General features: G+C 40.6%; 6 protein-coding genes and 1 long non-coding RNA gene across 7 annotated transcripts; 4 read left to right on the top strand and 3 right to left on the bottom strand.

Moving 5' to 3' along the window:
- Positions 1-1136: 1136 nt before the first annotated feature.
- Positions 1137-33693, bottom strand: pip4p1a (phosphatidylinositol-4,5-bisphosphate 4-phosphatase 1a). The gene is made up of 7 exons (XM_030752654.1): positions 33461-33693; positions 32368-32561; positions 22609-22715; positions 18898-19003; positions 9140-9192; positions 7515-7605; positions 1137-3868 (listed from the first exon to the last, which is right to left on the bottom strand). Exons 1-7 carry the CDS (start codon positions 33576-33578, stop codon positions 3725-3727), a joined length of 813 nt encoding a protein of 270 aa, XP_030608514.1. The 5' UTR covers positions 33579-33693; the 3' UTR covers positions 1137-3724.
- Positions 33694-34276: 583 nt separating this feature from the next.
- On the bottom strand, positions 34277-39180 carry dnaaf6 (dynein axonemal assembly factor 6). Its single transcript, XM_030751630.1, has 6 exons — positions 38816-39180; positions 38239-38305; positions 38035-38140; positions 37737-37833; positions 35964-36049; positions 34277-35729 (listed from the first exon to the last, which is right to left on the bottom strand). The coding sequence occupies exons 1-6, from the start codon at positions 38912-38914 to the stop codon at positions 35600-35602; spliced, it is 585 nt and encodes a 194-aa protein (XP_030607490.1). The 5' UTR covers positions 38915-39180; the 3' UTR covers positions 34277-35599.
- A 722-nt stretch (positions 39181-39902) lies between these two features.
- On the top strand, positions 39903-41377 carry LOC115795617 (MICOS complex subunit MIC26-like). Its single transcript, XM_030751604.1, is given in 3 exon segments — positions 39903-39965; positions 40460-40503; positions 40505-41377. Coding segments are annotated over 3 exon segments (720 nt in total). The 3' UTR covers positions 41118-41377.
- A 141-nt stretch (positions 41378-41518) lies between these two features.
- On the bottom strand, positions 41519-47384 carry eif3f (eukaryotic translation initiation factor 3, subunit F). Its single transcript, XM_030751628.1, has 8 exons — positions 47226-47384; positions 46753-46823; positions 45046-45125; positions 44825-44962; positions 44641-44732; positions 44314-44450; positions 44051-44164; positions 41519-42450 (listed from the first exon to the last, which is right to left on the bottom strand). Exons 1-8 carry the CDS (start codon positions 47335-47337, stop codon positions 42373-42375), a joined length of 822 nt encoding a protein of 273 aa, XP_030607488.1. The 5' UTR covers positions 47338-47384; the 3' UTR covers positions 41519-42372.
- A 496-nt stretch (positions 47385-47880) lies between these two features.
- LOC115795637 (uncharacterized) lies at positions 47881-49428 on the top strand. The gene is made up of 3 exons (XR_004021268.1): positions 47881-48347; positions 48486-48601; positions 49268-49428. It is a non-coding gene; the product is annotated as an uncharacterized LOC115795637 (long non-coding RNA).
- A 33-nt stretch (positions 49429-49461) lies between these two features.
- Positions 49462-67060, top strand: kcnj9 (potassium inwardly rectifying channel subfamily J member 9). The gene is made up of 7 exons (XM_030751822.1): positions 49462-49767; positions 50984-51197; positions 53172-53373; positions 54979-55171; positions 55345-55542; positions 61006-61136; positions 65740-67060. The coding sequence occupies exons 1-7, from the start codon at positions 49470-49472 to the stop codon at positions 66004-66006; spliced, it is 1503 nt and encodes a 500-aa protein (XP_030607682.1). The 5' UTR covers positions 49462-49469; the 3' UTR covers positions 66007-67060.
- A 23519-nt stretch (positions 67061-90579) lies between these two features.
- Positions 90580-94690, top strand: jcadb (junctional cadherin 5 associated b). The gene is made up of 2 exons (XM_030752886.1): positions 90580-93832; positions 94650-94690. Exons 1-2 carry the CDS (start codon positions 90649-90651, stop codon positions 94658-94660), a joined length of 3195 nt encoding a protein of 1064 aa, XP_030608746.1. The 5' UTR covers positions 90580-90648; the 3' UTR covers positions 94661-94690.
- Positions 94691-110162: the final 15472 nt, after the last annotated feature.

The raw sequence follows: 110162 nt of genomic DNA on the forward strand, positions 1-110162 counted from the left end.
TACTGAGGGCCAAATGGATGCCATTTACTCCTGACTCTTATATACAGAATTGAAATGCATTCACTTGACCAAACAAATAAATCAATCTAAATTTGCTGGTTTTCTGAATTAATAAGGCATCTTAAAATCCCCAAAGATTCCATAAGCAGGAAGCCCTCCTCCGCCCTGCTTAGTTGCACTTTTATTGGGTTTGGGCTTGAAAAATTTGGATTAATTGGAATCTTTGCCTCTTGAGTCATCAACACTGCACCTTCCAGCAAATAGAGAGCCTGTATCAGCGCCATCTATAATACCCAAAGTTGCCAGTACATCCTAGTGTTTCAAATTTAAACAGAAACAAAAAAGTGTATCCAGGGTTCAAGAAATGAAGCTTGTCACTAGAGGCTCTCTTGGGGTTTTTATATGCTAGAAAGAATGCTAAAGAATATTACAATAAAACTACAGAGAAAACTTCCTTAGTTTTTAGTCTTTGGCAGTTTGGTCACATTTGATAATGCAACCTGCTTGATGCGGCACTGATGGGCGTTTATTGTCGTGTGGGATGTACCACAACACCTGCTCTAAACCTCTGAAATGCTGCCCATATTTTAATATGTAGTGAGACAAAAAACAAACTAAAACAATATAAAGCAACAGAAACTAAAGTCAAAATGATCAAACCCACTTTGGAAACTAACTGAAACTAAACTGCATTCAAATCAAAAAGTCAAAATCAAATGGAAATAAGAAACTACAACAACTGGTTTGGACCTCACCTGGGGAAAAGTGTGATCAGGACATTGATGGAAGCAGATAAGGACACGTCCCACCTGTCGACCGTTTCTTTTAGTTGACACACGCTCATTTTGCCCCACCAGATATTAAGGAAGCGCATCAAAAAGCCCGTTCCACTAATCTGTTTTCACAAACATGACCATGGCATGAGAATAAAAGAATTTTAAATGTTATTCAAAAAGAGAGCGCCTTTGAGAGAGGCAGCCTTTGATTTTTAAGCTATAAACAGTCTGAATCCAGGAACCACTCGCACTGAAATTCTCTTCAAATCCCCAGATCTAGTCGGAAGACGCGAACGGCGAATAAAAGCCATTAGAAAATTTTATGTTCGTAGATAAAAGACTTCACATCTCTGGTTTTGTACATCATCATGTCTTTATTTGAGTGTAAACAAACTCTGAAAAGAGCATCAGCCAGGTTCTTGATTACTGGTGTTAACATGATTAATTTCTTTTGCAGTCGTGGATAAAACAAAGTCACTCCACTGCAAAAAAGGCTCCTTTTAAACAAGTCATCTTGCGCCGCGTTCTATAATCTCATTTCTTTTGTTTCCACCAGTTTTTAAATTTAATGCACTGACCATAACTTTAAACTGGCAAAAAAGAAAAAAAGACAAACAACATCTTCCTCCACACCTGCTGTCTTCCACAATAAATAAGACTGTAAAACTATAAAAAGCTGAATTGTTTCGCTGATCCTATTTTGCAGTGTGTATAATAAATAACATGATGCATCCATATTGACAATTTGCGACCTCAGTTCAGTCTAGCAGGGTAACGTTATCTCTTCATTCTTGCTGTATGCAGTGTTTCTCACTTCCGGATAAGGTGCTGAGTGTGTGTCTGTGTGTGTGTGTGTGTGTGGAAGAGAGTGAAATGCCATCACTTGGGAATGTGATTCAGCCGTATTTGTTTTGTTGGTATGTTGATCTTTATGTTTTGAACACGAACGGGTGTCCAGAGGCTTTTCAGGTTAGTAGTCGTTCAAAAATCCTTAAATATGTTAAGAGTTGCAGAGCTGCAAAAATAACGCTCTCAAAAAAGAAACAATTAAAAGTCGAGCAGCGATCGCAGCAGTAGTGTTAAGCTCGGACAGAACAGAATCCGATTGATCACTTCCTTCATACAACAAATATATTTACAATCAAACAAAAAAGAAGAAAAAAAAATGCACAAACAGAAATAAAATGTTACCACATTCAGAACCACAGACGAGTTACAGACTTGCACTGCGTGAGAATGTATACATAGTGTGTTTGCATTTATGTTACTGACCTATTCTCCCACTGGCCTTAATGTGAAAACTTCCCCACTACCAGCCTCCATCTTCAGTGACCAAAAAAAAAAAAAAAAAAGTGACACACATGAAGTGATCCCAAATGTAACCGAAACACAAAAGGAACTAAGCAACACGGTGCTTCAATGTCAAAATAAAGTGACTTATTTTGAAACTTCAGGTGCATTCAAGGTGCAGGTCTTGAAATGGTAAGGGTTTCTATCTGCAGCTGTCAAACTGACATCCTGTATTTTAGCACAAAAAGCTCAGATTTCAGCGCTTTTTTAACAAAACCCTCCCTGTGGTTCAGTTTGTAAGTCTGAAAATGTACAACCAACAACAACAACAACAACAACAACAACAAAAAAACCTCCAGATATACTCGGAGGGTTTTGTGGATGTAAGGAGGCAGATATCAGTATTCTAAAAGTCAGTACCCATTTGTGGTTTGTTTGTTTTTACATTCCGCTGTGTTTCAGAGAGCCACGCTGAACAAAATGTACCACGAGCAAACCACATGCACGCATCTCTCAGAAACGGGAGAAAGGATTTTCTCAAGCTCTGCTGTTAATGATATGCTGACTACAGATAAGTTGGTGCGAACCTGTTGGCTGCAGTTTGGGCCCGAGAAAAAGAAGCTTCAAATGTGGTGACATTCTTGTCGGACCACAACTTTCACGCATGTCACTTCTTTCCCCGACTGAAACAACAAACCGCGGCGTGGAGGAAATCTGTCTGCAGGTCTGTCTTTGAAGTCGGAGGCTGGTCTGCCTTTGACAAACTGCTTTCTGAGCTGGTGCAACTCTAAAAGAGCATCCCCGCTTTTGTTGTGTGATGGTATGCATTAATGTGGCTGTGTATTGTAATGTTTGTGTGTCTGTGTGCACGCGCGAATGTTGAATCCTTCTATCGCACCTCCTTTTTAAGGCTTTCATGCTGCTTTGGATCAAAGTCAGTCCCAGGGGATAATTCAGCATAAACACAGAGTTCAGAAACATCATAGCCTACCTTCACACACTGCTGAATTCAATTTTTCAGACACTTTTCAGCACCTACTTGATCTTTTTGATTCACAAAAAGGAGCCTGATGTCCCTCCAGCCACTCATCCTCTTACTGGCATAAATTTGTTAGCTTCGTCTGACTTTTGTTTTTCAGTTTAAAAAGAAAAGTTAAATGCTGAAATACTCAAACTAATGTCAAATTAGGATTAGAAAGGGGAAGTACCCAAATTAAGGGGGGGTGGGGGCAATAATCACATCTAAGACTTAACTTTAAGCCCTCGCCTTAGAAGATACGAGTGCAGCAGATGTGCCACAGACGAAAACCAGCGTAGAGGTAAAGAGAAAAGGAAACAGCGTTTTTAAAAAAAAAAATGTTAAAATGAGCCCCACACTGGCCACGAGATTAGAACAGATAAACAGTACATTAGGCTATACGTGTCATCATAATTACCAATAGATATATATAGCAGTCGCAGCCACCGCCATCCAGTTTTAGAAACACATTGGACTAAAAGGGAAGGGACAGGAGAAGGAGAACTGTTTCTTTCTGTAGCTGGGATTTAAATAAATATTGTGGGTTTTTTTTTTTCTTTAAAGCCATCTTTCCTCCAGCCAGACGGTTTGGAAAGAGAGATATGGCAGATGAAGGAGAGGTGGTGGTGGTGGTGGGGCTTTATGTGAAGTTCTGCAGGGGCTGGCTGACCCTCATGCAGGCCCAGTAGAAGGCCCGAGCCAGGGTGACGAGAACCAGGAGCAGCAGCACGGCCCACGAGGCGTAGATTCCCTGGTAGGTCTGAGCCTTCACCCACGTTCCAGCCTGCGGGGAAACAACAAGCGGAGAGAGCATTTAGGCGTTCATCTGCTCCCTGCAAAGACCTTTAAAGAGAGACCTGTAAGCAGTGGCAGAGCTGGGCATTTTTATAAGGCTGGACAAGCTTACTTAGGTTTTTTTTTTGTGTGTGTGTGTGTGTGTGTGTGTGTGTGTGTGTGTGTGTAATATACAGGCATGCCTGTCATGAAGAACAAAGAAGCAGCTCATTTCATACAAAACCTCAATTAAAAAAAATAAAGTCGCTCAAGGGGGTTACACATGTGATTCTGTGTAACCCCCTAACAGGCTTCATCACTGGTTATGTGGGGATGGCCAGAAGACACCATGGCTCCACCCCAGCTCACAGCCAATCGACCGAAAATTTATGGAACGAAGGAGCCGAGGCTGCAAATATGTTTGAAAATGTTTTCTGCATTTATTCTCAGACTGCTTTTGTTGCTTTAATCTGCACAATATTCCAGTCAATTATCCAGTAATCTCCAGCGTGAATTCCCACAGATTATAATATCAAGTAATCCTTACATAAATCCGTTAATAGGTCTGTGAAACCTCAGGAGAAGGAAAAAAAAAAAAGGGGGGGGGGGGGGGGGGGGGTATATTTTTGCAAATATATTCTCGTGAGAAGCTCAAATGAGGCCTCCTTGATAGTGACAAAGATAATCAGCATTATTTGGTCAATTTTAAAATGATTACTTAACGCGACACCCAGAAATTTGGGGTGCAGCCAACCAAGTCAGTCAGACTGAACAAGCGACGTGGATGAGTGATGAAATGTTTCTGCCACGGAAAATGTTGCATATAGACGAACAGAATCAACTTTGTGGGATTTCCTTACATGGAAATCTCTGTTTATACACCGCTACTGTATTGAATCATTAGCAGTTTATTAAACTCTGGCTCCTTCTCCTATAGTTTGGCTTTTGTCCTCTCTCTCTGCTTTCATCTCTTTCCCCTCACCCCCAGCCGGTCCCTGCAGATGGATGCCCCTCCCTGAGCCTGGTTGTGCCAGAGGTTTTCCCTTCCCACTCTTGCCAAGTGCTTGCTCGCAGGGGATCATGTGGTTTCTTTCTAATATTGTACGGTCTTTACCTTACAGTATAAAATGCCTTGAGCCGACTGGTGTTGTGAAGTTGATGTTAATTGAACTGGATCATCAAGTATGTATCCAACCTTAACACGATAGTTCATTAAAATGATTTAACCTTAACAGATGTCTTTAAAAGTGGATTTTCTTGAACTCCAAGTATAAATTCAATAAAACAAAAATAAGTAAATTTTCAAATTTCCTGGGGTTATGATACTGCATTAAATCTACATCACAGCCTGTGCACCTTCCATAAAAACGCAGACCTCAAACACTGCAACAGGTCTTTTTCATATCAATATGCAGTATTATTAATTATTACAGGGAAACCTCCTTCAAACAAAATGCAACAGCCTGCATCCAGTTTGTCCATTATGATAATGGAATAGCTAGTAGTCTCCCAGTGTAGACATTTGCCACTTTTCTTGCTTTCATAGCTCTGAAAATGTGTACACACGCTCAATCTGTTCTGAAGTTTTCGATCCTTCCTGCGTTTCCATAAAAGCAGCTGCTGTTCAAGATTTACTGTCTCCAAGATCAAGACAGACGGCTTTAGTTTCACTCGTGATGGCAGAGTGATGCAGACATGCCAGCAGACAAGCTTAAACGTAAACAAGCAGGTTTGTCCAATATAGTGAGTCTTCAGGAAAGTAATACAGACCACGCTTTAGATCAGGTTAGACTGTGCAGTCTGTCTTGTGAGGGCAACCGCCATTCAACACAACACAGGAAGACTGTGGGTGCAGAAAGCACGAGAAAGTGAATTCACAGCGGTGTAAAGAAAAGCGGTGCACAAAAAAAAACATACATCCAAATAAAATTTGAGGCCCAATCCTTAATCAAAAATCAAATTTTCAGCATTTAAACGAACTTCTCAGCCGATGCAGCACTAAATCTGACACGAATTCTCAACTCAAAGACAGAAAAAGACCATTTAACATTTAGCCCTGCATCCACATTGAGTGATTAATTCACCTGAACCACACTGAGGCAGTGACAGGTTTTTTTTTTCTCTTTTTCCCCACAATTTTTCATACTGGAGCTTATATTCAATACGTAGGAGTGACTGAGAGATAAGAGAGAAAATAGCTTTCCCATCAAGTATTAAGTGTGCAGCTGCTCAGAAGAAAATTATTTAATGAAGATGGCAAAAGTGACTTTGAGAGAGAGCCCACAGGGATTTTCTCAGAGTATGGAAATATAAATTCCCTTTTCAAAGTCAAAACACTAAAGCAACATTCATATGGGTATAAAAAGGCAGGGAAAGAAAAAAGATTTAGAGGCATTTCTGTCAGGAATATCTAAACTTAACATTTCCATCTATAATAGACTACCAAGCTTCAAAATGTTCGAGGCCAGAAGCAGAAATCCAAAAAAGCTCTCTGTATGTTCAGTAAAAATAGAAATCATGAGGTAATCTTAACAGCTCAAGCAGGCCAAAAGACACCAATATGCTTTTAAGCTTCATCTTTTTTCTTCTATAAAGGACGTGTGAAGTTTTAATCATTCACGTCATTTTGAGGGGTCTTAGCGGTTTAACGGGCACCTCTTAGACCAAATCCAGGATGTCAAAGCTGTCACAGTGTTGAATCGTACCTATTTTTCTTTTAAATAAATGTACTTAAAACTCAAAATTAAAATTCAGCGCAGAGAGGCAGTTTGATCGGTTACTTTAGGTTAAGGATGTCAAACTTTGCTGCTCGTATGATTAAAAACACCTTTTGATAAAACACAATCTGATTCCATGTTGTGACAGTTATTGCCACAACACCAGCATAACGCAATGCTTTCAAAGCGGCACATTTAATGTTCGGATTACTGTTCCTCATACTGCCGGGGGATGCAAGCTTCTTGTGCACAGCCTCCTTTGGTGCTCATCTTGCACCATCTGCTGTTCAGGAAGCAGAATGTCTGGGCCCATGTAGCTCTCTTCTGTGCATCACTGTTAGACTTTTACACCCCTCATTTGCTCCAGATTGTTATCTACTTTATTATTCTGATAATACTCCGTTGCCGCATCTATTTATAATCATTTAAATGAGGGCAACAACGGAAATGATAAAAAGCACTGTGAGCTTTTATGGATTTTGTGCACGTCAGACGTGAAAGAGAACAAGAGGAGACGAGGCAAAACAGGCGATCAGAACTCAGCAGAAATGTTCTGTTTTGTTATGCTGTGGGTGTTGATGGCAGTGTTGCAACCTGACGCTGCTTACAGTGAGAGCAGGCTGTGCTTGTGCTTTTTCTCAATGACAAACAGAGGCCTGTCACACCGTGTCTGCAGAGCAGCCGCGAGGCGCCAACCTTCCATGTTAAACAAGCGATGACAAAAGGAAAGATAGCAATCGCGTTGCTTCTCCCTGCTACCTTTGTTTTATCTGTAATTGTGGACTTTTCACTTCATAAAACAAAAAAGGAAAGAGCCATTTTCTAAAAAGATTAATGCCCGGCAGGCAGCTATTCATAATCTCTTTTTTTTTTAAATACTATACAACAGGTCCTTGACTCATGCGGATGTCAGAGCGGCGTTGGGTGGCGTGCGCTCACCATCAATCCGGCGGTTGAAACGCTGAATAGCAAGCAGAGTAGAAAACACCACAAGCTCCGCCTCCGTGGATACCTCTGACCAATTGAAGAGCTGTAGAAGAAAGGAGGGCATTAGTTAATCTTGTTATAAATTTAGATGCAACACAAACACCCTGGCAGGTTGATATGACGCCCCCCCCCCCCCCCCCCCCCCCCCCCTTACACACACACACACACACACTCATAGTGTGAGAAGTTCAGCAGATAACCATATCAACTGTGTCCCTTCCTGTCCTTACTCACAAATGCTAAAAATCAGTCCTGCCAAAAGTCCTGTTTTTCTCTTCATTTTAATATCTCCAGTTTTGTCATTTCTACCAAAAAAAAAAAAATCCCATAATTTGCATGATCCTCAAACTTTATTAAAAATAACTGTAATAACTGCATCTGTAACCTTTGCGTTCGCCTAATGTTACCAAAACACTGTCCGGCCTGTCAGTGAAACTGTCTACATACACAACCCACACAGTGCATATGATAAGCCCTCCCTACCTACACCTTTTTCCAACCATATTAAATTAAGCAGTGTGACCGGTGTGCAGAGACACTACAGAACCTTCAGGATTTCTTCACTTAAAAATCACACATCACTGGCCTCTTTTTGGTTATACTTACTTAGGAACACATGCCAGATGTTCAAACCTGATGTTGGTGGGTATTAGAAGTGTGTTCACGCTGACAAATACACTACATGCAGCGGACTAAAAGTACCCAGATGATGTACTCATAACAGTCAAAAAAGTCTGAATTTTTCCTAATGATGTTAAAATATATTCTAAAAATTATACTAACAACACGTAGGGTTGCTACAATTAATTTGGCAGCTTTAAAAGCACAAAATATCCATTCATTTCAGTTTGTGTGCACTTCTTTATTCTACCTTTTTTCAGCTGCAACCACAGCAGGTAAACTCTGGAAGTGCAAAGCTGAAATAAAGCACGGATGATGGTGGAACACCTGCAGAAATTCAACTGTCCAGATTGAATCCAGACTCTGCAGATGCTTTTGTTTTGACAAACTATGGACTTGTGACTAAATCTGTTCACAAAGACTGCACTCGCACACCTGTGCACTGCAGTAAGACAGCTGACACACCGTCACATCTATTTTCAGCACCTTATAAAGACAAATACGAACACAAGGCGACTATTTGCTTTGCCTGTCTCGGGTCATGTATCAGGTCTGTTCTGATTATTACATTTATTCTGAAATATAGTGATTTTTAAAATTTATAATCATTTTATTACAGATTTCTCAAACAATTGCAATAAATGCTGACATCTGAAGAACCGATCCTGCATCTGTAGGTCCTATGAACTTTACTCAGCATGTTAAGAAGCTTATGGAGCCAGTGATGTAGTAATATGGTTTGTAGCAAAGAAAATCTTAAGGTACTAAACATACATGGAGCAAAATGTCACAGATCAGAAGCCAAAATTAAGCAGATTTAATGTGGCTCCTGAAGTCACTGCTGTTTCTGTGTCTCTGAGTAAAACCTTCAGCTGAATGTCAATGGATATAAAAGCAAAAAGTATGCACAATGAGAGCAGAGTGGAGTAACGGATGATTTGCTTATAGCTACTTACACTTTCCTGCAGTGTGGGCACCTGGCCAGCGTCCGATCTGTGAACTCTGTCCACTGAAATTACAAAGAGAAAGACGTGAGCTTCGGCTTCAGCTAAAAACTGAGCTGCATGTTTGCCATGTTAGCAGTTATGGTGATGACAGACTTATAGTCGCTGTAATTCTCTTTTTGACCTCTAACACACGAACAAGTGATTCTGCTTCTGTTAGGTTTATAATAAAACAGGCACAATCAATTTGCCTTTGACATTGCTCACAATAAAAAGGTGCACATAGAGCTCAAGTACAGCAGATAAAAATTAAATAAGTGTAGCTGTGTGGCAGACTGAAAAGCAAATGTGAGCAGATGTTAAGAGTGAAAAGTCCTTCATTGTTGGTTTATAACGTGCTAATGGCAGACATTTTTTTTTTCCCCCCTCCGTGCGTTTGCCCAGGTCGGAAGGGTTTTTATTATCAGTGACCTGATCAGGAGTTGGAGGGAATATTGAAGGGCGTGTGAAGGTGTGAATACTGCAGTGAAGCAAGATTCTTACAGAAAGTTTAAATTCAATTACAACTGTGGCTTAGTAAGTAAGAGAATTTTGTTTTTGTAACAAATTTAAAACCAAAGTGCTTACCACTGAAATGATTAATAATTCCAGTGATTACGATCACAAATTATTAAGGTGAAAACGCGCATCTTTCTGCATTCCTCATTTTTTTGTCTTTCCTTTACAGCAGTGCACTTTAGCCCCTCTCTAAAAGCCCAAAACTCTCTCCCTGACAGACAGAAGGTTTCATCAGGACCTCGATACCAACTAAAACGTTAGGATCTCTGTTATAAATGAGCAGCCACAGGATAACTTTCTTTGTAGGCTGTTTTAAAAGAAATTCAGGTTTTTCCTGGCTCAACATGTGCCTTTGTTACTCATATAGCTAAGCCAAAGTCTGTGTTAACTGACTCTACAGAAGTCTGGTCATTTGAGAAACAAAATGTATTTTAAGCTTAAGTAAATCAACCCCCCACTTTCCTACATATACTTCTAACAGAAATATTAGTCATCAAAATCTCTGCATGAGACGGATATCAGCCACAGGGAGCAAACAACCAATCAATCATATGATACACATAAAGCTCCGCTGAGATGTGTATCGCTCAGATACACATAATGTATCATCATGCCAATTTATCAATAATGTTAGGATGAAACAAAATGGTCCTGATGCAACCAGGGGGTTTAAAGTGTTGCAGAGCAAAGTGAAAATGAGATTTAACTGACAGCGTACTGTGGTAATTTGACACTTATGTCCATCAAACACATGATGTTTCAAAAGGCAAGTTAACGCCTTAAATAATCGTAATCTCCATGTTGACCAAAATAACTAGGATTATGGTTTCTGCCACAATCGAGCAGCTCTACTCGTAACCGAATTGTCTATAAAGTCTTGCAATTTCCTGTGCCCTGAAAAATATGTAACTTTCAGTCATGTAAAGCAAGAAATGAGAATGTGAAAATTTAAGTTTTGGTTCACAAATCATTGCTCTGATTCAAATTGACATGTTAAAGCTGGGCTAGGTATCAGCTTAAACATATCAAATGTTTAAGCTGAGATATTATATTTTTTCACAAAAATATTAGTTCATTTTGAATTTGATGGCAGCAACAGGTCGCAAAAAAAAAAAAAAAAAAAAATTGATGGGGGCAACAAAAGGCTGGAAGAGTACTGTAAGTGATACTAATGAGAAACAGTTGGAGGAACATTTTATAAGTAATTAGGTTAATTGGCACCACATCAGTAACGCGACCGGGCATAAAAAGAGCATCTTAAAGAGGCAAAGCTTCTCATAAGTCAAGATGGTCAGCGGTTCAATCTGCAAAAAACTGCATCTGCAACTTGTCGAACAATTTCAGAATAATTTTCCTCAATGTAAAATTGTGAAGACTTCGAATATGTTTCTCAGATTTATAGTGCGCATATTGTTTATTGATGCAATTTGCACTACCCTCTCACAATTTCAGTCTATTTTATATTTTTCTTTGTCTTTTTTTTAATACTGTTGTATAAATACAATTTTTGCACTCTCACTGTATGAGGCCCTTACTCCGTGGCTGTGGCACTTGTTTATTCATTGTAGACTGCAATTTTTGACTTTATCCTGCTGCTGTAATACAATAATTTCCTTTGAGAATCAATAAAGTATCCATTTGCCTAATATCTCATCATGTACAGTACATAATATCATCAAAAGATTCTGGGAATCTGGAGACATTGCTGAGTGCAGGGGACTAGGTCAAAAATCAGTATTGATACGCATGATCTTTGGGGCCTCAGGCAGCACTGCATTAAAAATAGACATGATTCTGTCATGGAAATCCCTGCATGGGCACAGGAACACTTCCAGAAATCACTGTCTGTGAACACAGTTTGCCATGTCATCCACAATTGAAGGTTAAAGATCCATCATGCAAAGAAGAAGCCATATGTGAACATGATCCAGCAACACTGCCATCTTCTCTGAGCCGAAGCTCATTTAAAATGGACAGTTCTGCGGTCAGAGGATTTCAAATGTGAAATTCTTTTTGGAAAACATGGATGTCATGTCCTCCGGATTAAAGCGGAGGGAAACTATCTGGCTTGATTTCAGTATTCAGTTCAAAGCATGCATCTCTGATGGTATGGGGGTGCATCAGTTCCTGTGGTATGGAGACTTGCAGGATGCAGACCCAGGAGTGTTGAGCAGCTAGAACCCTATATCAGACAAGAATGGGACACTATTTGTCTCCCAAAAGCTCCAGCAACTGGTCTCCACAGTTCCCAGACATTTATAGGTTGTTGTTGTTGTTAAAAAAAAAAAAAAAGAGGGAATGCTACACAGTAGGAAACATGGGCCAGTCTAAACTTTTTGACATGTTGCTGCCATCAAATTCAAAATGCAAGAAAAAGCACGCACATCCAGAAGAGTTAAAAAGGGTGCTAGGACAAAACACAGGTGTAGAGAGCAGAGGATGAAGTCTACACACCTAAAGAGCTCCTGAGGAAAAAATTATTTATTTACCTTGAACAGGTGAGTTACATTTAGGGCTCATTGCCTTTCCTCAGACTTCACAGTCACATGTTTCAAAATCATTCAATTTATATGCCCACCCACTGATAATTAGGTCATGTGATAAAAAAAAAATCAGCCAAGGCAGTAATATATACTTCCATTAAGTTCCATCTGGCTGATTTTTTTAATTGCCTTAAAAACCCACCTATTGTCCTACATGCATCTCATGTGTTAATGGTAATCTTATGTTCCTTCCTGTCAACAGGAAGTATTTTCAATCACATGACCTAATTATCAGTGGGTAGGCATATAAATTGAATGATTTTGCAACATGCAACTATGTGAAGTCTGAGGAAGGGCAATCAGCCCTAAACATAACTCACCTGTTCGAGGTAAATAAATAATTTTTTCTCAGGAGCTCTTGCGGACATTCTCTGCTCTATCAAATTCAAAATAATCATATTAGTTTCTTAAACATGGCACATTTTCTCTGATTAAACACTTAATATGTTTTCCATGTACTACTGTGAATTAAATAGGATTTGTAAATCCTTGTTTTCATTTATATTTTACACAGCATCCCAACGTTTTTGGAACTGGGGTTGGAGTTCATTACAGAAAATTAGTTTGCACACATGAGAGGAGAGCCATCTGTTGAAATCAAGTCACTTCACTCCAACATCTACTAACCAAATGCTTCCTTTTACTTATTTTTCTGGCAGGACCCTGGGGGAAGTAGTTTCCCTTTAAGTACGTCTGGGGCCAGACTGATATGGTTCACAGGCTGAATGTGGCCATTGGGCCCTTTTTTGCCCATGTGTGCACTGGATGATTTTAGAAGGTAATATTTTTCTTTTTATGTCAGGTACGAGTTATGAACTTGTCTTGAAGGTCTTTTTTTTTTGTTTTGTTTTTTGTTTTTTTTAAACATGCCTGCTAACATTCAATCCAAATATCCAAATTCTTGGCAGCAGGTGCTGCTTGCTACACAAAAGCAAAATAAGAAAAATTGTTCTCTCTCGCGGCACAGACATTTACCTTCTCCCCAACGTTGGGATGTGATACATTTGTAAACCCTGCAGGGCAGAATACACTGTGTGCATGCTGTACATTCCTCTTGTCTTAAAAGAAACACTGAGAACATTATCACCTGGATCTGCAACAAAAGATTAACTGGAATGCCACCCAGGGCACAGATCTGTACTTTCATTCAGCCGCCCCCTAGGAAAGGTCCGACTGAATGCTAAACGCCCAGCACCATCCATCTCACTTCGGTGGGTATAGTTAGAGAAAGAGAAGAATAGAGTACACCTCTATTCTTCTCTCTGACTTTACACACCTCCTCTCAGTCACCATATATCTAAACCATCCTTACCTGTCCCACTGATTGTTAAAAGACCAGCAAGAAAAATTTCACTTCCCCCACAAAATGGCCATAATATATCAGCAGAGAGTTGATAGGGTTATTGATCTGTACCAATAACTCAACATATACTTGGCTTAGTGCTTTTTGGCTATTCAATAATTCACTCACTTCAGTACATTTCACAACAAAATCCTTGCAGGCCTACTCAAACTGTCACAAGATGCTTTGGCTCCGGACGATAAAAGCGTCACCTGAAAGCCATTTTTTCAGGTATTTTGCATAGTAATGCAGCCTTTCTGCAAAAAAAAAAAAAAAAAAACTTAGTGGCTCTTGGCCCTTTTTATTGGGTTTCTACAGTATTTTTTAAGGTTTATGTCATTCAAACAGACAGTGCAGGTGGGCTGGCCCGAAGATAAATGCAGGTTGTTCCATGAGAAAAAAATTTGTTCAATGACTTTAACGCACTTAATGAAACCAAGTATATTGTGCGTTACAGGCCCAATTTATTATACCGACCAAAATGCACATCCCATAATATTGATGCTCAAAGTTGGTTATTTTATTAAAAAAAAAAAAAAAAATCAGTCAGACTTGGAGTGGGTGTAAAATTGATTTGGTTACCGTTTTCAGTAGAGATTAAAAGTGTTTGTCAGTCCTGAAAAATTTAATGTGAACATCTCATGTACATACATATAACATGAATTAGAATATGCCCAATTTCAGCACCACATAAATAGTCTAGAATAGTATAGGAATCATACATCTTAAAACCCACAGCACTGTATGTACACAGCAGGCCAACAGCAAACCAACAAAAAGTCTACCGAGTAGCTTTTGGAACTTGAGCTGGCTCGGGCGTCATTACCTCACCAAACTGCCAGATTATGGTCTCTCTGAACTACTTCAAAAGATGTACTGTTGTTCCAAATGGCTACACAGGAAGATGAAGTCAAAAGCTGGCCATCACAGAGAAGGGAAAGACAGGACATCTTTTTAAAAATGCTGATAACAGTGGTCTCTTCAGGGAGACACTCACAGTACTGAGTTGCACTCGTTAAACATGCCATAAGCAGCTAAGAAAAAAATAACATTTTAAAAAAAGGACAAGCAAAAAGAGGAGTACACTGCTGTTTACAGATAAGGGAAAAGCAAGCGTGTGGTGGGGGTATGACAGTATCTGACCAAGCGACATGTATTTCAGACAGACCATAAATCCTGTTTAAGTGTGTCACGTGAAGACACACTCGATTCACTGAATCTATAATTTTCACAGCTGAGCTCAGACTAATGCTGCATGTACTCGTTTTAAATTTCTTTGCACAAAGGATAACGTTTCGTTTTCAATTCTAATCTGAACTATTTATTGAAATAACAGTGTAACATTTAAAGGCATTTGCTATGTTTCTTCTGGTGAGAGTAGGATAAGATAAGATAAGATAGTGTTTATTTGTCACATGCACAGTTATACACAGTACAATGCACAGTGAAATGTATTTTGTACCTGCAACCTTATATACACACACACATAAATAAGAAGAATAAAAATAAAAAAAAAGTAATTCACACTATACACTATACTCTATATACTATACACTATACACACTTTTTAAATTATAATATTTACACTGTGCAATAATGGTCCAGTTAGGGCTCAGAGTTGAGCAGACGGATGGCTTGTGGGTAAAAACTCTTCTTCAACCTTTCAGTCTTAGCCCTCAGGCAGCGGTAACGCCGGCCTGATGGGAGCAGGGAGAAGAGAGAATGTCCGGGGTGGCTGGGCTGTTTTAGGATCTTCATGGCCCTCAGCCTGCACTGCTTGGTGTAAATGTCCTGCAGGTTGGGGAGGGTGGTTCTGATGGTCCGTTCAGCTGAACGAACCACCCTTTTTAGGGCCATGAAGTCCTGCTTGGTGCAGTTTCCCATCCAGGTGGTGATGCTCCCACGCATGATGCTCTCGATGGTGCAGGTGTAAAAGTTCCTGAGCACCTTGAGTGGGAGCTTGAAGTCTCTCAGCCGCCTGAGGAGGTAGAGACGCTGTCTGGCCTTCTTCACAGTGATGTTTATGTGATGAGTCCAGGACAGGTCCTGTGAGATGGTCACTCCCAGGTATTTGAAGGTGTCCACTCTTTCCACCTCAGCACCACTGATGACAAGTGGATGGTAGTCCCTCTGCTGCTTCCTGCTGAAGTCCACGATCAGTTCCTTTGTTTTGCTGACGTTGAGCAGGAGGTGGTTCTCCTGGCACCAGTTCTCCAGGCGGGAGACCTCTCTCCTGTAGGCTGTCTCCTCATTGTGAGAGATTAGTCCCACAACAGCAGTGTCGTCAGCAAACTTGATGATGACGTTGGACTCTGACGTGGCCTCGCAGTCATGGGTGTACAGTGAGTACAGCAGAGGGCTGAGCACACAGCCTTGGGGGGATCCAGTGTTGAGGGTGAGGGAGGATGAGGTGAGGTGACCCACTCGTACCACCTGTGGTCTGCTGGTCAGGAAGCTGTGAACCCACCTGCACAGGGATGGGCCCAGGTCCAGCAGCTTAGAGACCAGCCTGGAGGGAACTATGGTGTTGAATGCTGAGCTGTAATCTACAAACAGCACCCTCACATAGTTCCCCTTACCAGTGTCTATGTGTGAAAGGGTCTTGTGGAGGAGGAAGGATATGGCGTCGTCTGTGGATCTGTCTGGCCGGTATGCAAACTGTAGTGGGTCGAGGGTGGTGGGCAGTGAGGAGGTGATGAATGTCTTGATGAGTCTCTCAAAACACTTCATCACCACAGAGGTGAGTGCTATGGGCCTGAAGTCATTGGGGCTGCTGGGGTGTGGTTTCTTTGGGACAGGGACTATGATGGACTTTTTAAAGCAGGTGGGAATCACACACAGTTTCAGTGAGAGGTTGAATATCACTGTAAACACAGGTGCCAGCTGGTCAGCGCAGGTCTTAAGGACACGTCCACTAATACCGTCTGGTCCAGCCGCTTTCCTGGTGTTTACACGTCTAAACGCCCTCCTCACGTCGCGCTCCGTCACAGTGAGTGTCTCCGCCCCTCCGGCCGGGAGCGCAGCGGGCTGTCGGCTTCCCGACTCAAAGCGCGCAAAGAAGATGTTGAGTTCATCAGCCAGAGAAGCGTCGGCACTCACCGGGTGTGTGTGTGGTGCTTTGTAGTCCGTGATGGTGCGTAGTCCCTGCCACAGTCCCCTGGGGTCAGACTGTTGTAGTTGCTGTTCCAGTCTGCGGCCGTAGCGATGTTTTGCCTCTTTCACCGCTCTGCGGACGTTGTATGATGCAACCTTGTAGTCCTCCATGTTCCCAGAGGCGAGGCCGGAGTTGTAGGCAACGGTGCGGGACCTCAGGGCGTCGCGGACAGATTTATCCACCCACGGCTTCTGGTTGGGAAAAGTCCTGATGGTCCTCCTAAGTGAAGTGTCTTCAACAACTTTCCCAATAAATCCCACAACAGTTTCCGTAAACTCCTCGATGTCTCCGCCCGCGCTGCTGCGAAACATGTCCCAGTCGGTTGAATCCAACGCACCCTGCAGAGCGGCCTCTGTTTGATCAGACCACCGTGTCACTTCTCTCACAGCAGGGGGTTCCTGCCTGAGCCGTTGTTTGTATTTCGGCATGAGAAGTACAGAGGTGTGGTCAGACTTCCCAAAAGGCGGAAGAGGCTTTGCTTTGTAGCCATCTTTGAATGGAGAATAGCAGTGGTCTAGGGTCCTCTCTCCTCTGGTGGGGCAGTCGATGTGTTGAATCAACTCCGGTATCAGCTTTTTCAAGTTTGCACTGTTAAAGTCCCCGGCTACGATGAGAGCCGCATCACGCTGGTTAGCCTGATAGGTGGAAATAGCCTCATGTAGCTCGGATAGTGCAGTGTTTGTGTCCGCCTGAGGTGGAATATAGACGGCGCTGAAGATGACCGACGTAAACTCGCGGGGCAGGTAGTGGGGACGGCATTTCAGGGTTAGGAGCTCCAGGTTAGGTGAACATGATTGTTTCAGAAGGACAACATTCCTACTGTCACACCAGTTGTTATTAATCATTAGGCACACACCTCCTCCTCTTGATTTTCCAGACTCACTCGTTCTGTCCGTGCGATGAACACTGAAGAACTCCGACGGCTGTACGGCGTGGTCCGGTATGAGGGGGGTCAGCCATGTCTCCGTGAGACAGATGATGTTGCAGTCCCTTATGTCCCTCTGAAACTGTATCCTGGCCCTGAGTTCGTCCAGCTTGTTATCCAGTGACTGGACATTAGCCAACAGGATGCTCGGCAGTGGCGTTTGGTGCGCTCTGCGCCTCAGCCTCTCTCTTACGCCGGCTCTTTTCCCTCGGGGCCTTGTCCGTGACCTGGGTCCTTTGTTTGAGCTGGCCCACTGGAAACGCAGTATCTCCCGAGGCCAAGTCGGGTCGGGAGAAAAAGGTGTCAGAATACAGCCAGAGTGCTGTATTCTGATATTAAAAAGAGTCTGTCTGTCATACGTGATATGACACAGAGCAGGCGGAATTATAAAGTCCAAAATTAGAGCTAAACCTAATATATACAAACAAAGCGTAGGAGCAGGTACGACGGCTGCTGACCTCACCGGCGCCATCTTGAATTATCAGTAAAGAAGATTATCAAGTCTTTTTCCAAATAGGAGCCATCTTGACATCAACTTCAGGCAAATACAAAAGTTATAGTCCTCCTACGCAAGTTTAATTAACTGCATAGTCCAGAGGGCCAACTCATCTGTTTGTGGCTCATCTACTAGAGACTTGAACAAACTTCAGGCTGGCTAATTCATGTTTTGGATACAGAAAACTCAGAAAAACTATAACCATACAGACCTAAATCTTTAATAAAATAATGTTCTACAGATTTCCCAGACATAGATTAAGCCTAGTCCAATCAGTGAAGCCCTCCACTGAAATAAGTTTAATGTCTAAGCTTAATTTATATCTGGGAAACTGAGCCATAAAGTGTTAACAAATAAGCGTTAGAAGCTGCTGGTAGATGGGCTTTGTTACCTTGGTTAGTTTGCTTAAATAAACCTAACCCAAAGCTGGATGTCGCTTTAAATTTGAACCTATCCTCATTTGAGTCGGTAGTTCTCAAACACTTTCTGGCACGCCCTGCTTAAGGAGCTGAAAAAAAGTTCATACCCCACATCCCAGATTTTTATTTTAATTAAAAAATAAAAAATGATCCAAGATGACTTAACCCCTACCCCTACATTAATTCGACTCCGTTTCACTACATATATTTCACTTGCCTCACAGTTTGAGAACTACTGCTTTAATGGTAATGAGAAAATTCCCCCAAATCCTGTTGTTATTTCCCCTAAAGCTTTTCATTTATTAATTTTTTTTTAAAGCAGAGAGCTGGTACCAGGAAGGTGTTGCTGCAGTGTCCACAGGAGACGCGGGCTCCAGCTGGCTGGGGATCAGGACTGGCCGGACCAGGGTGAACAGGACCCAGATTTATTATCCTCTTACTGAAAGGAGACAGACAGACACACAACGTCAGCACTCACACCAGAAGCGACTCGAGATATTATTCAGTGCAAGTGCTAGCTAATAATGCAAGCTGATGCTGGGAGCAGTCGTCTCAAGGGCTGACTGCAGCCTCATGGAATCCATCAGCATCCACTCCTCTCATTACTACACACACTGCTTCCCTACAATCAGCTTTCTCAGAAGGCTACAGTAGCTCAGAATCACTGATCAGGCTGTGGGGCTGAGATGTGTCTGGTTTAGTCAGCATGTCTGGTTTGAATGCAAAATAGTTATACTGGAGGTAAATTCTTAAATGTAATTTACTTCAGGAAAAGTGGCCAAAGAGGAATGTACATACACAACATATGTTATTACTTCAGGTTAAGGGATGTCCTTTGTTTAATTGTAATATAATAAACTAGCGCCAAATCACAACAACAGTCACCATAAGGCAGTTTATACTGTAAGGTAAAGACCCAACAATAATGCAGAGAAAACTCCAACAACTACACGACCCCCTATGAGCAAGGATTTAGGAACAGTGGGAAGGAAAAATTCCCTTCTAACAGGAAGAAACCTCTGACAGAACCAGGCTCAGGGAGGGAGGGGGAAAAAAAGAGAGCAGAGGGAGACAGGACAAAAGCAAAACGACAGGAGAGAGGGCCAGAGTTTAATAATTGTTAATGATTAAATATAGCAGAGACTGAAAAGAGATGAGTGAAGAAGTGCTCATTGCATCATAGGAAGACCCCCAGCAGCCTAAGCCCATTGCAGCATAACTATGGTTGGTTCAAGGTCACCTGATCAGTCTCCCTGAAAGCTGAAGGCCTGAAAGCCGCAGGCTTTGCCTCTCATTCTACTTTTCAAAACTCTAGGAACCACATGTAGGCCTGAGAGTCTGAGAGCAAAGTTCTCTGTTAGGATAATAAAGTACTATGAGGTCTTTAAGATATGAAGGAGCCTGATTATACAAGATTTTGTATGTGAGGAGAAGGAGTTTAAATTTAGTTCTCAATTTAGCAGGGAGCCAATGTAAAATGTCAAAGTGTGTTGTTCCTTATGCCAATACATTTTAAAGCATTTTAGGTATTGTTCTGACAGATCAAGCCCCCCCCCCAAATTTTTTTTTTTTTAAATCAGCTTTTTATTAGGACAATACTTGTTTCTGGCACAGACATTAAATTGGTGCAGTTCTGTTACTGAAACTATGATATATCCCATGATAGTGAAGCTCAAATTTGGTCAATGAAAACTACAATGTCAATGATGATGTAGCTCATCCAGCTCATGATCCTTCACAACTCACAGGTTATTAACTGTGAAGTCAATGAGGCTTGCAAGCAGTCATATCAGGACAAATTAATCTTACTTAACAAAAATCTGACCACTACTCTAGCTAGAGTAATGACTCTTGTGCGGCGGGACAGACTGATGCCACTGCATAGCTAATCAGTCCTTCAGCCAGAAGTTATGCTGGACTAAGATAAGATTTACTCTTCAGATTGTGACACTAAAGCTGCGTCCACAATGAAAGCAATTCACAGCGACCAGACACCATGAAGGTGAGTGTCATTTGGTGACTTCAAGCGACTATGAGCAAAATAACCACAGGTGATGCAAAGTGGGCGGGACCAAACAAACATTTCTCAACTTCTAGGCGAGCGACTGAAACAACTACCAATGAGAGAGTAAGATACCATTAATTGCTGGTAGTAGCCCTAGTTTAAAGGGTTACCTCTAAACTGGAGCCTGGAACATCTACAAGCCACTAACTGCCAGCTTCAAAGCGACGTGCGACGAGAGAATCCGCTTTGAAACCCTACAACACAATCTGACGTGCACCTCCCCAGAAATGTAACTACACGTTACATTGACACAACCCACAACTATTGTGACTGTTCAGTATTGTCGAGTCGTCCTGTGCATTTCCAGCTACTTTTTCACTGCAGTTTTTCAATTTATCAGTGAAAGAATAACAATCATGGTCTCAATATAAGGAATAATAATCAGAGGAAAGTGGTTGCCCTGAAATAAACTGACCACAACAAAAAGTGGGGATGCAGGAGGGGAAAAAAAGCCCCAGGATTTTATTTGTTCCTATCAGTTGGCATCGCATCTAACACACCGGGACATGACCACAAGGTCATTAAAATGTAATGCATCATGCACAACCATAAATGCTAGCAACAAGTTGGCTACTTGCGCAGAATACATTGTGGGCTCTACAAAGATTCCCCGGAGAAGTCTAAATTGGACCTTAGACTGGATGTAAAATGGATGTGGTTGCAATTTTTAGGAGTTTAAAATGCTGGAAAAAATTATGGGAACTTTAATTTAAAAAAGAATTCTAATTTTACCCTTCCTCCATGTAAGGCCTGAATCTTGAAAATTTTCACAGTATGAAGGTAAAATTTTGCATGCCACCATTAAATATGCTAAATATTCTGATAGCGAGGCGGTCAGGTAGGATATTTCCTCAATGTATACAATAATGTCACAACAAATTAATGGATATAGAGCAAATAATGTCAAAAATATTTTTGTTTTCAGCTGCATTCATACACCAAATAATCCAAACCATTTATCCTTGAGCCTGATTTCATGAGCTGCATTTATGACACATTAACTCAGTTTAACTTGATGCATGTTTACACAGCAGCTTAAAACAAAACAAAACAAAATCTAAAAATGTTGCTCTTGCACAGTTTATGCCTTGGGCATAAACAAAAATTGTTTCTCCTTCAAATTACACATGGCAGCTACAGCATAATATTCAGACGAGCTGCCAAAGCATCTTCAGTGACTGACATCAGCCTTCTGCTTCTTGCTATAACAGTCCCATACTATGAAAAGAATCCCATCTCTATTTGTTTAGGTAATTTCCTGTCAGGAGACAGGAAACTGGATCTAAATTTTCAGCAATCCTTAATCTTCTTTATGGACTAAAAAAAAAAAAAAAAAACCCAAAACAAACCAAAACAAAAGAAACATACCCCACAAGTGACATTTCAAAAAACCTAAGCAACTTTTCCAGTTAACTTTGCCCTTCTTTGTTCTGAAGAGGATGCTGTGCTCATTTTGCCCTCTGAGATTATAATATGAAGGAATTTGCTAAGCGTTCATTTGGTTGGTAGCTGCTCTGCAGGAATTCAGGCGTAATTAAAAGCAGATAGATGCCGAATGAATACTGTGATTTTTTTTCCCCTTTTTCTTTTTTTTTGCTCCAAGGTTCAGAACAACAATTAAATTTCAACATAACCCCCACATCTCTGAATACAGATTGGAAGTTTATTTTATATATATATAAAAACACACACATACATACACACACGTGTGAGACACACCTCTCATAATACTAATGACATGCAGAAGTGAAACTCATGAAGCGGTTGTTCTAATTAGGCTGTTATTTCCTCATCCGGCTGGCTGAGCACTGCATGTAAACTGTGCTAGGAGCACAGCCTTAATTGAGGGACTGCTGCTCCCATTGCACCTTGTTTCCTCTGCTTCACTTCTCTCTGGCAGAGGGGTGCAGTGCTGTTGCAGTCGCACAGTGGTGTGCACGCACACACACATTTACAGACATACACAAATAACTTCTCACCAATATGGTCGGGGACAGGCAATCCTCTGGGAAGTGACTTTGCAGATGAGCAGACAGTTGCAGGGGCATCGCACGTACTTCTTTCCTGCTGGGGCATTCTTAATGGGCTGCAGAGGGAGACAGAAACACACAGGAGGGAAGAGATAAGACCGCAGAACAACACATTCGAATAGGAATAGATAACAAGCCAATTATTCTTGATGGACGAGAATTAACCAATACTACACGAGGGACAGGAGTATTCCAGAAGATATTGGTGGCGAGTGTACAGAAATCGCAGGTTAAGGAACCCGGTGGTGATTTATTATCAGAAAATGTTGAAAAGACTAGCGCAGTCACCAGACACCTAACCAAATGAACACCTATGGGAGATCTCTGATTGATCGTTTAAGCCCTGTCCACATATAAAAACAACTTTGGCCCCACTGCTTTGTAGCGGGTTGTAAGTGGACATACATGGTGGTGACTGTCATGGTAACACTATTGTACAGTTGTGCAAGTAATCAGAGTTTAATTTTAATTACAATTTCAATTTCCACTGATTGCTAATAATGCTCTTTTTCCTTTACTTTGGGCTTCTCCATAAAACATTACATTCATTCCGTCAGACTGTGGCAGGTTTAGTTAACATATATTTATTTAAATCCACTCAATAAAAAGAGAAGAAGTTTCTTCTATTTTTTTAAAAAGTTTACTGAGTTCACCCCCCCCCCAAAAAAAACAACAAAAAAAAAAACCTCAGTGTAATCATGTTGAATAATGCAATCTCAATATCGACCAAAATAAATGTGAAGTCCTGCTGTGAACACCTCAAGCTGAATTTTTTCACCATTGGCATCTTGGTGTTTTGAGACTGCTCAAAAGGGTAGCAACTTGCTAATAACAAGGTAGGGCCACCCAAAATCTTACCTGGTTTAATGTCCATTTTGGCTCTAATGGATACCATAACTTAAAAACTGGGGGGAAAAATGCTGTATTAAATCTGAGTTGAAACCAGAGACTGAAACAATAAACTCATTAGGAAAGTGTTGTATTGAGGTCACAGATCAAGGAAGCAGCTGGGTCATTTTCCCATAGACATCTATACAATTAGGCTACGTTCACACTGCAGCCTGAAGTGACCCAAATCCGATTGTTTTGCCCTTATGCGACCTGTATCTGATCTTTTCATAACAGTCTGAACAACACAGATCCAATTTTTACAAATGCGACCCAGGCCACTTGGATATGTGGTCCTAAATTCGATATGTATCTGATCTTTACAAACGTGACCTGCGTCTGTACGGCCAGGTCGCACTCATCTGACCTGTACGTCATTGACACTCGACGAATGTCACTATTCTGCGTCCTGATCCATGTTTACTTCCGCAAACACTGAGCACACTCGCTTCGTGTGACGTTATTGCAACCTTTACTGCGCATGCGGGACATTTTTATGTTGTTTTCACAAAAAAAAAAAAAATCAGAATTGAACATTAAGGCCTGCAGTGTGAACGTAGCCTTAGACTTCTTTTAGCAACCATGAGTTGCCCCCTGCTGGCCATTAGAAAAAAATGCAGGTTTAACACATTTCCTCATTGCTTTTCATGCCTAGAAGATAAGTCTATATTTTACATGGTCTATGGATATTTTGATAAGATTGGACTTTGCAACAAATGGTGAATAAATAATAAATATATCAAACAAAATCATCCACATTTCCAGCCAAATTGATAATTACAAACAGGGATCATTCTGATATTCATTAAGTTACAAAAAGAATTGAATAGTTTATACTGTAACTGTTTTTTGTTTTACCAGCCCGTGGTATGATGTAATGTACCACTACTGCCAGATAGTGGTGCTAATGCACCTAGGAGAAAAAAAAAATGGAATGACACTTACATAGCGCCTCACTAGCCAGTTGAGCACTGAAAGCATTTTCTACAAGTCTTATTTACCCAGTCACGCACATTCATGCACCACTTTTATCTATCCCTGAGCATTCAAAAACATGCACATTCACACTTCAGTGGATGCATCAGGGACAACCTGGGTTCAGTACCCAAAGATACTTCGGCATGCGGACCGAAGGAGTCAGGGATTGATCCACTGCCCTTCTGATTGACAGATGACCCACTCCACCACCTGAGCCACAGCCGTGAAGAAGAGCATGCCGCTACCGGTCGAGCATCGTAACTGTTGAGCGCACGTGGCGCAGTACTACTACTATTACACTATAATGCTGCTGCTGGCTCCTTGTTTCAATATATTCACAGCAGGGTTATAATAGTTTTGGATTTTACATTATAGTTTAGTTTTAGTTAGTTTTTACTTTTTTTTCTCTAATTCAGTTAGTTTTGATTAGTTTTCAGAGTGGTTTTGCTCGTTTTTATTAGTTTTTATTTTTGGTTTCATGCTTAGTTTTAGTTAGTTTCAGTTAGTTTCAGTATTAGTTTTAGTATTTTCATACCTAATCAGGTGCAAGATTCAAGGCGCAAAAGTGACTATTGTGTAATGAAAACTTGACAAAAGATACAGTTTAAAGAAATATATTCAACAACCAGCTGTTCACAAGACATGCTAAATGTGTGTAATATTAAGGACACACATGAACATCAACAGGGAGAAACAAAGAAAAACATGAATTCCCAAACTCAATAAATTCTACAATAAACTCCACAATAAACTTCAGCATCAGTGCAGCAGATTAATAACGCCTACATGTGGTGTTAAACAAAAACAAACTCTTTGAAGGAGTCAAAGCTCAAATCCAGCTGCATCCTGATGTTCTCACCACCTGAAGCTGCTTCTGTTTAGGAGCTAGCTTGGTTAGATGCTCGCTAATTAAACCTGCAGGGTCTTTGCGGCCTCTGTACACAACCTACAGAAGTTGCCGACCTCATGTCCGCATTTATGCTTGTGTAGCTGGATTGTGTGTGTTATTACCTTGTGGTCGTGTGCAGGTGTTTGTACTCAAAGAACCTCCATACGGGACTCTGCCGCTTTCTCGGCAGACCGCAGCAATTACTTTGCGGACCAGCGCGGTGAGCGCACGCACATGCGCACTCACACAGTTGTCCTGTGGCGCTCCCAGCTTAAACTCCGAGAGCGGAAACAATGATTTCATATCAATCCACAAGGCTTAAAATGAAAGTCAGTTTATCGATAATTTCAGTTAGTTTTAGTTAGTTTTGTAAACTCACAATTCAGTTTTAATTAGTTATCGTTTTTTCCTTTTAATTATAGTTTTTATTTATTTCAGTTAACGACAATGTTTTTTCAATTTCAGTTTTCGTTATTTCGTTCGTTTTCGTTAACTATAATAACCCTGATTCACAGTTAAAATTAGGAAGTGTGTCATCAGTGACAGCAGCTCATTAGAAAAGAAGGATGGAAAATGCGCTCCATTTCCTTACACTTTTAAATGCAGCTGTCTCCAAGCGCTGATAAAATGTTTCAGTATTTTTTTCCCCCATTTTGTCAGAAATATTATCACAAATTGAAATACTGCGATATAAATATCACTCAACCCACTGAATACTAATAGTAATAAAAAGCTGTTGAAGTCTAGAATTAAATAGTTTTGGGGTGGCCCTCATGCCTGCTCCAACAAGCGCGTTTCATCCAGTGTAGCACACACTTAGACCTTTGGGAAGTTTCAAAATAAGAGCAAGAGGGGACTGTCAATGCATCACTTGAAGGGATGAAAAAAAATGAAACAAAAAATTTTTAAAAATGAGTTGCCAAATATACTTATGCATCCATTAATTAATTTGCATAGGCAACCTGCCCAAGCAGTGCTGGAATCATCACAATACACACCATCGTGTACACGTGTGTGTGTGTGGTGCTGATGCTTCTTGCTACTACATCATTAAACTCTGGCTAACCAGATCATATTGAGTCTTGTTCGTTTCCTGATCCATTTTCAATTTCACTTGCAATGCCCAGAGGAATGAAGTGCTTATCTCCACTCAAGTGAAAACTAATATTAGGAGTGATCATTATACAGTGGGTTAGCCAGTTCCTGAATTAAAGTTACTTTTGTAAAACTATATTTCAGTGTTAACATTTATTTCCTCTAATGCAGCCCAGTACAAAAGCTTAATTAAATTCTGTTACAATGCTCAGTTTCTGTTCAGGAGATTAAAAAAAGGCTGTTCCTGTTTAACTGCGTAATATCACAGTTGTAGATGTTTCTATTATTCAGCCCATTTTATAACATAAAACATCAGCTTAAACAAAATAATGTGCAGTTACAGGAAACTAACCTCGTCTTTGGCGAGACAATAAATCATGCAACTCTGCACGTGACATCTCAATCTATAATAATTTCTGCTTTATCAGCTACGTCCTCACTCCCAGGAGACTTCCTCATGATTAACACCATTAACTGTGATTAAAAAAAAAACTATTTTTAAATGCAAATCTGTGGCAGTAAAATAACAATTAATATTGCTTACTTGCAATTACTGTTACTGATTGTCAACCCACGACTGCTGTCAAATGAAAGCAGGGCTCATGAGTCAAATTAACACTAAAACATTCTGTAAACTACACATATGTACTTAAATAACGGCTGTCTGACATTTTGCCTCTTGTCCGTGTTCCTCTGCATCTCTTTGGATTTGAGCCATCTGTAATAAAGCACTTTTGCACACTCAGGTCGATGTCAGTGTAAATGTTCTGCATGTTTCACGAGGTGGCGGAAAACAGGATATCCTCACACCTCGGACATATTTCTGCATATCTGCATATGTTGTCTCCATCTGTAAATTCCTCGTTAGGCTCACTGGTACATCTGGACATATTTCATATCTCTTCTTCCATCTGCACACAGATTTGCATGGCTAGTGAAGCACACTTGTGGAGCCCCACCAACCTGTGAATCTGGCAGTTATGGCTGTAGAAATTACACGCCGTGTTATCATCAGCACGACTGTCAAATTCCCCGAATCATAGGGATCTTTTTCTGCGGTCAGACCAGTGAGTTAAGTTGAGCATCTGTTTACTGCACACGTGACCAGTCTTTAGCTAGTGGCGGCAGATGAAGAACTTCAGTGTATTATTGCTAAATTATTTGCAATACCTGTGTAATTACAGCATTAGCATAATGACACCAGCTTCCAAACAATGTCAAGCTCCATTTAGAGTTATTAGTTTTGTTTGTGGAGCATTTCACAATGTTTGATGGTGAACCTCGACTCCTTTTTCCATCAGCATTCACGCTAAACAAGGCTGGAAACTAGAGCTCAGCTATTATGGGTCATTTGGGGCCTTTGATGATTTTCAGAATTAAAAACAATTCAGATTCATCAGCCACTCTCTTCATGTTTATAGATATTAGATGTTCTTGGCGACTAATTCGCCAGTCTTTCACAGAAGAGGAAAAGAGAAAGAAAAAAAAACTGAGTAAAAACTCTTCAAAATTGAGCACAATTTAACGGACAAGATTAAACACAGACTGTACAAATAAGAGGTTTTCTTGTATATAAATTTGTGACGCCCACCAAAGAGGTTCTAGCCTTTCACCAAAGGACTATGATTTTTAACAAGCTTAAAGTACATTTTGTGCAACAAGTGGCCAAAACTAACTGCACAGATTGTACAGTCAGGTAACACAGACTCTTTGACTTAACCATATTCAGACCAAATGCCCATATGATAGTTATTTCTGGATCAAATGCTGATTTATGTGACTAAAACAAATTACTTAAAGCCTCTTTATGCCTCACAAACAATAAAAAAAAAAAAAAAAACTTTCCATCCATCCTCTTCCGCTTATCCCGTTCAGGGTTGTGGGGGGCTGGAGCCTATCCCAGTTGTCATAGGGCTACACCCTGTACAGGTCCCAGCCTGTCACAGGGCTAACACAGGGAGACACACTCACACTTATGGGCAATTTAGAATCACCAATTAGCCCAACCCCACTGGCCGGGGTCTTTCCGTGTGGAGTTTGCATGTTCTCCCCGTGTCTGCGTGGGTTTTCTCCGGGTACTCCGGTTTCCTCCCGCAGTCCAAAGACAAAAATAACTTTCAATGAACATAAAAGCCACATTTGACTAGAAAACAAATGGAAAATGAGTAAAAAAATAAAAAATAAAATAACTGATGATCCAGTGATCAGTGTCTTGTTTTTTTAGCAGTATTATTAGTAACGTGCCCCACATGAGCATAACCTTTGTCCCACATTTATTTTGTTAGGATCCGGTCACGCCACACTGCATACCCTGCTACATGTGCTGCAGACAGTCCTGAGTATTGTAAACAGTGGTGTTGCAGTGCGCTCTGCTGGACAAACTGATAACACCAAACATCTTTTTTTCCCCCCTGTATAAAAGTTTGTCACATAAGAACCTGATAGCAAAATAGTGATCAGGCTCTAATGCAGGGGTGGGTCACAGACTGTTGTGGAGTTGCTCCTTGGGAAAATTAATTGCCCACCCCGCTCTAATGGAACTAACTGTTAATGAATAAATTATTCATTTATTTATTTATTTATTTTTTAATTTATGAGTATTAGAGGCTTATACCCTATTAACACTTATCTGAATGCTAATGGGAAATGGTACAAAGCTCCATTTCCCTTAAAAGTGGTCTCATAATTTCTTTCATTTTTGTCCCCTCATCTCCACAGTCGTTCAGCCTTTGACCTGGAAATTATTTTCTGTGCACCATCTTGGACGACTCAGTTCCTAACATGCATCTGGAGGACAGAGGAGAAAGAAGAAGGGGCATGATATAGAAGGCTATAATTAAAGATACAGCGGTATATCTTTTGCGGAAATATTTTTACCCCTCAATATATTAAAGAGCCGTGACACACATCTTGAACGCACAAACTTTCTGCTATTCGACAATCTTGTGTGAGGAAAAAACAAAACTAAGTAATACGCGTACATTCTTTTAATTGTACCCTGGTGTGAATTTTCATTAAAAGTTTTCATGAAAATGCAGCTGTGTCACATCATATTTAACTGAATTTGCTTTATGTCTCATGACGTCTCAGGTTGTTAAATACTTTTTGTCCAGCTCCTTTCTCCCCGCGTCTCTTCTGCAATGAGAAGAATCTCATTTGAACTTGTGCAATCACAGGACTGCACTCTCAATGAGATGGCGCTCACCTGACCAAATCAAATTATTACGTTTTGGACAACCCAAATCACGCCAGATGGAAGTAATCATGTCCTGGAATAGCAATTTTTTTTTTTGTTGTTTTTGCTGAGACTACTCAGCTGATTTCCTGCAAATCTAACTTGGTGTGCGGCGATTGGGACACAAAAAGCGTATGATGTAATTTATAAATGCTTAATGGTGTGTGATTGCTATCCACAGCAGGCTGAAATGTGTTTCATTACAGTATTTTCACAAGGATTATAGGAACCATTAGTGACCTCACTGCAAACTGGGGATTATCCGGAGTAATGAGGATGCTGATTCTGAAAAGAGATGCTTTGAAATTTTCATGGCTCAGAGCAAAAACAAGAAAATTACATCCACCTTAATCATACTGACATAAAGGCAAGATACGTTTTGGAATTGTAGACTGCCATCTTCAAGTGATTTAAATAATTTATATTAGACTGTACAATAACATATTGAGAGGGGACCTATATTAACTGTACACCCTACTGACAGAAGCATAAACTATTTCTAACACTATTAACTGGCCATTTACAAAATTATACAGCTGGGCAGCATGCTGGGTAATGCAAGATAGCCAGAAGGAATAACAGTCTGTTAACAGCTGGGAGGGGCTCTGCCAGTATAGTCAAGAATGATAAGGACTGACGGAGGACGAAGAAAACTTAATAACTAACTAGCGACCATGAGCAGCTGTGTCTGCTGTTTGGAGATATTGGTTTTTTTAAAGATCCATTTGGCTTTGATTTCTGACTAAGGTTGCTTCTGAGCTGGACTTTCACTCGGGGCAGGGCTCAAACAGCTCCTCCAGACAGAGCTACAGCCAAGTGATTCAAAGATATCATGTTACTACAGACTAACTGGTGTTATTCCTGACAACAGAAATACTAAACCCAAATGGAGATTCCTCCAAAGCTTTGCAGCTCTTCTCTTAGCAACAGATACAATCAATTAAATATTTTGCGGAATTCACGTTTTTAACCTCGGAATAACCTCGAAAAAAATCTGTTGAATATACCAAGTCACCAAAGTGACTCCGGCCTGGATCTGCCCCGGAGTTTTTCTCTGTTGTGTAGGCTGTCAGTCCACTGTTTGCCTAAGCTGTAAATGTCGGGTGAGAAGCATCCACCTTTATTTACTCTGGAAGAGTAAACTTTGTGAAAGCAGTCCGATACAGGTCGATGGGTCAGTGAAGCTCACTTCTGACTGATGACAGCGATATTGAAGTGAGCTGTTGATAATATCCTGAACTTTTGCTTTGGTAAGCATTGCTAGTTTTGCCCCTGCTACTTAAACTGTCTTTGAAGGGTTTTCTTTTTGGACTCTGAGACTTAGTGAACAAAATCATATGATGTGAGAATGTAATCAGACTGTTTATCAGAGGGAAAGCATGATTTTTAGGACATTCAAGCCCAATATTAGCTGGCTAATGTTAGCTTATTTATTATTATAGCTGCTGTTGTTTAGCCAGCTTGTCAGCTGTCCGGAGACGAGAGGGTCGCATGTCTAATCTGCATACAATAAGTAATGGCGACAATATTGGGAATGAATAAGCATGGTTAAACATGTTTCTGTGTGTTAGAGCCCTGACTTCAGTTCAGGAAATGAGGTGGAAGCTGATGACATTTTGTTAAGATGCTGGTCCTGTGGTCTTTTTCTATCACGTTTTGCCTTCTTTGGTGAACGGAAGCCCTTCTCCAACAATAAAACATAAAAGGGACACATCCTTCGCGGCCACTGTGTTCAAATATAGTGGGGAACATGGTGGCTTCTACAAACCGGTATCTGCTGCTATGTATTTTTAATGGATTAATTATACGTTTATGAGAACGCATCAATTTGTTGGAAGAGGTAATTACACGCGAATCAATGTATATTTATGAGCACAATATCCTTTTTTTTCTATAAATAACCTAAAAAAAAATTACTGACGGATTATTTTTTGTTCTTTATATAATTTTTTTTATACTTTATATAATCCCGGAAGAGAATAAGCCACCTTAAACCTATATAATGGCTCACATACACAAAAATATTATTAATAAAATAATATTAATACTATAACATACAATTGAATCACCATAAAACAGTTTTTTGCTCATATTGTCCAGCACTGCATCACACTGCATTAGTTTTTACAGTAATATTCTGAAGGATCAGGTGTGAGGACGCAGTGTCTGAAAGCCCAACAACACTGCCTGCACGCACAGTAGCACCATGTGAATCACAAGGCATTCATACCCAACCCATATTTTTAAAGTTCTTTTGTTGTACCAACACTTTCAGGCAGTTTTTATACCTGTAAAACAGTTCATGTTAACAATTCAATTACAAACATGGGCTAGTTCAACAGTTGTGGCTTGTGCTGAAAAAACTTCTTTTAAAAAATACAAAACTCCCTGAAAAGGGGCAGGAAAGGTGACATAATACATATTCAAATAGTTTGATTCTTGATTCTTAGTGAGGTTCAGTTTCTTCTATCTGAACAAGTGTAAAACAAATAGCTCTGTTCCCGCAGCCATCACTCAGGTGAACAAATTGTAGCATTTGTTCCTTTGGGGACAGATAAAGTAACCTAAAGCAGGCAGCGAGCGGCACACACGGGTCTACAGATTCCTCTGGAAACGAACCTACCGTAGCTTCATTGCAAACCCCACACTTCACCACGTGTTGGTGGATCTTGCCCTCCACAGAGATGAGGCTCTGACACACCCTGCAGCTGATAACTGGGGCACTGCCACTCTCTGGTGAAGTGAGAGGGGAATAGGGCGGGGGGTCCTCCCCCAGGAGCACCGATGGCTGAGTGGGGCTGGGGAATGGAGGGAAACCTGAACAAAGAGAGAGACGAAGGGGAAGAAGAGCGATAAATACAACAGTAGTAAGGACTGGTGAAGGGACACAGTCACAAGGGCTACTCAATGAGCAGGAAAAAGCCTCAATTCCCATGACAAGTAACCGCTTATTATAAACAAGATAATAAGATTTGGTCTGGAGTTCAGCAGAAAAGAGCTTTAGAAGAAAAACACTCCTGGAATGCTGAGCGGGGTTAGGTTCAACAAATGAGGCTGGGTATGTGTGAAAGACACAGTTAAATCACAGCCTGTGAGAAAACGGCTCAGTTTCATCTAGAAGTCATGTGCAACATGCAGCTTTAGTTTTACTGCAAGTAACCTCTCAATTAATACATCCAGCCACATTAGTCCCTTTCTCTGTGAACGCTCATTGGTCATCGCGCTCCTTTGCAGCATCCCTCGGCAGCCTCCATAATGGCTTTCTCATATGTCAATCAAATCAGGTGTTTCTCCTATGCTAGCCAAGCGATACAGTTATCTAGCTTGTGAATAAAACAGGTTCCCTTAAACTGTTGAATTATATCAACTAATTTGTGTTAAAAACCGTAAATAAAATATAGACTTATAATAATGTTACTGAGCTGCAAATCTGAAGCTTTGGGGAGGGTTTGCCGGTGCTAAGCAGCGCTAGCTGTGAAGCTAGGTTAGCCAATGAGCCCAGCGCTGATTCCCTCCTATGCTTCCCTCCGTTATTGTAAAACTGATTATTTTATTAAATCAGTAAATGCCCTGCAGCTTTACAATCACACACTGCCCACACAGAGTCACACCAGGGTGACTCCGTCTTGGTGTGATAGCTAAGCTAGAAGAAAGAAGAGGCTAATATAAGCTAGGCTAACTGAGGGTGGAGGAGAGAGAGCACCATGGATACTCACTCGGTGGTTTGTTGGGCACACCGTACGGCCCCGCACCGGGAGACACCCCGCCGTTACCGCTGCCGAGAGCACCATCGCCCAGATCTGATAATAACGGGGACCTCTCGCCGTCCGCCATACCGAGAGCGAGGCGTGGGGTGTAGGGGGGGAGAAAGCGGAGTGAGATTGCAGTCCGATACGGTGTTGTATTGTTGTGTCGGAAATGCAGGCGTCACATGATCACACCACCACCAAGACCGCCGCTGCTGCGGTAACGACGCCCGGGGGTGTGGCACTGCTCAGGAAAGTTACATGGGAATTATTTACCACCAGTTATCACAGTAACATCTTCAGTCATCAATGGAAGGATGGTAACTGATTACTTAAATACTAAGATACATTTTTTGAGCACGGTAAAGTTTGTGAATACCCCTGTATACGTTTTTTTTTTAAAACCGAGTCCTAAATTCAGACATCTTGACTTGAAACGAGGAGAATGAATGAACAATTAATAATTAAACTAAGTTTGTAAGGAACAACAAATTAGATTTGAAACTTCCCAAAGACTGCATGATGAAAACTTGCCGAGGGTCTTTCTATATAAGAAATTATTATTAGTAGTAGCAGTATTAGTATCTCTTTGATAGGCTCTAACACACACCATATGTACAAAAATAATAGCATATAATCAGCAATATCAATAGTATCATTCCAGCTTTTGATCAGCATCACAGACAACAACCACATTCAGTGGTCGGAGGAATGGACATATTTATTTAAGCTTATGCAATAAACCCACACCATCTTCTTCAACTTGGGTACCACAAGCCCAAAACAGATTTGGACATATAAGCAGCTGTTATATCTGTGAGAAAGGAACAAAAGAGAGAAGCCCACTAACCACAAGGACTCACAGACTGACTGCAGGGGTCACCGTATCACATGCACACTCATTTATCGAATTCCTTATTCAGCAATCATTTCCAATGCACCAGCTTCACAATATATCACACACACATATTACAGTATGAGTGGTAATACTGTTTCAGTCCTCTACAAAAACACAAACTACCCACCCATCGGAATGTAATATTTCAGGTCTTGTGCTCAGCAAAGTCACCGACAACACTGCTCAAATCCACAGTCCTGGTGTTATACTCACCCTGCTCTCTTCACTTCTTTCTCTTGTTTGAAAAACAAATTGTTGCACAGTTGACCTGAGTAAATATTTGCAGCTATATTCAGTTCGTTAGGAAAATGTATACTGCTTAAAACTGGTTAGGCTTAGGTCCACAAAATAGAATCATGACTTAAGTATATAGTGAAACTTTTTTAATGTGTCCATTTTACTGCAATCTTGTGAATATGAGCACCCAGTGTTGTCATGTACCGCTGTGACAGGCAGGATTTAGGACCCCAACACAGGACTCGAGAGGCAGTGTGTAAACTCAAAAAACTCAGCTTTACTGCTGGAACACAAGACAGAACCAGAGCCAGCAGAATAAACTAGAAAACACACTTGAGAACAGTACTTGTACTGAAGGCACACAGCACAGAGAAATCAATGAGGACATGACAACAAGCAGAGGACACACAGGACTTGAATACAAGAGGGCTGATGAGATCAGTGGAAACAGCTCGGAACACAGGTGAACCAAATAACACTGATGACAAAGCAAAGCAGAGCACAATGCACAGGGACCAGAAGACTATCAAAATAAAACAGGAAGTCAGACAAACATGATACCCATGCGGACTCGACACACAGATGAACCCAAAATGTGACAAAATGGAAACACGACACAAGATTCCAGGAAAATAAACTAAACACAATACAAAAAGTAAGCACACAAAAAAAAGGACCCAGAACTATGACAAGTGTAATGCAGAGCAGGGGCCCAGCTCCCCTGCTGGATGTTACACCTTTGGTAGTAGTGTTATGGTGAATTGTTTCCAGAACAATTCAAAAGATGACAAGATTTTACTAGAAATCCTTATTTTAATACTTGTAGAATCTGTGATGACACAAACAATAGCAGGAACTCATAAAACTCACAGAAAAATGTCGAGTTTATGCCGATCATTTCTGTTTTTAATCCTTGATGAGTCCGTTTGTATAAGCATAACTGTCTGAATACATGTGTACTGTTGTCATCTTTTTCACTGCATATTGATAAAATCCATGGGTCGCTTCAGTAGTAGAGTCACCTCCAGTTCCTCCCTCTCACTGAAGAACTGGGCCTTGCCCTCATGTTTGTGCACCGGATCAGGGAGATGGAGCCCCAGTTTGCTAAAAAAGGATGGGAAAGGCAGGTTAAAGAGACGAGGAGCACCCAGGGGAGGCAGTGTGTCTGACAGAGAAAGATACTAAGAGACGTGTGATAAAGCAATCAAAGCTCAGATCATGGCATGCACTTTTGATTAAAAGGAAATATCTAAAACAGGGCGCTTCTGGTCTAAAGCGCTGCCTCGCAGTCCCGAAGGAATTAAAAATGAAAGAGAACATTTTCAAAGGATCTCTTACTATTTCGGCGTCCGTAGATCAAGGAACTTTTCTTTTACATCCAGGACCACATCTGTTGCTTTAGTGTCTGGTAGTTTGATTTTCACCTAAGAGAGGGTGAAAAGTTAGCAGCGTTAATATTCTACACTTTTCACATTTTAATCTTTTATTTAAAAAGGGAACACATTTCCTCTTTTGACCATTTTATGTCACTTCACTTGCTAAGTTTAAAGTAAAAAAAAAACACTAAACAAACACTAATGCTGGAAAAGTACTGATGTTTTCTTCCTTCCAGTCAAACTTACTGTAACCTTCAAATGACTGAGTGAGGTCACTTATGATATATTTTCATGTGCTGCTGTGGTATTTTCATCACTGTCTCCTACTTTGAACTTGTCCATCAGCTTTTCCCACAACTTTTTAAAGCTTTTTTTCCCCCCTACAGGTATTGGCTCATTGGTGTGGCAAGGATGATAGAAAGTTGTGTCATTATTTATTTATTTGTCATTTATGACCCCTGAAATAGATGAAATAGACAATTTGGCTCTGTAATTATTGTAATCTGTTGGTAATTTTCCAGAATTAGGAATCTCACTTTGACATATCTGAAAAAGTAAATGTGAGTATATATATATATATATATATATATATATATATATATATATATATATATATATATATATATATATATATATATATATATATAAAATGTGTTGTAGCTGATGTCAAAACAAACAGCCACACCACATGCACGTGTACGACACTGTGAGTAAATATCTTTTGCTAAACAATTTTTAGTGCAGTGCCACTTTTGGGTAACTGGAAAGTGTTGTAATTAATTAGCTTGCAAAGGAGAAGAATAAGAAATATATGTAATTACATAATTTGTTTGGTGTTTATGAACAGCTGTTTTTGCCATCTGACTGTATACAATAATATAATGAAGATAAAATAAATAAGATGATAAATATTTCTGTTTTAATAAAAGAGCAAAGCAAAGCTGCAGGCCTGGCAAAAACCACCCACAGAGCAGGCTTTTGCTAGTATTCAAAATATTTTTTCACATGCCTTGATCCAGGGAAGGAAATCCCAGAAAGGGGATTCTGTTCATCTGGATTTCAGTGGCAGAAACATTTCATCACTTATCCAAGTGGCTTCTTTAGTCACAGCTGACTGCAGGTTTCGCCAACCTTACAAATGGTGCACTTGCATAATGACCCACACTAGCACCACTGCTTAACACTGAGCCACAAGCTCAGTAAATAGTACTCATGGCCACTGAGAGTGGTCATGACAATGCATATTACTGATGATGAAACTGAGCAGTGGTTCTAGTTTTTGCATATCTGTAAACAAGATGTTTGTTTAGATTACAGTCACCAGTTCATCTGTAGTTTGGTGTTAAAATGGCGCCAACATACTGGAATATATAATACCTAATAGTTTAATATTTACACAAACATTTGAGAACATTTTTGAATATCTGTCATGGATAAAGTAAACAATACAGGAATGATAAACACAAATAATGTTTATGCATATTTGCCTACTCAGCCATAGGATTAATCTGCCTTCCTTGTGCTCCTTACCATGTTTAAACTGTCTCTTTAGTCTAAAACTAACTACATCTTAAAATGAATTATCGGAAAGCAGCCAAAATTTAATGGGAGAGTCACGCCTGATTTTAAATTCCTTGCTGCTCCTGATCACAACCTTGTGCGTTTCATTTTTGTATCAAAAAAAGTACACTGAGAGAAGCGTTAACAAAAAATCTTGTGACACTCGGTAAGTTACCAGCATGGCTTCACAGCACATGGAGGACGGGTCCTTTCTGCTCATACCCAAGAAGAGATCCTCTGTCCCCACACTCTGCTTCAGGATTATTTCATACCTGCACACAGAGGTTATCAACAAAGCACACACACAGAAACCACACATAGTAAATACCATCTGACATTACTTTAAACGGGAGATTAAACCCTGACACAGACAGAGCTTGAAGAAGTATGAGGGCTCTTTTGAAGCTCTAAATGTTTGATGCCTTTTTTATATCCCCTTCTGCTGTGTGTCTCTTTCTGCCCTGCAGTCTTACTCAGGTTGTGGACGTGGGTCAGCCAGATCATCATACTGTGAGCCCTCAGCCACCTCTTCCTCACACCAGATATCTTTGCTGTTCTTCTTCATGCATGCAGTCGACACTAAATAAACAGACACAGAAAGAGAGAAAAACAGATGTAGAATCAGTATGTACATTTGGATCAATATTTTTGGAGGGTTTATATTTAAGAAATGTTACCTTGTTTTTCTTTTTTGGGTTGGGGACCGATGTGTCCAGGACCCAGATGTGCGCATGCTTTTGTATCCTGTGGACATAAATGTTAGTGAGGGGAAAAATTTTTGATTTAATATTTATTGAGTTCAAATACAGTGATGTGGAATAAATAAATAAATTCCATAGAAATTGTTTGCTGTTTGACATATTCTTACAAGCAAACACTTGAGCTGATACACATAAAATTGGCAATTATGAATTCATTTTTATGATTGATAAATAAACAGACATATGAAAAAGTGAATGAACTCTAAGGAAAATCAAATACAATTTATATTTTTATTGAATAATTGTTTTTAAACGGGGTTAATTCTGTGTTGTTTGATTATCCTGCCTTTGGCAGTATGCACAGGATTTAAACCTTCACTTGTCCCAATACGTGAAGAGGCAACAATTTCCAAGGAATGCAGGTAGGAATGCTAATTTTAACAGCGTATAAAGCAAGGCTTTCCTGTCTTTGTCTCGCTAATTTATTTGGCATACCAAAACTTATGTGACATGCTAAACAGAACAAGGGAAAACTGAGACATGTAGCTCTTACTGTACAGTCCTCATCTTCCTCCTCTTCGTCCTGCTGAGCGCACAACAAGGCAGACAGAGACCGCAGGCTCTGCGCGGAAGATACCCCAAGATAATCCATGTAGATAAACAAAACAAACAAATAAAATATATTATTTCCCCCTAAACGCCCTAAAATGTAACCAATGCTACAAAGCGTAGCGGATACAAGTTAAAAAAAAACAAAAAAAAAAACCCTGATTAACTATAACTACACCACTAAATTATTTAAAAAAGCGAGAGAGAGAGAGAGAAAAGAAAAATTAGTGCTAGTATACAGATTTTAGCAGCTCATTCAAGGTTTGGACCGTTCACGCTTTCCGTTTCCATGGAGACGCCAGGCTTTCAGGCTACCATGGAAACCAGTGACGTCGAACAAATGACGTGGCCAGCGCCACTGCTGGGCGGATCGTCGTGACCTCGGGAGCCTTGACAGGAAGTTTCTAATATGATCGCCTGTGACTCTAGTTTTAAAGCAACTATAAGCTTAATGCATAATGCAATGGATATAACAAGAGAAAGACCAGGCACTGAAAAAAGATCTGGATTATAAACTATGGGAAAATAACACAACTGCAAGGAATCTGGTCTTAAAATCTAAAAAAATGTTTAAAATAAAAATGACAAAACAGAGCTACAAAGTACATTATATAAATTAGGGTGTTGTTAATGTATCACTAGTGCAAATACTAATGATTTCACTGCTAGGTCTGTTTTAGGCAGCAGACCTTACCTTACCTTTAGCTTTTACATTGAATATGGTCCTATTATTAGGGTAGCAAATATCCCATTTAGTCACAGAGAACTTTATTATCAATTATTAAAATAAAGCAGCCTGCTTGAGCTCTCATTCATTACTCAGTTAACTTCCTATTTAAAAGTTATCATTGAAAATATGTAATGCCTTCAATTTATTTAGCCATACCTTCACACTCTACCCTTAACAGTAGTATAACTGTGTTATTCCTTTTTTCCCAATGTTATTGATGACAAACACACTCAAATAGTTGAATGACAGGTAGCCCATTTAAGTTTTGTGTTTAAACTGAGTATCTGAGTTGTTCCACATGATGTGTGGTTTGGAGACGCTCACACTAAGATTCGTGGATGTAGGGAAGGAGGACATGCAGAGGGTTGGTGTGACAGAGGAGGATGCGACATAGGGTGAGATCTCTGGCGACCACTAAAAGGAGCAGCTGAAAGAAGAAATGGGGATCTTTGTTGGTCCATATAAAACATCAGTGTGGACAGAAGTTATGTAGTAGGCCAAGTAATAACAGCGCCTGTTGGTGGAAATGTGCTATGTGACTATGGAACAGTCAAATTAAGTTAAAGATTTAATTTCACCCACTTAAAAAAGAAAAGTATATGCTACTTTGGTTCTTTAAGAATTATACACGCCATTTTATTTAAAGCTTACACAATGTAAAAACTGCCATTTTGCTGTTGCATGAAATTTATCTCGTTAAAAAGTTATTTTTGTTCTTCTAAATTAAATTCGGTAGATTATGAAATTCATTTAGCATATCTAAAGAAAACTATGTCCATTCAGACCTTCTTTATTCCTCCTGCCACTGTCGGCGCGCTCTCAAGCGTAATTAAAGCGTTTGGGTGAGATATCAGAGAGGCGGAGTTTTCTGCTTTGTCCCTCCGCGGATACCGTAGTGAATGCATGGTCCGCGGGGATCAAGTTGAAGGTGACAGGCAGTGCCATGCCGGGATTTTTGCGTTTTTCACCGTTCACCGTGCTTGCTGCTGCTCTTGACGGGGAGAAAGAGCCAGCGGCTGCCCCATTAAACCTGGACGAACTGTCTCTGTACACCGCTCCCCAGGAGAAGTTTCGGTACGTCGAGGACAAATCGGGGCAGTTGGAGGAGAGTGTCGCCAACCTCAGGAAGTTAGCGGAGCCGTATACTGCTTGGTGTCAGGCCACCTATGAGAAAATTAAACCCAAAGTTCAGGGGGTCGTCCAGTTTGGGAATGACGCCTACGTCTACCTGAAGAACCCCCCGAAGGACTTCTACCCCCGGGCGGGAGTCATCGGCTTCACCGGAGTTCTTGGGTTGGTACTTGCCAGAGGCTCCAGGATTAAGAAACTCTTCTATCCGACCGGCCTGATGACCCTGAGCGCCTCCCTCTACTACCCGGAGCAGGCTGCAGCCATCGCAAAGTCAACCGGAGACTCCGTGTACGACTTGGCCGTGCAGAGCTACGCTGTGGCGGAGAAAATGCTGAACCCCCAGAGTAAAGCTGAAAAGGGCAGCGACTCCGAGACCAAACAGTGACCACGCCGGCGTGACTGCAGTAACTCAGCAATAACCAATCACACAGCAGCTTTATCCTGATACTGTACACTGGGCGCTTTCTAGACAGTGTGACTTTCTCATGCCCACTCTTTGCACGCAGCTTCACGTGCAACTCAGGCCGGGCATGGGCCGGTACGGGGGGCGGGGGATTTGCAACTTGAATGACTTCCTTGCGATTTGAATGTGTATTTATGTAGAGATAAAGCAGTGTCTTACATTAAAGTCGTTTTACCGCCTTATGTCTGTGTCTGTTATAATGCCACATATAGAAACAAGACGGACACCACCAGAGAAACATAATGCAATATTTTAATCATCAGTCATTTAAACTGTAACTCTGACTCCTAAACAGGAAAAAAAAAACAAAACAAAAAAAACAGTTTATATTCATAAACTTTAATTGAAGCTTATCAATACAGGGGTATTTGTAGGAATTTTTCAGTGGTGTGGCCACAGGAAATCACATTTAATCTGAAATAAATACAGTGCATTATATTTAATTTTGGTAATAGCACTGCACAAGTTAAAACAGTTTGTATGTCAGCTCTGGTGAAGAGTCATAATCCTGCTTAACTTTACCAAGGTTTTAACACCACACCTAAAGTACTCAATACTTAAAACTTCACATTATACTACAGCAGCACTGATTTTAATCTTGCATCTGGAGATGACTAATATCTACTGCTGAGTAATGTTAAATATCTTAGCATCATAGAAAAAAATGAAGGGCTAAGGTATTTCTGACCCTGAAGCTATATCCGTCTTTTACTCTATAATTGAAATTGTCCTTCAGAAAAGTACTTAAGTAAATGTGTTAAATTACTCTAGTCAACATACATTGGTGAAGGGCCAATCAAATTTCATGGGTGGATGGACAACCCCACATGCCCATGATAAGACATGATTGGCTGCCTTTTTAAAAATCCATCATTGCAGAGCAAGCATCATGACATCTACAGTGCAAGGGATTAACAGCAGTAAATGTAAGCTGTCTAACAAGCGGAAAGGGAACATATGCTATAAAAATCAGACTGAATTAGCAGTATGATCCTTCCTGTAATTTTCATTAGCTATTTTTGACAAACCGAGCAGCTTTATTTTTTAATTACCGTCTTACCACAGGGAATGAACACTGTGTGACTGTTTGACATCTTTATTTTCATCTCAGCCAAAAGGGGAGGAAAAAAAAAAAAGTGTACAAAAATTAAATATGAAGGGCTTCAAAGAAACCCTCTCAGAGCAGCACCAGCTTCTCATTGAGAGCAATCTGTGCTTGGGTGAGGTTGGACAGGTAGGTCACCATCAACAGGTCCTGCAACAACAAAACAGAGCATTTAGATTGACAGTTGTATTCAGAGTAAATAATGAAACAGGAGTCAAGGGTAAGTTTAGAAAGATTAACACTCAGACTAGTGATGCATTAAGTATTTCCATTTTGTAAAATGTAGGGACCATTGCAGAGTAAAGCAGTATGATGTAAGCAGAGCCCAGAGACCATAAATAGGAGGAGAGTCAATTTTAAATGCCAAAAATAACTCATTTAACTAAAACCTTATATAAAACATGATAATCTAATTTACTGACTTTTATAGCAAATATTTATGTTGAGAAAATACATATCAATAATAATTAGAAAAAAAAAAAATCATTGTCTATCACTTAGGTACTAAGCAGGTCACTGAAAGATATTTAGTGATTCAGCATCATCTGCGCTCAGTGAATCCTCTCACTCTAATTTTTAAAGTTCAGTTGCTGTTAATAACCCTTTCATACTGAACCTGTCACCGGCGACGCACGTCAAAAGTGCCATTGTTCGCTGTCTTCCAGCAACAATTACCGTAATAACCAGATATTGGCTGTGAAGTGCAATTTCTAAGCGTTCTGAAACCATTTGAATTTTTCAGATAAGACAAACGGTCACGTAATTATGGTAATTCAAAGTTCCTTTGATCAGCCGCCTCAGCGGTGATATGCTCCATGTTGACCAGCTGTTCACGGCAAGTAAAGGCAGTTAATGGGTGCTTCAGCGGCAATCACCACTGTTACAGGGTTAACCAGCCAGAGGGGACTCTTCCCTTCTCCCATTTTCTTCGCTGGTCCGGTTGATGTTGTCTCTCTGCAACTCCAGCCATGGTGGGAATGATATTCCTTCTACTGTGAAGATACACTGTAAGCTGGAGGGCCACTTAAACCAGAACCTGCAGCAGGTTAAGGCCCGGTTCAAGCGGCACTATACCGAACTCACCGCAGAACAAAGACACCCATTGCCAGCTGTGGTCTGAGATGGTGAAGTTGGGAGTTCATCATCATGATGAAGACTCTCACTTGAGCAGCAGCTGATTTTATTGCCAAGGTATTTAATCCTCACAAACAATTTATTTGCAGAGTAAATGTAAATGGTTTTCTTTAATCTGTAACTCTAAATGAGTAGGGACTGTGCACAGCAGGGTAATGCAGCAGGGAGTTTACAGTCCACAGTAAAAAAAAAATGTTTTTAATAACTATAAAGCCCATCTCACATGAGCAACCGCCAGTCTGCTTCCACTGCAGGAAGTTTGTGGGTCCAGATGGGAGCAAAGAGAGTTCTAAGTTGCAACGGGTTCGGATGCCTTGGAAGCCAAAAAGCAAATGATGGGGGAACGATGGGGGAGCTGACTGCTGCGCATTACATAAAGTGGACCAGGGGATTTGCCCTGAGTGATCTGGAGACATAGGCAACCTTGGATAATCGTTCCACAGGTTCAACTGTGAAACCTTGACTCTTATGTCTTCTAGATAGACACTGTTGACCAAAGGCTGTCTTTTGGTCATCTTGGTTTGAGCTGAACTAAACGGTGAGTGAGTTTAAACTTCTAAGGTGGGAAAAGAACAACGCTGCAACTTTTAAGCTGCAACTTAAAAGAAGCACTTACATTGATGTTGGAATTGAGCATGTTCTCAAAGTCCTCAGCTGAGATGGTGGGCACTTTGTTTACCAGGTCCATCAGGAAACGGCCCACACTGTTGTCTGCTGTCACCTTGCCAGACTGAGATAGACAGAACAGCATTACCTTCATAGCCATCATCAGCGCAAAGCTTAATTACCCCTCAAATGTTCCCAAGAGACCAATATTGAGTTAAATTAGCAGGGATTTAATTAGGAAAGAGAAAAAAAAAGTACAGCCTTAATACTCACCAGCACATCCTCAATGTATGCCAGCACTGTGGCCAACATGTCCTGTATCCTGGCTGCAGAGCCAGCCACCTGGGACAGGTCAGAGGTCAGCCCCTTGGTACGACTGGGAGTCACGCGTGTTCGCTGTAGAAGGTCCACTGAAGAACAAATACAGAGCATTTCAGTACAGTATATAGCCTTATTTCCTTATATATGCATACCAGTGAGTTGTCTGAGACACTGGGATTTAATTATTTGGTCTGTCTGGCAAATTAAAGATTCACAGATACTTAGTCACGAAGCATTTGTTTTCAAACAGTCGCCTTCATTTATTCTTTGTATTCTTACCGCCTATCCTCTCAGTGTCATAGTACACATACTTGACAGTCAGTGGGGTGAACATCACACCAACTGTCTTTCCTGGCACACCCATCTGCGCACTGTGTAGGAGACACACAAACACATTCAGAGAGGCACTTTCAGTCTGTAGCTGATCACATAAACAGAGTCACTGACAGAAAGATCAGCCAACCTGACGTAGGCGCGGATGTTCATTTTCCCGCTCTGCAGTGCCGTGTCCACAGTCAGGTGAATGGGATTGGAGGCCTCGCGGCTGTAGTACTCGTGGATGAGCACTGAATGTTCTGTGATATCAAAGCCTGTGGCATACCTGTGAGAAAAGATGAACTTCTGTTGAGGAATATTGTTCATTCCATCTTTACAAGCTAAAAATTGTAAATATTACTGACGCACCATCCAATGATGACCTCTGTGGGAGAAACCCTCTTGTGAAGCTCATACATGTTCTTGGCAAACTCCATGTCCACAGCAACCTGTTGTTAAAAAGGACACATTTAACAAGGCCTCTCTACTTTTTCAACTGCCAGTCCCTTAAACATTTACACAGAATTGTGTTTCAGTTGTGAAAGAGCCCAGTGAAAATTACACAGGCGTTAGCGATGGTTACAAAACACGCTACAGGGTGATTCACTGTCCCATGGAACAGGATTAAACATAGCCAGTGCTATCAAGAAGCAAAAATTAAGAGGACAAGTTTAGAAAATTACATTTTTTGGGCATCATTTTAGAAATGGTAAATGACTGCTGTTTGAACATCCTACTGAATTGAGTAGAGCATGTGTTTGACATCATTTGTCATCGAACAATTAGCAACCCCTTGAGCCTTAAGATGAGGCAACTATCATCCTGGAGACCACACACATCAGGTAAAAATGTTTAATGACAGGATAAAGGTGATCACTCAGAAGAACTTCGTGTTGATTTTTAGTGCTCCTGCCCCAACAGTTCCTCTGACTGCAGGGGTGAAGTGTTCAGTGTTTTCCTTTGATTTGTCTGTTACAACTGTGCAATTACATGAACTTTAATGTCAAATACAATTTTGGCTTCCAACAATTTTTAAACTAAGTTGATCGTGATAAAACAATTATTTTACATCTGTTGCTCTCTTTAAGCCCAAACTCACTTCCTGGCAGTGGGCTGATAATTTAAATAGAAATTCAAGAAAGAGATTAAGGGAATTCATTGTTATAATGATGACTGTAATTTTGACGTAATTTAATTTTACATTGGTGGGGGAGTGGGACCAGGTTTTTTTTTTTTTTCCCCGTATATTAAAACTTTTGCTGGACATCAAAGGAAACCCAGAGGGATTTTTAGCAAGCTTTTCATACGTGCAGTTTAATTTACTCAAGCTTAAAATGCATTTTTGTTTACCAAATATCCAAAAAAAAAACAGGCTAATGTACAGATTTTTATTGAAGAAGGTAACACAGACTCTTTGCCTTAACTACATGGGGATGAATCACGCTTACGTACATAGTCACCCCTCATAGGCCCACTGTGAGCCTGGAACCCCACCCATACTATACTTCTGAGTTTGCCCTCATTCAGGGCATTGTTTCTATTGTTTACTCAGCTACTCAGAAGCTGTGCCTTGCTATACCATTAAAATATATCAAAATAAAGTATCTGAAGATTATATGCAGAAAATAACTAAAGTTCTTCTAGCAGCAAGTCTTGCACACTAAGCTCCTATTTAGAAAATCCTCCAGAAATGTATTCAGCCTGTTATTTAGAAGCCTTGTCTAAATTAAAACCTTAATGAACAGCATGTATCAAAACCCAGACAAATCTGATTAAAACACAAACACACAGAAAAAAATACTTAGGGAATTTTTACAAACTTCTTTTGCTTTGTTGATGCATTCTCTCAAAGATTTTAATTCAGGAAACTTTGAGTTTGTGATATTTCTAGCTTAAGAATGTGTTTTTCTTTCAATCTTTCTTTAATACCCATCTCATCGATTCTGTCCATCAGTTCTTTATTCTGTGACCGATGTGAAATGGCTTCTGTAGTATTGAGCTTTTCTATTTGGCTTGGTGAGCTTAAAATCACTAACATAAGTTAAGTTACTGTAAATAAAGAGTTTAACTACATACCTCATCTTCAGACTCATTGTGAGGGACAGAGAAGCAGTTGGTCACCTCGATAGAGTGCTTGTCAATTGTACCTGAAAAAAAAAGCAAATATTACAGATGTTACATTATTGTTGCGACGAGCAGTTTCATTGTTAGTTAGCAACATGAGGATTCCCCATTATAACAAGAGCTAACATCAGCGCTAAGAACAACAGCAGTCTTTTCCAGTTGCTAAGCGTCACACAAGTACTAAACACAACATAAAATCAAGATGGTTTGCCAAACGGCCGAAATTTTCAACTACATGAGCATTTGAGTGGGTGGCCAGCTGTTCCAAGTGATGCTGCTAGCTGGCTAACAGCAGCTAATGCTAGCCAGCTGCTGCACTGTACCAGCGTGCGTTAGCGGCTAAGCTAAAAGCAGCTCTGCGGCAGCGGTTTGGTAAGAAGTCGGTCCAAGAGACGAAGAACAAACACTTCGTGTTTTTCACTCACCCAAAAGGGTCCCAATCACACGACTCGCTCCTTCATTTCTTCGCTCGTAAGAGTCGCAGATAGACGCGAGAACGACGGGATGAATTTTCACCACTGGCCCGAACACCGACATCTTGGAAAAGGAGGGTAAGCTGCTGATCACGCCGACTGATATGTCTATGGACGAGACCGACTGATCGCCGGCTTCGTTGATGCATTTACCGCCACCTGGAGGCTGGCGGCCGAATAGCGGTAGTATAATGCAAATTGTGATCAAGCCATTGATATCATTGTGATACAATAATGTATGACTGTATCTGCCTCTGTAAGCGTTTTGATTTTTTCTAATTAGTGAATTATTTTAACGGTTTTCCAGGAGCCCGATATACTAATAACTCTATAGCAGAAAAGCCACAAACACACAAATGTGCATTAGAATTGGACCATAATTTTTAAAAATATAATTAGCTATATTATGGAACATTAAATACGAGATGTTTATTCTTCTACCTTTTTACAGTGTAACTGCATCACAAAGACCTTTAATTTCCCCGTCAGTGAACTCTGCAGATGCTGAGGGTCTGACAGAGAGGCGGGAGAGGACTGTCCTTTCTGTTGTGGAAATGAGAAGCGTCTGAGGCAGGCAGGCAGGCAGGGCTGATAGGGGCTGGGCTGATGACAGCATCCTCCACCGCTCCACACCTGACCGACTCCATCAGATACACAGATGATGGAGCTCTCCGCGCTGCCGGGTTATTATCCTGTTGCCTCCATTTCGCACATCCACTGTCCGACACATGTTCTTCAAAACCCGTATCGTTAATCAGTGTACTTGAACTGTGTTTTTTTTTTCCTGTGGCTGTTTTTTTTTTTTTTTAAAGATTGGTTGGGCTGCTCGCTTTTTATTTATTTATTTATTTTGTGAATACTGAGCGGTCGGATCGAGGTGGTCTTTGTTTTTCCAGGAAAAGCGAACAGGAGTGGACTGATTATGCTGCATCGCTCGTGAACACCAGAAATGGGTGTCATCGAACCAAGGTTGCCAATCCCGGCTCGCTCTTGGACCGGATTTTCGTTTTTTTCTATGGGAAAACATCTGCCCAATCCGGGTCTTACACATCTACAAGTTGCTGCACTGAGCAGGTAGGATTTTACTCTTTTTTTCCCTCTTTGGTCTGTGTGACATTAATCCGAACCTTAGCTAAGCCGTTTGGTTTCTGTAGCCTTCTTGCCGGCTCACAGACTCCCTTTAATAGAGGCTATTTCTGATCCGTCCATCAGGCGTAGTGCGTCATCTTGACTGTCACCATCAGTCTCCTCTGGCGTCCAATCCGCCAGTTGTCCAAATGGACGCACATCATCCAAGGCTGTAGAGGACTAGGACTCCATTTTACTGAGTAAATATGTCACCATGGCTCATTATCCATACTTATATTTAACTCAGCTTCTTATATAGGACTTATGTAAGAACATTTCAGCAGGCCTACAGTATAAATCCAGCATATTTAAAATAGCACTAAGTGCACTTACACAATACACACATGCCTAAGCCACACACACACACACACACACACACACACACACACACACACACACACACACACACACACACACACACACACACACGCAGCCCTACCCCCAAGGCTTTTTTTTTAAACATACAGACCAGCTAAAGTGGCTCTAATATGCATATGCATGCTGCGCTCCAGGATTAGGTGGCCTTTCAAAAAACTAGTCTAATTTATTCTCCCCTTGTGTCTAATTTCCTAGGACTTTTAAAGCTATGCATATTTAATCCAAAAATAAGTATTTCTTTCTTTATTTTATTATTAAAATGTGTCAAATTAGACCTTAATAATAGCAATGAAAATATAAAAATTAAGATATGTTTATTTATAAATATATTAAAATTAATTATAGAAACACCAGAGTTCAAATGCTCCATCAAGGAGGTCCTTTTTCTTTAAAAAAAAGCAGTTGTCAGAGAATTTATGTGACAGCAAAACAGATAATCAATTCCATCATTTCATTTGATCAGATCATTGTGTTCTCCTTTATTCCAGGCTTCAGACAAGCAAACAAATGGTTCAATCAATAGGCAGTGGACAGAGTCTGCCTTAGGGAGGATATCAATAACACATTAATACTCTTCACACACACACACACACACACACACACATACACACACACACACACACACACACACACACACACACACACACACACACACACACACACACACACACACACACACACACACACACCATGGCACTGGAGACCTCTATCTTCCCCTCCCGTCCGGACTCCCTCTCGCTCCCTGTGGAGGAGAAGGTGGACAGGGAAGAAGTGGAGGTGGCCACAGAGGCCACAGCCTCCACGGGAGTCTTCAACCTATCGGAGGAGCTGGGCCACGTCGTCACCACAGAGACGACACCTTCCCCTCCAACCTCGGCTCAGGTCAAGAAATCGTTTCAGTCCAAGCTGGCTGAGCGGGAGGCCAAAGCCAATCAGCACATCAAGAAGACCCAGGGGATAGAGAAGGAGAGGGGACGGTTCGGGTGGGGTGAGTCACTCTGAATGTGACATCTTGTCCTTGAGCTCCCTCCCTCCCTCCCTCCCTCCCTCCCTTTTGAGATAGCACACCCACTATGTTATTTAACTGTTTTCTGGACCCTCAATCCATTGATTGAAATGCATCACTATTAACCTCTTTTGGTATCTGATAACATCTCCAGAGATTTGGAGATATTGACTCACTCTGCGTGAACCTTTTCTCCATTCAACCCTGGACCCCGTTCTCCTCCCCATCTGTCTCGCAGCACTAGTAGTGAATCTCCTCTAATTTAGACCATACTGCAGAGCTTCACCCCTCAGCGATTTTGACAGTCTTGCTCATTAAGCTCTGCTCTGTTTGCTCCAATCTTTGCTGTACATCTTCATAGACAGAAAGAAAGAAAGCCTAACCAGGGAACTGGAGAAATGTGCAGTTTATGTGACCCTTTGGCTGTTTAATTCACCATAGCTGAATTATAGAAATTCAGCTATGGTGAAGCTAATTACTGGTAAACTCCAGGAATTGGTGTCAGTGTCTCAAAGAGTACACAAAGGACAAAGACCCTACAGAACAGCACCAGAACGTCATCACAGAAAAGTCAGAGAGGGTTATAATTGGCCAAAACATCTCTCTGAACCTTTAAATGTATGATGCACGATGACTGATGTTCATGGCTTTAAGTTTATGTGATAGCAGTTTTGTGTTACACTTTCAGTTCTGGCTGGGTTCACCCACAGTAAAAAGCCTACGAAACAAAACAAAACAAAACACAGCTGAAGTCCAGTGTTGTCGCTTTTCTTCTCTGAGCGTTTGATGATGTTGTCCCGCCACACTTTGTGTGCTCTCTTTTATTCACCTGTCATTTTTCATTTATGTTTTCCCTTCGTCACCAGTCTGACTTTGCTTTGAGCCATGCTGCATCTCCCTCAGTAGTTTTGTCCCCTGCCACCTCCCTGTGTTTGTGCTCGCGTTTTTCTAAGTGCCTTCATTCAATTCTCATCGTCTGACTGCAGTCAGCGTTGCAGCTTCAAACAGCAAAACCTTTCAGAAAGGCTGCCTCGCGCATGTTTTTGTTAGAGTTTCTTGGAACAATAAATGTCTTCAGCACTGTAAAGGATCAAGAGGAGATGGCACTTTTCCTCCCATTCGTTAGCCTCGCATATTTCTTATTGTGCCTCTTCTCTCCTGTTTCTCATGTTCCTCTGCCTCTCTGCCCTTTCACCAGCCCGCACTCGCCGTAAGAGGCAGCGCTACGTGGAGAAGAACGGTCGCTGCAATGTGCAGCACGGTAACATGCGGGAGACTTACCGCTACCTGACGGACATCTTCACCACTCTGGTGGACCTCAACTGGCGCTGCTCGCTCTTCGTCTTTGTCATGGCCTACGCTGTCACATGGCTCTTCTTCGGGGCCATCTGGTACCTCATTGCCTACTGCAGGTGAGATTCAGGAAAAAGTCATATGCACTGATGTATATGGATCTCTTTTAAGTACTGAGCCATAAAGAAGTCTGCAGATTTTCATTGTAACGTCTCATTCTAAATCCAAGTGGCATCAAGAATATTTGACCTGATTAAAAATTTATCTTCTGATACTGCAGCAACATTGTATGACCAAAAACAGGGTTTTCTGCCAACACGTCCTTATATTAAAGCTTGGGAAACAGTCTTTTCTTATCTAGAATTAGAAAGAAAAAGACCATCTTCATGTTCACATGGTCCCAGCCAGCAAAAGCTCAGCTGAACAGACATCTAAACAGCTTTGTGATTTGGTTCAAAGTGAAAGCTGAAAAGCTGTTTTTCATTTAAAAGATATACAGAAAAAGAGGACCCCTTGCATCAGAATTTTACTGAAAAGTAAAAGGACATCGCTTCCTCCTCGACATCTCTGCAAAACTTCTCAGATGACCTGCAGCTTCACACCCAGACCCTTCTTGCTGTGGCATCGCTTACCATTGCACCACAGTTTTGCCCTTTTACGTAGGAACAAGTTTTGCGTGTCCAGAGTTGCACGCAGATGTTAGTGTGTGTACCTGGAGCGGACATTGTGTGGCGACAACCACTTCACGCCAAATAAAATCTCAGTCAGATGATGCATTAATAACCAAAGATACATGTATTTTTTGACAGCTAGGTGTGATGAAAGGTTTACTAAACTTTCACTCTAAAATCAAGTTTAATCCGATTTTCATCAGCCATTTAGAGCTCTTTTAGACTTGTAATCATGAGAAAACTGCTCAGCGAGTATAAACATGGATTTATGTTTGCAATTAGGGCAAATTCAAGTCTACATAATAGCCTAAAAAAAGACACCTTTTCGCTTTTTAAAACCAAATCTAGCCCATAAATTTGACGCTTGGTGAAATGAACATGATACTACAGCCAGGAGACAGTTTAGCTTTTCTTGAACTGGTGACAAAATTGAAGCGTAACACGAGATACAACGTGTTAATCAGTGCGCTTTAGTGAGGCTGGTAGGGAAATTTATTTTCGCTCTCTCCTCGTTTGTCAGCTTAGTGCTAAACTAAGCTGACTGCCTCCTGGCTGCGGCCTCACATTTAGCAGACAGATACGAGAACAGCATCGATCTTCTCATTATATTTCCCCCAAAGTTCAACCATTCCTTAATGAAATATCTTCAGGGAGCATGACATTTTCAGACATTTCTGTCATAACGGCCTAAAAAAAAAAAGCCCACTTTCTCAGCCAAAAAAGCAGATGACAAAGCAGTATTAATATTACAGTGCATTTCATCATGATGTGCTGCCTCTTCATGAGATGTGACTGCTGGGTCTCTGCTCCAATTAACTAAGGTATTTGTCTCATAAAAATTGTGACCCTTTTATATATCAATTGCAGGCCATCCTGTGGTGTGCCAGAGAACTGTCAGTGTTGCTGCAATGCTTTTGTCACCAACACAGGTCAATAAAAGTCATAGATTATATAAATGACCTAACACCACTTTCACTAATTAGCACTCCCTCTCTGGCTGGAGCTGTGTTAATTGGGGGCATTAGCGTGTGTAGTGTGTGTTAGAAAGGAAATCGTGCAGACTCTTAGTGGCACAGGACTAGAAAAAAAAAAAAACATAAAAGATGCTGCGAGGAAGTTGCATGTGATGACATATGATGAAAACGGTGGGTTTCTGCAGCCTCAGCAAGAAGTGACAGCATAAATGTTGACTTAAGCACCATGTTTAAATCTGATGAACAGGATTACTTCCATTCATTGCAGGAATTAGCTGCAAGGTGGTGGAAAATTTAAAGAGAGAGATGAGTCGTCATTTATATATTTCTGCACCTCTAGTCTAAAAATATAAATCTTCTCGCTCTCAGTCTATTTTTCCCTCTTGACACCCACTTTGTCACCTCCCGCCTTCCCTTTCTCACACATTCTGCTTCTTCTCTCCCCAAGGGGTGATCTCGACCATCTGGAGGATGAGACGTGGACGCCATGCGTCAACAATGTCAATGGCTTCATTTCGGCTTTCCTCTTCTCCATCGAGACTGAGACCACGATTGGCTATGGCCACCGTGTCATCACCGACCAGTGTCCGGTGGGCACCATGCTGCTGCTGCTACAGGCTATACTGGGGTCGATGGTTAACGCGTTCATGGTGAGCAGCTGGGATGGTAGAAAACATAGATGGGGGAGATATTTAGAAATCACTAGTAATGACAATTAAGATTATTTGGAGATACCTGATGTGATTATTCAGACTTTTAGACATTCACATTCTGATAACTGTTATGGTCTTTGTTGCATGTGTTGGTCCTGTTTTGCCCCATTGTGTTTCTGTTTTCCCTATTTGCCCCTCAACTTCGCAGTGTGAGTCTTTTGGTTGCTCCTTCTTTCTTATGTGTCTAATTTAACTTCCTGCTTTTGTTCCTTTGCCTCCGTTTCACATTGTTTGCCCCACCCTGATCCTTTTTACCTGTGTCTTGTTTTCCAGTCAGTCCTTTGTCTATATATAGTCTTGTATTTCCCTTTGTCCTAGTTGGATGGTCTGTTTGATCCCGCCTTTTTGTCCTACAACAGCTAGGACAGGCTCCAGCATCCCTGTGACCCTAAATTGAATAAGTGGAAGAAGATGGATGGATGGATGGATGGATGGATGGATGGATGGATTGTCTCTTTTTAAGATTCCTGTTTGTTTGACTTGCCCTTTGGACTTGGTGTTTTTGTCTGGTCTTTGTAACATTAAAAGTTTGTTTTTCATTATTTAAACCATGTCCTCGCTTTTTATCTCATATACTTACCAAACATGAGGTTAAATTTTGCCAAAGTGAGTATTTGCAGTAATTTTTGAATTTGAGAATCGACGTTTTCCATATGTACATTGAATTACTGTTGACCTCACTGATGATTTGTTATGTGATTATGTATTATTTGCTATTTGTGTAACATGTTGGGAAAAGGAGCTTATCAGACCTGTTCTAGCAAAGTAGGAAGTAAGGTTAGAAAAACACATCGGTATGAAAAATGAAAAATAGGCTTTCAGATTCAGAGTCAGTGTTCCAATTCATCTAATTCCTTTAGCTTTCTAAAAAGTGCCTACAATTACTGTTTGACCTGAGTCTGTTTGCTTTAACGGAAGCCTCCTGTCAGCTCAACTGAACCAAATAAAAATAATAAAACACAGTTTTTCTTGAGCCCAGAGAGGAGAGTGAATGCACAAGTACTGTAGAGACGTAATGACACAAATTATGTGCAGATAGTATTCTTCCAAAAAAGAATATTTACACTGAAAATGCAGGTGAAGCTCTTTTTTATGCAATGTAAGCACTCTTTCGATGAGGATGAATTCACACGCCGACATCCAGGCTGAATCATGTTTATGCATGTTTGGCAGCTGGAAACATTCCAAATTAACAACTGATGTACACGTGGCGTGGGCTGTTTTACTATGCATATAAAAACGGTTGATTCGGAGGTTAACTCAGTGTCACTATTCTTTTTAAACAATGGAAACTGGCAATAGCGAGATCTTCTGAAAAATGAACAAGGTTAGTTTGTATTTGGCAGCCATAATGAATGCATTCAAGATGTGTAGACTGCATCAGAATTACTTGGCTCTTTAGATGATGTGTTTGTTATGAATACCAAGAAATATTGTTCTGTAATTAATAAGCATCTGCTTTTCTACTTTGTGCAAGGCTCCCAATCTCTTTGAGTTCTGAACAGAGCCTGTGTTATACATTGTTCCTTCCTCTCTGCGCAGGTGGGCTGCATGTTCGTAAAGATCTCTCAGCCCAACAAACGAGCCGAGACGTTGGTGTTCTCCAAACACGCTGTCATCTCGCCGAGAGACGACAAGCTCTGCCTGATGTTCAGGGTGGGTGACCTTCGGAGTTCCCACATTGTGGGGGCCAACATCAGGGCCAAACTCATCAAGTCCAAGCAGACTCAGGAGGGTGAGACAGTTAATAATAAAACTGATTATGTTTCCCTTTTGCAACAAAACTGCTGATACATTATTAAACCAGTCATTCTGGGATATATTTTATCTTTCAAGTGGTCCATTTTTAAAAAAAAAATCTGAGCAATGCAATCTCTCTCCTCACCTCCACTTTACTGGCTCCTCCAGGTGAGTTCATCCCTCTGGATCAGACAGACATCAGCGTGGGCTTTGAGACAGGTGATGATCGTCTCTTCCTGGTCTCGCCGTTGGTGATTTCCCATGAGATTGATGCACGCTCACCCTTCTGGGACATGTCGCACACCCAGCTAGAGAAGGAAGACTTTGAAATTGTGGTCATTCTGGAGGGAATGGTGGAGGCCACTGGTGAGGAGACAAACACCAAATTAAGAAGCACCTGCTCTTTTCAATATATTTCTTCAGTGTTTTTTGCTGTCAGTTGACTATTATTATTAACAAAATGACATAAAATCTATGTCCTACAGTCAATAAGCAACTAAATAGTAAATAAACAAATCATCAGGTCTATTAGTTTAGACTGAAAAGAAAAGCACAAATTGGAACATAAAAATAAAGAGAAATTCATTTCCATGTATGCACAGGAAATGGCAATGTGGGTAATGGGGAAAAAACTGCTAGAAATCACTGTCTAGTGAATGAATAAATTACTAATATATTATTCACTGGCAGTAGTACAGAAATAAAGAGATGATAAGCCTGTACCATTATCAATATTTTAAAATTTATGAGGGAGCAAGCTAAACAAAGAATACCCCAAGCGATATTTTTCTATTTAAAGGTTTTATGTAACTTACTTTAGTCGTTCCCATGATTGACCATGCTAATTATATTATAAAATATAGCAAAATCATTACATTATATAAGGAAAAGTACATTGTGGTTTAAATGGATTGTAAATTTATCACAACCTCTTTTGTAAATGCTTGTTTGGCTGCAACAACTAGAAAGGAGCATTAGCAAATTAACCTTGCAGCAGTCTGATATTACACTAACACCATCACTGTTTTACAGAAAGCAAACTGTTTAAAACTGGAGACTCATCTACCCTTGGGCAATGCACAGAGCCCTGCTGTGCTTACTCACTCTTGATAAATCACCAGTAAAAATTTACCTATTGTGCTATATATTTCCAGCTTCATATTTTTATTTTTGGACTCTACTAGAGTGACTTTGCATGATTCACAGTTCCTTCCTTCCTTCCTTCCTTCCATCCATCCATCTTCTTCCACTTATCTAAGAGTCAGCTGTCATAGGGTGAGAAGCAGGGTACATCCTGGACAGGTATCCAGTCTATCACAGGGTTAACACATTGCTACTACACCCAACATAGAATCACCTAACCTAACCCTATACATGTCTTTGGACTGTGGGAGTAAGATGGAGTTCCTGGCGAGAGCCCACACAGGCACGTACCTTCTTGCTGTGAGGTGACAGTGCTAACCTCTGCACCACCGTGCCATCCTATTTTCTCTTTCTTAGACTATCAGGACTATTTAATGAGTTCATCAGCAAAATGAAAAAACAAATTCTGACACTATTATGTTGTTGCCATCACAGAGCAGATCAGGTCCACTAGGTGAATAAATACTGAAGTGCATTTTTGTCATAAATACATAATATGCTGAGCGTATTTTCTTAAATTAATAAATACAAATATTTTGTAGCAATTCCAGCTTTGATGAGCTGCTGTCTTTTACTGATAAGGGGAGAGAGGAATTTTGTTTACAGATATGTTATATATACTCCTCGCCCTGCGGGTGGTCTTTGTCCTCGAAGCTCGGGTCCTCTACCAGAGGCATGGGAGTTTGAGGGTCCTGTGCAGTATCTTAGCTGTTCCTAGGATTGCACACTTCTGGACAGAGATCTCGGATGTCATTCCTGGAATCTTCTGGACCACACTCCCAGTTTGGGGGTCACTGCCTCGAGTTTTCCCATTACCACAGTGACCACTATTACTTTCACTTTCCACATCCTCACTAGCTCTTCTGGTATTTATGGAGCTTCTCATTTTCCTTCTTCTTCATGTTGCCATCGCCTGGTATTACGTTTATCGCTATGGCTTTCTTCCTCTGTTTTTCCACCACTACTATGTCTGGTTGGTTAGCCATCACAAGTTTGTCGGCCTGTATCTGGAAGTCCCACGGGATCATTTTGACCTTTGGACTTCCAGGTCATACTCGGCACAGATGTTCCTGTATACTGTGCCAGCCACTTGGTTATGACGTTCCATGTATGCCCTTCCTGCTAGCATCTTGTACCGTGCTGTTATGTGCTGGATTGTCTCAGGGCCATCTTTGCACAGCCTGCACCTGGGGTCTTGCCTTGTGTGGTAGAACCCAGCCTCTATCGATCTTGTGTTTAGAGGTGGTTCCTGTGCTGCCATGATTAGTGGCTCCTCAGCCCAGCTTTGTCCAGTCATTGGTAGGATTTTTCGATATTAGCTACTTCTTCTATCTGCTTGTGGCAGGGGCCTGTCCTTTCATGATGGTTCCTGTTCTTGCTCCTCTACTTTCTCGGATTTCTGCTGCCTGAGGTAGTCACTGAGCACATGATCAATTGTGGTCATCTTCCTGATGTACTCATGGATCTTTGTTGTTTCATCTAGGATATTGGTTCTGACACTCACTAGTCCTCGTACTCCTTCCTTCCACTTAGCATTCATTCTCAGAGTGCTGGATTTAGGGTGAAACCCTCCATGGTAAGGAGCTTTCTTGTCTTGATGTCAGTGGCTTCTGTCTCCTCCATTGACCAACCTATCCCAGCAGGGTATCTCATGACTGGTGTAAGTGTTGATTGCCCGAATCATCTTCTTCCCGTTCAGCTCATTCTTTAGGACTTGCCTTATTCTCTGCAGGTACTTGGCAGTTGCAACTTTCCTAGCGGCTTCTTCATGGTTCCCATTTGCCCGTGGGATTCCAAGGTACTTATAGCTGTCCTCAGTGTCTGCAATGTTGCCTTCTGGTAGTGCAATCACCTCAGTTCTGACTACCTTCCCTCTTTTTGTTACCATCCAACTACACTTCTCCAGTCTGAATGACATTCCGATATCACTGGTCCTGTTGATCTTGTACACTGTAAACCCAGATTTTGATTCCACTTAAAAATACTGAGTTCATATTACTTAAAATTACCTAGAATGTGAACATTACTTGTTAATGCTGAGTAGACTGTACTTTTTGATGGTCTATCTTATTGTAATCATGTGTTTGAGTTCAAACAAGTTAATATCATCAAGTTTTGCACCTGCTAAAAATCTAGTTTATACCAGTTTTAACAGACTGGATTAATGCACAGCTGCATGGTGGCATGATGGTTAGCAGTGCTACCTCACTGGTATAATGCCATCTAGAAGGTCTGGGTTCAATTCTGGCTTGGCCCAGGCCTCTTGCTGTTTGGAATAGTAGACATTTGGTGTTTTCTTTCACAACGCTCTCTCGTATAATTTTTTATTGTTCCATGGACAAATGTTATTTGTAAATGTTAATGTACCAGTGTTCAGCAGGGCTGAGTTTTATCATGTTTATTTACCAAATTTAAACAGACACAGTTCAACACTGTAAAAAATATTTTGTTACTGGCAGCATGGTGGCATGGTGGTTATCACTGCTGCTGCACAGCTAAAATACCTATCTGATAGTCTGGGTTCAATTCCACCTTAGCCTGGGACTCTTGCTGTGTGGAGTTTGTATGTTCTCCCTGTGTCTGTATGGGTTTCCTCCCACAATCTGAAGACATGTAGTTACTGGGGTTAGGTTAATTGGTCTCTCTCTAAATTGCCCACAGGTGTGAATGGTTGTCTGTGTCAGCCCTGCTGGTGACCTGTACGGGGTGTACCCTGCATCTTACTGCCTTGTCAGCTGGGATAGGCTCCAACCCCCACACAACCATGAAAAGGACAGGGGGAATTGATTGATCAAAAGACATTTTATTTTTTCATGAACTATAAAAGATAAGTTTGGTCAATTAGAACATACAATTTAGTTCAATTGGAAATGGAGTAGTGCTTACTTAACAGGCTGAGTTAAATAAATTATTTCATTACTTAAAAAATTTAAGGCAACGAGTTATCTTGGTTTTTTTTAAGTAGATTCAACTTATCCGGGTTTACAGTGTTCAGTTCTAGGCATTCCAGGATCCACGTGTGAGGCTTTCTTGTAATCAATCCAGGTGGTGCTCAGGTTGGTCAGGCTTTTCCTACAGTGATGAGTGACTGCTTTACCAGTAGCTGGTGTTTTGCTCCTCTGGTATCTCTGCCAATTCCTTTCTGAGCCCTGCTCATGTATTGAGCCATGTGCCTGCTCATCTTAGCTGTTATGATGCCTGACAGGAGTTTCCATGTTGTGATGAGGCAGGTTATTGGCTAGTAGTTGGATGGAACCGGTGCCTTATGGGGATCCTTGGGGATCAGGACTGCTCGGCCTTCGGTCAGCTATTCCGGGTGTGTCTTAGCCTTTAGCTGCTGGTTCATTTGTGCTGCCAGGCCCTCATGGAGTGCAGTTAGCTTCTTTAGCCAGTAGGTGTGAATCATGTCAGGGCCTGGTGCTGTCCAATTCTTGTGAGACGCTTTCTTGGATGTCTACTGCTGTGATGGTTATTGGAGCCTGTTCATGGAGGTTGCTGGTATACCTGGTATACCTATTCAAGTGGCTAGCCAAGGCTTTGAGTCTTTATTTGGCAGTTTCTGAGGCCTCAGGTATAGACACCTTGTTGTACTTCTTAGGCACCCCTTTCTTCATCACACCGTTCTGCAGCTCTGATAAGTGACTCAGTTAGCTTGCCTCTGGTCATCTTTTCCATGGAGGGTACTGCTCCTTGTGGTTGTTCATCTTACAGCCAAGCATCTCAAGGCTCACTGCTGCCATGGTATAGATCAGCTGATTGGTTTCAGTGACGGTCAAAGTCGGGATTGTCCGTAGTTCTGCAGGCGCATCTGGTACTTCACGTAGTCTTGGTAATCGGCCACGGGTGGTCCAGGTTTGTCCAGGTGACAAAATGTGATGCTCTCTATATAGTCACTATTTAATAAATAGTGAGTGATCTAAGGCACAGACTACAATAATCTTCTTCTTACTTTTTTATTTTGCAGTTTTTAGTTCTGATTTTCTTCTCCCAGTCTCAAGAATTCTTCTAAACCAGTGCATCTAGATTTACAGAATACTGATTAGCAAAGTAATTTCCACAAGCTGGGAAAATTACTGTCTGCTCATAGACCCTCTCAGATTTTATATACTTCTAAGCAATTTAACACATGTTTATGGTTGTGTTAATTAAAGCCTTGTGTTAAATCTACAGAAATCAAACATTTTTGAACTGAGTCTGGTAGGAACAAGTATCCAGTTAGCAGGACACTGGAAGACAGTATTTATCTCTTCTCCTTTATCCCCCTTTTATATCACCTTATGTCAGATTCATTCTGAGAGGATGATATACTCTACTATTTTCCTCACAGTTTAAGCAAGAACTCAGTGTATCGGAGCTATTCGGGATGTGTATCTGTGAGGTAAAGGTGGCCTCTCTGCCTACTCCAAATATTGATTCCTTTAGTCAGAGGGCTTTGTTACAAAGACAGTCATAACGCCGCTGCAGAAAACATCCATACAATGACAGTTTGAGAGTGAAATTTTTTGTGACTGAATTATGTTTCTGTAAGAGTTTTAGGTGTGGTGCTTTTACTCTTCTGCATTGCCACCACCAGGCACAGAAAATCCTGTTTATTTCAGCTAATTTATTACACAGACCAGAACTAATACCGTGAAGGGAAACATGTATTATGAATCTTTATAGTCACCCATTTGTTTGTGGATGCAGGCATGACGTGCCAGGCGAGGAGCTCCTATCTCGCGGAGGAGGTGTTGTGGGGTCACAGGTTCAGCCCAATGATGTCACTGGCAGAGGGCTTCTTTGACGTTGACTACGGAGCGTTTCACCACACATTTGAGGTAATCTCTCTAAACAAAGGTGTGATGATAAAGCAAATAAAGCAGTGCATGATTTGTCACAGACAAATATTTCCATCCAACCAAGCATTTTCTTAACCTCTGGGGTCTCAGCTCTCATAGGACAAGAGACAGGGTACACCCTGGGCATAAACTCTCACCTCAGCTGCACTAGAGGTTGTTTTGGCAGTATTAATTGCCTGTCATTGACGATTTGCTAAATTTTCCTAACTGTGATCAATAAGCAGACAGACAAGGACTGCATGACTTTGTGTTTAAATTTACTCATGGAAATTCTTATCGTTTAGGAGGATTTTCAAAATAAATCAATTTGCTTTCAAAAAGAGAAATATTTAATATGAATATGGCACTGCTGTTAACAACATCACTTCTTTTAAAATAGGCTTTTTTTAATGAAATAAATTCAGTCAAAAATAGTATTTTCCCAATCACTTTTGCTTGACATGATGGTCACAAGGTCAAGGAGAGAGAACAGCAGTGTTCAGAGAAGCCGACTTCACCTTCACTAAAGGTGCTTCAAAATGTCTCAATGGATGACCTGAATGTGCTGTGGTGAGACTACACTGTCCTTAGGGTGGGTTACAAAAAGCCTCACCCCAGTGTGGAACTAACAAAAAGATTAAAGCTTTCCAGTCACATGGTAAAATTACATGTTTGCATTAAGAAAAGTTGCTCAACCTGTTATCCACTTAATATTTTCTCTTCCATCTTAAGAGATGTTCCACTTTAATACTTCCTTTATTAATGCTTTTAGCAGCTCCAAAATAAACTGTAATACTAATTAATATTAATTGTAAAAGCTGGCAAAGCAGCAATGCCCCAAAAGAGGACACAACCAAACAACTTCGATTATTTTAACACAATCATCTTGCATCATCTTTAATTAAAGCGCACTTTTAATAAGGTAGCACAAGCATTTGCTTGAGGGTTTAACAATCCATTAAAAGTACAAAACATATCTGTATATTAGCAAGTTATGGTATACGATGGAAAATGCAGCAGTAATTTACATGTTTTGTGAAAAGCCTGATTCACTTTAAACTCCTGTCTTTTGATAAAGGATGGTCCAGTGGATCCTGTGTTTAAGGAGGTAATAAAAGCAACTTTCCTGTTGTAGAAAAACTCTTCAGGTGGGCCTTTGAATATTCAGGTCCCCTGCGACATGATATCTTTTGATAAACTCAAACATATGCCAACGATTAAAGAAAATACCTCAAAAATTTAAGGAAACACAAATACCACAAACAGTCAGATTCTTAGATTCACTGCACAGCTAAATACAATAAACTGAGGCTGGTGTGTGAACACAGGCATTGAAACTGAAGTCAAAATCATGCACTATTGCCTTTCACCCTTTCCCGTCTTGTGGCATGTCCTATGTTGGTGATTACTTCTCTACTGAAGCCGGGAATTTTCATCCTTTTATATACATGTCAGTAGAGCTGCCCCAACTATCTCTTATTCTCTTTTGCCTCAGCAGCATAAGGTTTTCTCAGCCAGAAGCAAAACTGACTGTTCAATCAAAAATTCAAATCTCTAATTGAAGCCTGAGGTCATACCCGGGCTGTCAGTGTTGCAAAAAAACTAGCGGAGGAGCGGGCAAAAGGTCAAGTTAAAAACAAAACAAAACATGACACTAGGTAATAGGAATGAGGCTTTTTAGAACTCTGATTATAAAAGCACCATAAAATAATTTGATTGTAAAATATGGATAAAAATGTAGAACATCTACACAAATGTGAGGCTTTACTGTCACTGCTTCAGTATTAAGAGAAAGGACTTTCATTCTTCTGTCATTTGTCATCTGCACCAAGTGACAGTTTTTCTGGAAGCAGCAAGATTATCGAGAAAGAAAAATTGGATCTACTCTTTCTCTGTTATCCCTATTCCTGTCTCCACCTACACGTGCAACTGCCAGCTAAATTCTCACATTCTCGTGGGGTTGTTGAAAAGCATGCTGGGACATGTAGGAACTCTGACTAAAGAATTTATTTCATGTTTATTTTTGTAGAGATGTAGACTGTATATTACAGTTTAGGCGACCTTGAGTGTCCTGAAAGGTGCCCATAAATAAAATGTATTATTATTATTGTTATTATTATTATTATTATTATTATTATGGACATGTGCCACATACCTCAGAATTTATAGCCTAAAGTAACGAGTCTTACGTTTTATAACTAAGCAGCTGTGTAATTTCTGCACATTCACTTTTTTTTGGCATAAAGGAATTTTTGGCTCCCTGAAAATAAGTTTTAGCCAAAGAAAAATCACACAGATTGACATAAGATTCTAAGTTTTTAACAAGTTTTGTAGTTTGGATGAAATTACTGAAAATAACAAACATTTTGTATATTAAATATATTTTGTTTTGATCATTATTTACAGTTTTTCAAAAATGAAAGTACTAAATGTTATTATGGAAAAATATGAGTGGCAGACCAGCCAGCAGACATTGCCTTCTCAGCCATTGCACTAGCATGGCCAGTCCTGTCAGTAAGTAAGTCCTGCAGTGGGTATTGAGAGTTTATCCTGAGCTAATCTACTGAAAGAATACTTCCTATTAATGCCCCTGTACCAAAATAATCTGTAATTCAGTTAGAAGGCGCTCGTGGGATAGTCAATCAATAATAGAAGTGAATGGAGCTAAATGGCTGAAGTAATTTTAACATCTGCTTCTCATCAAAAACCACCCAGATTTTATATTTACAAATATACATACTATCAAATTTATTTCCTAATTGCAATGCTAATGCATGCCATTTGGTCTGTTAACTTCCTTTTCATCCTCCCGCACAAAATAAAGCAGGAGGACATTGTCGTCCATCTGAACGTCTATCTGTCCGTGAGGTTTTACCTTTCTGGTCTTTAACTCCAAAACCACAAGAAATTGAGCCATGAAATTTAGTATATTTGTTCTTAACTCTTCAAAGATGTGTAACACGATATTCATATTCCTGGATTTTTAGTACCCTTTGGCTGTATTTCTCTGAAGTAAAGAACATGGAGAATTTCAGGCTGCTAATACTATGATAATATATGCTAATGGCATGCAGGCTCCTTATCATGCCTGATTGGCTTAGCCTTATCATGTGATCATATTGTGCTGTGTGATTGGCTATACCTACTTCACCCTTATTGTCTGAAATGGAGTATGTGGAGATTCCCCATATCTAGCAACTGAAATAGATCATTGAAAAGCTGGCAGTAGCTAGATAGTGAGCAAATTGTAAATCCCAAATTTCTAGGTAAAGAGCCAGTCTGTTTATAGTAACTCTAGGCAACAGCCTGATTGATTAGTCAACTTCTGATTGGCTGAGCATTGTCTAACATGTTGGTTAGGGATGACTCATGGCCATAAATAGTACAGACTATGATTCAACATTAAGCAATATTAAAGCCATATCTACTGCTCAGCAATATTGCTCAAATGTAAACAACATGATTGCATTATGCTTTGTACGTGGTTTGCCTTATGATTATGGAACGTAATGCATTGATATCAGCAGATTATGTAATATGAATGCATTATGTAGTAATATTCCTGTACACACTTGAGTATAATATGTTGTGAATATGTAAGTTTGCAGTATATCTGGCTTATTGTTATAGATTACATAAATAGAAAGATATTATGTAGTATCCACCCTTGTACAAAATTACAGTATGTACTTTGTCCAATTTGTTTAGCATGGAATTTTTTTGCATCTGTTCTAGATGTGGTTACCAAAAAGTATTTTTAGAGATGTTAAAGATAATCACAGAATATCAATCTCATACAGCATGATTAAAATTGTTTTGATTCAATGACTATTGACAACACCTCCAAATTAGGGCAAAATTGTTCTACAGAAGGTGATAAGATGTATGCTGAAGGGTTTTCTATTATGAAATGGGGCTCTAATGTTATCCTGACTTCTACATTTATTTTATACAGTCATTAATTACAGAAGGATATTACCATCGGTAATGGGTCATGTTAATTTTTTGTTGGAATTAATTTTGTATGCTGTGTATTGCCTTTTCAATTCAATTCAGTACAATTTTATTTATATAGTGCCAAATCACAACAAACAGTTGACTCAAGGTGCTTTGTATTGTAATGTAAAGACCCCACAATAATTACAAAGAAAACCCAACAGTCAAAACAACCCCTATGAGCAAGCACTTGGTGACAGTGGGAACGAAAAACTTCCTTCTAACAGGAAGAAACCTAGGACGCTTGATGGCATCCATTTCCAGTATGACCAATGGTAAAAGCTTGGTGGATGCTGCTGGAAATTCTCTCCTGTTGCTTCTTTGATGTGTGAAATCAAACTGTGAATGGTGTAAACTAGCTGTGCTGTGCCTAATGCCTATGGAAGGGTGACATACTAGAATGGAAACCACAGATAAAAGTCCAAAATTGAACTATATCTGTTATCTTGATGCCAGTGGAGGCAATTAAACCTCTCTGGGCTGTAGCTCTATTGGTCCACATTCATGTTGTACTACCTCAGTAGCAGCCCGTGTGAAACTGAAAGTGAAACTAATAGTGTGTGATTTTTTTTTTTTTCCCTACTAAGAAATTCTCATCTCATTCAAGGTGGACACACCCTCCTGCTCAGCACGAGAGCTGTCATTGGCTGCAGCCAGACTTGATGCTCACCTCTACTGGTCCATCTCCAGCAGACTGGATGAAGAGCCCACTCTGGCCAACCAGGCGGCCAAGCAGCCGGACAGTGGCTCGGCTAACAGCAAAACAGGGGAGCCGACCTTCATCGTTGGGGAGATGACCGACATCCAAGAGCAATCAGTACTGGGCGAGCTGAACGGCAGTGTCGCCACTGACCAATCAGAATCAGAGGCCTAGAACAGAGAATGTTTACAAAGACCTTCAGTATATCACCACTACCACACCACAGTTTCCAGACTTTTACTTTCAAGACAACAAGTAGTTTCATTATGCTCACTTCTGCAGTATATGCCATATCTTATGTTACCATCTGGAAGAGTTTATTTCTTGAAATTTTTGTCTTTTAATTGTGCGTTCGTCTTTGTTAAAAGTGTACTGTACGTGTGCTATCTCCTTTCAGTTTGTTGTGTTAGCTCCAATCACCCTTGCCTATATCTACATTTAAATGACAATACTATGCTTTTGGTGGGGGTCAACAGCAGGCCATCCTGTGGACCAAAGCGGAAAGGTAATTTGTCTTGTTGGGTAAAACGATGGCTGTATGTGCAGGGTTAACTATATAGATTGTACACATTTAAATAGGTACAGTGCATAGATGCTTTATTTTCACATGCACACTACTAGATAATCATAAGGTAGAGACTGAGAGGTAGTAGCCTGACACTTCTTTAGATGGAAAGATTGCTCTGAGATTTAAATGTGTATCCATCAGGTGTTAACAGGGTGGGAAATTAACACCAGCACACAGCCGCTGGTATATCTGTCTGTTTGGCAACAAACCATCATTTGGTGCTAGAAAAAAAATGTCTGGACACCTATTTGGCTGACAAAAGTGTAAAAGCATCCGTGGACATCACAGCTGGTTTCATCACAGATAGTGAGATTCAGCAGTATCTCCTCTTCAGGAGGCACAAAGTATTAATGTTTGCTAAAACCACTGATATAAATTTGCTGCACTCAACACATAACAGTGAGTAAACCTTTAACGCAGTGACAGGTTAACACTCAAGTGTATCCGTGGCTTCGTTTCACATGTGGCGTATGTAGAACAAGGGTAAATGTATCTTTTGTCCCCAGCCAAGTAGAAACTTAAAAAGCACAACAGTGTCCTGCTCAATTCAGCCCAAATTCCTGCTTCTGCTGCTGTGTATATATGTGGTCATTTTTACTTGATGTTTTTAATATTTATGATGACACATAAGTTAGAAATAATAAACTGCAGTATATTCCACAGGATCTGTGTCTGTGTGTTGTTCTGAGGAGGAGCTGCATGAATAACTTGCAATACGAGCATTTACAACCGCATGTTCGGTAAGAAATGGGACGTATTAAAAATTATTAATCCTTTTTGTTATTAAATTTTCCAGTTTAATAACAACAGCAAAAAAAATGTCTTAATAGATCCTAGTATATCTACCCAATTATGGTAAATGCAGTTTAAATTTCCTATATATATATATATATATATATATATATATATATATATATTTTTTTTTTTTTTTTTTTTTTTTTTTTTTTGCCCAGTGTATACTTTTAATTCAGCAATTTTAAGTGATCAAATAGTGCTCTCCACTCACTTGCACTTACTTACACACAAAACGTACACTATCTTATAAAATATGATCAACTGTTACGGTATACACTTTATAGGCAATTTATTAGGTATACCTTATGAGTACTGGTTTGTACTCCTTTTGCCTTCAGAGCTGCCTTAATTCTTCATGGCATAGTTTTAGCAATGAGCTGGAAATATTCTTTGGAGATTTTGGTCGACTGCACATCCACGGTGTCCCATTCCACCACATCCCAAAGGGTGCTCTACTGGATTAAGACCCGGTGACTGTGGAGGTCATTTGAACACAGTGAACTCACTGTTATGTTCAAGGAAGCAGTTTGAGATGATGTGACATGGTGCACGATCCTGCTGGAAACAGCCAACAGAAGATGGGTACATTATCGTCATAAACAGATAGACATGATCAGCAACATGCTCCTCCAGGCTATTACACCACCATCAGCCTGAACTGTTCATACAACACAGGATGGATCCATATTTTCATGTCGTTTACACCAAATTCTGACCTTACCATCTAAATGCAACAGCAGAAATTGAGACTCATCAAACCAGGCAACATTTGACAACATAATGAGTCCGTGTGGACTGTAGCCTCAGTTTCCTGTTCTTAGCTGACAGGAGTGGCACTCAATGAGGCCTTCTGCTGCTGTAGCATGTTGAATTCACATGTTGGTTATTCAGAGATGATCTTCTCCATACCCCGGTTATAACAAGTGGTTATTTTAGTTTCTGTTGCCTTGACATCAGCTTGAAGCAGTTTGGCCATTCTCCTCTGACCTCTGACATCAACAATGCATTTTTGCCCAGAGAACTGCCGCTCACTGGAGATTTTCTGTTTTTCAAACCATCCCCTGTAAACCCTAGAGATGGACATGTGGGAAAATCCCAGTAGATCTGCAGTTTCTGAAATACTGAGACCAGCCCATCTGGCACCAACAACCACTTGAATCATCTTTCTGATGCTCACTTTGAACTTCAGCAGGTCGTCTTGACCATGTCTACATGTCTAAATTTACTGAGTTGCTGCCACGTGATTGGCTGATTAGATATTTCAATTAAGAAGCAGCTGAACAGGTGTATCTACAGTACTAAAGTGGTTAAAATGATCTCCACCTCAACAAGTTACATTAAAATGATGCAATGCATTAGGCTGCATCTACTTTCTGGAAACCTTTTCTACCCACACGAAGCATTTCTGTTTTTTTTTTTAGCAGCAAACAGCTGGATAGCAATCCAAATAAATCTGTTTTGGTCAAAGTTCCCACCATTATTCTCCTTTAACACTAATGTGAGGATCTAATTCATATGACATAATATCCATATTCTCATTTGACTGGGTTCAAGTGTAGAGCTGTCCATTATTTAATTTCCTTTATTGAGAAATCAAACAATCAAAAACCTCATTTATCTACACAGGAAGTTTTTTCCAGTTGATCCTGATAACGGCAGCATGGTGGTGCGGTGGTTAGCACTGTTGCCTCACAGCAAGAAGGTCCTGTGTTTGAATCCACCATCTACCCGGGGGCCTTTCTGTGGGGTGTTTGCATGTTCCATGACCTTGAATTGGATAAACGGAAGAGGATGGATGGATGATCCTGATAAGATATTTTTATGTTGACCATTACAGAAACATAATAGTCGAGGTTGTAAAAATTTTGCTATTAGTAGAGGTGGGAATCACAGAGTAACTCAACATGCAATCCTATCATGACACATTTCCCATGATAACAGTGGTTTCACAATGATGATTCTCCCATGCTTGATACTCTACAACACGTCAATCTACAGCAGGATATCTGTGTTAATGAAGAAGAAAAACATGCCTGAAAAGGAAAAACAGTGCATTAAGTATTTAATAACCACCACATTATCAGCGGTCTCTAATTTTCCTTTCTACCTGCTGGCCACTATTTCTCCTTTTCGGCATGAGCTCAAGGTAACTAATGCCAGCCCATAGTCAGTGTAACCTTTTTTTAATCAAAACAAACAAATAAATAAAAGATGGCCTGAACTAGTTTATCAGTGTAGTCATATTGCATAATCCAACTCTGCAGACAGAGCAAAAATTGTGGTGTTATGTTGTGGAAATTCTCATGGTGACTGTAACTAAAACAACACTGAATGAAATTACAGTTGTTTAACATATTTTTAGGCCTTTTTAGACATTTTAGGAACCTGCAGACGTCATCATTTTGGTCCACCCTAATGTGCAGATTCTTTGCTTAAGTAAAAGTAGATGCACAGATGACAAGAAGGCTCAAATCCAGACTGGGCATCCTGGTTTACATAAGCATGCGTGCATGCTTATCGACACGCTATGGTATGAGTGGTTGTTTTCTGTTTTAGCACCGTCCAGGGTGTGCCCCATGATAATTGGGACAGGCTGTGACCATCAACTGGATAAGCAGAAGAAAATGGTTATAAGTCTTCTAGGCTTTCTTTATAAGTCAGACTGTGAGGATGTGATGTGAAATGCACCTGAAGCATCAAATGTAGAGGAAATCATTTTAGTTACATTTGTAAGAGACAGACATGCTACTAAGAGAATCCTAAAGTGAAGTCTTATGGGAGAATTCTGCAGCAGCAAAAGTGGTGGTAAAAGCTTATTCAAATGTTATTTTGGGCAGTCAGTAAATGTTGTAAGTGCCTTTTTATAAAATCAGATTTAACTGGTGATACTATACATACACACAGAGCCTGTGACCAAATACAAAAAAAAATTAAAGTTGCAGTAATTTAGATAATGCCTCAAAATAATCCCCTGAGTAAGCACCGAGATGGCATCCAAGTGGTGAGACCTACTTCTAAAAAAAAAAAAAAAAAAAACCTTTTTGTTCTCATTATGTACATTCAGCTGCTGATTAGCTTCTAATTAGCTAATGGTCCATATTAAACTTCATCTGTGTCTCCAGTAAAGCCTCACAGTACTGTACATCTCATTAGAAATTCAGGGGCTGGCTGTCAGCTGCCAGAGAAGTCAGCATATTGGGTTACTAGGCAGAATATGGGCTTTTTAAAAAAAAGACATGCCTTCTCTGTTTTGGCTGCTAGATGGCGGTAAAGATCCCCGCACATGTTCCAGCCGCCAGTCCCATAAACCCTGCTGGCATATAATGAGATGGGGTCCCCAGCTCAGCTGTCTCCTAGGCAACCAGGACTGGGGACAAGGAGAGGGCAGCGTGTGTGTCTGTTTGTGTGTGTGTGTGTATATATATATATATATATATTTGAGTGTGTGTTGAACTTCGGAAGTAATAGGAGAGTTTATGAGGAAAGTCAGTGTCAGAGTGACGTTTATAGTTTAATATTTGTCTAAGAACAGATGATGATGATGATGCTCAGTGGTGACCTTCAGCTGGCACAAGCGCATGCCCTTGACACTGAAAGCTAAGTCATGCAGGATACTGATTGATTTCTGTGTTGTTCTTATCTGCCACAATAAACTAATACAAACATCACATAGAAGCACAAGTTTTTATCATCTAAATAAGTCATGAAGCAGGAACAGGCTGAAGCGTCAAACTCAACAAAGAAGCAGTAAATATACCGATAGCAGGCTGCTTTTACTTTCACCTCACGCTGTGCGTCAATCCCAAAACTGGGATAAGACATGATTTGGTTTTAGAGTAAAAGGCTAAGTGCGAGTTTAATAGTTTCTAGTGATTTTCAGTTCGCCCCACAGTCGAAGTTCTAATTATGATTTTAATGAGAGGCTGTTTTGCATGATCCCTGCTGAGCTAAAATCATTGTTTTTCTTGATGGAAGGAAGTCATGACGGTCTTGTTTCAGTCAAGGCACGCAGAGGAAGGAGGAGAGGAACGTTTATAAAAACAGCAGCGATAAAATATCTGTTATACTATTTTCCACAAGTCAAAACTAAACTTTTTCTGATAACTTTTTGGAGTCCTTGAAACTCCACACAAACCCCAGGCACACTTAATATTCAAAGCTGCTTTTTTAAATCTGAACTTAAGGAATTGTGTGTGTGGTCTGAAACTACTGGAGCAGTGGTTTTCAAACAGTTTGCTCACAAAGCACATCAAAGGACAAGTCAAAATTATGAGGCATACATGTTTTCATATCTGCGCATAATACGTAGACTCTATGTCAGGGATGTCAAACTCACTTTACTTGATGCTCCGCAGACAGCCCAATTTGATCTCAAGAAGGCCAGATCAGTAAAAATGATTAGACAAAAAGGGATGAAAAAAACCAAAAAACACCCACCAAAATCTTTCTTTCTTTAAGTACAGTCTGAAAATATTCACATTTTGACAAACTTATGAGATATTAATTTACAGAAACATGATACACAGGATGAGATATCTTAAGAAAAACAAGTGCATTTACAATCACATGTCTCATGTCCAGGGGTGAAAGTAAGTCCGGTACTGCGTACCACCATAAGAATCTGCGCCGGTACGCAGTACCTGGAAGAGGGGGAGCAGCTGTCTGCTGTAATTCAGTACCAGTCACGGCTGCACTTTGGGTCAGAATAGATCCGCTAGCAATAAGCAGTCTAAAGCACGACTTAATGAGTTAATAAACAGCTTTTTTTTTTTCTCATTTCAAATTGTTTCTGAACTGTTCATGCTATGCTGGAGCCTCAATTCTCTAGCTTCTCTCCCCTTGGAGCTCCAGGCTTAAAACTCACCACTACATTTAGTCTGTAGTGAATTTTATATGGAAGGCTAGACCCTCCCATTTTGAATAACACCTCATTTGGCCAATCATGTGACTGGCTGTACCAAAATCACCTGCAAACTCTACGTGACGCCCTCTGGTTATTATTGGCTCTGGAAAACCCATTTCTTAACATGACTGTCCGAATGAGATGTCACTGATAGCTGGAGAGGGTCTAGCCTGCCATATAAATCACACTACATATGTCCTGCGGCCAGGACATGGCCAGTTAACAGGCTATGACATGGGTTTTCCAGAGCCAATAATTACCAGAGGGCCCCACTAGTTTTTTCAGGTGATTTTGCTGTGGCCAGTTAACAGATTAATGTCTGTCTGCTCGATACAAAATATCCCAATCAAAAGCAAAGAGAGATGAACTAATTGTGTTTCATGTTATTCTGCTCAGTTTCAACAACAGTACAGCTCGAAAACACTGCTTATGACCGGATATTTCATTTACGCTACACGAGAGCGCATTTACCTTGGGATTGAGGTTTGAGAAAGTTTGGTGATTATTTCTTTTCCAGAAGTTTTGTATTGGTGGACAGAGCCTGAATGCGTGGAGGTGGTCATCAGTTGTGTTAGTGTACAGTGTGTGCAAACATTCCAGTTCCTTAACAATTGAAAAAAATATATTCCACATTGTCAAGTGCTTCTAATTTCTACCTTATGCAGGTAGGCAACAGTAAAGTAAAAAAATAAATAAATAAATAAAATTAAAAAAAAAAAAAAAAAAAAATATATATATATATATATATATATATATATATATACATATGCACATATAAACACACACAGACACATATGGTTTTTGTCATAGTACCAACAAGAATTTAAAACTACTTTCACCCCTGCTCATGTCTGAATGCTGTACAGCTATGCCGTACAACATTCATGTCATCACGGAGACCACAAATAAAAAAACAATAGTATTTTATGTGAATTTTATGATTCAATTTGTCTAGCTCTAAAAATACTTTCAAATATGAATATATTTCACTTCTGTGTAGTAATACTTCACCACACCTGGACTTGTAGTGCATGCTATCAAAACACACCTTGCACAGCCATCCGGTTGGACAATTTGGACCCCCAGGCAAGTCACTTCTGGCCACATCTGTTTGATATCCCAGCTCTGTTTTCTGACATGACATAAGCTCTTCTTTTGATTGTATTGTCAGGTAAGAGCACCTGGGTGTGACACCTATATATTTTTTTTCTGTGCAATAACCTCGGCTAGCATATAACTCGCTTCCATTAGGCAGTTTCATCAGTGGCTTAGATTCAGCACTCTTCTGAAGCGGGCTTACTTTATTTTCCAAGTGCCTCTTCAGATTGCTTGGGTGGAAGTCAGAATTATGGAGCTTCTCTCAGCAGGTCATGCACTCTGGACTGAGGTTTCTGACCAGCTGAAGCTCTGAGACAAACAGCTATCATGATAGTTTCTACAGACATCTTTTCTCTCTCTCTCTCCTTTAGGTACTGGGCTGTATCGGTGGTTTGATGTGATTTGTTTCACATAAGAAATTCCTGTTCCTCGCCAACAAAATTTTATGTCCTCACCATTAATCAGCTTTTGATGTGTCACACTCTAATAATGCCCCTCATCCTGCTGATGTCCAAACAGATCTGGATTCCCATTAACACAAGGTTTCTGAAGCATTTTTGGGGCACAGATGTGACTGTACTTTTAAAGCAAAATTCAAATGTATTTTTACTTTGTGTATCCACGTGCAGGTGTACATAACAATGATACCTACAGTCATCAAAAAAATCTCATGGCACACCATTGTTGATGGTTGGTTAGAGAAGGCTTAATTTATATATTTATTTAGCACCCAATATTTCCCTGAGTAATGGGTGGAGGCTAAAACAGAGATCTGGATCTGGACCCAGATGCACGACTTAGAAGACAGGAAATGTACTGAAAACTCAGCTTTATTGCTGGTAACTCATACTCCAAAACATACATGGAGCAGGGCAGGAGAAGAACAAACTGAAAACTTGGAAACACGGAGCAGGGAGACGCACAATCACGAGGGAGGACGTGACAAAGGACAAGTGGAGACTGAGACAATAAATATACAGCAGGTAATGAGGGGAGAGCAAGCAGGTGAGAGAACAGCTGACGCTAATCACAGACCACGAGACAAGGAAGGAGAACTAAATAAAAAAAAAATGAGTGACAGAAGACCGTCAAAATAAAACAGGAAATGACTAACACCAAGACAGAGACTCGAACATCTTGACATAGAGACAAAAGAGACATGGAGACAAGACTGGAGGAACAGAAGAGAATCACAAAGCTGAACTAAGAAACCCACTGTCAACAAAAGATAAGCAAGGAACTAAAGGCACAGATAACAAAAAACTCATAAGCACAAGGGAATAAAACTACACCCAAAAAGGCTATAAATAACATAGAGTTTGAACATAAATCCCTCCTCAAACTAAAAGGAATCACAAACCCACAAAATCTCAAAACCCTGAGTTCAGGACCCAGGGACCAAGGCAGAGAGAGCCTGTGGGATGTGTAGAAGGGCATCAACAGAGCCATCGGCTGACAAGGATTCATGATTTAGTTCAGGTTTGAGGTTCAGGTTTGCTCAGTGCTGGAAGGTAAGTTTAGAGCAGACAATGAGCCTTAATGCTTGAGTATTTCAGTAATTAGAAAATTAGGTTTACTGTATTTACACCTGCATGTCTGCGAAACAGACGTAAAATTGCTTTAGATATATACCAACATAAGAAGTAAAAAAAGAGTGTTACATGTTGGAGAGACCTATATAAAAAAAAAAAAAGCTACAAGGCATGTATTTAAAAAGGAGCATGTGAGTGATTTACTAATGTCTACTAATATGGTAAAACCTGCACCTAAAAATGCCAGCCCTGTTTCACATTCAGGTATGGAAGTTACCTCCTTCCATAGCAGCAAAAAAAAAAAAAATCACTGATGTTCATATTACTGGACTGATTGTTTTTCCTGCTGCTTTTCATTTTCCATATTCAGTTTTCATACTGCATGAACCACAAGGCCCCACTGTAGCACTTTTAAGTTACTAACCTTCATCAAGCCTAAAAACAAAAAAGCCCTCAGTCAGATCTTTCTTCCTGCTGTTCTGCTGATGAGAAAAACAGGCAGCAACACCTTTTGTATGTGTAATGACTTCAGTATAAAGTGAGCTCACATCCTGGTAACAGCTGCTCTCAGAATAAGGGCAATTAAAGCACAACATTCAGTCAACGTATGGAATTAAGTGGAGCCTAAAATATCTAACTTCGTATCCTATGGGTCCAAATAAAAGGAAATTCGACTGATACCAAAAGAGGACTCCTGCCTTCCAGAGCAGTGTTGTGGCTTTTTCTGTGACGTATCTCTGAGACCTTTAGCTGATTGCTTTAAAAGCATTAAATTAGAAACAAAAGCAAAAAAGGCCTGCACCCAGTTATAGCAAGTCTGCCATGTGCAGCGCTGATACAAGCGTTAGACCACCCACCCAGCATGCAGCAGGCTCCGAGGCAGGCTACGGAAATGGCAAAGTCATTTTCCATCTGCTAAATGACATGATTTCACATCACTTACACGCTACAGATTGTTTTTACATAAATCTCTAGACCACATCCAGACAAGTCTGGATATAAAGGAGGTGTAAAAGTGATCAAGATCACGACTCGTGATTAACTGCAAAGCGTGCAATTAAAATCAAGCTCTTGACAAAATGAGCCATTCATACAAAAATGCAAATAAGAGCATCTAAGGATACTCTTGTGCTGGTGAAAACTATAATATACCGAGCCCAAAAGAACTACTGAAGGAATCTCGAGGCGTGTCTGATTTGTTAACTGCCAATTCCAAGTTCAAGATGTAATTTTCAAACTCAATGTACATCTGAGATATGCTTATGTACTACAACTGGGGTTCATTTTAGCGTAAGTTAGTGTAGACTGTACACATGAATGTGTACAATCTGTAGGCGTGAAGTAAGATTTTTGGTTTGTGGTCTGCCTGTAGTCTGAATGCTAGTGCCCCAGTCACGTTTGAGCAGGCAAACGGTTGCATGCAGGTAAGCCGTCTGTGTCGAGAAAGAAAGAGGGAACGCATTTGCTGAAATGCAACGATCGGCTATTATCTGAAGACAATTTATTATTTTTTTTATAAGCATTTTTTAAAATGTGTTTGGATTTGTAAGCAAAAACTGAAATCATGGCCCTTCAGTATCTGGCTGGCTACACCTGAAGCCCTAGGCTGCTTACCCCAGAGGCTGATTTATTTTATTATAATACTGCAGAAAACAACTGCACAGGAGTCCTATCATGCTACTGAAACAGATGAAATCCCAGCATTTAAAAAAAAAAAAAATGCAATAAAATATGACATGTAAAGGCTACAAAAACTGCCCAGATCAAAGGAACTAATCTGCATTTAATAATTTTTGAATTAAGATTTTTTTTATATACATAAATTCAGTAGATATTTTGCCACTAATTCAGATCAGTGTTAAACTTTCACCCCCCCTCTGAAACAAGCACGAGTGCTATAAGGCACACGTTTCTGCCAAATGGCATATGCTACCGTGGAGTGCGCAGCCTTGATAGCGTGACAGGGAGCGGCAAAAGAGCTGATGCAGTGGTCTGTGTTCAGCTGGTGTTCCAGCGCTTTTAAAGGAGACCTTATTGTGCTCATTTCCAGTACCATATGTTTATTCTTAGACTCTACTAGAGATGTTTTTCATGATTGACATTTTAAAATAATCCAGGGGCTTGAGTTCATTATCTGTCTGATTCAGGACATTTTAGCTCCTTTCCCCTTGAAGGTCATCCTCTCTTTAAGTCAACTTTCTTCTGATTCGCTGCCCCTCCCACCCGAAGAACAGCAATCTGATGGGGCCATTGTGCTCACAGAGCTGTATGACAATATTAGGGATATCTGTACTCACTGACATCATCCAGAGCCAAGAGCAGAAAAACAAACAAACTCTGAAATCAAACTTTTGGCTCATAAAGGTTACCTTTAATCATATTTGACAAATGCATTGTATGAGTATATGACAGAAAACAGGGAAAAACATTAGATATAATTTTATATATAAAAAAAAACAAGGTACAATTTTTTTGGCATTTGTGCTTGCATTTCTATTTCAGCTGTGGATTTTCTAAAGTGCTAAATTATAAACCATAGCATTAGTTGAGGTTTAAGGTAAGTGGACAGAAATAAAGACATATTCTAAATGTTATGATATAACTGTATATAATTATGGTGCATGATGCAGCTGTACAGTGTAGGAGTAAAACAAAATAACTACAAAATTTTTCAATATGTATTTTGATGTGGATGGATGTGAACCATAGATGGAGTCTGTGATTTTAGATTAATTTTAGGCAGTATACAAAAGATGAACATAGCTTTCGGTTCCAAAAAGCAAAGCCACAAGTACCTTAAACCTTTTATTTATTTATTTATCAAGGCCACCGGGCGGTGACTCCTCTGGTGGCAATAAGAAGACTGTCTGGTTGTATGACTGTGATTGATGACTACGGCAAAGTGACCCATTGGCTCACCTGTCCTTGCCCTCAGTAAACACTGTTCTGATCACTTATTTAACTCGTTTCAAGTCATATTGAACACAACATGATGATATTTTTTGTAAATTTATCCCCATTAGTATAACTATCTACTCACAAGGTAGGAGCTAACATAAGAGCGTGGAATTTCTCTCTACGCAAAGGTGCCGAAACCCAGAGTGGGTGACGTCACAATGGCTACATCCATCTAAGCTGTCAAGTGTAATCACCTTAAGTATTACAAAGAGAAATAAAACTCATTATTTAAAAGAAACATCTCTTACTTGTTTATGCTCTAAACACTTTGTTCACATGAGATTATGATCTCAGTGCTGTTGAATGAAACTTTCCAGTGCTTTGTGAGAATTCGCTCTTGACTCTAGAAACTTTCAGCCAACTGCAGACAGAGCACTGCTGGAATAATCTCAACACAAGGTTAATTAAATAGGTTTCTGTGGGCTTGCCATGGTATTCGAGACAGTTTATCAGCCACATTTAGCCAAATTTGCCATAAAGAAATAGAAATAGCAATTGCTAACTACTATTCCAAGTTTAAAGGTATGAAGAAGATGATTATTATTCATTTTTAAATCACAGAAGTACACTTTCAGCCTGAGAAAATTGTCAGCTGCAGGCTACGGCTGATATTACATTCATAAACAGGGATTATCAATCTGCCAAAATGCTTTACACTTTCTGTGTTATTTCATACGCATACAACTAAGGTCTCACAAATAGAAGGTGCATGTTGACAGGTGCATTGTTCAGCAACATATCCGTGCTTGCAAAAGTCAAAGTAATGCAAAAGTCACATGATGCTTGGATGACCTACAAATAAAGAGCACTGCACTCAAACACAGCTTTTAAGGATGATGTTCTTAAATGATGTTTAAACAGATGGTTGGGAGTTTGCTGCTGTGTTTTTGATGCATTAATATAGTGTGAAATGTCTCCCAGCACAGGTAGCCTTGTGAGGCTGGTTTTAGGAGGGTGTTGCCACTTCAAGAACAGATATAAACTGGCATAGGACCACATGTGGCTGCCACGTTCAACTGTGTGTTTAAGACGTGGCCCTGGATGAATCTGGGATAGAGATCAGCTTCAGTTAGCAGCATTAAGGTTAGCTTTGAGCGAGTGTCAGCCAGGTGCATCATTTATCATCAGTCTGACAACCGGGTGTCCTAGAATACAGCCTGTATCGGGCCAAGGCATTTAGGCTGTTTGGGATCACTTAAATTGCACTTTGTGCACATCTGTGTGTGTGTCACTCTGTATCTGTTGTATTGTGAGCTTCACTGTTGCGTGTTTTAGTGTACCAAAACATGGCCGTGTGTACGGTGCAAGTGCATGCGAGCCCGTTCTTCTGAAACTGTCGGCACTCCTCACATTTATAAACAGAATAAATCAGTTTTGTTTTCACTGCATTGCAGCTCTGAACGTTTGCAGACATTACCATACATTCACCATGCGGAGCTCTTTTTGTAAGAACACAAATGCCCACAACAGAGGAATCGACCATTAAATGGACTTTACTTTGCAAGATTGCTTGAAGAAAGTCTGTGTGCTGTCTGATTTATTCCATGTGAGAAAAGAGTATTTCCTGAACGCTCTACACATCACATAAACCAAAACAGATGAAGTTGTGAGAGTGTGAATTATACAATTTTAAAATGAACAGGAAATTGAGAATAGTTCTGGAGCAAAACACACTGTTTCTTCAAGATTTTAAGGTACAATATCAGGAGACTGACTGTGCTCAAAAATTAGGGTAAAATATAAATTATTAAAAATTAATTATAAATTATTAACTGTTTATTTAAGTTAAATAAAAAGCATAAAGTCTCATTCTGCGTCTGTCTTGTATGTTGTTGGCAGGGTGGTGCAGAGGTTAAAATTATTGTTTTCTCTGTTTTTTTCCAACAGTGCATTTTAGGTTAACTGGCGATTAGATATTGGCCACAGGTGCATATGTGAGACAGATGAAGCTTTCACTGGCCAGTGTGATGGAAATTTTTAAGATTTTGACCTCTGTATTTTGTTATTTTGTTCTTATGGCTGGATCAAAGTCTCCATAGTATTATTTTTTGACTTCATATAATCCTCTACTACAAGATGCACTCGTCTGCACAAGTTATCCTTTGCACAAAATGTGCCGATTGTATTCTGTGACCGTGGCGGGTAGATAATTTGCTCCTGTAAATGATTCTATGCTTGTTATTATTCTTTGTCAAATAACATGCACACTACTGCTGTACTCTGTTGTTTGACCCCTTTGCAAAGGCAAATTAAAATCTCACAAAGACATTTTAAATTTTGACAACTATTTGGTGTCGGAGAAGTGGCTTGGCTGATTCTGGAGTTGATGTAAAGTTCACATATTCATACATTGACATGATTGTTAAAGTGACTGTCATGATTTATAAATAAAATAGAGTTGAATTAAATATGGTGGTGACTGATCATCCTGGAAGCTTCGCCAGCTCTCTCATCGTGGTCACCTATGGTCACGAGCTTTGGGTAGTGACTGAAAGAACAAGATCGCTGATACAAGCAGTGGAAACGAGCTTCCTCCAAAGGGTGGCTGGCCTCTCCCTTAAAAAAGGGTGAGGAGTGCAGTCATTCGAGAGGGTATCACTCAGAATAGAGCTGCTACTCCTCCACATCGAAAGGAGCCAGTTGAGGTGGTTTGAGCATCTCTCTATGATGCCTCCTGGGCGCCTCTTGGGTAAGGTGTTCGGGGCATGTCCTACCCTACCAGGAGGAGGCCCAGGGGCAGACCCAGGACATGCTGGAGAGATTAGATCTCTCGGCTGGCCTGGAAACGTCTTTGTGTTCCCCTGAATAAGCATAAGAAAAAGGATGGATGGGTGGGTTTCATTGAGGTAAAAAATTATCACCAGAGTTTGAGGACAAACCTGAAAGGGTGACCCTATCTTGGAGGTTAATGCCACAAACATGAAAAGCTGTTGGACCACTAAAGCAGTTGACTCTAGTTTTAGGTTTGTTTGTTTTTGAGATGCTGGTGCTCTACTGCAGTGTCCAGCAGTTTTAAATATAGTGTATAGCACATTTAATTTGTTGTACTGCTCAGTAACCGGGAACTACTGGGCACCCAGTGCTGGTTCTACTGGGCAGCTCTGAGTTGTAGACACATGTCAATAAACCCTTTCTGTAAATGAGTAAAAACAAAACAGTGAAGGGCTCAGAGCGGGCTACAACACTTCCTCATCAGTGAGTGGATCTCCGGGATGGGCACAATGTCCCGTCACTCTTCCGAATGAGGGATCCCTCAGAGTGCAGCATGCCACAGTTGGCACAGGAAGGCCTGAGCCCAGCACATTTAATTAGCCAAGCTGTCTTGGCATTGGATGGGAGGGGGACACACACACAGTGACGAGTCATCAACATCACCAAGGGTGCGGTACTGCACATCTGAAACTTAACAGAATTGCAAATGGATGCATGGGTATCCATGCAGAAAAATTATGGGAAAACTGGGAAAGTGAGTTTTTATTGCAGATCGGTTTAGTAATGCAGCAAACATGAGCCCAAGCAGTGGCTGACCTTTCCTGCAGAAATGTAAAAGGTGTGGCTCTGTCAGTATTTAGTGCATTAAACATGTGTGGCAGAGGAAGACAGACCTCACCCCTCCTTATGTCTGTACTTATCATTCAAGCCTATATGCAACACTGAATCGGAAAAAAAAAGCTGTTGCTATGAAAAAAGGAAAGTTAGGAAAAACAGTTTGGAAGAAACCATTCTGACATCCCTTTTCTGTAGCTCGCTGCATGTGAGGAGCCCACCCCACCTCAGCTGTAGTGAGGAGAACCCAGTCCAGGCAGCCAGCAACCAGCGCGTCTCTGCCTACCAATAGGCATGCTCGGCTCAGGCTCTGTGCAGTGCTCTCAGTCTCAGCAGCTGAAGCTGGGCGCAGGGGAACTGCAACGGCGGCGCCAAGCATCTTCCCAGGTATGCGTCTCTCTGTTGCTACGCCCTTATTCTGTTTTTGCAATGTTATGGCATCCTTGCTGCATGCTGTTTCCCGCTCTGCCGACACTGGCAGATTTCTAGGGAGGGGTTGCTATGCCTTTTTTTTTTCTTTTTTTTTTTTTTTTTTTTTTTTTTCTGTGGCTCACGTAGCCTCCATGGTAGCGCAGGGCAGCGGGTCTTGGTAAACACTCACAGTCAGCGAAGACGCATCTGCAAAACCTCCTCGTTCACCGCGCGTCAACTTGCACACACCTCAAAATGTTCGCCCTTCGACGGAACAGCGCGGAGCCGCCGCTGCTGCTGCTGCTGCTGCTGGCAGCGAGGCGGGGATGTGCGCTCCCTGCTTTACTGCGTGCATTTCTCGGGGAAAAATTTGCAACGGGGGTTATGATTTGGCCAAGCGGCTTTCGTTAAAACATGACCGCTGACTATATTTTTAACTTAAGGTGCGTGCAGGTAGAGGATTTTTTTTTTCTTCCTCTGGAAGGCGCTGGACTTGCGGCACTGGGTGAAGCAGGTAGCCTACTGGGAGCTGATTTGAAAAATCATTTCATAGCAGTCAATTTTATGTAGGCTGTGCCATATAACACTGCAGTAGGCTATAGCAAGCCTATAATAGGTCATGCTGTATCTATAATGCATAATGCACCCGTCTATCTATCACAACCTTGATATTTTATTGATAACTGTGTGTTATGATAAAACGGGTCTATTTCAAATCATTATTCATTCATACAGTGACTTATCCAGGGAGAATGATGGTGAGGGAGATGTTTTTCCCCCCGAGAATCTGACGGACTTAGTTAACACGGGGTGCTCTTAATTGCAAACGTGCTGAACTTGTGTTTTGAATGAGTTTGCATAGGCTAAGCAGTTTCTTTTGTTTTTTTTTATGATCAGGCTGATCTGTGGCGCTGTGTTTTCCCTGTCACTAGGTAAGATGTAGGTACACTCCCTTAGCAGTTAGGGTGGTGCTGCCTGCTAGTGCTGATGTGTTACAGTAACCACTACCTGTGCATGCAGTCTTCCAGGCCTGGCTGCACACTGGAGGGGGGGGGGGGGTGGCGGGTGGAGGGATGTTCCAGGAGGATGCTTAGGTGGGAGGGTGGTCAGTGAGACTGAATTTTATAAAAGTGAATTTTTGTTCAGCCTCCAAGTTTAAGTTGTGTTTTTCAGGCTGTGCAGCGAAGTTAGAAATCGAGGCTCGTCATATAAAAATTGATCAATGTTTCCAAAAGCAGAAAACAGCTTCTCCCTTAATGGCAGTAATTACCAGCTAATGAAAGACCCTCAGCAGCAACTTTCACACCGGCTGACCTTACTGTTTGTCTACCTCGCACACAAAACTCTCACATCCATTGGTTTATCAGTAATGTTTATATTTTTTAAAAACAGACCTTTGTTGTGATTATTAATGGTAGTTTTGTTGTTGCTATGCAAAAAAGTCTGGTGTGCCATATTTCTACTGCAATCATTTGAAGCTGTGACCTTGTCAAAAAAGAGCCACCGCGTGTCTGGCTCGCTCTGGTTCCCTCTGATAAAACTCTGTGTTAAAGGAAGCTACTTTTCTCCACGAGCCCGTTCTCACTGTTCTGGATTTGGCTGATTCAAGAAGCCCTTGAGTTGATTTTTGCTGCATTAACCACACTACCTATTCACTCCGCTTGAAGAGCCTGTAATAGTTGGAGGACTTATAAGCCCAGTTTTCAACATGCTGATTTTTAATGTTATTTTGGGCTCTGCTTAGACTTGTTTAGTCAGTGAAGTTTCAATGACATTAATAAATTCATCACCACTGTTCACACATGTCCTTGAAAATGTGGTCACATACAGTGTGGTCTTAAAGTGGAGATTTCCTGTATCTGGATAGCATTAATTATCTCCAGGCTATAGGCTGATCTGAAGCACTATAGTGAATCATGCAGTATAATATAAGCTCCCACACCAGGGGTAACTCCTAACTGCAAAGTGGACAAAGTTATGGAGGGAAAAATGTTAAGGTCACCTTAAGGTCAAGAGGAAAAGAGAGAATTTTTCAAATCATTTGAATGCAGCGATTCTTTATATAATGCATGTGCTGTGTCCTTGATGTACATGGAGCAAATAAATTAATTAATATATTAAATATCCTGAAATCTTACTTGTTTTTCCAGCCGCAGTCCAGTTTAGCGCTACATATCTTATCATTTAAATGAATGAAAGAAAAATCAATAGACTAAATACAGGGCTGATACCAACACAATATTTAAAAATTTGACCAACAGACAATTCCAATATCGATATTTCTTGTGTAATTTCTTTTTTGTTTTTAGTTGTTTTATTCTCCTTTATTGTTCTAAGGAAACAAAGAAACCTTTGTTGTAACTTTAACCTTAACCTTTGTTACTTTTAGCTGGCCCTGATGCTGTTTTTGAACATTTAGCCAAATTAAAATGGATGTTAAACAACAGACAACGCATCAGGTTGACACTGGTAAATGCCATCTTACTTGTCAGTATCAGTAAGCGAGCCACTGCCAATATTATGCCAATATATCGATGTGTAATAAATAATTTGTTAGAATGGATGAAGTAATTTTAAGGAAAAAGGCAAAGTTTTGCTGGTTTTTAGCCTTTCATATAGAAGAATTTTCTGCTTGTCTTTGAAAAACATGTTTTGGTTTTTGACAGCTGCCAGCAAACAAAATAAGGGAATGAATCCATAATCAAGAAAATAGTCAAACAGCTCAACTGATAATGAAATAACACAATTGTCTGTTCATATTAACAGTTATCAAATTGTAAGCTAAATTTAACACACGATGTAAAAAAAAAACAAAAAAAACATAATGTTTATATGTGGACTGAAGCTTGATTAATATTATCAGCAGGCTGATAATATCGGCTGATATTAGCTTTTACAGCGGCCATTAAATGACAATTTAAAAAGTAAAGGAGAGAGAGGAGAAACGACCTTCAACCGCGTTACGAGTGTTGTCCACCAGAGGGCACTCTGCAGCTTCACTGTTGGCAACTGCTTCCAAACACCACAAACACAACAACCAGCTGATCCGAGGAGGGTTGGGCAGCGTTTAAGTGAGTAAATAATTAACTACACATAAGAAATGTTAGGGAATTCTGTTTACGTTTTGAATCTATGACAGAAAAACAAATACCGGCTGATATACTGGAATATCAGATATTTCAATCACTAAATATTGGTGTCAGTATTGATCTTAAAAATCCTGTTGGTTGGGCTTTAATACTGACAATAATATTAAGTTACTCCCACAAATAAATAAATAAAGAGATCGTGCATTGTGACATTGTGTAAAATGTATGTGTTGCCCTTTAATGACATATCAATTATGCATTGGGCAGAAGAAAAGCACCAAATTTCCTTTTTCTGAGATAAGCCCAGATATGAAACTAATATCAAGCTCATTTTCAGCTTATTTAAATGCATTCATTTATTAAAAGTTATAAAGTAGTGCATTTTGTTCTTGCACACTACACAACCTTCTCCTGATAACTTCTACAGAGACATAGTAAATGTACTGTTCACGACAGCCTTGTAGACTATTATCGGTCAGATATTAAACTGTCTGCATATCCTTGAATCACATTTAATTACTGATTAGTTTTGTCACATGTCCTCCACCCGTAATTTATCTTAACATAAACATTAATGGAGCTGCAACTCAGCAGTTTCCAGCACAGAAATAAGTAAAAGTGTTTGCTATGATCAATTCCCAAATGAGCGGTGTATGTAAGTCTATTTTAACACCAGCATCTTTGATCCAACACTGTGCTCGTCCTTTAAGTGACACCTTCATAATGGAAAGTGAGCCACTATTAAAGTCCACGATTCGCCAAAATGCTACTGTGTGCGAAGCCTTTAAACACCGAGTTACTGTTTTATAAGCCATCCACTGTCATCTGCAGGCAGGACAGACTGTCATAGCCACTAATTAATAAATCAGGCTGGAAGACATGGTTGTGTATTCACATGCACACACAAACAAATGAACATGCTAACAGACAAAAATTAAAATTTAGACTGTGTTCAAGCACCAGTACAACAGCAGTCGTATGTTGTTCTACTTGTTGCTGTACATTTAGAGCTAAAAATAAATGATTTTGTATTGAATCCATTTAGCAACAGAAAACTAATATTGATATACCAATAAACCATTATGATTTTAGAATAACTGACTTTCTCTTGTGTTTTAAGGAGTGACCTAAGTGTGAGGAATTGTGTATAAATAGCATGGCACATGAAGCATGTTTCTGAAATCATATCTAAGCTTTTTATGTCATACATATATGCATGGAAATTGATGTGTTATTCATACTCATGATATATCTGCCCATTTTCTGACATTTTAAACACACTCACAAATATTTGATTTACTAAGACAGTAATCATCAGACTACTTGTTGATGAAAATAATCACCAGCTCATGTTTTAGAAAACACATGAAAGTTATTTGTTCATCAAATTGTACAATTTGATAAAGGAACCACCACAACATGATGAGAAAACCTAAAAAAAAATTATGTTTTTCTTTTTTTTGCAGATTTATATTAATGATGGCCTTGCCTAGTGTGGTGACCTAGAAAGATTTGGTTTGGTTGATTTTTAGTCAACAGCATCTTTGTCCGAGAACATATAATAAAATAAAGACAATATGTTGTGCCCAGCAGGGTCTTTCTGTACAAAATTTAAGAGAAATTAAAGAACATACATGATAATAAGAGAATAGACATGGAAGAGTACAAGCTAAAAGTTTACGATATGGGATAATATTTCATATTTTAATGCATTTTTATTTGTTTTTCAAGTCCTTTCACATCTGAATTTAAAGTTCATTTCAACTCAGACTTCAACTTTGAACAACACTTTAAGATTCAAGACCTGAATCACTTTAATTACGTCATAAATGTAGCACAATTTTTTCTGATGCCATTAGGACGCAAGAAATCTGGCAACTTGCACACTATGCATGCTCATACGCAGCACAGACACATGGAAAACTGAATATTGTGTAAATTATTTTATACTGGGTAAAAAAATACCCAGTATTTTCCTTCTTCTGTTGGCATATGGGAGTGGTATGCAGCATTAAAAAGTTAGCTAGAAGGTGAATATACGATGCAGCGACACTGATACTGAAGCGTGTTTGAAACAGACTGATTGAAGTATTTAATCTCTTATAACTTCATATATAAGAATATGTTGCAGTTTCTGCCTGCTCTGAGTGTCTGCAGAACAATAAGTGATTGTCATGACTGATGACGAATGTTCCACCTAAAACCTGCTTGCTTTGCAGTTACTGTATCACATTTTCCACTGCACTGCTGTCTGACAAAGGGTGGAGAAATCATTATGTGGACAGTGGTTTAATAGGACGAGAACAATTCTCAATTTGGCAATTCTTACACTAGATAATGGTTTCAGACACTTTGGGAAAGAACAGAGGGTGTGGCTCGCAATACACACTTTCTGATTTCTAGACTTGTTCCGTGTTCACAGTCAAATTGAGCAGAGCTTTAAATTCACCTTTAAAACTGTAGCTCTACATTTCAGAGTTGCAGCCAGAAACAAGATTATGTTTGCAAAAAACAAAAAAAAAAACATGTACATTTAGCTTATGTCAATGTTTAATTTTAAGGCAAATCTTGTGGAACTGTCAATATAGCATGTGCTGAAATAATTTAACAGATTTTGACAGGGAATGCACCCATTTTCTTTCTTAAGCATGCTTCGAATGCACAAATAATCTCCTACATGCTGCCTCTTCCCTCCCTTGTCCTCTCTTTAGTGATGGCCTCTGCTGAGCAGCCGTGCTCCAGCTTCCACCAGCAGCACTGCGCATAAGGCAACACACCCACCTTTGCCCTCCTGCCCAGAAGTGAGAGAGACACCACCATGTACAGCGTGGAGGACCTTCTCATTTCCCACGGATATAAATTGCCCAAGAGTGAACCTCCGTCTGCCACGCCTTATGACAAGCGCCCTGCTGATTGCCAGCGTGAACTTGTGGACAACAGGGCTGGCCGGGGGACGCTGAATGGGTATGAGGCAGACCGGGGGGCATCTATCACGGGCATCTATGGCAGCAGGCAGGCACTGATGAAGGGCTACCCCGGCGCAGACACCGAGAGTGGGGATAGGATCCAAAGGAGAAAAGAAATCGGCATTGGTATCCTAGGTGACACTCAGCCCTTGGGTGATTCTCTTGCCACAGATAGTGGGTGAGTGTTTTCTTTTTTTCCCTCTCTCTTGCAATCCCCCACACCCTACACCTTCCCTTTCCTTCTCTTTCCTCTCCCCACTTCTCACTGGGGCCCGTCAGTATTGCATGCAAAACTGAGTCTGCACTGCGTAGGGTTTTTTTTTTCTCCTCCTCTTCTCTTCCCTTCCTTCTAGAGCTGCAGAATCCTGTGGCTGCAGCAGCACTCCTGACATATCTTATGCTGGGATATGAGGAATTGTGAAAGGTGCCTTTGCACTTGTTTGAGCTGTGTACATGCCTGCACAGAGACATGGCTCGCATCTCTGTAGAGCCCACCCAGGCACTGGAATCATCTACACAGCCTCCACCAGGCAGGCAGATGTAAACAGCAGCACTAGACAGTGAGCAAACTGAGGAGGACTGAACATGCCTCAAGACAGGCGCGTAATCACTCCACTGTAAACACTGGCACACTGAATCACGCCCAGCACGTGCTCTGTGATGTAAGCATGTTGCTGGGCAAGTGTGCACAGCGCAGCTCCCCTCAGCCATACAGTAGCATATGCTGCTGAGGATGATCCATTGACTTTGCTGCTTAAATGAATGAGACTAACAGGGATTTAGTGCACTGCAGATACTGGATGGAGGCTAACTGTTCATTCAGTCTTTCTCTGATGTTACATTTTTTAAACATTTATTGTAACGAGACTTTTTTGTGCATATTTATAACCATGCATGCATATACATATGATTACATTTGTATTTTTAATGAATTGCTAATGGCAAACGAGAGTTTGCATGAAGCTGCTTTATAATATGAGTTAACTATGCTGAGAAAAATGTAGTTAATTTATTTTTCTGAAAGATCTTATGGTTATGTTTGAATTTCAATAAGCATTTTAGCCTACACTCCCTCTGTCACTATGATCAGCTGTCATCAGGGTGGCTTAAAACGTGCTCAGATGTGACTGATGACCTTGGGGATATTCATGGAAGTCACAAAAGTTTCCCTTGATTCACTACGGCAAGAAAATTAACACGATTAATTAAAAAAAAAAAATCAGAAAATTCAGTGTAATGGAACAAATCCCTCAGTGCACATAAAGAAAATCTATTTTTTTTTAGACTAAAGTGTTATCATTTAGTATATTTCATCTAAAATAATTGTTTTGGCAGTTCAGCACGCACTGCAGCCTTATCCCGAACCTAAGAGGTGATTATGGGACCATAACTAAATTTATCTCCAGGCAGCACTGCTTTATCACACTGTTCTGGAACCACAGTTGTGAACCTGCCAACAGTAACTCGTCACACAGTTGCCATTTTATATTAGTTTCATCAAGCATTTTTAAAATTATAGAAATGATTTTGATTGCATGTTTGTTGCTCATGCATATTTACATGAGCAACAATGAAAAAAAAAAAAGGCTCTTCTGGTTTTTTACATTCACTTTTGGTGTGACACAGTTTTGCAAGTTGACTGTTTATTGTATGTTCAGTTTAAAGGTTATTATATGTACTGTAGGCCAAAGGGACTGCTAAGGTATGTGATAAAATAAACACAGGGACAGAGCCACTTTCTCTTTCATATCACACTTTTTTTAAAGAACCGTAGTCACTGTCCAGATGACCAGCTTCCAAGATAAGGTCAGCACAATTTAATATGCAGATCATATTGCAGTAGCATCACAATTTCATGGTGTCTTCAAAGGACTTTGGAGCCACTGACTTAAGCACTTCTGTCTCATATGTGCTGGCTCTCTTTGATTAAGTTGTTTTGGAAAGCCTATACTGCCAAAGCCAAAACACATGTCTGGGACTGGCATGGGCATGCCACTTTTAATATTTACCACTGATCACATTTCAAGTGGATGATATTGCTTTAATCTATTATCAAATAAACTGAGATAATACAATCTTGTGAAATATGTTTTAGAAAGCTCTTTTCATTCTAGATAGTTTATTGTTTGTCTGTACGTCCAGGCCTGATGGCTATGTTTTAGCTGCAACTCATTTCATAACCTCTGTAATGAAAGAAACACTGTTAAATGACTGCAAGTTATTTTATTAACACTGGGCTTCTTTTTCTTTTTATAGGTTCTACGATGTTCCTAGTTTGACTTATTCAGAGCCACTGAGCCATGACGAGAGGGATGTTTCCTACTGGCGGAGGCGAGGCCAGGACTTCAGCATCCTTCTGGACTATGCTGACGGCAGGGAGCTGAGGGCCTCTGCTGGAGCTTGGAGGCCACAGGCCCTGATCACAGCAGAGGAATACAGGGCAGAGAGGCAAGCGCAGCAGCTATGGGAGGACATTTCCTGGCTAAGGGACCCAGACGCAGGCCCTGGTCAGTTGAGAGTGACCGGGGAGAGGAAGTGCCAGAGCCTTGGAACAGAGGAGTGGAGGCCTGCTGTGGGCCTGGGAAGGCAGCTGTCGGATGGGGATGGGGAACGGTGGGCTCTGGACCACTACCGACTGAGGACACCGGAGGGTTTTTTTCACCCTAGAACTAAAGCAAAGTCTCAGTCTCTTCCCAGAGTATTGTCACCTGACAGACGTGACAGCAGAGAGCTCATTCCATCAAGGCCAAGCCTACCTGATAGACAGAGGATGAGCAGCACTGTCTTCTCTGGGCCCTATAGTAGGTACATCTACGGCGGTGGCCGGGACCGGTGGGGTAGGAATATTGGGCCAAGCAGCCATGTTGCACTTTTACCAAAGCCCAGGTTCAGTAGGCCTTTAAAGCCTCCATCATACGAGATTCACCAGCAGACTAGGGGTAGCGCAGAAATGCTTGCTATTGACCAGGGTGTCAAACAAAAAGACAGGCCTATCTATTATCCAAGGGGTGGGGAGCTAAGACAAGACTATTTCGCACAACATTCTGCCATCACAGGAATGGAGCCTCCTGGCTATATCCCGCCCCCATCTTATAAAAGAGCCCCACCTCCAAGAGCAGTTTCAGTTAACCGCAATGAAATGGCAAACTTAAGATGGAGGGCAGAAGCTTTGCAGATGCCCATGTCAGATCCTGGAAGGTGGTTTTACAGACAGGCAAGTAGTTCCTGGCTGGAACCTTATGGAGAACGTAGTGCGTCCTATCGAAAACAGGTACTTTCTTCTGGACACGAAGAACAACCAGGTCATGCCCGTCAATTACCCACTGAAGACCCAAGAGCGAAACAAATCTCAGGAGGGCCTGGCGGAAGTTCTCTAACAGATTCAGACAAGACACGCATCATCAACAAAGAGATTCCGTCCACTAAGATTTTAGGACAATCTACACATGATAGTGCCTTTCCTCCCCAACAGGGGCCAGCTCCCAATACCGAAACCCGTAAAACAGCTCCCAGTGACAGTGACAGCAGTAATCGATGGCCCAACAGGGGAATAAACAAAAAAAGTGACAGTGTAGCTTCGGAGCAAACCCGTACTCCATTTTTACCTTCATCTATTCTGGGTAAACCACCGCCACCTCCATGTAAGCCGGCTGACCAGGGTGTGTCTGAAACTGTGACAGAAGTAAAAAAGGCAGAGCAACCTGAACCACCAGAAAAAGACAAAACCAAGAATCTGAAAAAGAGACTCAGTGAAACAATTTTTTGTTTGGTGTCTGTCCCCGTTACTCCGCAGCTCACTGGTACAATTCGTGATCAGAATAATAACAATGAGAAGTCGCCAGACCCAGCGGACAGTCCCAGTGGCAACAAAACTGGCCATTTAACAAACCAAAGTCTCCAAAGCACATCTTCAGCTGAAGCTGAGCTGCAAGCACTAACTGGTAGCATAGCGAGCAGCAAAACAAGCAGTAGAGCAAGCAGCAAAATGTTTAAAAAACTACCCTGTAGACCCCCTAAGATAAATCACTACAAGGAGCTGAAGCTGTCAGGATCCTGGCCTGCAAACCAGTATCGAGATCAGGAGACACAAACTAGCCCAGAGGCCCGAAAAGCTGCCCCTGAAAACAAGGAAGCACAACAAGACCCTGTTCCTCCTGGCACTGAAGTAAGCTCTGATAGCAGCGGTGTAGTGGGCACTCCCTTCAGTTTTCCTATAAAGGGAGTGAAGAGCCTGAAACTTTCAAGCAACAGCGCCTTCTCCCTGACCTCCACCTTCTCCAACCAGCTGAACAAGAGCACAGCTCAGCAGCCAGCAGTACCACCCTCAGGAAATGTGGAGGAGACCAAACCAGCAGCAAACAAAGGACAGGAGAAATTTGAGTCGTTCCTTTTGAAACCCGCCAGCCAGCGACCATGGGATGCAGTCAAAGAGCTGGAGACTATTAAAAAAGAAGTCCAGGATCAGCAGCAGCAACAGAGCAGCAAACAGGCCAGTGTTGACAAGTGCATAGAGGACCTTAACGAAGCCTACAAAGACATCTTGGAGCTAGGTACTGCCAGCAATAAAGTCCCAAATGGTTCCGTCCAAATCCCTGAGCGTATCAAAATCCGACTGACATCAGAACCTCTCAACAAGCCCAGCAGCCTTAGGCGCAGTGCAGTAAGCTGGTCTGTTGACCCGGAATACAGGGAAGTGAAGAGCGCCTTCTCCAGGCCTGCAACAAAGTCGGTAACCTTCAGCAAGCAGCTTAGGGAGGAGCTCCCGGTGCCACCTCGGGAGACAGGCTTCAGAGAATACAGGGTTGTTGCGCATCTTTCGCGCAGAAGGAGCAATGATGGCAGGACAGTAAAGCTAGACCTGCCAGATGAGCCAATCGAAACACCTCTTTGTGACTTTAGTCCAGCAACGCACACCACAGCAGCTGAGGTGCCATGGGCAGATAGACAGCCCATGCAGGATGCCTCTACACTCACTAGTCCTCCAGATTATGAAGACATATGCCAGGCTTTGCGTCAGTCTAGAGACCCGTCGGATGTCAGTAAAGCATCTGCAGGCCATTCCAGACCTAATGACACAGAGACTCTTCAAGATCTCAGCGCTGAATCAGAGGAGGAGTGCCCTATTTGTAAAAGAGAGCTTGAGAATCAAATGAGACAGGGTCCATTGCCTCCACTTCACGAGGAGAACAGCTCAGACAGCTCGGCCAATCAAAATGGCAGTCCGCCACAATGCACGGCATTAGAAAGTCCAGCAGAAGATACAAAAACAGAGGAGCCAAGCGAGTCATGTTTAAATCAGTCAGGTTCTGAAGTGTGTCCTGAAGAAAGGGAGCAGCATTTACTGACACAGGAGAATGTGGGAGAGGGTGAAAAAACAGACCGTGCTCAAGCAGAAAACTTGGACAGTTTGTGCATAGTTAATCCTGCTGAGAGCATACCAGCGCATGGAGCTACAGAGGATCTCTCCTCTGCAGTCACAGTATTAGCAACTGATCTGCCTACAGACCCCCAAGTCACAGAGGAACAGAGTGTTAATGAAACAGGAACTAAGGAAGAAAAATTAGAAGATAAAGAAGCCACTGCAGGAGAAACACCTGAAGGCAGTGCAGGCCAACAGACAGCTGAGGCACAAGACAATGCAATGCCAGCTGACAAGCAGGAGCAAGAGAAGAAGCCATTTGCTATGCCAGAGCATAGACTTGGTCTACGGACACATCTGGGGCGAGACCTCCCCGGGTTACCAGAGTTTCCGCCGGATAGACTGCCACTTTCAGTCCCCCCAAACCTAGACCGCAGATTATCTCTTAGCTTGGAGGGTGAGCGGAGGAGCAAGGGCCCCTCCCAGCGAATTGAAGCATTGCAGAACAAACTGGCTATTTCTCCAGGTCGGGTGGCAGTTGAGCGACTTGCTCGGATGAGAGACGTGGATGTTATGTATCGCGTGAGGCGCTTAAGCATCAGGAGTACTGACTCTGGGGAAGGGGAGACAGAGGCAGAAGGGGAGGGCAGGGAAGTACAAGCAGAGGAGCTCAATCCTGCTCCTCAAACGGGCAAAGACAATGAGCAAGAGGTCACTGATTCACAGGAGGACCCAGAGACAGTGTTGCCAGATGAAGAGAAGTCACCTCTCTCAGGTAAGACATTTAGAATAAATGTGGAAAAATGTGGAAAAATTTTAAGGACTGACTCTAAAAACAATTCATATCCAGGGTAATGTAATCAGTAACAGTAACATTAATAGCTTACCAAATACAACCCCCCCCCCCCCCCCCCCCCCAAAACACATTTTTAATTCCATAACAGCTTTGTAATGTGTGCCTTAGGATGACTGCACAGATCCTCACATTAGTCACTATTTGCTAAATAACAAAAAAGTGAAGCATTAAATTATTTAACCTCTTAACAACCACCAGGTCGTCAGCAAACCAGTAAGAGGCAGGATTAAGGTTAAGTTTTGGTATATTATAAGCAAGAATAGTTTCAAAAATTAGAAGATATTAACTTGTAAATCAAGTCTCTTGTGTTCCGTCATAAAACTTCCGAGTGGGCATGCCAACTCGGAAAACTGACCTTAAACACCTCTAAGGTGGCCTGGTGGATGTAACGAGAATAAAAGAGTTGGCTTAACCAAGCGTCTGTTTTGTGTTTGTTTTTCATACTGTATGGGCATTTCTGTATTAAAAATACAAATTCACAAGATAACATTTAGTAAAAAGGAGAGCACAAGAAACAATCCTGTTTCCTTTTAGCAAACTGACAAAAATGGAAAACAAAGTTGAACACGCTTGAAAAAGTGAGCTATTTTTGACAGTTTTTGTCATTTTTCCAGACTTTGCACTTTGAAAATCTTTGGCAAATTAGACAATTTAGATTTGTAAGATAATACCTATTTGCTAAAAAAAGAAATAAATACTCCTTTGTGAATGAATATCTTTCTTCTTCATGTCTCAGAACCCCAATGATCCCAGCTGAGGGGAGACAGTGTAGAAAGACTGCGTCCACCATCTCCATCTGAGGTTTTTAGCTCCAACACTGTGACCTGGCTGCCTACTAGAATGCCTTCATCTCATCTTGACACTGAAATTGCCTTCTTGTCCGACAAGAGCATTGTGTACACCCTCACCCTCGGCGCTGCGTTGACTACTAAGAGTGCTGTTCCACTGCCAAAGGGAGGTGCCTCTTTAACTTGTGGGGCAACTTCCACCCAGAATCCCCTCCCCAGCCTTCCCAAACCGACTTCCCACTACCCCATCTGTTCTCCATGCCCAACCCCATCCTCTTATAGGGTTTCTACTAGTTAGTCTTCTTGTAGCGGCTTGTCCTTTCTATTCTATCCTCCCTATGCTTTTCTCATTGGCAGACATTATGCAATTCTGTCGTGCATACTAGAATTTCTAAAATGTCCACAGCGAAAACATTTTTCGCATACTGAACGATTCTGTTTGTTTACGGGCGAGCTGTTGAGGATATGAATGTAAGTGTTTATGTTTAACCTAATGTAGACATAGCGGGGCTTATTGTCACACACATGTTCTGTTGCATTTAAACTACACCAAAATAACCTGCGTATTTGATTGTGGTAAGGCGACAGCTGTTTCAGAACTGGACATCACTGTCTTTGGCTAAAGAACTGTTTTTGATTTTCAGATGAGATAAATCAGCCTTTCTTTTTTTAAAACTGAATGACATTGTGCCCTTTCTCATTGCTTTTGTACACACTGCAACCATAACCCCACGGAGCTCTTCAGTGAAGAGTGACTCTATACCACATGACATGACATGATCAGTAAACTTCAAGGTCCTATTTTAGCGGGGGGGGGGGGGTTGCCTTTCTTGACCAGATGCGCAGTTCCTGGTTGGATCAGGTGGAGTCTCTGATTAGTCTCCTGATCGAGTCCAATCTATGGCTCCCATTTCCAGGTAATTTCAGGAAGCAATAAGGGCACAGCTTGAGTTTAAATGAAGGTCAGCAACTTTGATAAACATTAAAGATTGATATAGGGATTTAGAATTAAAAAAAAAAAAAAAGATATGTAGAGCAATATAGTAAAAACAGCTCAGTGGTGTAGTGGAGCTACCTGTAGGAAACATTGTCAGGAGTCTAAGTGTGAACACGTCATTGAGATCATATTACAGGGAAATGGATTTGTGTCAGGGTACAGGGGTGCTTAACGGGGGGGGGGGGGGGGTGGTTGCTTTACTTCATGATATATATCTACATTCATACATCTGTATCGCAAAGAGGCGACATTTCACGGAATATTTATTTTTGTTATCATCGAATTGTTAATCAGTTTGCATAATGTACAAAATAAAGTATATTTTAAATATTTTAAGAGAAATTTTGTATTTAACCATGAAATTTTATTTCTCCACACCTATAACAAGCTGAAAGTATCATACAAGTGTACAGTATCATATTGAGAGTATACATAATTTTCTAGTGCTTTAAAATCTAACAGAGTGATTATAAGAAGGGATGGCCCTGTGGTGTGCCTTGATCACACGATTTTGGTTTCAGTGAGCAATAGGGTTCGTCACTGCAGGAGTTAAACCTGAAGGAAACTTTTTGATTGTGCCATGATTTCCTATTTGATAGTGCTTTTTCACATGCTAACAGAGTCAGTGTTGGACGCTCCTTGTGATATTTGACACATCAGTCCATCTCAGCTGTACGTCGGTGGTCAGACCTGACCTGTGTCTTATTTCTGTCTTTGTATGTCTTCCAATTCAAACCATGTACTGTTCTGTTGTTGTTTCCGCCAAAAAAAAAAAAAAAAGAAAGAAAAAACATGTTTAGAAATAAAATTGGGATTTTTTTTTCTTTTCCTTCTTCTCACCCTTCCTTCATTTCCTCTTCCTTCTAACTGCCTCCTTCCTTTCTCTGTTGCTTTCATCGCACAGCGTGTTCATTTTGTGTAAATTGTTCTGCTGTCACTAACACTTATTGCACTAAAAGATACAATGTAGGATGCAATTTTAGGCAAAGAAAATAAAAACACATATCTGCATAACATATGCACTTTGCATTATGATTCAAAAGCTAAACAATGATTCAAAATTTCCCTTTTGGATTAAAACAAGTTTGCAGGTATGTGCTTTTTGTTTTTCCCATAAAAGGACTGTCTCACTGGTGTAACATATTAACAAGAGATCTGTAGGAATCCATCACTGTTTAATCGTCACCTAACTGTTATGTAGCATTTTACAGTTGTAGCATTTTATCAGCTCAGACCTTTGTCTCCGCATTTCAAACATTTCACGTAAATCTGAAATTATCATGTCGCCTTATGATGCGTGCATTACATTACACTCCAGGAAATGCCAAATATTAATGTGCTAAGCACTGTTTCATACCTTAGGTTTTTACCAACAACTTACTGTTCTGCCGTCCCTCTGGCTGGAGAGGTGCAGTAGCATTGCAGATAGTTTCTGCTCTTCGTGCTGTTTATCTGTAGGAACATTGAATCCAAAACTGTGAACTTCAAACAATACAAAAAAAAAAGAAAAAAAAAAGCATAATTTATTATAAGAATGAGATGAGATTCAGTGTTTCAAGACAAGCTCATAGTCAGCATCACAGGGAGGACAAGCTGGCACGCCCATAGTTACTAACACATCTCATTTTCAATTCATTTCAAAGACTAAAGGGCCTTGCCTTGGTCTTGTGTATAAACTGCCCCTGATGACATTTAAATAGCTATTTCAGTACATACGTCCCACTCCCCCCAATAATTGGCATGTCAGGTACACTTGAACATAGTGTCATTTGACGTTTTGTACTGCAGGTTATGTGCAACATGAAGTAATTATGCACACTTGTAATATTTTCTATTTTCATATGAGATTTAAGTGCTTTTTGTACTCACTGACATCTTTTTTTCTTCCTTGCATGAAATGCAAGAGAGAGGAGGAAAAAAAATGTTTTTCATAAAGTATATTTGCATTTGGTACTCCAATCCAAATAGTGGGCAAAACATTATGTTTCATAATTTCATTTACAAAACTATGCCAAGTATTTAAAAGCTATTTTTAGAGTAAATCAAAAGAGAACTCATTCCTTTTTTTTTTTCATTCAAGACATGCCTTTATCTTTGTATCTATAAATATGAGCATAATCCATAGTCATATGATTGTGCTACTGTTGTATGATACTGCAGTCTGATTCATAAATAAACTCTTTGCATGAAAATGCTGTTTGTGACGGTTACTGTTGTCTGTATTTATTGCAGGTTCAATGCAAAATATTTTATAACTATACATACTTAGACTGCCCTACAATATGAAAAATGAGAGAAAAATCAGCATAAGAAACTGGGCTTCCTGAGTGGGTAAGTCTTTATTATGGAACAGTTTCATTTTCAAAGAGCTGACTTTTATTTTTTTTGAGCAGCGTTAAGGCAATGGAAAGCAAGCATAAGTGTATAAGCACAAATATGTGAGTGTTTTCACACATGTTCACTTGTGTACTGGCAATTTCAGCCCAATTACTGTGCCAGACTGTCACACTGAGCTCCACTTGCTGGATCAAAGCGTTGGCAAAGACAATACTTGAGCTGAACCTTGTAAAAACCTCCCAGCATGCTCTCTGGGAGACTTGGAGGGCATCCATCCTCTTCAATTTCCTCTGTGTGCCATCTTTTTTTCTAAGATGAGACTGAAATGTCAGATTACTACTGCCTCTTATGTGATACTTTATTGATCCCTATATAGGTAGGCTGTCTTTTCATTATGCTGTGGGCACAGTATAAGAAGGGAGTGCAGCATTCTTTCTTCAGGTACGTGCAGCTTCTGATAACTCAACATGGAGACCAAGGCCTCCAGTCGACCTCCAAACCCCCAGATCCCCGATCAGAGCATCTGAAGGTGTTTTAACATCAGGAGGGTCAGCATGAATGAATGATTACATACATAGTATAACTGTATAGTATATACCTTACTATATCAGTGACACCATTTCATTTGGTATCATATTTGTAACCACAGCTTATGTATTAATATGCAGACACATCCCTGGGCTGACACTGGCAGGCACCTGAGGTCACACGACAGCTACGTAGTTACTGCTGCTTCAAAAGAACTACAGCTTGAAATAATAAAGTAGCCAATTTGATTATTAATTTAATTTTTTTTTTTTTTTTTTGGTAGCCAGAACCAATTCCAGGTGTTAGCTACCTGCAGTAGCCTCTAATATTACAGCAACTACCAGCCATGATTAAATAAGTATAGCAAACCAGTAAAAGGCTTTATTTCAGTCCAGTTTAGCAATTTGAAGCTTTCATGATTTGCAGTTCTCATTTGCGATGCTAAAATGCTTTAGTTACAGTTAGTTACAGAAAGCTAATTAAGCTTTCTCTGGAGATTTTCAGTCATTTTAAAAAGGTTTGCAGTGGTTATACAAAATGCTGCAGCTAGAGTACTGACAGGGACTAGAAAGAGAGAGCAGATTTCTCCCATATTGGCTTCTCTTCATTGGCTCCCTGGCTTCATCTTATCTTAAAGACCTCATAGTACCGTATCACCCCAGACTGCTTCACACTGCGCTCTCAGACTGCTGGCTTAAGTTCCTAGGATACTTAAGAGTAGAATGGGAGGCAGAGCCTTCAGCTTTCAGGCCCCTCTTCTGTGGAACCAGCTCCCAGTTTGGATTTGGGAGACAGACACCCTCTCTATTTTTAAGATTAGACTTAAAACTTTCCTTTATGATCAAGCTTATAATTAGGGCTGGACCAGGTGACCCTGAACCACCCCTTAGTTATGCTGTTATAGGCCTAGGCTGCTGGGGGGTTCCAATGATGCACCGAGTGTTTCTTTTCATTCGCCTCTTTTTATCCTCCACTCTGCATTTAATCACTTTTTTCCCCCTCTGACTCTCTTCCACAGCATGTCTTTTGTCCTGTCTCTCTCCCCTCAGCCCCTCAGCAGATGACTGCCCCTCCCTGAGCCTGGTTCTGCTGGAGCTTCCTTCCTGTTAAAAGGGAGTTTTTCCTTCCCACTGTCGCCAAGTGCTGCTCATAGGGGGTCGTTCTGACTGTTGGGTTTTCTCTGTATTTATTGTAGGGTCTCTACCTTAAAATATAAAGCACTCTGAGGCAACTGTTTGTTGTGATTTGGCGCTATACAAATAAAATTGAAATGAATTGTCTTACCTTTGTTTCTAAATGTTGACTCTGAACAGACTTCTTTGGTTTTTAATTGAAAGCTGTCTGTAAGACCAAGGTAGCACTTTCCTTCAGTCATGACCCCTCAAAATGGCCGCCTGTAACCTTGATAAGAGCTAGCTCAGGTAACTATCAGGACATTTCACCTGTACTCCATCATTTAACCTAAACTGTTGATTATTATACATTAGGGGCTAATACACTGCAACTTAGTTAAATGATAAAATTAGTACTCAGTGTCTACTATTACTAGAACAGTATTTCTTTATATGATGACATGCTCCTAATGCAGTTACTGATATTTTGACTGCTACCCTGCAGTGGTAGCTGTTTGGCCTTTTCTAACTTTATTATTAAGAGCCTAGAAAGACAGAATATTTACTAATACATAAGCTGATCTGATCTGACCTATAATTTGCCTTAAATAGACAGGTTCATTATAAGTGTAAATAACCATAATATATTTATGCACATTATTGTGTTGCTCCTTGTTTTTCCACATTAATTTTGTCAATACACTGACTACATCAAGATGATGTGAAAACATTGTTCCAAAGGTTAAGTATGGCGGGGGCTGTTTTGCTGTCTCTGGGCCTGCATGGATTGACGAATGGAAAAGTTATTCCCAAGTTTTGTCTTGCAGGATGATGTTAGAGAGGATGTGGTTGGCTGTAGGCCAGCTGAAGCTGAAGAAACAGCGGGACAGTGAACCTAGACATTAAAGCAAATCTAATTCAGAATGGCTTCAAATCAAGATAATCTGTCTTTTGAAGCGGCCAAAACCTTAATCCGAATAGAATGACGTTAAGACATGAATTCACACCGAATATAGCTGAGCTGAGCGACATCTGAAAGGAAGAATGATCCAAAACGCCCCCTGAATACTGTTCAAGTTGGATCCAGAGCTACAAGATTACTGCTGCTCAATGAGGTGGAGTACATTTTTTTTTAGAAAATGCAGGAATTTGTTTACTTTTCCCCCTGAACTCGGAATCCATAAGGGCTGTGTTAAATAAAGACAAAAAATATTACAGTTATTTCTGTGCAATTAGTTGAAGCGCGTTGTATTTATCTGTAATTCTCAATTAATGACCAATTAGTGCAGAAAGCCAGGTTATTCCAAAGTTTTGCACATTGTATCTAGTAATGCGTCACTTATATTTGTGTCTGTGTTGGTGTTCTTTGAGTGAAACAGTCCGCCTTTGTTCTGCGGGCCTCCCTGCCATCCATCTCCAGCTGTCCCTCCATCACAGCTGCCTCAGCCTCCGAGTCAGTCCGGTCCTCAGTAAGTAACCGACACGTCTGTCATTACTGTACACCTGTCAAGCCTGCTCGCCTCTGTCGCTTGTGGAATAAGTAACTCTATTGATGTCAGCGTGACAGTTGCCCTCATTCTCCCTCACCCTTTAGCAACTTCTCATAAACTGTACAGTTTTATACAGGAAAAAGCCAAGTAAAGATCATGAATGTGTAGATTTACACTAAACAGATGCAGCATAGTCCAAGATACTGAATAAAAATGACTACAGTCTGTTGATTAAGCATCTGACTGTGGATGAACCTGCAATAATGTGGTTATGCAGGGTGCAAAGTTTAGGACTTCAGGACAGTAAAATGAACGGGAAAAAAATAGGAACAAACAAATCACACAAAAAACAGTGAAAAAAACTGGTGCCCTCTTAAAACTTAACATTTTTTTTTGTGTTATAAGGAGCAGAAATATTAAAGTTGGTACATTTATTTGCTTATCTTTTAATCTGTGTTCTGTAGTAACTAAGGGACGGGCAGTCGTGCTGTTACAATGTAACACCACAAGATGGAGACAAACAATAAATAAACAGAAACGGGAGCAAAGCCCTGAATTGACCTGCTCCTCTTTCATCAGGACCAGGACCTGAAGACACATATTGGTAACCACAACTTAATGACCTGGATAAGCTCAACTACTTTATCTACTTTATGCTGATCTACTTTTATATAGAAAATACAGAGTCAGGATCTATAAACAGTTTTAATACATCTTAATGCCCTTGCTGTTATACAAATTTCGCGTAGAAATGCTTAATTGCTTTACTGCATTTGCATTTGTGTTTTACTATTTTATTCACTTTGCTCAAAAACATGGCAAGTTGCCATGGACATAAAGACAGTGGCTTCATAACTTTTAGTGACTGTTTACATACATATGAGTTTTTGTAAGGGGGCAGCTCAAGAGTTCCTGTTTTGAGCATCTGTTCTGTTCTGTGTAAGCAGTTTGACATGGATCGTGTTAGTAATTCATGAAACTTAGGTGAAAATTCTGCACACTGAGGCTCCATATTTAATGACAGCTGTGCTCCTCAAACTCCAGGTAGCAATAAAATTTCCCAACATGAAATGTAACACCGTCCCACCATTTGATGCAATGTTTCTTTTAACAAACTGGTCATCTGACTGGCTGAAACGAACGCAAGTGAAACCCTGCGCTGTGTATGACCCTGGTGTTGTAGTACAGGCGCTCCTGCGGAGCCTGGATCACTCTGTGCTGCTGGATTGTAGTTGTAACAGCTGATTCGATCCTCCTGCTCCGGGAGCCCGATGCTGCCTGGCTATTTATGGCAGATGCTCCTCAGTTGAGGCCACTCTCTTCAGCCCATACATGGTTGCTGTGGGATGAGGTTACCGCAACAATTTTGGCCCGCACTCCCTAAACCCTTTGGAAGTAGTGCTGTGTTGCCTCTGACCATCAGTTTAAACTCTATTAGACTGGTGTCCCAAACCTGGTTTGCAGAATGGACATTTTAGGAACCACCTATCTTGACTTCTGGAATAGTTTGCAGAACTACTAACTGTAGGAGTATCCCAATACCTACCTTCTGTACCTTTTCTCAGCTTCATCCCTCTCAGTTCTTTTCTCTATCCTTCACTCCTGCGTACCCCACTCCCTTGCCTTCTTTCTCCCTCTCCCTTCTTCTCTTTCTTTGCTCGGCTGTTCCAGGACTGATTTATTTATTCCAGCGTCACAGAGCTAGAGGGAAAGCACCGGGATATATTTGTCGGCTGCTGAGGTTGGACCTGTTTCACGGTAGATGACTTAGGCTCTCTGTTTGGGTTTACCTGCTCACACCTGCACCTCCTGCCTCCTCAGCATCAATGCTTGGCCGTTTTATATCTCTCCTACCAGGATACACTGACTTCACCCGTGAATCACTTTTATCAGTCCCTTATTATTGGAGCTAACGCGAGTTGTAAGTATGATTTTATCTTTTCTGGTTTAATCTTATGCCTGCTATGTTATATAATAACTCATAGTATAGCATTTAAGGAGATTATATGAGTGCAAATTCCTTTACTTTTATGAGACATCTGTCATCTGGTGTAAATATATACAGGGCAACAATACTTTAAGATAAAGAACTTCCCTCTTGTCTGATTAAGTAAACTTGGCCTTGTGTGCAGTAACAGATATTTGTAGCGAAATGCTTTGAAACAAAATCCCTTTAGTTCAGTGACCACCTGTTTAAAAGTTTGATCTGATTATATTTTTAGAAAAATGTCTATAAATAGTGTCAGAGTGGTACAATACACAAATAATTTTCTCCTACGTTTAATAAGTTGTCTTTATGATTGGCAGAAGTCATTCATTGTCCCTCATTTTTTTGCCATATACCAATAAGAGGAAACAAATGTTTCCTCCAAAAAATAAAGCCGAACAGCCTTCAGACGGCGTGTAGTTTAAACTTTCTTCCAAGCCGAGTCTGCTTCTTGTTAGTTTGCACTTATATCTCAAGTAACCACATGGGTATTAGCATTCCAAGCCCCAGATTATAGCTGTATAGTGGTATGCAAGTGCAGCTGATCTGATGGTGTTGGCCCGGTGTGTTGTTCCACCATCGGCCCGGCGTCATTTCTCCACCGTTTTGTTTTTATAGCGTGTGCGTGTCTGCGGTGGAGAGAGAGCGAGCATGTGACGCCGTACAGCAGTTGCTCGGTGCGCTGCACCTGTTGCACTCATCAAAATGAACAGATAGATTTACTGACCAGCCCCAAGCTTGACCCCGTGCCACTGGACTCATCCTCATACGAGAATTGAGACTGGCTCAATCGTGCGTGTGGTGGAACTCTGTTAGCCCACTGTGTGAAATACTGTGAACATACACAAATACACACATGCTTGGTTATGTCTTCTTGGATGCACGTTTAAGCTGCTTTGAAGATCAGAAAGCTTTTATAGTTTGCTTCATTCCTAGAAAACAAATCTTCAAATGATCAGATTGATTTGTTTCTTTTAAGGATCCTAACTTTCTCCTAACTTTCTCAAGGGGAAATGATTTCTCGAATCAGCAATGTGTCCAAACTGATGTGCAAGAATTTTTAGGTCAGGCTGCTGACAGCCATTTCTTCTTCTTTAAAATCCTTCCATCATTCTTCTGCTGTTTGAATGAGAAACTTTCCTGACCCCCGTCTCCTCAGCTTCTCGGCACCATTTCCGATTGTCCCGCTGTCTGTCTACTGTTACTGTCAGCACTGTGCTATGAGTATGTCAGGCACTTACCCGCGGGGTTTTGCAGATCTTCTAATAGCCTGGCTTCACTCTGATTCTATCATGTTATTGTTTGAGCTAAATGTGATGTAAATCTCTGAGCTTGGCCACTACATACACACTAATAAATGTGTTCTTTACCACAAGATTTTTGTAGATACTCAAGTGCCATGCATAAGCTATGATGGATTTTATTTTGCATGTTTTTTTTACATTTTTCTTGAACTTTAGTTAAGTCCTCGGTTCTTCAGCAGTCTGACTCCAGCCTTTTCTGCTCCCTTCCACCACTGAAGCGAACTTTCTTCTGACTGGCTGTAGCTTGTAAACAAAAAGTTTGCACAGCATATAGGTGGGACTCAGTGCTCAGTGCCTGAGCTGTGTGCCTGAGGTGACCATTTTAAGGATATCCTCTCTCACTGACATCATATTCTTGCTTCGCAAAGGTTTTGGAACTCATCACTGAGGATTTGACAGCTTTGTTTTGGCCAGTTTATTTGGTCAGTATTCCAATTTTTAATTTGTAAATCCAAATGTAGGTTATAATAAGAACAGTGGCTTCTCATTCTGTCTGTCCCATCTCAGTTGTCTGTCTTTTTTTATCTGGCCAAGCTGCAGAAATCACTCTGCATTAATGCAAAGTACAAAACTAACTAACTATGCACTGCGTCTGATTGAACTGATACTTCTCTTTTGTCTGCTCATGAACTGCTTTTAGCTACCTATAATGTTGCATAATGTGAAGCCATTACTGGACGATGTACCCTTAAGAGAGGACAGCCAAATCATTAAGTAATCATTTCTTGCATGAAAGCCTCCTCCCCCCTCCTCTGTTACCGTTTCTCTCTCTGGCTCCATCTCTCTTTTGTTTTCCTCCCTCTTTCCTGCTCTCAGAGTTGCAGAACTCTCCTCAGCATCGACCTCTCTTGTATCGACATCCATATAAGAGCAGAGCAGGCAGATTTCTGTGCTGAGCGTCAGGCTGAGTTGATGCAAGGCAGGAGAGAGTAACACAGATCTGGCTCTAAAGAGAGAAATCCAGAGTAAATGTTTAAGGAAGGAGGGAGCATAACAGCCCCAGCTGTGCTCACTCTGCCTCTCATTTGACCTGCGTGTGTGCAGATCATCATTCTTATGCATGCGTGTCCATGTGTCGGTATCAGAACATGTATGTCTATGTGGCAGTGTGTGTTAGTGCAGCAGTAATATCTAATCAAAACATGAAAAATTCTCCTAATAAAGTCAGTGCCTGCTTGGAGCATATTGTCTGCTGCTGCTTGCAGTGCAAAGTAGGATCTAGATTAATAATCAGCATTTTTCTGTGATGAAATAAAAGCTCTTTGCTATACCAGATGTCTGGTAACCTTTTTTTTTCACTATTCTGGGAAAAGTCCTCCAGGATGTGCTTGAAATCACACAGTTTATTAATTCATGTAGACTAAAACAAGATGTGAGTATTTAGCAGAGATACTTGCACTATACGGTATATTAGAGAACCTGAAAAACAATGCTGAGCAAAGCAATCCATCTGCAGTGTAACACCATTACCAGTGAGCAGTTAGTGAAGTTATGGAGAGGGATAAGGAAAAAAGGAAAAGAGTGTCTTATCATTTAAACCATTCAAACCTACAGATAATTTAAAATCACTCATTAACCTAACATATATACTGGTGGACTGTGAGACAGAGTATTTCATTTTAAAAGAACCAAGTTTGTAACCCTAGACCAGTTTTACCTGCTGGTTGTCGGTAGGTTTTTTTTTGTGGTTAGAATACTGTTCATCACTTTTTGACTAAATGAACTCTGTGCCAGGATGATTGTCAGCAGAAGTAAGACAGAATACATGTGTGTGAATGAGAGGGAGACGGGTGGAAAGGTGACGATATAAGAAGCAGAGGTAGGGAAGGTGGGTGAGTTTAAATACCTGGGTCAACCATCCAAAGCAATGGGCAGTGCACAAGAGAGGGGAAGAAGAGGAGTGAGTGGAGATGAGTGTGAGGGGTGATTTGTGCCAGAAGGATAGCAGCAATGGCCAAAGAGAAGGTTTACATGATAGTGAGACTTGCTATGATGTATGGTTTGGAAAAGGCGGCACTGACAAAAAGACAAGAGGCTGAGGTGAAGGTGGCAGAGTTGAAGATGCTAAGATTTCATTGGGAGCGATCAGGAGGGACAGGGTTGGAAACGAGTACATCAGTGGGACAGCTCAGGTTGAGCAGTTTGGAGACAAAGTTAGAGAGGCAACGTTGAGATGGTTTGGACATGTGCAGATAGTGGATATACTGGAAAAAGGCTGCTGAATATGGATCTGCCAGGCAGAAGGAAAAGAGACTCATGAATGTAATGAAGGAGGACATGCAGAGAGTTGGTGTGACAGAAGAGGATGCTAAGGATAGAGTGAGATGGAGGCAAACGATCCACTGTGGTGACTCCAGAAAGGAGCAGCTGAAACAAAAAGATGATCCTGACACAGCTTGTTAATTTAGAGGGTATAAAGGAAATTTAAGGGGTGATTCTTCTATTCAGATAATCAGTATATAGTACAGAATTTAAATAGGACATTTTTTTCATTATGTTGACATGTCACAGTTTAAACTGCAATGGAAAATATCTTTTTTTTTTTTCATTCTCTAAAGTGGCAACAGATGAACATTTGCTGTAGCAAGAATCGCCTGCATGGTAAACTGCTTGTTTTTGTGAGTTAAAATACTGTCTTAACTTGGAATGCAAAAACAGAACATTGTACTCGACACCGGTCATTCATAAGGATATCACAGAAATATTTAAGCCCAGTAAAGCAAAGGCTGTCAAAACAGATTGAAGCTAAGGAACATATTACTGTCCACAGGAACACCTCTGAACCTAGCTAGAACTCTTTTTGGGCTTCTCAGCTCATGGTGTGATTAGCAGAGAAATGCTCTGATGCTGAGTCATGTGGGGATTTGTTAAGATGCTTCACCCCGTGGTGTTTACATGATGTTCTGGGTGTTGAGTTTTATTGAAGGTTGCATGACATGTTTTGTACATCCTGTGCTGAAAAGTGATGAAATTGTAGAGCCAAGTGTCAGTTTTTGTCTTTCATCCAACAGACCATGAGACAAAGTGATCTAAATGTGCAGGTCTTTTTACCTAGGGGGGGGTATTGTTTTTGGTGTGCCTGCTTGTTTGTTAACAATATTAGAGTAAAACTACCTCTCTGATTCATAACAAATTTGCACAAATGCTGGCAAGTGACCCCCTAGATCACCTGATTAAATGTTTGCTATACTTGGGTCAAGGGAAAAGAAAAAATTCTTCTCCAGAAAAAATGAAAAAAAAAAAATCCTTATCTTTAACATATGGCAAAATAAAAATAAAATCATATTTTTCTCAAAATCTATCGGATTCATCTGATATTCAGGACACAGTTGTGCAGGGCCAAGAACTAGTGCCAAACCGAACGCCATCTGGATCTGATCCAGATTCTGGATTTGCAGGCTACTTGAATTTAACATGAGAAACTCCATTTGATGCAGGTTTTTGGCCGTATCTCAGATGAAAAAAGACACATCATCCTCATTTGTGGCAGTAAGAAACATATCACTATTGTCCAAGGACATGTAGCTTTTGATCAGGGTATGATCCAGATACGCAAATATACGACACAACTTTTGACTATCAGTCTGATCACTCAATTCCCCAATTAGTGCTCACCTGACAAATTGTGTATATTCTCATATAAGACATAAAGGTTTTACAAAAAATGAAAATGACCATAAAATAAAAGTTAATGTAGTTCAACCTCTGAAAATGTGAACACGATAACTCGAGAACGATGTCACCTAGGCTGCTCAGATTCACACCATAGATCCATTTACTAAAATCTTGAATCTCGGCAACCTTGACCTCAAAGTAAAGGGTAAAAAAAATTATGGGCATGGACAATAGGACATATGTGTTATCTCAGTGATCCACTGTTTGGAGAGTGACATGTTTGTGAGATGGACAACATTCAAATCAGTTTGTGGTGCTCTGCACCACTTGTTTCTACTGTAGCTGATGGCATATTAACATCACAGTCATGTACTTATGTCTTACAGCAGGACTCTTCAACTCCAGGCCTCGAGAGCCCCTGTCCTGCAGGTTTTAGATACGTTCCTGATCCAACACACCTGAATCAAATGGCTGAATTACCTCCTCAGTATGTAGTCAAATTCTCCAGAGTCCTGCTAATGACTTCGATATTTGACTCAGGTGTGTTGAAGCAGAGACACATCTAAAACCTGCAGGACGGGGGCTCTTGAGGCCTGGAGTTGAAGAGCCCTCACTTATAGTATATACAGAGTTTTGTTAGAAAATCTTAATTTGAAAAGTGATGTAATTTTTTTATTATTAGACTTACTTGCTACTGATGTAGTGCCTAAAGAACAGCTCTTTTATTGCATATAAAAATACTAGAATGCACTGAAGCAGTGAAGATTGCATAGGTTAGATACAAGACTTCCAACTGGCTTTTTAAATAATATCACATGCTACAATTAAAGAGATAATTCTTCAGTGGGTTACTATAAATTTGCATGATAGAAGAGGACTGCAAATCAGATCTTAAACCTGTGCACTTCACATAATGTCTGACACAAGTTCCCATCTTGTCATCAGAGCACCCACCCATAGTCCATCTTCATTACTTGGAAGGCTTTAAGTATTATGTCCCCTGCAAGTGTGGTTTACTTCTAAGAAAAGCTTTATGAATGACGTCTGGCCTGTTTCGAAATGATAAATTTGTATGCAACCAGTGAGACACAGAGTGAGTGACAGAGGATGTCTCATGTTTGCTGGCACTGAAGATAGTGGGGAAACAGATTTAAAAAAAAAAAAAGAAAGAAAGTGAACGCAACAAAGAGTAGAAGAGAGGGAAAGACATAAGGAATGAGAGGGAGTCATTGGGAATGAATGGGAGGGTGGGGGACAGATGCATGGATGACAAATCCGGGGAAAGAAAAGAAGGAATGGCTAGGAAAACAAGGCAGAGCGTGGAGATCGTCCCCTGATAAACACAGGCGGCTGGCTGACAGGGTGACCTCTCTCCCAGGCAGCCACTCACAACACATGTTGCCTTATTAGGGGCGTCTACAGGGTGCAGAGGCAGACAGGAGAAGGTGGTGGTGGTGGTGGTGGTGGGGGGGGGGGGGTAATTTGTGTGTGAAAGGGTGGGAAGAAGCATCATGCAGAGAAGACAAGAGAGTTCTCACTTGTCTCACTCTCACTGCTGTAATGATACAATGACTTACAGAAGTGGCTTCTGCCGTTTCTTCGGCGAGATTGAGGCTGCATCAGCACTGTGTGATTATCTCTGCATTTCAGGCCTGACTTGTGCTTGTTTGAATAATAATTATAATGTTAGCAGACTCAGATGTTATAGAATGAACATGAAGGGAGAACTGAAAAGAAAAGCAATGATGTTAAAAAAGTTTTCAGGGAGTGCAAAGAGGTGGAAATCAAATTTCAGGCTTCTCATTGGCCACACTCCCGTATATGAAAGCTTTACTGACTTCAAGGTGAAGCTGTCAGTAAAAGCCTTACAACTAGAGTGAATCATTCTTCCAGGGATACAATGAATTTTATTTTCTTGTAAACTCTGACTGTCTTACAGCTTCATCATAATATTAATGCAACATTTGGCTTCAGTTTGTGGAAGTTTTATGGCATCTGGCTACGTTGGCTGAAGCATGCCCTAAGTGTGCCTGTGTTAAGCTGACTTCCAGTAGTCGGGGACCCCACACCACCACCTGCAGTCCTGCTGGC

The sequence above is a fragment of the Archocentrus centrarchus genome, chromosome 17 (assembly GCF_007364275.1).
Source record: "Archocentrus centrarchus isolate MPI-CPG fArcCen1 chromosome 17, fArcCen1, whole genome shotgun sequence".
NCBI classification, from domain to species: Eukaryota; Metazoa; Chordata; class Actinopteri; order Cichliformes; family Cichlidae; genus Archocentrus; species Archocentrus centrarchus.

What these genes read in the sequence shown, in the direction of transcription:
- pip4p1a (XM_030752654.1), bottom strand. Translation starts at nt 33,578, where the DNA reads ATGGCGGACGGCGAGAGGTCCCCGTTATTATCAGATCTGGGCGATGGT. An exon ending in ACTGCAGCAACACCTTCCTG is followed by an intron (nt 9,193 to 18,897) that starts GTACCAGCTCTC and finishes TTGTAATTTCAG; the next exon opens with TGGACAGAGTTCACAGATCG. An exon ending in TGCCCACACTGCAGGAAAGT is followed by an intron (nt 7,606 to 9,139) that starts GTAAGTAGCTAT and finishes TTTCTTCTACAG; the next exon opens with CTCTTCAATTGGTCAGAGGT.
- dnaaf6 (XM_030751630.1), bottom strand. Translation starts at nt 38,914, where the DNA reads ATGGATTATCTTGGGGTATCTTCCGCGCAGAGCCTGCGGTCTCTGTCT. An exon ending in GACCCACGTCCACAACCTGA is followed by an intron (nt 37,834 to 38,034) that starts GTAAGACTGCAG and finishes CTCTGTGTGCAG; the next exon opens with GTATGAAATAATCCTGAAGC. An exon ending in GATCTACGGACGCCGAAATA is followed by an intron (nt 35,730 to 35,963) that starts GTAAGAGATCCT and finishes ATCCTTTTTTAG; the next exon opens with CAAACTGGGGCTCCATCTCC.
- eif3f (XM_030751628.1), bottom strand. Translation starts at nt 47,337, where the DNA reads ATGTCGGTGTTCGGGCCAGTGGTGAAAATTCATCCCGTCGTTCTCGCG. An exon ending in ACAATGAGTCTGAAGATGAG is followed by an intron (nt 45,126 to 46,752) that starts GTATGTAGTTAA and finishes TTTTAACAACAG; the next exon opens with GTTGCTGTGGACATGGAGTT. An exon ending in AACATCCGCGCCTACGTCAG is followed by an intron (nt 44,733 to 44,824) that starts GTTGGCTGATCT and finishes TCTCCTACACAG; the next exon opens with TGCGCAGATGGGTGTGCCAG.
- kcnj9 (XM_030751822.1), top strand. Translation starts at nt 49,470, where the DNA reads ATGGCACTGGAGACCTCTATCTTCCCCTCCCGTCCGGACTCCCTCTCG. An exon ending in GAGGGGACGGTTCGGGTGGG is followed by an intron (nt 49,768 to 50,983) that starts GTGAGTCACTCT and finishes CCCTTTCACCAG; the next exon opens with CCCGCACTCGCCGTAAGAGG. An exon ending in CGATGGTTAACGCGTTCATG is followed by an intron (nt 53,374 to 54,978) that starts GTGAGCAGCTGG and finishes CTCTCTGCGCAG; the next exon opens with GTGGGCTGCATGTTCGTAAA.
- jcadb (XM_030752886.1), top strand. Translation starts at nt 90,649, where the DNA reads ATGCTTGCTATTGACCAGGGTGTCAAACAAAAAGACAGGCCTATCTAT.